The sequence below is a fragment of the Hydra vulgaris genome, chromosome 10 (assembly GCF_038396675.1).
Source record: "Hydra vulgaris chromosome 10, alternate assembly HydraT2T_AEP".
NCBI lineage: Eukaryota > Metazoa > Cnidaria > Hydrozoa > Anthoathecata > Hydridae > Hydra > Hydra vulgaris.
Genome location: NC_088929.1, coordinates 16,294,271 through 16,413,855, shown reverse-complemented (window position 1 = coordinate 16,413,855; position 119,585 = coordinate 16,294,271). Strand labels below are relative to the sequence as shown.

Sequence of the window (119,585 nt, the reverse complement as noted above, 5' to 3'; positions counted from 1 at the left end):
CTCTCTGAAAATAGCAAAAGTAATTCCTATTTTTAAGACAGGAGATCCGGCTAATATAACAAATTACAGACCTATTTCTGTTCTTCCAGTTTTTTCAAAAATATAAGAAAGAATAATGTATAACTGAGTGTACACATACATAATTACCAATAAACTCCTTTATGAAAATCAGTTCCGTTTTAAAAAAAACAACTCAACCAAACATGCTATTCTTCAATTAACACGTTGTATTAATGAACCTTTTAAAAATCCAAAATTTACACTTGGTATTTTCATTGACTTGTCAAAAGCTTTTGACACAGTCGATCATAATAAATTGCTTAAAAAACTTGAATGTTATGGCATAGAATGTAAAACTCTAAGTTGGTTCAAAAGATATCTCTCCAACCAAAAGCAATTCGTTTTTAACAAAGATTCCCAACATGAACATAACATGAACATAACATATGGTGTCTTACAAGGATTCATATTTGGACCACTTCTTTTCATTATACATATAAATGATCTTAACAAAGCATCAAATTTAAAGACTATAATTTTTGCAGACGACACAAACTTGTTTCAGTCACATGAAAATATAAACATACTTTTCAATAATATGAACAGAAAACTTGAAAAAGTTTCATTTTGGTTCAAAAAAATAAGGCTATCTTTAAATATTGAAAAAACAAAATGGATACTTTTCCATCCAAACTATAAAAAACAGATACTGCCTGTAAATATGCCTTATCTTTTTATAGACAATGTCATCCTAAAAAGAGAATAGTGACAAAGATTTTAGAAGTTTTTATTGAAGAAAATCTGTCTTGGAAATCACACACCAACAATATTTCTAATAAAGTTGCAAAAAACATTGGAATTCTATACAAATCTAAAGGTATTTTAAACAAAAAGCAATTAACACAATTGTATTACTCTTTTATTCACTGCCATATCAATTAATTCATATTAATTATTAAATATAATATGGGTAAGTACACATAAAACTAAACTTAAATCTTTTTATCAGCATCAGAAACACGCAGCTCGCATAAAAAAATTTTTAAATTGATTTTCGAACTCTGAACCGCTTTTTAAAGAAATGGGCGCCTTAAATGTTTATCAACTAAATGCATTTAATGTTTTGTGTTTTATGTACAAATGTAAAGAACTTATGTCCCCCGATGTTTTTGTAAACCTTTACAAAATTCAACCCCAAAACAAATATAACCTACATAATAATAGCATTTTAGAAAAACCTTTTTACAATAATAAACAAGCTCAATTTTGTATAACGTATCGTGGACCTTTTCTCTGGAATGAAATAGTACGGCCTAATTTTGTTTTTTCATCTAAATTGACCTAATTCTTTTTCAAACAATCTACTAAAAAATTCTTGATTTTTTAAAAAATATTTTCAGTTACTATACTGCATAATAATTTGTTATGTTTTATCTTGAGTTTCACTTCTGAAGTATGAAGAGTATTAAATTTATAATATATTTAGTGATTATATATTCTTGGTATATATTTATTTTATATAAAATATCAACATTTTATTGTAAAAGATAATAGAGTTTTGTTAAGGGCTTTGTGATAAGGTTATAAGGTGATAAGGTTTTTGTGATAGGTTTTTAAAAAAATAAGACACATATACCCGACCAAATTTTCAAAAAACAATTATATTCAATCCAAAATATATTATTCAATTACTAAATTCTTAATTGCAAACCGAGGACCTAAACTGTGGAATACTATATTAAATGACAAACTGAAAACAAATTATTCTCTAAACCAATTCAAAACAAAACTTAAGCAATTGCTGATGGCAATTGAAAATGAATCAAATTTCTTTTAAATATATTTTACTATACTTATATATATTTTTTACTATATTATTTACAAACAATACTAACAATTAATTAAATTTTTGGAAAATGTTATTTTATAATGATGCATTTTTCGGGGCTTAATGATAAGGCTAATTTTGTCTTTTTCTAGCCCCAGTCATGTAAATTTTTCTTTTATTAATTACGATTGTAAAATTTTTTTACTAACTGGCTAATACATAACATTATAACGATCTTCTAGAAGTCCTGCCCGTATAATATTATAAATCTTAGGGTAAATAATATTATACGGCAAATAAAATTAAAAAAAATTAAAAATATATATATATATATATATATATATATATATATATATATATATATATATATATATATATATATATATATATATATGTATATATATATATATGTATATATATATATATATATATATATATATATATATATATATGTATATATATATATATATATGTATATATATATATATATATATATATATATATATATATGTATATATATATATATATGTATATATATATATATATATATATATATATATATATATATATATATACATATATATATATATACATATATATATATATATATATATATATATATATATATGTATATATATATATATGTATATATATATATATATATATATATATATATGTATATATATATATATATATGTATATATATATATATATATATATATATATGTATATATATATATATATATGTATATATATATATATATATATATATATATATATATATATATATATATGTATATATATATATATATATATATATATATATATATATATATATATATATATATATATATATATATATATATATATTAATAATGCAATGAATAAGTTTCTGCGCTTCTAAAACCCTATAATTCTGGCTTAATGACACAATCATTCATTGATTTGACATTCTAACATCTTGTGCAGTATATGCCTGTTTTCTCTTAGCTATCTTTCTAACTCAACTTCTTCTAACTTTTATTCAACTATGCTTCGTTCTTCTTAAATTTACTAACTCTTGGTCTGTCAAAGCGGGTTTTGATACTCTTTAGTGAGCTGAACTCGTCTTTTTGGGATTTGGTATGTGGCCTCTATATGGCAATTAACTGTAGGAGGATAAAGTGCGCAATTATATTATTAAAATTTAATTCCAATAATTGCAACGTTAATACAACGTTGCATCAACGTAAAATATTACACTTTTCCAACTTAAAATATAAAGTTGTGCCAATATTGGATTTTTGTTGTTGGCGACGCATTTGTAACCAAAATGATATAAAAACAACGCTGGCAATTGATGTTGTTCCAAGGCAACTCGCAACATTGTTCTAACGTTTTACCAACGTATGTGTGCTAGCTAGGTCTTGTTACCATAACTTTTATTGCCTAAAGAGTATCATAAGTACAATTCTTCCATTAATAATAAATTGGAGAAATTTGCACAGTTTAAATTTTGTTTATTTTTCTATAAAAGATCCAAGAATTGATTTTTTAATTGTATCAACCGATACAAAAATATCGAATTGCATTCAAGCTTGAATTCAAAGCGAGAAGAATTATTTGAAATCATGTAAAAAAGGAATGATGGTAATTTTACTTTAAATTTGTAAATTATATAACAGCAGATAAACTTTCTCACAGATAAATATTTAAATTTAAGTTGCCCGTCTTTTTACAAATGTTTTTTCCTCCGTTTTTAAACAATCCTAAGTTAAAATATGCAAATTTATTCAGTATGTTTCTTTATGTTCCAGAACCATTTAAACGGAAATCTAAATGGAGGTTAAAAAATTGAGTTATGGTATTTTTAAAGATCAGCAAATTATTTAAGAATTTCAGAGAAAAAAACAGGCCAAGAAACGTCAAAACCGAAGAGGCCAAAGAAACGGTAGTAAAAGTAAAAAAATGAAAAAAGAACTAGTTGTCCGGGGCAAAAAAAACTTTAGCCGATAAAGTATTAAACATTAAAAAGAAGAAACATTTAGATGTGTCATTTGATAAAACAATGTGATTTCCCTCCAGAACAATTAAATTTGTTACTAAGTTCTATTTAGTTAATCTAGTTTAAAAAACATTTTCGCGACATCATTTAAAACTTTATTTTTATACTGATTCTTCATTCATTGTATTGGAATACATAGCTATAATTATTGATAAAAATGTATGAATACCCGTAAAAAGGTTGCCAAAATTTACGTCACGCATTTTTTGACCATTTAAGACCCCCCTCTTCTCTTCCCTTCCCCCTCCCCTTCTTCACAACGTAACACTTTAGAAACGAGTCCCGTAGAATCGTCACAAAACCACTAACCTCTCCACGCCGCCCCTGGCTAAGGGGGACGTAATTTATGGACGACCCCTTAATATTGAAATTTTTTGATCGAAAAAGTTTTTTTGGGATTAATATCGAAAATTGATTTTTAAAAATTAATTGCAAAAAAAAAAAATCGAAATTCATTTAGAAGAAATATGTCGAAATGCCTTTACGAAATAATATCGAAATTCGGATTTAGGAATAGTATCAAAAAACTAACTCAAAAAGGAATAGAACATGTATAGAAGAGGTATATCAGGCAAGGAGTGTTGCTACATCGACTGACAAATAGGTAGAACATGCAAGGAGTGTTGCTATTTTGACTGAGGGTTCGGTTTGGGCTTTGTTTACGTTTTATTTGAATTTTCCTCCTCTTTTGCCATTAGAGTTCGAACTCCTCTTTTTCGTTTGTTGTTGTTTTTTTTAATATTTTTTAAATGTCTTTTCAAAGCGATTTTGTATATTTCGTATTTTTTCATGCATAATAAACTGATTAACTATTTTTTCTCATGCCAATTAGAACTAGAAAACCTGTGTCACCCCTATGCATATTCAATCTCATTTACAGTTTTTAAACGTATATTTGAAAAATTATTGTGCTTAGAAGAAGTGCTAAGTTTTTTACTTTTTAAAAAGCAACGATTGCAATTTAAAAAACTAATTAAATTTGTGTACGACCAAAAAATAATTTTTTACGGCAAAAAACTACATTGTATATAATAAAGTGAAATACTTTGTCGAATTTTATCACTAAAAGTGGTAAAAAAAAAGATACTGTCAATATTTAACTTCAAACAAACGCGGCACTAACTACAAACGTACGCGGCACGCATCAAATGCTACATTAGTGCATCACGTGTATGCGGAATACTGCCAAACTGCCAGTTCTTTTGAATAAAAAAGTTCTTCCAAAAATAATTTACCATTACTTACTCAACGGTTTGATCACACAACAGAATAAAACATCTTTTTAGCAAGAGCATTGTTTTGTCAGTACTTTTTTCCTTTGCTATAAAAAAGCTGAAGTTGTATTGATACCAGTAAATGCATTGAAAACCAGTAAAGCTTTTGATTTTAATGGTCCAAAGCTGTTAGCTATTTCATTCAATGCAATTTAGCGAAAATGCTTGCCTGTTTCAAATGTAAACTACAGCTGATCGCATAAATTTTTTTCCAAACGGATATTGCTATTATACAGAGCGTATTGTAATAATCTTGTAATCAGCCGACGCTACGTGGTATATTTGTAAAATGAGGGAAGCATCAACCACTTCATAAGAACACAGTTAAAGATTTTTAAAGGAACGGGACCTTGAGAGCAAATTATTTTCTCTTTTGAATTAATGTTCACATAACACCATTACCTGTGAATGGCCTATTGCAGATCAGTACAGCTGGTTGTCCATTATTTATTTAACTAGGGGTCACAACTGGTAGCGATTCCGTAAGAGCTTTTATTCACTTACTATCATGAGAGATAAAAATCAACGGAACTTTACTTGGAACTCCAGAGCTGAAATTATCAGGCTAATGAATTAATGAAATAGCTTTGCCATGGACTGTTGTTGCTGTGGGGTTGTGGTCAATATTTTTAACCGCTGCAAATAAAAGCAGTTGTTTTTGCAGTTTCAGAGGACAAACAGCCTTATCAATGTTATATTAATCACAACATTCATTTCTCAGTTCAGCATCAGTGAAAGCATGTTAGGATATTGGGCTTGCAATTAAACCTGTGCTCCTTACATGTTCCATAATGAAAAATTGTACAAGGTAATTGCACACTAACGCACTTTTATATCCAAGTTTGTTGTACTGATGCTCTGTAAGGAGTCTTTTGACTAATTGTTATCACAAATAAAAAAACAACCGGTTTTGTGTAAATCAAAGATGAATTTCTCGTATCACTGGACATTGATTGCCTGAATGAACGGTGCTCAACATTAGGGGTTTGGGTTTCATTAACTGTGGATTCACCTTTAACAACTGGGGATGCACAACGTAGACGTGTAGCTGGTCAATTGACCTCAGTGAAATAATAAAATATCTTACAAAGTTTATGCTACTTTGACTTGTTTGCAATGAAAGTATACATTGATTGTAAACGAAACTTGTCTAGAAAGTATACTTCTAGACAACTGCCACCATCCAATCGCTCGAGATAAAAATCAGGCGGTAGGAAATTTACTTGCACATACTGTGGTGAGATTTCTGCAAACAATTTTTAACCTGTTAAAAAATCTAAACGCTTAGAATTAGCAATACAGCAACTTTTCTGCAGAGGTACTTTGGCAAAATTAACATTTTGCTAGTCAATCGAATTAGAGTCACTGAAAACCTCATTCGTTGTGGAAATAATATGTGTAACAGTATACTGCTTAGCCATAATGTAAATTTATAGATGTCTAGGAATAAAAATATAAAATATAACCTAGAGATAGCTTATATATAAACACATTGTGATGTATTTATGAACAAGTAAATCACAATGTATAATATGTATAAATTGTGTTGCATTGTGAACCTCGTCTGATATAAGACAACGCTATAAAAAATGTCACACCAAATTCATAAATGTTCTACAAAAATGTTTAAATTTCACGCCGAAATGTTTAAATTTCATATCCAATAATTTTCGGCAATACTGGTATCTGTCATTGTTGATAGGTAATAAATAGAGCAGATGGTTTGGTATTTTGTGCTGCATGAACAAATATTTTGTAAGTTATGATTTTGATTTAATTATTCCTTTATCAACGTTGTATAATAGCTTTAGGATTTTTGTAGAATTCACTAATAATATAGTTTATTATTTTTTAAAAGGAAATACATACAGTAAAAAATATTTTTTGTTATTTATAATCTTAATCATAATAGGGGATACTTGGTCACACTTGGTACACTTTTATTAGGGATTCTTGTAGACTTGTTACACTTGATTGAGGATCAAGTCTCCCATGAACATAGACATCTTGAAATTTACTTCTTGATCTTTCTGAATTCAGTATGCCCAGAATATAAGACAATCAAAAGTTCTTAGAAAATAATACTGGTAGATAAAGAAAGTATGAAATTAGCTGTGAATGACGTTTTAGAAGGTAAAAGTATTTTATGGAACTGATAAAGCTTGCAAAATTTAAAAAAAAATTTTGTCAAAAGAAATTTATAAAAAAAGAAAAATTCTACTTGTAAAATACAATATGTTCTAAATTCTAGACAGTCATAAGTTTTTTCTAATAAAGAAGACAAAGAGTTAACTAACTGATTGAAAATGACATGTACGCTTTATTAGTTCTAAAAACAGTAAGAAAACTTTCATATCAATATGCATATGCTATTGCCTTCAATCGGAAAGATGTAGGCTACTAAAAAAAAATATTAGCTTGCAAAGGTATCAAAAAATTTCAAAAGTGTCTTCAGGAGAGTGTAATCAGATTGTTGCTATCTGTGCGGGATTAAATGCTGTAGGAAACTACTTACCATCAATTTTGATATTTCTCCACAAAAACTGGAAGCAAGAAAAGCAGACGATGAGCTACCAGGAACAGAGGGAGATCAACACACTAATTCTTATTATAATAAATCACGTGAGATGATAATTCAGACAATGTAGTGGTATTTTGACATATTGAAACTATTAATCTCGTCGCGTAGACTAAATTACTAAATCAATTGTAAATTAAATGGGGCGCGTTAAATTGGGTTTGTGAGATGTTCCGTGACAAATGTTTAAACAAAATGTTTAAATTTCATACCATACTAAATTAAAAAAATAAAAAGAAACAATAAAACTTATTTTTTATTCAAATAAAAATAATAATTTTTATTTTTATTTGAATAAAAAATAAGTTTTATATTTAAAATAAGTTTTAAATAAAACTTAATTTTTATTTGTTTTAAACTTTTTGTAAAACAAATAAAATATAAGTCTTATTATTTCTTTTTATTTCTTCTATTTAGTATGGCGTGACATTTAAACATTTTATTTAAACATTTATCACGAGATATCTCACCATGCCATATTTAACTCGCCTCATTTAATTTCTTTAATTGTGGCGTGAAAAGTTGCGACACGGCAGTGTTTTAGATGTTCTGTGACAAACAAAAAATTTAAATGTCACGCCATGTTTAATTTAAAAAAGTCGCGTGACTAATTTAAACATAAATGTCACGCCATACCTACTAGCTAAAAGTCGCGTGACTGCTTTAATTATAAATATTCACTCTACGACTAATATCTAAAAGTCGCGTGACCATTTAAATTATAAGTATTGCGCGTTAAATCGGGCTTCGTGATATCGCAGTTTTATTAGAAAATTTGCAGTTTTATTAGAATATTTTATTTCAAGCGTCCAGATTGCAAGCGTAAAGAAAGAGGAAACGTGTAAAGCAATAGAAAACGTGAAAAGGAAAAAATAAGATTAATTAAGTAAAAAAGTAATTCCAACCTGACAATTAGAACTAAGTAAAACCAACCTGACAATCAGAACTAAATTGTGGAATATAAGGATTCGTTAGTAACAAAACTTATTATTACAAGATCAAATTTTAAACCACTTTTATTGAAACAAAACTACAATGTTTTATAGTAGTATTGTTTCAATAACAATAGTTCGTAATTTTTTCCATTTTGTTCACTCAAACATTTAATCGATAAAATTGCAAATTTTTTAGAGTTTAAATTACAGAAAGATATCTAGTATTGTTTAAATATTAAAAGTTTGTGCTATGTTTTGTTTTTATTTAAAATGCAATTAAAACTACTGCAATTTGAGGACTTTAGGTCATTTCAATAAAAAACACTGGGTAATTTGAGCATTCTCATAATACAAAAAAATGGTATCTTTAAATAAAATCAAAACTAAATCTTTCTATACATTATATTTCAAACAAAAATTTAATGGATTTCTAGTTAATATGTTTTTCTTTATGAAAAATCAAATTTCATTATTTTAGCATAAAAATTTCGCGCCTCAGATATATTCACACGTGGTGATAATATTTAAACAACGCAAAAAACTTAATAGTGTTTTAATTAGATGAGAGCCGCTAGTGACTGAATATAAATTTACGCTAATTACAATGATTTCTGTTATCATGTGAAAGTTTATTGCATTGACAATGCAATAAACATTCACATGTAGCAGCAACTTACTGTTAAAATTAGTACCGTAACAATAGCGGGTTCTATGAACCTGAGTTGACGGTAATCTTATCTAATGTAACATCGTAGACGCCTGCGTGTAATTACAAACAAACAAAATCCAAGCTAAATTATATTTTGTATTTGTTTTAAATCTCTAATCACATGGTTTCTCAGTTCTTTCCGCTTTGATTACTTTGTATTGGCTGATTTGAATTTGTACTATTAACCTAATAGGTACTCTTTCGGTGAGTTCAGAATTATCTACCGAATTATCTACAGAATTAGATAATTCGGTAGATAATTCCACTATGCGTCACGAATCGGAAATAGGATTTTTCTTACATTTCTTAAAAGTTTTCCCAATTTAAACTTTTTAAAATAATTTTTACGGAACAAGGTTTATAGTTCCTAATTAAAAGAAAGATTACTCAAATTTTTTCAGCTTTGTTTTTTTAAGAGGGGGAATTTCATGGTTAAAAAAAATGTGCTAAGCTAAATTTAAAAATCAAGATAAGTAAAAAAAAGTTTATGAATAATAGTTTTTTCTTGTTTAATTCAGTCCGCAAAGGTTAATGAATTAAATCATGTTACAACAGAGTAAGAGCCTTCAATTCATTTTTACGGGTGTAAAATGTGTAAAGAACCGATTCAGATTAATCATTTAAAACTAAAATTTACGTTTTAATAATTTAAAAACAAAAGTTGACGTTTTTAAGGTGGCTCAACCCCATTAAAAATATTAAACTTATATATATATTTTTTTCGCTTTATCACTTTAATCAATTATTGCAGATTCTGAAAATTTGTAGTTTGTGGAAAAGTATATGTTCCTTGAATAAGAAATTTATATTTTTATGGGCTACGGTTATCTTAACAACATCAATGCAACCGTGTCAGTCTAGCATCTTCTGTCTAAATTATACCTCAAAAATTTTAATTTGATCTGAAAGATCAATTTAAGATGTTTTATGGCATTCTGCTATGTACAATCTAGGGAGTTAGTACTATGCTGATATTTAAAGAAAAAGAAAAAGTGATGATGTTTATTTTGTGTTATGTTTTCATCATTTTATATCCATCTCAGTAATATAATATTTGTTTATGTATATTTATTTATATAAATATACATAAATTAAGATTGCATATTTATTTATATAAATAAAAATAAATTAAGATTGAATAGAAAAATAAAATTTTATTGTAACAGCTGTTTTACCTTTTATATAATAAAAGTAAGCGATGCATATCAAACAAATTGATCAAGTAAAATGATTAATAATATAAAAAAAAACATTCAACAAATACAACGTGTTATAAAAAAAAGTCTTTTTCATAAAAAAAAGAATTAGACGAGAAAACATATAGCTCTGCTGTATGTTTTGGCTTTCAAATTTTGACAATATTTTTTGTTTTAATTTTCTCAGAAATAGCATTTTCTTCCAGTCCCCTAAATTTAAACAACATCTTTTATATACTTTTATTTGACCAATTAACTTGATATTTTCACAGCATTATCTTTAATAAGGGAACTAGGTTATGTACTAAAAACAAGTACATAGAGCAAAAAAATCTTGTGTAAATGTGTTTTTATTTTTTTTTATTAATAAGATTTTTTAATGGTCGAATAGAAATGCCTGCCATTATAGATTGGCAATGATTTAAAGTAAGATTTTATTTCAGAACCTCCTTCACTACTTTATCTGCATGCAGTAAAAATTTGGTTCAAATACTAAAGACACTTAGAATTTAATGTTTGAAATTTTTGAATTTTTTTAGAAATTTTGCTAACGCAGCCATTTTTTTTTTTTGGCAGTTTTTAAAAATTTTTAATAAACAGTATAATTTTATTTAATCTACCAACGCTGAACCTAGTTTGGAGAAATTGTTTTAATTTTTAAAGGATTTAGTAGTTAAGGAGTTGAGCAACCTTAAATTTCAATTGTTCTCATCTTCCACTTAACTTTGATTATTACAAGTATATACTTGTATATACTATTTAAAAGTAGAATTTGTGCTCTTCTAATACGATTGATCTTTTTTAATTAATCATTTTTTAACTAAGTAACATACAAAGTAAAACTATTGCTAAAATACATAAAAACGCTATGGGGCAATAATTTTAAATCGAACGAAATAAATATTCTGTGTGTTTATAATCCATCGATGTTTGTTTTATAAAAAAACCATATCTCTTTTTGTGCCACAATTAAATATTAGATGAATGGCTACAAACTTCTAGAAGCCAATCATTTCGATAAATTAACACAAAAAAAAATCGTTTCAGCTCATATACACAACCGTTCGTAATTATTCGAATGACATTAACTTTTTAAAAAAATGCTTTTTTTTTATTTTTGCACTATTAGTTTAAAAAACATAAAAGTATTTTAATTAAAATGCTTATATAAAAGTCATAGGAATAATAAAAATGCTAAAATGGACAAAACAACATTAAAAAAAACCATCAATCAGTGTAAGCGTGGACCGAAGTGTCGAAGCTTTGAACCTTTGGTTTCAAGAAAAGTTTGTTTTTCTAAAAAAAAATCGTTGTTTGTATGTTAAAATAGTGTTTTTTATTGACTGTAAAACATGGTGGATGTAGTGTTAAGATGTGGGGCTATTTGGGTTGGAATGTCACAGGTAACATTATAAAAACAATGGGAATAATAACAAAAGTAGTTTACTTGGACACTTATTAAGTCATGCAATTCTTTTGGAAAGTTGGGTTAATAAAAAACCATTTAATTTTTAAGAAGAAAATAACTTAAAACTTAAATCAAAAACATATTCGGTAGAACGTTGCATAAATTATTTGACTGAGTTCGAGAATGATCAATTATTGAATAAAATGATTTAGCCTCCCCAATTACAAGATCAAAAAAGTGTCAAAAACTAATGTTTAATGATGCATAAGATGTGGAAAAAACTTATTAGTTAGTGGCATAAAATTGATTTCGACAAATTGAATAAGTTGTTAAGTAAAATGCATGAATATGTATGGCGGTTATTGTCGCTAAGGGTGATTAATAGGCAAGTAAATTATAAAATAATTCAATGGAACTTTATATCAACTTTTTTGTAAACCTCATAAATTAATTTTTATTTAGGTGCCCCAAGAAGTCCTTACGGTCTTATCACAGAGCACCGCGGATGAGCATTTAATTGGAAGTTCACGCCTCCTTCCTAACCGATGTCGCAAAACTTGCCTAGAGGTGGGTTTGAACCACAGATCCTTTGTTTCTGAGACATAAATAGGAGGATAATGTGTAGTTCAGATAGATTTTGCTTTCAGTGTTTCTTTCAATTGTATATAAAGTTTCTGACAAAATAAGGACATTTAAGTTGAAAAATTTGCTCCCAAGTTCCTTGTATAGCAGGCTATTAGCAGATGTGGTCTTAAAAGCTCTCTTTTCATAACAAATTAATCTTTCACACCAGAATTATATGGGACTGAATGCTTAAAAAAACAACTTCTTCCTCTAATTAAAAAGCACAATTAACCAATTTTATTTTGGCCAGATCTGGTATCGATTCGCTATTCCAAAAAAGTAATGCAGTGATATAAGAAAAATAGAGTCAATTTTGTTCCAAAAGATGCTAATCCACCAAACTGTCCTGATCAGTGAGTTATCGAATCTTACTGGGCGATTGTTTAGAGAATATTGAGGAAAAGAGGGAAATGTGTATATAGTGTTAAAAATTTCCGAGATTTATGGATTATTGCTTCAAAAAAAGTGACACAAAGTAAAATTGTGGAGATGATAGCGGTTACTTTACAAAAAATTAAATTACTTGCACTTCGTAAAGTTAAGGCATAATTTATTTTTGTTGAAATAAAAACTAATTATGTAAACATTATTATAAAAAAAAAGTCATGACAATTGGTATAGTGGTTTTTGAGAAAACTAAATTTAAAATTGTCCAATTTTCAACCGATCATGGTGATATGTGAATTTGTTTTTCCTTACACCATTAAAACAAATTATAGTTTATATGGCTATTAGGTTATCATAAAAAAATAAACACAACTCACTAAACTTGTTTTTTACTCAATTATTTATCTATTTTCTTCAAATAACTCTAGAACGACTATATTTTGTTTTTCATCCATTAAGGCAACAACTTCACAACATCTTGTATCAGACTGATTTAATTTTTAAATATGATTAAAGGTCAAAATCATCGGCAGAACTGTAGGTAACAGTAATATTTTCTTTCCTTCATGAAGAATCCACAGAGTATAGCAAAAATATTTTTGTGTCTTGGATTGAGTTCAAAGCTAGTTTCAAAGGAGTTCTTTTATCTTTTAAATGCTTCTTCAAAGAAGTCTCTATTTCTTTTTTTTTTTTGATGCACAATAAACTGATAAACTATTTTTCTCATATCAATTAGAGTTACTTTTAAAGTCTCAATTTAATATTTCTTATAAATTTTTATTAACCATATCAGTTTTAGTGTTTTCCATTTTTCCATTACAAGTAAAAATTTAAAATAAATAGAAATTTTGAATTACTTTTTTGGCAAACCAAAAAAACCGAAAAACAAAAAAAACCAATTAAACCAATTACTTGAGACGCTACTTCTTAATTTAGACATTTTGTTGTCAAAAGCGCGTAATAAGTGCTTATTTAACGTTTTCGCACGGTCAATAAATATGTATATATATATTTCGGCCAAACAATAAATCCAAAAGAAAGTTTGATTAATCTGCTAATTAGTTACTGGATAGTTAACCAAATCAATTAGCTTTGTTCATAAAATACGAAGGGAACAAGGAGCTTAGGATACAGAAGGATACTTTAAAATTAAAAATTTATAAAATATTAGTGATGACTGGTAAAATACTGAAAATGAACTCCGATTTTTTTAATAATGAAAAACTTTAGTTTATTTTAAAAATGCGTTCATGTCAAATGCCCTGGAAATGGTAAAAGGGAAGGTAAATTAACTTTCCATTTTAAATACCATCTGGAAAGGATCTATTTACTAAGAAAAAGTTTTATAAAATTTGTAAATTTTTTTTATAATATTTGTAAGTTCAATAGATACGGCTATTTTATAAATCGTTTTCTCTACTTTGCTTTCGTGGTTTGAAACAATAATAAAAGCTTCTCTGAATAGTGCGCCTAAGCTCTGATGAACTTTTTCCTAATAAGTAATTCCACTTCAAAACAACCAATTTTTTTTTTAATGCAACCCCATGTTCTTGGGTTTTCTTTATATTTTTACCATAGTTAGTACATTATAAAATAAGATAAATCCTAAAATTTCAAGGTCTAACTCTTAACGGTTCGTGAGTAATAGTTGTTTTAATTTTGGCTACTATTATTGTTTTGGTCATTTTCCGCCATTCTTAAATTTACATTTCTACTAATAAAACCAAGTCTTTAAACATGTGAATTCTAAAAATAAGTGACTTAGTTAATCTCAAGGTGAGGAATTTGAATATATAAATAAAAAACTCATTTTATAATTAAAAAATACCTAAATATCAATTATAAGTGTTAAAACAATGGAAACTTGCCCCAGTAAAATTTTTAAGTGTGCGGTAAATTTTTTAAGCTTAAAATTTTAAATTAGATCATTGTATGTTTGAAGAACATTGCGTGAAAAAATCATTTCTGCCAAATACATAGTTTAAAAATTAAATGAAAAATGCTACAAAAAAAGCTAATATAGTATATTTCGCTTATCGTAATATTCAAAATAAATAAAAATGATGCATATTTGATTTGATATACAATTTTTTATAATATATCCATTAAAAAATCATTGATTTACAAATATATACTTATTAATTTTGTTAAAATCTTTTTTTGGAAGTTCGTATTTGTCTGATATTATTGTTGGTGCACTTATTAATGTTATTACATTGGTGATTGGCATCCAACGATAATCATCACTTTTCAGCCAGTAAAACGTTCAGATGGACCGTGTGGATGCATAAACTTCATTTTTATATCATTATATTCTTCATCTTTTTCTTCGACGACTGCAATCCACCAAAACGAGTCATAAGTACATGCGTAATATTCGTACTTCTGCATTAGCTCAAAATTTATTAAACTTAAATTTTGGTAACTTGATTTTTTAGTTATATAAATAGATTTTTGATTTATATCGTTACTAGTTTTCTTAAATAACATAGATGTTTTCGAAACTGGTATGCAATGGTGAAATGCTTGAGTTCCTGGTATTGTTTTTCCCTTCTCAAATCGTTTATTTTGCGTAGCTCTAACATTAACCATAGTTTCTTTATCAATTTTAAAGAACTTTATTGTGAGCATTTTTTGAGTGCAAAATTCAAACATTGCATTGATTGTTAGTATTTGATTTTTCTTTGGACGTTGCAAACTTGCTCTTGCTATTGTTCGTTTTACTGTACCGCCTATTGCATTGCAAGAAGATTTGCCGTGACTGGTTGCAAAAAATATCCATTCAGCTTCCAATAAAAATCTTCTGAGTGATGGCATAGATTTAGAAAACTTTTATAATTTTTATACTGTCCTCCACATCCATCAGAAAAGTAATACAATTTGAAAATTAAAGGATGGGTTGCTTTGATAAAATTACATAAAATAGTCTGAATTTGATGGACAAAACAGGTATCGTATATCGTATCGTCAGACATAAAACAAAGTGATTCGTGTAAAATAATGCCATTTACTTTATAGTATAAAACAACTGGGTGAAGGGTGCATCCAGATTTACAACAATGATAACTTTGGATCTCATCTTGCACAACAAGTTCATAATTTTCTGAAAAGTCACAAATCACGATACGCTCTTTTTCATTCAATTTGAGTTTTAAATCTTTAAGAAACTTTGTTTGGCATTTAGAAATATACGAGTGAGCTGTTAGTTCATCAATACACTTCAATACTAACTCTATCTATATTGTTTCAACAGTTTCAGTTTGTGAGACGAGTTGGGTCCTGTCAGTACCTTGCCATTGATTAAAACTTAACTCGTCATCAAAATCAAGTTCTTCAAGCTCTTTAAGAAGAAGTAGTGTTCCTGGGCACCTCAAACATTTATAAACCATACACTCAATTTTTGAAATTTATCATAATTTACTATTAAATTTTCTATTATAATCATTAAATAATTATAATATTAACTAAAACTATGATAATAATAATTAAAAGTAAAAGTAATATCAAATTTAGTTTCCGTATAAACTGGTATCTTTTTTTAGATTTCCTAACTTATAACGTACATTAAACACACTTATAACTAAAAACAAACCTTTTTCATTAAATGTTTATAAGTTATATCCCATTTCATTGCATATAAAAGAAGAACTGCATTTTGATGATAAACACATGCACACACGAATGTGATCACCTGAGGCTCCAACACTTACACACCACTTAGGACGCAGACTGCAAAATTTAGAAATTCCAAGATTAATCCCTGGATTTATAACTTTATATTGGCTGTACAATTCTTTCAGATTACACAATAGCAATCGTTTTTGTACTTGAATTCTGTTGTTTTTTCCCTTTTCAACACTTACATAATCTTTTTTACCAGACATTGTTCGTGAGTATTCATCATCTTCATAAAAACTTTGAATAATGGAGACAACATTAAATGGAACACTTTTTCCAATTTTTTCCAATGGGAGAGAAAGTATGCCACTCTCCTGTTTCGTACGATGTGCTGTTCGAACAGCATTCACACTAATTTCAAAGTAGTTAGAAGCATAGTCTCTTGACCAAGATTCAGGAGTTAAAGTGAGAATTTTTAATTTATTTTTATAGTCAGAAGCATTTATCTTTTCTTTCATCAATAGTGTCAGTTTATCCAAATCAGATGCTTTATTTTGATCTGTTTTTGAATAAGACGTAGTAGAATTATCTATAAAATGCGAATTACTTATTCCATAATGGGCTGCTAAATCTTAACCAATCATTTTTATTGATTTTTTATATTTTTTCATTGCAGATGCAACACGTTGAGGTAAAGCAACAGAATGTAAATTAATAGGAGATTCTCCTAAAATTTCCAGGGATAAATTAATGTGAGTAAATGGTTCATCTTCTTCTGTCGATATTTCATCTACTTCATTTTCACTCGGGTGTTCTACTGATAAAACTGCCTTTTACTTACAGCTATTACATAACTTCCACCCAGGTAAAACTCTTAATCCTAATGACTCAAAGTGTCTAGCCAACATTAAAGATATTGTATATTTACCTAAAAAAAAAGGATGTTTAAGATACGTGTTGTATACTTTTACAGATAGTATTCATATATTTGAAATCAAATTACCTTTTATTTATTTTTTTATGCACTTTATAAACATCACAACAATTGCCATTTTTCTTTTCAAATCTTTTTTGAAAGTAGTGAAAATGGTGATTACAAATGCTGAATAGTTCTTCACAAGCACGCAACTCAGATCTCCATAAAATGTTTTGACGAGTATCAATGTCTAGGTCATGAATTAAAAATATCTCTTTATTTCTAGAATATGAGGTTCTATGGCATTCTGACTTCAAAACTTTACCAATATCACATGAAATCATTTTGATAATGAATTTAAAAATGTTATACTTGCAAATTTGAAAATGCATAATGTATTAATTACATTATTTATGTAGGATTAATTGCAACATTTAAATTAGATGAATATATCTGAATTCAGCAATTAAACTTTGATAATTGGGAAAGACAAGGAAACAAGGAAACAAAAAGGAAATAAAAAAATACATTAAAAAAACTTTCATAACTTAATAAACACTTCGATTTAGATAGGAATTATCATTTTTCCTATAGTACTATGGCAATATATATACATTTATAGTACAAAAGTAAAATATTTACAAAACTATATATTTGGCAGAAATGATTTTTTAGCACAATGTTCTTCAAACATACAGTGATCTAATTTGAAATTTTAAGCTTAAAAAACTTACCGCACACCTAAAAATTTTACTGCGACAGGTGTCCATTGTTTTAATATTTATAATTGATATTTAGGTACTTTTTAATTATAAAATGAGTTTTTTATTTATATATTCAAATTCATCACCTTGAGATTAACTAAGTCACCTATTTTTAGAATTCACATGTTTAATGACTTGGTTTTATATGGAGAAACGTAAATTTAAAAATGACGGGATTTATCTTATTTTATAATGTACTAACTATGGTAAAAATATAAAGAAAATCCAAGGACATAGGGTTGCATGGCCTGGTTGTTTTGACATGGAATTACTCTAATGTGTAAAATTATTCTACAAAAGCAGAAAATCCACAGAAATTAAATGCTTAAATTTAAAAGAAATATTTTAGAAATAATAACATAAGTTTATTCGCTTGTCAGCACTAAATTATTCGAAACTAACTACTTTATGTAAAGTTTTCAAATATGTTTTGTTGCATGTTTGCAATATAAAATATATTAGTGTTTGCACGCCATAATTTTTTCCTGATAATTCCCGTGAAATTATCAGTAATATATTCTGTATTGTTCAAGTTACACGTCACAAAAGTACACAAAGTTGTGCCTTGACGGCTATAAAAAGCAAACATACTTAATCCATTAAAACAATACAAAAATATTTTTGTCACTCTTAATGAAGTTTTGCTCAAAAATAAATGAGAAACAAGACAAGTAAACATCAGCAGTCATGTAAATATTATACGTTTAAAACAACTTAATAAAAAACAAAAAAAAATATTTTACATGTTTTTTTGCATGTGTGTGCTATGCACAAAAGCACGCTTTATATTTTCGTGATTTCGATTCTAGGTCACCCTTTCAATTAGGTTTATCGCATATCCTATTTATAGCAAGATAACTTCTTAATTTCTTGATTAGATAAGCTTGTGTGATAAAACTCCGATTAAAATTCTTAAATTTTATGGCAAATGTGGCAACCGTACTGTTAATTTAAATTTCATGACTTGGTTTCACTTTTACATACAATGAAAATCCGACAAGAAAGTGTTTCTTAGAGAATACAACTTTGAAAAAGAATGTAATTTTGAAATGCAACTGTTGAAACTTTTGGCGCAAAATAAACTATACTTTGCCGTTGCAAAGTAACTAACGTCTAGCGTTTTGGGATCTGTGTTTTAGGACCCTAAGTCTTTAGGAGCCTAACAAGTGAATTCACTTATAACGTAGATTATTCAAAATGATAGCTTAAATAACTTAAAATAACTTAAGTTAACTAAAAAAAAAACTCTTGTTCAAAAATTACTTAACTTAATTTTGTGAAATGAAAACTAGTTTTCTGGCTCTTTCAGTTGGTAAACGATTTCAAACTATGAATGTTAGAACAAGTTGTAAAACTTCTCTCATATGTTGCACTTGAAGCTTGAAGCTTGAATTGAAACAATTTAATCAGATTTAAATTACTTAAATTCTGTCACGATTTAGAACTCTTTATTAAGAAAACATTACTTTATTAAAACATATTAATTTATTTAAAAATTATATAAAGGACAAAATTTTTTGTTTCAAATACTGTTTTGCGTTCGTATATATACAAATACACATGCAATACATATAGATTAAGGTTATGACTTTTTAACTTTTTTAAAATAATTAATTTCCTGTGTCAATCGATGAACTTTTTCTCAAAAGTAATAAAAATGGGTTTTATACTTTTTAATTTTCAAAAAAGGTCACCCGCAACCACAAACATGCAATTTTTACAACGGGATATCAGTAGTATTAACGGGCAGAAGCATTATTACTTTCGAAAGCCTAAAATTTTCTTGAACCATATGGAACTTCCTAGAATTTTCTGGACTTTTCTGGATGTTTTTAGAAACCTCTGAAACTTTGTAGAATTTTCTGGAGTCTTCTACTAGGTTATAAACATTAGCAAGATTTAGACCATATAAGCTACTTAACGGGTGATGCGGAAGTTATCGGACAAAAAAGTTATCGGAAGTTATCGGATAAAAACGGTAGTAACTTATTTATAAATAAAAAAACAAACTACTATTATATTTTTTTTAAATAAAGCATTTATCTTTTTTCTAAACATTCGTTAATATAGATTGATGAATTGATCGCTACAGCCTTGGAAGTGCGAAACAATGGCTCGGACATACCACGGTCAGATATGGCTATCCACATTAATAATTTTTTTGGAAATTTCTCTTTTCCTATAAAACGAACACTTTCTGAGCATGTCAATTTGTTTGTTTGTGTAGTATCCAAAATTTCCAGGCATGTTGTCCCCTGCAAAACAAAAGTATTTTTCGTCATCGATGACAAGAAGCGATTTTGTGTTATAGAGTTGGTTAACTAGTTTCCTGCTTCTTTTCTTTGCCTTCATTTGTTGTTCTATAGTGTATTTTGGAGTCTTTTCACGTTTTCTATATTTAATATTCATTTTTTTTAACTGACGACCAATTGTCGATTGATTAACACCGAATTTAATACCTATTTTTCTCTGACTGACCCCTTTTCGATTGTTGACAAGTTTCGTTAATTCGGCTTTCTTTTCTCTAGTCCAGGATGTCGGACGACCAGGGTGCTTTCCATCAGCAAACGATTGAACATTTTCAAGTCTTTTTAGGTTATCATATATTGTACTTTGAGCAAATCCTTCCTTTTCAAAATGATTTACGATTTTTTTTTTTTTTTATATTAGGTTTATTTTCAAAAAACATTTTTAGTCGCTTTCGAAAAGATTCTCGTTCAGCTGCATTTAACCTCATTTTAAATAATTGTGTTTCAAATAATAAAGTTTATATTTTATAGAACGTTTATGCCTACGCATAAAACCACAAAAACTAATTATTATGCTCAAATAATGAAATTAGGATTTGTCCGATAACTTCCGCATCACCCGTTATTGAGCAACGCTAATAATTATAAATGAATATGTATTTGGCAGATGGCAGTCAAATAATATGGTATTACAACATCACTTATATTTATTGTTATTGCCCGCCAGAAATACATTTAAGTATTACTTCAATCATAATGTCCTGTAAGAAAAGTGCTTCCACTAATAAACGAAGCAAGACTAATTACTGATAAAAATAAGACTGATAGAAACAATTACTGATAAAAACAAGACAATCTGGATGAAGAATCTCATACGACTTTATGAGTCACAGGAAAAGAAGAACTGTTCCATTAGTAGAACAACCACTGAAAGATAACAGCAGAATACCACTCAAAACCCAAATTTTTGATTGCTATCTACTCCTGGGAGAATCCATAAAAAGGAACAAGAATGCATAAACCAAATTAAGAAAGAAGTGTCAAGTTTAGTTTATGAAAATAGAAATTAAATTTTCCACAACTACATTTCATATTGTTCAGGCAAAATTGGATCAAGTGCTGAAGATGTTCGATAAATGTGTAAAACAAAGAAAAAAAAAGGTATAACTGCTATTATCGACGAATATAATTTGTGGAAGAGTATAAAGATGATTGTAGTGGACACTACAAATGTAAATGGAATTAATAGTTTGGATTAGCTGTTTATATAAAACATTTAATGTCCTCTTTAGGAATATGTACAAATAGCAAGCTTATTGAAACCTCGCTCTCTTGGAGAAACCTATCAAGCAACGACGGCCTCGAGCAACTCTTCTACTAGTAGCTGTGATCTACGATAACTTCTTTGTGTTTATTGCATATTTGTATATACTTTTTAGTTGCAATAAATTGAACTCGTTTTACAATACGACTCTTACGTAAAACAGCATCTAGTAAAAGATAAAAAAAGTGAAGGAAGCAATATGTCGCCCGATATCAAATATCCGTTTATACCGGAACGTGTGTTTTCTGGAAGAATTTCAAGAATAGTAAATTTTTTCAAAAAATTAATAATTAAATAGCAGGATGGAGTGATGGTATGAAATTTCTATTTTATTTAACTCAGATATTCCGCTTTTTCGAAGAATCTGGATTAATTCCTGGAGTGAAGTTTTAGAAAATGACCAAATTAAATAATAAAAGAATTTCCGACCAATACTAGCTCTTTTAGCATTTATTCATCTATCAAAGAGAAGAGACTAACTACACGACATTTGTAGATTTATCTTTTACAGATAGACAGACTATTGGTTTACTGACAAATGTACAATGCAGATGATTATTGGAAGCTATGTAGCTAGCAGCTCGCGACCGTGCAGCTTGCACGGTCACGAAAAAGTGTTAAACTCAGTGAAAAAGTTTTGGAATCAGGAACCATCGAAACTGGAAACTCCCAGAACAGATCAGTGCGCAGAACAAATAATCAAGTGTCTTCAAGATCTTTTGGACACCTGTAAAAAAAAAGGAGAACACCCAACTTAGATTTATTTTGTCTAACAAAGCATAAGAACTGTATATTACGCTTTAGTTAAGCTGAATACTACACAACATTTTTTCGATTTATACAATAGAATTGTTACATAAGTTTGTAATTTTATATTTATATAATTTCGAGTGTTATGATGTTACAATAAAGTATCAAAATGCTTAAAAACTACTAAAAATTTTAAAAAAAGTTTGAAATTTTTTGTGGGCGACCTTTTTCAACAAGAAAATCGAATTACTACTTTTTTTATTACTTTTCTACAAATATTTATTGATTTATGACGCATGTGATATATTAAATGCATTAATATTTTTAAAATATTATTTTTGGAAAATTAAGTTATTGAGTTAATAATTATTGAGTTAATTATTACTGCTTAAATATTTTAAATACTGAAAATTAAAATAAATAGGAAATGCAAAAAGAAAAATCTGTAAATTCTTTTAATAAAGTTTTTTTAGTGTTTTTTAATGTTTTTATAAATACCGTGTAATATCGGTTTATATCAGTATTGAACTACTTTGAATACCGAAAACCGGTATTTTCTGAGATTTAGGAAACTCTTCTTCTGCCAAGAGGTTAAAAACTCGCGTTCTAAGAAGCTGTAGCGCTGTCTTCCGCGGTGCTCTGCGACAAGGTTGTTAGGGGTTTTTGGGGTACCTAAAACAAATATTAAAAAAGAGAGAGAGAAATAACTAAATAAAATTGAGATAAAGATATAAAACAACAAGAAAATCATATTGAAAAAATATAAGAAACATCATATAAAAAGTGCATATTAATAATATTTTTAACTCATGGACACTTCTGTTCAAGTATGACTCTTTTTCCGTTCAAGCAATTGCAACCGTAAATGGTGTGCTGTTCTGATATCATATTAATTTTTTTAAATATAGGATTAAAAAATAGGATTAAAAAAATAGGATTAAAAAAGGTCAAAAATAGATCAAAAACAGGATTAAAAGAGAATACTAAACTTTAATTCTATATAAAAAGTTTCAATAGCATTTTAGAATTTAAATTTTTTCAGCTACGTCAGCAATACATACTTTAAATTATTGAGGACCGTATTATTGCATTAAAGCCTTCATTCTGGTCGGTTTACTTGATTCTAGGACTCTAGTCCTTTGGTCTGCGTTCTTCAATCAAGTAAGCAGATATGTAAGCGTCTGAAGACAGTTCTGCATAAAAGGGTTTTAATTTAAGTACAATTTTTAATTCCTGGTTTATACTCGTTGGTTTCATTAGTTTTATACCAATTGTTATTTACAACAACCGTCTTTACCTTTAGGACAATGTCGCAATGGCAACTATTACAGCTAGGAGATATTACATGAAATAAAGTTGCTGAGGCTGAAGACCTAATACCTACAAGGTTGCCATAACTTTTTGGCAGATAATAGAATCAAAAACCTATTCCGACGTTTGAAGTTTTGTGTTAATTGATGACCCGATAAAAAATCATTGTTTTAAGTAATAGCGTAGCGTAAAAAAACAAGTATATATTTATAAATTTAAAATTTAATTTAAATTTTAAAATTAAAATTAGTTATATATTTATAATTTACTATATAATTAATATGTAAAGTGTGGTCTTGTGATTAATAATTTTGTCTTGTCGCCCAACGACGTGGGATCGATTCCTCGTGTTTTTGTGTGTGCTTTTATGCTATATTTTAAAGTATTTCGCTCTAATTTTATTCGTATTGCCTATGATTGTAGTAAATAAAAAGTTATAAAATTAAAGTTTATGAATTTTATCTATTGTAAAAATTAGGAAATGCGCACACTTAGACTGACTTAAACATGTAGAACAGGCAGGGAGTGTACATATATCAACTGACTAAATAGGTAAAACATGCAGGGAGTGTATATACATTGACTGACTAAATAGGTAGATCATACAGGGAGTGTTTTTTTTATATATGTATATATATGTTTCGCCGTTTGACAATAATTAAAATAACTAAGTAAATAAATAAAAATTTACATGATAGGAGCAAAAAGAAGACCATAGTTGTTTTATCACTAAGCTCCGTGTTCATATATCAACTGACTAAATAGGTAGAACATACAGGGTGTGTACATACATTGACTAAGGGTTTTCGTTTTGGCAGGCAATAAGTTAAAAAAATAGTTTATGTTAAAAAGTGTTTAAAAATTAAAGTAAACACTTATTTTGTTATATTCCGGTCATCAATTTACACAAAACTTCAAACGTTGAGATTGAGGTGAAAAATAGTCAAATATTGATCAGTCACCTCAAATCTGTTCGGAAGGAGTGGTAAACAATTTTAAAAAAGCCAAGTCAGATGTAGATACTGCAAAAATTAGTTCTGAATTTGTAATCTACCGAAAAACCGAAAAGTTTTGCTGGGGAGATAATGAACATATCACAGAAAACTGTCTGAAGCAGAGATCAAGATTGCCTTTTCCAATTTTTTGCAGAAATATTTATGTGACGTGATTGAAAATGAACTGATTAAAGAATTGCTTTACATGAAACAAATATATACTTTTAAACTTTTGAGAGAAACCTCTTTTCTGGACACTCGTGATTATCAAATAAGGAATCATAAATTTCCATATCTATAAATCTGTAGCCACTGACACATTCTGAGTTTCCCCTTGAAACCATTACTTGCTTCATTTTCCTGATGCGATTTCAAATATACTTTCACTCTCAATGTTTACAGAATCTATCATATTTATACTATTACTATTTATATTATTTACAACAATATTTACACTATTTTTTTTTTTGCATTTTTGAACCATAAAAAGTACATTTATGTTTGCTAAGACGTTTATTAGCAAATTTAGCTCACCACTATATTCTATTTTATAATTGTCTTCTTTTCTTTACTTGTTAGAAGCTTAAAATGATAACTTATAACAAAGAACACTTTATCAAAATGGGTTTTTATAACATATTTTTATAGATTTTTTTTCTTTTTTTTTTTGTAAATTTATTTGCCTTCAATAAAAAAAATTACAATTACAGAATAGCTTTATTACAAATATAATCGACAGGACTTCCAGAAGATCATATGATCATGAAACCCTTTACAATATCAAGTATAATAATAATAACAATAAAATCAAATTAACCAATAATGATAAATCAACATAAACTATATATAACTTTGCATTTAAAATATAAATATATTGGATAAAATATATGAAACAAGAGAATTAAAAACAAGAAAAAATATTTTTTGTTGAAAAAATAACTTCTTTTAATTTTCGTTTGAAAGAAGTTAAAGTCCATTTCAAAGGCTAATCAAAATTTAGCAAAGCTATTTTATTCCATAAATAAAGACCGCGATAAGAAATAAATGGTTGTTCAAATTTATTTTGACAGAAAGGTTCTTGTAGATTTTTTCCATTACGAAGATTGTATTTGTTTCTGGATTTTACATTATAAAGGTTTATAAATACATCAGGAGATAAATGGTTTTTACATTCAAACATGAAACATAAAATATTATAAACATTTAGTTCGTATACATTTAAGGCTTTCATTTGTCTCAGAAGTTGAAAAATGATTTACAAAATTATTTAAGCGAGCTGCACGTTTCTTATGCTGATAAAGAGATTTAAGTTTAGTTTGGTGCGCGCTTCCCCATACAATATTTGCATAATTTAAATGGTAGTGGATAAACGAATAATATAGTTGTTTTAATTGTTGTTTATTTAACATATGTCGAACTTTATATATAATTCCAATACTTTTAGCAACTTTCATGGAGATATTATCAATTTGTTGTTTCCAGGATTAGCTTTTGTCTACAAGTACTCCGAAAAGTTTTGTAACTTTTTCCCTTTTTAGTATTGTATTATCAATGAAGAGGTTGGGCATCGTATTTGGTAAACATTTTTTTCTGGATATTGGGTAAAAAAGAGTAAAAATAGATATATAATAAAGATAATAGATAGATAATAGATAATAATAGATAAATATATAGGTAAAATAGATAGTTGAACTTTGACGAAACTTTAAAAAACCAGTTCTATAACTATAACGCCCCTAGTTGTATAACCAGGGACGTTGCTAGATGAAAATTAGTTATACGTGGTCATACAAAAGTTGTCAATTATTGTATGATCATTTTTGTCTGACAAAAATATTTACTTTTTTAGTTATTACAAAGTAATTTTTGAATAAGGTTTGCACCATTTAATTTCTTCATAAATTTACTTTTGAATTAGCCACAAAAAAAAAAATTTGAGAGGTTTTCCCCCTTAATATAACTAAAATTGTTTTCAGTTTCACTTTTGCTTTTAAAAGGGGGTAATTACTTTTTATTGCAAGAATACTCTTACTTTATAATATTCCATAATTTATTTGTAGCAATTTAAAAAATGTATATATATCGAAACGTTACTAATATTTAAAGAAATTTAAACACATGTTCAATTTGAAATACTTTAAATAAAGATAGATAATCTTTTTATTATTATTTGTCTCCGTAAATTTGAAATATTTGTAATAAAGATCACATAGAAACCAAAACTTACAAAATAAACAAACAAACAGTCAATAGAACACATAAAAAGCAACTGCGCGTCAACATTACTGAGTTTTTTTTTCTGAATGTTGAAAGCCAGAAGAAAAATTAACTTATAAAATGCTGCTCGTTACGTTTACAGGATTGCTAGCCTTGATTTCAGGTAAAAAAAAAGCTATTTTATTTATAAACAATATTCTTGTTAATAACGTACTTACTTTATTATTAAAAGTTAACCCTGAAAAATTAACTGATATTGATAGATCACGAATCTTTTCAGAAATTAATTTTCTTTAAGATCTTTAAGATCTAAAATTTCAGACCGATTTCTTTTGCTTCCTTTATTCTTTTTACTATGTGTAAGTTTAATATCAAAACGTAGTTTTTGGTAAAATTTTTTAGTTTATAAGAATATAATATACTTTTTAAACTGCATGACAAACAGTTGTTTTTATAGTTGCGCAGTTTTTGGAAAAAATAAAAAAAACTAATAATCAGGCGAAATGGTTTTTGAACCTCAATAAGATGGTAATTGTAAACAAAGATGATGAACAATTTTTTTATTCATTTTAATTTAGTTAGATTTGTACCTTTTTCAATAAAGAATACAAATGTTGAAAAAACTGTTGAAAAATTTATAAAAAAAATTAATTCCTTTTTTTAAAAACGCAGTTTAATTGTGCTGACATATAAGTTGATTCAAAATGTTTATCTTAGCGTTTATTGCTTTATCATTGACACAATAATCTGAAAATGTATTTGTTCTTACAAATTCAAAATACACAAACGGAAAGCTCGAACCGCCCTTAAGTCTACTATAGAGCAGAAAAGATGCATTTTAAATTCCAGCTTTTTTTCATAATTTTAAAGTCAAAAAAAAAAGAAAAAATTTGCGCTATGATTATTGTGTAAGTATTGTAAAACATTTTGTGTTAGTCCTGTTAAGGGTGTGTGTGGGGAGGGGGAATAGTGTGAGATGGGGGGTAGGTGGGATGGGGGGAAAGGTTGTTGCTGAAATGAATCTTAGAGCGAGTATTTAAAATTTTAGTCTATTAAAAAGATACATCTCCATTTTTTTTAGCAACTCCTAAAACTGAATTCAAAAGAATACAAAAAAGGGTTAACACTGGAAGCCTGAATACTTCCCTGAATATCCAAAAATTAAAAGTTATCACTAAAGAAAAAAATGATAAAAAAAAGAAAAAAGAATAAAAATAGTCAAAAAGTTAGTTAAAAAAAAACATTTTTAAAAAAAGTAAAAAAATTTTTTTTGAAAAAAATACTGCAGTGAGGTAAATAGTACAAGTAACAATGAGATTTATTTTGTATATGATGCAGCAAGTTTGTAATGTGAAGAACTTTAATGACAATATTAGTCTAAAGAACCATGGTTTCCCTGTCTAAAAAATCATGGTTTAACTGTCTAAACTACCCTGGTTTCACTGTCTAAAGAATTATGGTTACACTGTCTAAAGTACCGTGGTTTCACTGTCTAAAGAACCGTGGTTTCACTGTCTAAAGAACCGAAGTTTGTCTAAATCTAAGTCTAAAGAACTGTGGTTTCACTGCTAAAAGTGCAACCTTTGGTGTGATTATTTGTGTAGACTTAAATTAAAAAAATTGCTTACATTTAAATTTCTTTTATACAAATGTGCATATTTTAATGATGTGCAATATTATTGTAAACAAACAAACAAAAGAAATTTTTTTTTGTCTAAATTATTGAAAGTATGCCATAGTAGGAGCAGTTGGTTGCCTTTGATAGCTTACTGTTACAATTTCTTTTAATTGGGAATAACTTAAAAAAAGCAAAACTGTGAAAAATTTTAGTGTTAATATGATTATACATGTTATAATAAATGCATCCTCCACCCTTCAAATGCACCCATATCAAATTTTTTATTTCAAAACTTCACGATAATAACTTGTGTAGGTTTTATCGTTTTTCATGTCTTATAATTGTAGTTATTAATTATAGTTATTAATACAAATTAATATCAATATTAATTATGGCTTGCAACTATTAATATTTATTTTAGTTGCAGCCTTAAATTTACATATAACATATCCATACAGCGAGAAGGTAAAACACCCCATTATAACCAATCAGTTTTATAAATATTTGTTTTTCTTTACAACCAGGAGTCTAGCCTACTTTTAAAAGAAAGTAAAGTGAAGTATAAAATTATTTGCTGAGATAGCTTGTTCCAGTATTTTGCTGATCTATTATGCAAATGATTGTGTCTAGAAAGACTGTTTTGAACATACTCACGCCTTATTTTAGAATGGTGACCACGAGTCAAGGAGTTAATAAATTTTGATAGATATATAACATTAACTATATCAAAACGATATATTAATTTAAAGATTTGGATTAAATCAAATCTCCAAAACTCAAGTGATGGTACATTTAATCTTTAGCAGCATTAAAGATGTCTCAAGCTGGAAGTCCATTTTGCTGCTTTGCGTTGAACAGATTCAATCAAGGCCATATCAGCTTTTAAATAAAAAGCCCACACAGACAATTCATATTCAAAGTTTGTTCTTATAAACACTTTATATAATTTGAAAGGAACTTTTCATTAATAAAATTAAATGTCTTTTTTATCATACCAAGATTTTGTAAGAATTTAGAGACACCTGTTTGACGTGTGCTCTACTTGAGGTTAGATGTAAAAAATGACTCTGAAAACGCGCTCTTTAGTAGAGCTTTCTTAGGAATTAATCATTAAAATATCAGGCATTTATTATATATATTTAAATAATATAAAAAGTATTTATTAGGTTAATTATGGATAATTTATGAGGAAGGACATCATGTTGATTTGCAGAGAGCATGTTGTTATCGTTTATGTGCTTTAAAATTTTGTTCTTTACAAGTTTTTCAAAGATTTTACAAGCAACAGAGGTTAGTGAATTAAGCCGATAGTTTTTGGCAAGTAATTTCTACAGAGTGGGTACTACTTCAGAATTAAAGGTTCCATTAATGATTTTTGTTAGTGGAATTGCAAAGCTTTTAGTGCACATCTTAAGTATTAGGGATGCACGCCGTCAGATCCGAAAGATTTATAAGGGTTTAAATTGATAAGTTTCTCAATAATGTCTAAAATAGAGAAACACAAGTTTTTATTATAAATGCATTCAGACTTGATATCACTTTTATTTGGCGGTGGAAAATATTCAGATCTTTCAAATGTAAATATAGATTTAAATTGAGAATTCAGTAGATCAACTCTATCAGGAAGAGCGTCAATAATTCTGCCTGAAGTATCTTTGAAAGAACGAACTCTATCTTTGATTTTTAGTTGTTTGTTGTTTGTACGAGAAGCAATTAACTTAAAAAATTCATTTTTGATAATAAAAATTTTTCATTTTTAAATTTTGATAGTAACAATTATTAAAAAGTTATTTTGTAGATTTTTTATATTTTCTTACCGTTGACATAAAAATGTGTTAGAGTTCTAGAAAAAAAAACTTTTTGTATTAAAAATGTCTAAATTTTGCTTGTTGTCGACAAGCTTCCTTTTATTGATCGGTGTATACTAATTAAATTATACGCCAATCAAAATAGTTACTGCAGCCGTGTCACAGTAGTTAGAGCCTTATATAAAAGAAATGCAAACATTTTCATTTTCAAAAAACATTTCAACATTTTCAATTACTTTATAACTTAAACTTTAAAAGTTTTTTAACTTTTTTAAATTTCATTTTGTATTAACTATTACTTTATTTATTTAAGTTAACAATATTAACATTATTAAAAATAAATTTTTTCGCCAGGAGAGGGTCGCCGAATATGACCACGACAATTTTGGTGACCTTTCTTCCAGTGAAAAAATGACAGAATGGAAAAAAATTAAAATACACATCGCCTTCAACGACAACAGGCAACAGCTTGACTGTAATGTTTTTCCTACGCGTTCTTCTTGTTTACCTGCAATTTTCTTCATACCATTTTTTTTATTTTTATAAATAATAATACTTTGTTAATATTGTCCATTTTTTCTATTATTGACAGCAAAATTTTGCATAGTAACAGCTGTTGAGTGTCATTTATTATTCCAAAAAGAATACTTTCTTTATTTCCCTAAATACCCATATTTGCATGATTACTTCATTTTGATATAGATTTATATATATTTGATATATATTTGCATGATTAATTCATTTTGATGAAGAACCATATTGGAGCATAAACCCTAAAAAAATGTATTTCAAATTTTTTAAGATTGTCTGGCGGTTATAATATTACAAATGTTTTAAGATTGTCTGGCGGTTAGGATAAAATTTTCTGTGGTTAACCACCTAGAGAATGACATAGCGGTTGGATTCAAGGGAGGTTTTAAGATAATTGTTATTTTTAATTCAAATAAATATTTTAACCAATATTTATTTAAAAGATATTTAAAAATAATAATAAAGATTTTAGTTCTTTTATTTGTTCCAAAAAAAACTTGAGCTTTTAAAGTAAATTTGTCTTTGTTGTACACATGTCTTGAGGCACGTTTTTGACGTAAATAAAACGGTTCTAGCTTTGATGTGTGAGTACTGTCCTATGCCATAATGACATACATAAGGTAGCTATGTAAAAAGAAAAGTAAATAAGCTTTGGATTATTTTGCTAAATGGTGTTGCTTCATAAAGTAGACCTTTATTCTTAGATATTTGTATGTTTATTTGACTAATGAAGATTTTCCAAGAGTTTATCTTCAATAACCAAATCCCTAAAAATTTGGTATTCTGAGTTATTATGATAGTTATGTCTTCTATCTTAATTGTTGAGGGGTATCTTATTTTTTTGTTGATTGGAGTGAAATAGAATGTATATAGTTTTTTGATATTTAGTGATTATTTGTCTTAAACTATATGTTTAGTTTTTTTAACTAAATTATTTTTTTAAATAGGTTCGTTGTTAAAAAGTAAAACAAGTTTCAAACATCTTAAAACATTATGGTTTTAAAGATGTTTGAGGCATTTGGAAGGTTGTTACTATAAATTAAAAACAAAAAGGGGAGATATTACTAGATCCTTGGGGCTTCAGTTCTGTTTTTTAGATATTTTACTGAAAGGTTTTGTTTTTGTTTTAAGGATTTTTTTATTTCTTTTTTGATCCATGGACAACTTGAATATTTCGTTTTTTTGAATTGGAAAACTCTCATTAGAATTTGAGCAGAAAATATCTATAAATTTGTAGTAAGCAGAGTTCGTGCTTTCTAGGTTAGAATCTTGGTACCTCCTAATTCTACGTCAATAAAAAGTACTTAAATTTTTTAGTAGAAGTCTCATTATTAATTCTTTTAAAGCATACAAATTTTGAATTATCAACTTTTGTAGCAACTTGAGACAAAGAAAAAAAATAAAGGAAAGTAGTCTGAAGTATCCGTTTAAACTAACTCTGATTTTAGAAAAGTTTCTTGTATTAAGTTTGTTAATACATTGTCAATAGCAATAATGGAATTAGAGGTTACCCTGATTGGTTTGTTAATGATAGGAATTATACCTGAAGTAAATCGTTAAATAAATTTTTAGTGATGACATGTTCGTTGTATGTATGTATGTATGTATGTATGTATGTATGTATGTATGTATGTATGTATGTATGTATGTATGTATGTATGTATGTATGTATGTATGTATGTATGTATGTATGTATGTATGTATGTATGTATGTATGTATGTATGTATGTATGTATGTATGTATGTATATATATATATATATATATATAAAGTAAGAGAGTAAATATGTAACATATTGTATTAAACATCATTTGCTATTTCAGAATTTGTACGACTTTTTATAACAAACAGTCTTTTAAAATTATTTTGTTTTCTATTTTTTATAATAAATATGTTTCATGTTTTTTGAAAATTTGATAATATCGCCGTCGGGTGGTCTATGTAGAAACAGTATGCCTGTAGAAACTAGATATTTCTTTGACGAGATTTTTCTTAGACATCATTTTCGCCGTCAGATTTTGATAGATCTTTTCTAAACTTAATGTTTTGATCATTACAAATATAGGTTATAACTCCTTCTCCGCTTTTGTTAATTTCTCTTTCATAGAAAAATATTCTAAAATTTAGATGTTTCGAAGTCACATATTGTCCTTGTTACTTCGTCAAGCACCAAATTTCATTAATAATCATTTCACCAAATTTCATTAATAATCATGTTTTGTACGATGTTCACTTGTTTCTTTCGCATAATCTTCATTCATTAATAATCCTATGCCTCTTAGTTTTTTTGGATTATTAGGAATTTATATTTTATCTAAAAAGCTTAGTAATCTAAAAGTTGTTGTTCTTGGTAGTTTGACTTTTTTTAGATTTCCAATGCGGTGTGCTCTTTCAATTTCAATGTCGCCTGGTATACCAAGTTTTTTTTTAATAATTTCTTTAACTGAGTTTCTGCAATCATCCCAGCTTTTATCTTTTATTTCGTTTAAACCATCAATCCTTAGGTGAGCGATTCTTTTTTGTTTATAGCTTCTCACGATTTGTTTTCTTTTGCTTCATGTTCAAGTTTATCGAGACGCTCTTCAAAGTTTTCCGCTTTACAATTAATATAAAGTTTTGTTTTTGTTTATTCAGAAACTTACTTCTTTTCAAAAGTATATAAGTTTTTTGTTCTTTAAGTTTTCTCTTTACCAATTTTTCAATGTTTTTTAGTGTTAAATCCATTTTTAAAGTTCCTTAAGCTAAAAAAGCTTCCATAAGCTAAAAAACAAATCTGTTTGCCTTTAAAAGTGCGTTGAAAAAAGGCTTTGGCCGAGTTTTTTGAAAATACGCCTAATGTAAATAAAAGATATTATTAGGGGGCCCAATTTACCCTAAAATATTTAACAGGTCCCTATCATTATCCGAAAAAAATTTCAACCCTGTACTCAAAAGAAGTATATATATATATATATATATATATATATATATATATATATATATATATTATATATATATATATATATATATATATATATGTAATTTATAAATCTTTTAAAAACTAAACGAGACTAATGAGGGTGGGGTGGGATTATGCACATTAGGCTAGAAAGTGGACAAAATTGTTTGTTTTTTTTCGATTGTGATAATCTAAGAAGAATAAATACACGTAGGGAATATACCATACATACACTGCAACTAGAAAAAAAAGGCTTATTGCTATTCAAAATTAGGTATCTATGGTAACCAAATAAAAAAATACCACCTTTACGAGAAACCCAAAAATTCAGGACTTTTATCTTACTTCCATAGAAAAATTATTTTTTTTGTTCTACCAAAATTTGAAAATACTTAATTACTTTTTAATAGGTTGTATTTAGAATATAATTTTTCATGATTTAAAAAGTGTTTCACCTATTATTTTTATTAAGTTTTCTTAGAACCAGCATTATGACCAGGCCTGCATAGAGACTTTGTGGTGCCCAGGGTCAATTTTTAGTTGGTGCTCCAAACTTTAGATTCCTGGATATGTTGAATTAAGCATGAATTTCACTGCTTATGGTCCTTATGTCTACTATCGCCTTACAATTTAATGAAAACAATAAATATTTTTGTATTGACTATCGGTGTACATAAACACTCTATATTTAAACTTGGTTATATATGACAAAACGAAAACACAGATAAAATTTAAAATGAATGGAATTATATATTTCATCAATAAAATGTTAAATATGAAGACTGAATCACACTAATTTCACTTTGCGGGCTTTTTTCATTACAAAACTAGAGATGACATTTTCGTACGATAAAGTCTTGGCAAGGACGTTTTCAATTGAAATCACAATAAAGTTAGTAAGGTGTTCTTCAGTCATTGTTGATCGTAATTTGGATTTGATGAGAGCAAGCTTACTGAAAGAGCGCTCTCCTTCAGCCACTGAAACCGGGATTGTATTAAAAATGCGAAGCAAAATGCAGATTGAAGGAAATATTGACTGAAGACCATTCTGATAGATTCTGTTGAGCAACTTGATAGAAGAAACAGATTCTATTTGTCTCAAAGGATTTGACTTTGCTAGGACTTTGCATTTTTCTTTCTGACTTTTCTTCATTTTTCTTCATCACTAGAAGGAGACGGAGAACACCATATGAATGAAAATATATCCGTCGTCTTTTGAGCTGTATCCATTCCGTATCTTATCTGATGGAGCAGCGTGTCAAGAGCAACATTAAATACCTCAAAACCCTTTGATTCGTCTTCGTGGAAGTGGGCTGTTTTCATCGACTCGCCGTGAAGTGTTTTTCCTTTTCCTTGTCCTTTTCTTAACAAAATCATTTTTAAACCCAAACGAAGCTAACCTAGATGCAACCAGTTTCGCTACTTGGAGGATTTGGGGCCAAAAAGAACGTAGTCGGTCAAGATCATCGATTAGAGTCTTTAAAAATTTTTTCTTGTTATTCAAAGAAATGCTTTCTGATTGAAGAAGAAGGCAGACATCGTTGACACATAGGAGAGCCTTAAACCAGAAAGAAGTCAAGACAATGAATTTAAATGATTGAATCCACTTTTTAAGTGTCTTAACTAAAGTCAGTTGATGGTCTTCTAAATCAAGTTCTTCAAGAAGTTTCAAGGACTTCAGTATTTCTTTTGGTCGTTTCAACAATGGCCGGACAGCCTCTATGCGCGCACTCCATCTTGTTTGGGACGTTTGGTGAAGGGACTGGCCAGTTGCCTCAGTCAATATTTTCCAGCGCATGGGGCTATAACTAAAATGGTTATATAACGATTGGATATTGCTAAAATAGTTCTTGGATACAGTAGAGGATTCTGCAGAATGAACGCCAGCTGGATTAAGGCTATGCGCACTGCAAAACATTAACAAAACTTAGGGATTTTTCTTGAGAATGACGGCCTGCACTCCTTTGTATACACCGGACATTTTAGCCCCGTTATCATAGCCCTGGCCCCTGCAGTTTTTTAAATCAATGCGACTTTGATCCAAAACGTCTATAATCAGCTTCGCAATGTCAGAACCTTTTTTTTCTCCAGATTTTCTACCTTCAGAAATTGCTCTTTTACAATCTATTGGTTGTCAGATCCTAGGCGGACAAATCTAAGAACGAAAGTGATTTGTTCCGTATGAGACACATCCGGAGTTCCGTCAACAATAATGGAAAAATAAATGGCTGTGTGGACCTCTTCAATAATAGCAGCAAAAACAGTTTCACCGCATGCCATAATGAACTCATTTTAAGCTCTCCAGCTCAAATAGTGCGCTTGCATTCTTGTACCTTGTTTTTGGTGTCGAGAAACTTCTTCTAGTTGGAACTGAAGTGTCTTATTCTGTTTCCCCCACAGCTCAATAGTGGCTAAAAAATTACCATTATCATACTCGTCTAGCATGTTTGATGAACCTACACAAATATGAACATAATATTGAATAAAGTTTACATCTAGATTAGTATTCCAAGCAACATTAAAATTATTTTATAAGTATAAACTTCACATAACTCACCTCGAAAACTTAGATTTCTCGAAGCTAAATGGAGAGTGACGTCGAAGACGCAGCGTAAAATTTCATACCACTTTGATGCCTCATTATTTATTGACTTTTTAAGTTCTGAATCGATCCCAGTTTGATTTTTCAAGGCTTCAAAGGCTGATTTCCAGACGATGTAGTGATTTCTGTGTTGAGCATTACACTGGTGACTTTTAATCTTTTCTCCCAGCTTTCGCCAATTATCTTTTATCCGCCATTCCACATCAAGAGCAAAGGTTGAAATCCAGGGCCATAATTATGGTTTTGTCCATAAATAGAGCATGGAAAACAAATGAAAGCTTTTGCAGTTCCACTCCAGATAAGCCAGTGTCTGTTAATCTTTTCTCCGTTGAGAGAAGTTTCATATAAAACGGAAGTTGGCACTTTTTTGTTTGTAGAATCCCAAGGAAAAAGTAGCGGATTTTGAGATGGTCTATTTAGCATGACTAGATCGCGTTCAACTTTGGATAAAACCCTCTTCCACAAAGCGGGGTCGTTTCTAACTGCTTGATCGCCTATTTGAATCGCCTCTTGGTTCTATATTTAAAAATGCATTTGAGAATTGTGGGATGTTTTTAATATCTGCATATATTAAACTATATGTTATTAATATCTGCAGATTTTTCATATAAAAAGAATGCGTACCAAACTCACCTCGTTATCATCTTCTTCTTCAGAGACCGTTGAAATCCTTGAAGGGGAAGATGGTTTTCTTGGACTCAAGGGCTCATCAACGCTGTTGGTAGCATGGTCCGTCTAAAAAAGAATTGTTTTTATAGTTTTACCTGGACTACTTGGTCGGACGTAGAGTTATTAGATGGCTTTTTTTTTTAACTTTATCGAAGCCATACTCTTCCAGTGTGCTTTTGTTCTTGTATTCTTTTACAACTTTTTCTACAGCTTTTTTTCTGCCTTGGGACCCTGAGAGTAACTTAACTGATTTATGTTATAATGTAACATAGCATTGATGGTGTTTTTAAACAATCCTATTGTTCGGATAAGTGTTACGTAATTGGAATTTTAACTACATTTAATACTACATTTAAATTAGAGCCATTGCAATCAGACACACAAAAAAAATAGAAATTGTGAAATTTCCATTAAACTTAAACTAAATTACAATTACATTTCATGTTTCAATTATAAAAATCTTTTCTTTACTTATTTGCTTGAAATTATGCCAATAATCTTCCTTTTTTTCACTCTCTTGACAATTATTACCATCTTTAAAACAATCACAAAATATTACAAGCCCGTATTGCAGGTGGGGTTGGTGGGTGCGATCAACGCCGCTTTTTGTACCAAACACCCTTTTTTCGCATAAATTTTGCAATAAAAATCGAGCATTATATTTATTTGCTACTTTAAACTACCTCGTTTTAAAATTATGATTATCCGATTATGAACTAAGTAATACAGCTATAAAATTATACCTGGTAAATTCTAGTAATTTACAGTAGTACTAGACTCATTAGCACAATCACAGGCAGGAATATTTAAAGTGATTCAGCTGAAACCAGTTATACATTATCGATTTCAAAAAAAAATGTATTCAGTCTGCAATAATAATATCTTTATTATTATTTTTTTTTTTCAAATTTGTCAAATTTACAAGTTTTACAAATTTACAATAAATGCATACTATATAAATAAATTTAGGCCGGAGTAAGAAGAAGACATAAACTGTCTTATCACCGAGCCCCGTTTGCATATTGTCTGTGTTAATATAAAAGCAAATAAATACATAATCCGTTTTAAAATAGATATAAATTTTGCAAAATGCTAAAAATATCTTTAAAAGAACGCAAAACTATAGTATCTTCTACTGATTTAAAATTAAAGTAATATAGACATACATATATATTAATGCATACACATTTTATATATTAATGTTAAATAAGATATATTAATTTAGTGATAATTACAACGTTTTTATTTTTTGTTTTTTTTAATTAAATTTAGAATAATAAATATTTGAAGTCTGTTGTAATAACTCTAGTTGTAATAAGAGTCTTTTAGATTCTGTTTTAAATTTCTCCAAGGTGTAGTGCTCTTTATGATTATTAAAATTTTCAATAAAATCTTGTATTGAGGGTCGCATGTGCTCCATTTGTCCGTGTGCCTAGGTAAAATATACCCAGTGGACTCCCCCCCCCCCTCTGGGCGGCCCTGATTATGACAAAGTTTTCATTAAAAAATAAAAAATAAAAATAGAAAGAGTTGACCCATATAAACTGTAGTATTATAAGGATATTTAAATAATTAAAAATTATATATATATATATATATATATATATATATATATATATATATATATATATATATATATATATATATATATATATATATATATATATATATATATATATATATATATATATATATATATATATATAGTTAAATGTAGACTTGATAAAATGTTAAAATGAACTAGATATCCGGCAGATGAAACTTAGAAGGTTAGAAATTTGTTTTGTAATAAACTTTAAAATTATATATTTATATATATTAAATATATATATATATATATATATATATATATATATATATATATATATATATATATATAATATATATATATATATATTTAATATATATATATATATATATATATATATATATATATATATATATATACATATATATATATATATTAAATAAATATAAATATATAACTTAAAGTTTAATACAAAACAAATTTGTAACCTTCTAAGTTCCATCTGCCGGATATCCAGTTCATTTTAACATTTTATCAAGTCTACATTTATCTTTAAAAGATCTAGTTCGTAATTTCCTATAAAATTCTATGTTTTAAGTTTTAATTTTTTAAATACACACTGCAAACGTTTTTAATCAAAATTAAATTTTGCAAAGCACAAACATGTAGTAAAAAACATTTGAAGAGTACACGGGAAAAAATGGCAGAGTCACACTTAAAAAGTTTTGAGAAAGTATATATTAATCAATTATAAAGGTCTTTGTATATTTAGTTTTTTTTTTTTTTTCTGTTCTTTTATCTCTTCATAATAACTATTACAATAAAATAAATGAAAGAAGAATGCATATAAATAAAAAATTACAAATTTTGTTACATATAAAATAAGAACGCGGAGGCTTGCAGAAGATCAGGTGATCTTGTCATCAAGAACCGCTTACAATCGTTACGTGTTTGAAACAATTTTGCAATGTGTATAAAATAAAAAAGGCAGTCAAATAAAGTTAATAAAAAGAAAGTAAGACGTAAAAATTAACGTTTTATATAAATACTTAAAATACAAGACTTGATAGGTATAAAATGTATAAATTAAATTAACATGATATACAAAAATAAAATTAACAAAACAAAATTTAAATATACAAGTATATAGTCAAAAAAATATTTTTTTATATAAGAATTCGTAAAAACATTATAAGTAAATCACAATAATTAAATTTAAAAGTATGAGTATGTTTTCAATGGAGAGAATGATATTTTTTAATTTCCTTTTTAATGCGTAAAAGTTCCAGTCTTGAGAAAAATCAAAATGTTTCAAAACTATATTGTTCCATAGAAACCCCCACTTGAAAAGGAATACAAAACTTGCCTAAATTGGTTCTGAAAACTGGTTGAAGAAGGAAATTATCATTTCGTAAATTATACTTATTTTTTTCTTTTAAGGAATATAAATTGTGAAAAGAAACCGGAGTTGTACGAGTTTTACATTTAAACATTAAAGACAGTAATATTAAAAATATTTAGTTGAAATATATTTAAAATATTCATTTCAATAAAAAAAGGCTTAGCATGTGAAAAACGGTCTTTAAAATGAATAAGACGTGCTGCTTTTTTCTGTTGGCGATGAAGAGGTTCTAATTTACTTTTATTGACACTACCCCAAGCCGCATTCGCATAGTTTATGTGGCAATGAATGAATGAGTGGTACAGTTGAGTTAAAATATGTTTATTTAACATGCTTCTTGCTTTATATAATATACCTATACTTTTTGAAATTTTGCAGGTAATGCTTTCGATATGTTTTTTCCATGTGAGATTTTCATTAATTGAAACCCCTAAAAAGTTTGTACATGTTGCTCTCTTAATTAGAACGCCATCAATAAAAAGAGGAGGAAGCTTGATTGAACGTAGAAGTTTTTTAGAGTCAGAATGAAAAAGAGACCATTTTGTTTTTTCAATATTCAGAGAAAGTTTGTTTGATTTAAACCATTGAGAAGCTTTCATTAATTCATTGTCCATACAAGAAAATAGCGTCGTTATGTCGCTATGAGATAAAAAAAATTGTGTCATCAGCAAACATAACTGTTATCAAATTGGATGCAGCATATAGGTCGTTTATGTATGAGAAAAAGAAGAGGTCCTTTTAATTGAGATCGCAATGATTGGTGGAAATGAACAAATTGTTTTCTATTGTGTAAATAACTTTTTATTAGCTTAAGAAAATTTCCTGTGATTCCATAATATTTTAGTTTTTTGAAAAGGATTTTATGGTCAATCATATCAAATGCTTTTGATTAGTCAACAAAAATGCCTAAAGTAAATTTGGACTTTTCAAATGAATCTGTAATATATTGAGTTAGTTTTAGTATAGCGTGCTCAATAGAGTTATTTATCTTAAACCTATTTTAATTTTTATATAATATATTATTTTGAGACAGATGTTGGAAAATTTTGTTATAAAGAATTCTCTCTAAAATTTTAGAAAAAACAGAGAGAACAGAGATGGTGATGGCAATTACTGACATTCAACAACTTTCCTCCTTTAATTATTGGTGTAACTTTCGCTATTTTCAACTGATCAGAAAATATTCCTTGATCAATTGAACATTTAAATACTTTATATTGAACATTTTTTATATAGAACATTATTTATATTTTGTATAAAGTTAGGAAAAAATTTTTTTTAATAAAAGTTACAATTATTTTATTAAAAATGTAAACTTCAGATATTTTAATCAAGAAATAATTTTTTCTAATTTACTTCTATGCTTTATATGAAAACTTTTATATATGATTAATATATACTTTCTCAAAACTTTTTAAATATGACTGCCGTTTTTTCCCATATACTCTTCATATGTCATTGATAGTAGCATGTAAGTGAAATAGACTTTTTTGCTATTACATACTGTACATTTAAAATTTATAAATGTGTATTTTCTTATTCTAGGTTTATTTGGGACACCAATTAACAATCTTAAAGGTAGATTTTTTTCTTTGTAGGGATTCAATTGTCTGGGTTTATTCGTGTATTTTGCACTGCACATTTTACATATAACCCGAAAAATCCTAACTCATTTATCAAAACTTTCAGAAAGTTTAGTTTAATTTTTTTATTTAAAGCAATTCGAAACATTTGAACAAATAATAAAATATAGTGAGTTATACAATTCTAAGATTTAAAATTAATTTTTGTTTCATCAATTGCAGCTATTAAAACAGATTTCTGTGATGGAAAAAATGATGGAAATTATTCTATACCAGATGTATTTGAATACATGCTTTGCAAAGGCGGTGTGTCAAGTATCATTTCATGTCAAGATAACTTTATATTTTCGCCAGTTGTAAGTCTTTGTGTTAATATATCGACTCAATCTCCAAATACTTTTTGTCAAAAACGACGAAATGATGATTATACTGATCCCTGGAATTGTCATAAATTCTTTAAATGCTATGAAGGATACTCTTATCTATTTGATTGTCAATTGAGCAACCTGGTTTTCAATCCATATACTGACCAATGTGTTTATGAAAATGAATACCCTTGTCATCAAGTATCGGGTATTGCTTTTATTTTTTATTTCAATGTTTTGAACGGATCTATAATGCCATTTTTTTAAATTTAAATAATATTTCTGAAGAGTTAAAGCAACTTTTACAACTGCATGAATTTTCTAGCTTAAACTATTTTGCATTGATGGACTGAGTATTTTTATTGTGATATTACCTCTAAGTGGGTTACCATCCAAGATTTACAAACACCTCCTTCCCTTACCTACATTTAATCAGAATTTTAATTCTCTTAGGTAAGTCGTCTATATAAATTTTTATGAACTATATGGTAAGTGTTAAAATGTTAAAACAACACTTAGTTGATAAAAATTTGTTGCAAAAAAAAATTATAATTAATCTTTCGTATCTTTAAAAAATAACGTAATTTGTTTTTTGCTTTGAACATTCATACTTCCCAGCGAGTACATAAACGTTGAAGCAATGTTAAAAATTATTGACAGTTAAAGTTGAAAAATGGTTAATTTTTGATTGAAATGGAAATTCAAATCAATATAGAAACTTGCCGTTACATTAACGTTAAATAAATATTAATTTACCGTCGATTCAACTAACTTATATGATGGTAAAAATAAAATAAACAATTTTTGCATAGTTGTTGTAGTTGTTTTTAATCATCTAGTTAATAGTATTAAAAATTTTTTACCCTTATTTATTTCCTGTCATTTTCCTATTGATGTTATCTATTTGTTACTTCTTTAATATACATATGTTTATTCGATATACAAATAGGCTACTACACCGTGTACGGAAAATTAAAACAATATATTACCCGTAATACATAAATTGTAATTTACAATTTGAGAGAAAGTAATTTAATGTACGAAAATCTCCGGGTTTATTTTCAAGCGCTTGATAGAGATGCTTTTCATACAAGTTCTTCTTGTTTAGCTTCAATTTTTTTATTCCTCTTTTTTTATTTAATTTAACTAATTCAATGCACGGTTTTCGAATTTCAATACAATTGTTTTAATGACATTTCTTCTAGTACTTGATAATTTATTTATTTAATATATAAAACATAAAATACAACTAAGCACTAATTTTTAATTAATTTATGTGATGTTTCAGTCTGATTAGCTCAGACCGTCGTCAGACGTCTGAGCTAATCAGACTGAAACGTCTGAGCTAATCAGACTGAAACATTACATAAATAAGTTAAAAATTAGTTAGATGTGATATGCAAAGTAAATACACGAGAATATACAGAACAATTAAATTCAATTCAATACATGCGTAATAATAACGATTTAGTTTTCTAAACTCAATCTACTACTTCTTTTGGAACGAATTTAAAATAATAAGGATAGAATTTTAGCAGGAAGTTAACAGCTCATTCCTACCTATCTATTGGTAAGGAATGAGGTTTTAACCACGTGGCCAAGTGTTGTTCCTCATTGCTATGTGTAAGACCGTTAGACTTGTGCACCTAAATAACTAAAAAAAAACAACTTAACAAATCATTACAAAGATGCGTCTTCTTTGATTATTGTTTTTTCTGCTGTTCTAAAAATTTCTTGAAACATAACTTCGCAGCTTTCTCTTTTTTGTTTAAAACAGTTTTTATTGCAAAATTTTACTTTATGTAAATCTAAATTTTTTATGAACCAACTGACTGCATTCATTTGATAGAGAGATCACATGTACAGCACAACTGAAAGATACATTAAAATCACTTTCCTTAATTATTATTTGGGTTGACTCGTATTTTATGTACCGTAAACCGTGTACCGGGTAACCGTTATGTACCGGGTAACTTTGTACCAATTATGATAAAGAAGATAACTTTTTGAAAAAAAGGAACTTTTTCCCAAAACTATTTTGATGCTCAAAGTTGTGCATTACTAATGTTATTTAATTAGTAAAATGGTGTATTCATTGCATTCACCAAATCCAAGAATTTATGGAAATAATGAGGTGGTCAACAATTTACAATGACAAAGTTACCCGGCAATGGGGTAACTTTGTCATTGTAAATTGTTTTTTTAGCACTGGATGTAAATTAAGTGTTATTAACCTCATTTAGTGTAATTTAAACTTACAGTTAGCATTTATTTCAAAAAGGGTACCTAAAATATATCAAGAAATTAAAAAAGGGACAATAAAAATAAATACAAACAGTATTAAAGAAACATATTAGCTAAAATAATTTGATTTTCTTAAATTATTTTTTAAATGTCAGAAAAAGCAAAAAATAAGAGAGTACTAAAAAATAAACAAATAATTTGTAAAATAAACTCTTTTTTAAAAAAAAGTTCAGGCATCTCTTCAGTAATCTGTCATAAATTCAATAAAGACTGATTCACCTTCAGATGCTGTTTCTATTTCACTATCATATTCTACAGAAATAGATTTTCCTGGTTCAATTTTAAGTTTTTTTTGGACTTATTTTTTTTATTCTTATTTTTACTTTGTGTAACATCTTTTTATCACTATCTTCACTTTTTTTTCTCATTTAATATCTAAAAGGCTCTGGTTTAAAGCTTTACGAGGATTCAAGACGTTTTCACTTGGTAATTTGATATACATAGCATTAGGATTAAATAGCACCAAACCACAAGCTCTGAATCCACTTATAAAATTTTTTCTCGAACATTCATTAATGAATGTCATTAAATTTTCAGCAACTTAGAGAAATCTTCTTTTAGTAACGTTGCAAATTTTTTACCACAAAAAGTAAGTTTCCAATCCAGAAGTATACTTCACCATGCTTTTTTTAATGGTGGAAAGAATGCAACATCAAGAGGTTGAAGCAAATGGATTGAATTGGGCAGAAGGCATATGATCTAATGTTATGTTTTTCACAAGAATGAATAACTTTATGACTTTAATGGAAGAGAGATTGTCACCTATTAATACTTTTTTCCCAAATTGTTTCTTAACGCATGGCAATAATGTTCGAAAAAACCAATCCTCCTCAAACCAGTTAGATTGGGTTCTATTAAAGTGAGAATTTTTCGGACCATGTCTTATCCATAAATCGTTTAAATGTGTGCTTTTAAAAACTGTGTATGGTGGACGAATTTCTCCAACACCATTTCCACAAAACACTTCAGAAAAACAAACTTTACTGCTATTCATTATTCTCTCAGGGTACTTATGCAAATTTGCTTCATCATTATTCCAAATGTTACAAGGTGGAATTCCTTCAAGCTCAAGCCTAATATTGTCAAAATAAATTTTTATTTGTTCTTTGTTTATAGCTGCACGTTTTCTTTTAATATTTGATGCAATTCCATGGCTTAATTGTGTACCTTTCATAAAACTTGAGACCCAATCATCACCAGGAATATTGTTTTTAAATATTTTTACAATACGATTTCGCGATTTTAAATAACCAGCTACTATTATTTTAACATCAAGTTTATTTAATGGAAATTCCCAATCACACATAACCTTGATTCTAGATGAAAATAACTGCTCCTCATCATAAGTAAATATGGTTGGTGCACCAATGCATTTTTTATGCTTTGACTTCATTTTATTATGTACAGTGCTTCTTTGTATACTAAACCTTTTTGAGGCTTGATGAATAGACATAACTTTATTAATTGCACCCATAGATTCTTTCAAAGGAATAGTATTAGAACAAGTGTTGTATGCATGTTTTCTAACACTACGTTTGTTATATTTACGAGGCATTATGCTTTAAACAAAAGTAAATATAAACAACACAAGCAAACTGCAATGTAGTAATTTATTAAACTATTATATAATTTTATTAAATTGCAATTAAATTTAAAACTAAGAGTCTATAAACATTAATTTTGTTATAAAGTTAATAAAATTATGATTTAGCAACAACGACAAATAGTTTAACAAGAAAATATACTTTTTTTAAAATCCTAAAATACATTCATGATAAAAACTGTTTTCCAAAATAAATTATTCGGATAACATGCTTCAAAAAAATATTCTAGTAATAATAAATAACGATTAGACTACTTTAAAATGAATATTATTTCAAAAGAGCCAAACCTACAAGTAACTTTGACCACCCTGTAAAAAACCAGAATATTGTTACTTGAGCCCAAAACTTTTCGCTTAATTTTATCTGAACATTTGTCATTAAAATAGAAGAAAACTGAGTTGTTTGTTATCATTTTTATCTTCGTCCAGACAACCTGTTTTACAGTTTTTGATTGTGTTTTACCAAGATGTAATTTTCATTCTTTTTCACTTTTTCAAAGAGCATTTGTAACAAACTTCATATCAAAATTTAAGCAAGAAAGATTGCATTTATAAATAAAACAAAAATAGTAAAACGTTACTTAACTGTTTAAAAGTTACAGATGTTTAATTGAAATTTTTAAAAATGGCCAAAATTACCCCGGTTTTCGCACGTAAGCGAAAACGCAACTAAGAATATTTAAAATTAAAAAGCAAATATTGTTGCAAAAAACAAAATATTGTTGCATAATTATGCTACATCATGATAATTATGCAACATCAAGCATAATTATGCACATCGTATGCAAAAGAAAAAAGTTTTGTTATGTTTAATAATAAAAATCCGTTTAAAAAAAATATATAAAATTTTTATCTTTTCTTTTTGATATATTCAAACCTGATAAGTAAAAATAACATTTTTTTTGTGACTGAATTTCTTCCAACAAACTCATGTAATGTTTGTAAATAGCTTGTAAATGAAGCTTGTAAATAAAGCCTTATAGCGCTTTGTTTTCTTTTATTGTAATTCTTTTCTCAATAGAACGAAATGTTCGTGGTAATGGCATTTTTTTAATTAAAAAAGCGCGATAAAAATGAAGTTTAAAAGAATAGATAATATCATTTTGATGGTGTGCCATGCTAGACAAGAATAAAATGAGGATAGAAAACTAGGAAAGAATAATTTCAGAATAGAATGTTTTATGATAGAAATAAAGAAATCTTACTAGAAAAGAATTTTTACAAAAGAATATTTTTTGACAGAAATTTTGAAAAGAAACTTGAAATACTTTCTAAGAAAGAATATTTTTTAATAAACGTAAACAACTTGCATGGAAAGAATTTTATTTAATAAATGCGAAAAACTTGCTAGGAAAGAATTTTATTTAATAAATATAAAAAAATTGCTACGACAGAATTTGCTAGCACGTTTCAATTAAAAATCATTTATTCAATTAAAAATCATAACTGTAATTACCAAATTGCGCGCAAATTCTTTCTTAAAATTTCTTTGCTAGCACGTTTTTAAAATTTCTTTTCTAAAATTTCTTTGCTAGTACGTTTTTCCAATTTTCTTTGCTAGAAAGAAAATGACTTTTACTTGTGCGATTTCTATCCTAAAAAAATTTTTGCTAGCAAGTTTTTCATTTTTCTTTGCCAGAAAGGATATATGTATTTCTTTCTTCGTTTCTATCCTTCAATTATTCTATCCTAAAAAGTAATCATGTTTTTTTCTATCATAGCAAGAATTTTCATGTTTCTTTCCTAGAAAGGCTTTCCTGAATTCTTGCCTAGAACCGGCCACCATTTTGAGGAACTCTTCTTAAATTTTATTTCTTCATGTTTTTAATGTAACATCTTGCAAAGTTTTATTAATTTCTTAATTTATGCAAACTCTCCTGTTCGATAATACTTTTAAAACAAAAGAACTTTTTATTTTTTCAAACGCAATATGCGAGTTGCGTTTTTCACTTGATTAGTTTACGTACATTAAAATACGAATCAACCATTAATTGCATCATTAATTTATGGATGCTCATAGCTAAACTTCAGCAAAACGTCATTTCTTAACCCATCATGTTTTACAGAGTGAAAGCAGTTGTGAATTTGTAAAGTTTTGCAGAAGCATTGAAAAAATCAAAAACCGCTAATAACACACAATTTCTGCTATGCAAACTATAATTAACTAAAAGTTTATACAAAAGCGGGTCCAGGCTGAAGCAAGTGTAGCAATTGCTACCGTCAGCTTAGTTTTTTTTCTCTTTTTATTTTTTACATACATTTTTTTTTTCATACTAAAGAGAACAATAATTTAATCAAGATAAGGAGGATACAAGTGTCAAAATGCGGCGCTTCAAAAATTTATTCAAAATCGTAGCTTAGCCAAGTTAACAATGTTACAAAAATATTCGTTGGAAAAAATAAAATGCTTCACTGAAAAACCCATGTTTTTAACGGGTTTTGTCTCACATGCCCATAAATTTTTGAAAGAAGGTCAAACATTCCTCAGCGTACCAACTTAAATTGATCTGGAAGTTGAACAAAATGGCAAATCGACTGTAGCAACTGCAATGATATATTATATATGTAGCAACTGAAATGATATAGTATATATAATATATCATTGAGCAACTGGAGCAAAAGTCAATTTGTCATGTTTTGAAACAACTCTATACATACCCCCTATAATTTATTATATATTCAGGCTATTTAGCTGCAATCTTTTTATTATGAAGGAGGGCTTACGTAGTAATTAAAGGTCATCAAGGGAGAACCTGTAGCAAAAAAAAAAAAAAAGTGTAGCAAAGACAGAAATTCCGTTAAATATCCACTCTCCGTTTTTAAACTTTTATAAATGAAGTGGATAGCGGTCATTAAATGAAAAGTTTTTTCAATTATAAAGACTAAATTAAATAGCATCGTCTGTTGGTTTCTTTATTTAGTTTATTATGAAAATGGTGGAATGTGTTTATTGCTGTTTTACGAGTTATTTATCATTATAGAAGTCAAACGATTTAAAAACGTTTTAAAATGTAGATTTCCCAGAGACAAAAAGAAGAAAACACGTTGGATAGAATGTTTACTTAATGCGAGTTTTAAAACGTCTTGCAATTTATTATATGATCTGATTTGCATCAAAACTTCACGAAAGGTTAAACTAAACATTTTGGACAATTTTCCTCTCAGATAGATTTTTAGTTTATTCTAAAATTGCAAAGAACTTTCTACTACTTTTTTTTTAATTTGAAAATTTCAACTAGGATCTATTATTCTCTGTGACAAGGTGTATGTTACAAAAATGTTATTGTATCAAGAAGTTGCTGTTTTTGGAAAACCAATGATATAAATTCTCTTTCGAAAAGTGCTTTAAATGTTATGATAACTTGTAATACAAGTTATATGTTTGATGGTCCTAAATTTCTTTTGAAAATGTTGTGAAAACCTGTAAACAAATAAATTTTTATGTGATCAAGTTCATTTAACTTTAGAATCAGTAAGGGGGTCAAATAGCAAAGCAAAGGCAATTATATATGATAGAAATTTAACTCTAACATTTAATGAAAAACCTTGGTAAACTACAGATGGAACTCTTTTGTTGTTTAGCTTTTGTCAATGTTATCAAAAACATACAAAATAATGGACTCAGAAAGCAAAACTTTTTTTTCTGATAATACTTACAACGTTCTTCTTAATTGCCCTGAAACTTCTACTATTTCAAACGTTAACAAGACTGGTGATTTTATTAAACTTGCTGCCACATACTTTTAATCTAAAAAGTGTGGGCAGATATTTTAGGTTCAATTGTGATCAAAATGCTTCCTCAGAGATCTAAATGATAAACATAGAAAGTTTGTTTTGGATTTTTGCAATACATGAAAAAAATCAGAAAATAGGCATAAAATATCAACACATGTCACAAGGCATTCCACAAATTATACACATGTAGAAATAGTCTAGCTGATTAAAATGCTTTTAAGAAAAACACTTTTGTTACAAATATGTTATGTTAAAAAAATTTTTTACAGAACTACTTGAAACAGAATTTAGAAATTTAAGAAAAGTATCTTTAGACATATTTTTTAAGTGTTCTTTTTAAATGTATTTTGAAATTATGATTTGCTCAACAAATATGAAATTTTGACCAGTATGCTTATTTTTTTAAACTTTGATCAATATCCTAAATCATTTGAAATAGGTGAATTAAAAAGTCCTTTTGACAATACTGTTCAATAGATTTTCTTCAATTTGAATAAAGATAAAGTTTGTTTGATTTGCACATTCAATACTTTTATGCTTTAATGCATTGCTTGATTAAAATTGAGTGCTATCATCACTGTATAGTTTCCTATAATAATTTATAAAAAACCACTGAAAACTTTCTCCAAAATCAAACTAAGAACTATGTCATTTTAAACAAAGAATGACCATATTAAGTTTGTCTTGTTACGTTGACATTTATTTATTGACACTTTTGTTTTTATTATTTGCTGAGATTTGTTAATATGCCTAATGTTTGTTGTTTTGGGATTTTATAAGCATTCCTTATTTATTTAAAGGAAAATATTTTTATTTAAAAGTTTAGTTACTTTAGTTCTATTTTTTATTGGATTTAAAACCTGCTTTTTTTTCATTATTTGACAAAAAGTTTGTTGTAATGTAGTAATGAAGTCTATTATTAAAAATATGAAAATATTTATAAATTATTATTATAAATTTATATAAATTGTTACATTGTCTATTTTAATTTTTAAATATTTTATAAAGCCATTAAATAAAGCATAATGTGTTTAAAAGAAATTTTAATTAAATAAAAAAATCGAATGTTAAACAAATTTAGATTTAAATTTGTCGCTTTCATTTTCAAATGTCAACCTCCAATTTTTGTGCAGACCAAAATATTTTAACAACCACAAGTATTTTGTGGATTTAAATATATAGATGAGTTTATATGATAATGTTTTGTGTATTATTTAGCATAAATACATTGACTGGCAATAGGAATACCAAGAACTAAATTTAAATACATTGACTGAGGATAAGGGTTTGGTCAGGGTTTTAGTCAAGTCATAAAAGACAAGTAAACTATCATTTTGTTAAAAAGTATTCAGTATAACTAGATGGTTTTAATGTCGCGTAAATCAAGTAATGTTTTTCTGCTCTAAATGGATGGAAGAAAAAAGCAGTGGTAGGGGACATCATGTATCACTATAAGCCACTGTACACCCAAGGCTGGCGCGAATGTGAAAAGCGAGGACTTTTGTTTTTTAGACAAAAAACAAGTATTTATGGCATTTTTGCTACAGTCAATAAAAATCCTGGATCCGTCCCTGTTATATGATTATGGGGTTGCAGAAAAAATATAAAAATTGCCTCCCCCTTACTTGATTGTATGAATCTGCCTGAATTGATCATTAAAAAATCCCCCATTTGCTTTCCTACAGATTTTATATATTTTATTCAGTTTTCAGAAGATTTTTTTGTAAGATTTAAATAATTCAGTCTTACAAAAAAGATAGATTACAGATTTTATTTGTTTTAGATCACAACATGGTACGTACTCTTTGGTGCCTAATAGACGCCCCCCTCTTCCGCTAATTAATTTTTCAAAAATTTTCCACCCAGGACATTCTTATTCCAACCCCCCCCCCCCCCGGCTATTAAATTTTAGAAAAAATTCCATCCAAGACAAGACAATTTTTTATAAAAATTTTCTTTTTCACTACTTATGTTACATAATATTATTCATTCAAAAAACTTTGTTTTAAAAAAAAGAACATTGTATTTTCTTCTTTCTATCGTTACGTCATTATACATTAAAAAAGAAATTTTCTTCTTTCTATCGTCACGTCATATCATTTACAATACTTATTTACTTGTAATATCAGAGTGTAAAAATGAAATGGCGACTACGAAAAGAATTTTTAAATGAAACTAGTATTATTTTCAAGCCACATCTAAAAAAAATGAAATCAGCTTTTTACGAGGCTCAAAAAAGCGTCAAAAAAACGAATAAAAGAGGCTCATGAAAATACCGATGTTGAGCAAGAGGACGAGGGTAACATATTTGACCTTTTACAAAATATGTAAAGAGAGAAACTTATTTGAACTGGACTTCTGCTGATATTTCTTCTTTGGACTTCTTTATTATATTACTTGTACTTCTTGTACTAGTACTTCTTTATTATATATTTACTTGTTTTCAGACACTAATATATATGTTAATAATTAACAAAAACATTACTTAGTTATTGCTTTAAGTATTTAAAATAAAATAAACAAAAAAAACTTTTTGAAAATAGCTTTCTATTCAATCGACTAAAAAGTAGAAAATAACTTTTTTCTGTTTCTGGTACTCGTGGAAATCATGTACTTAGTAATAATCACTTTTGTAAAGCCAATACTGGAAGACATTGAAGGCAATTTATGTGCGTATGTAAACAAACAAACTCATCGAAGTAAAGGAATAGAAAGTTTGGCGCCTTTTAAGTCAGATGCTTTCAAAATCAAATTCGTTTTAAATCGACATAAAGAAAAAAAAACTTTACTTCGATGAGTTTGTTTGTTTACATACGTTGTTTATTTTATTAAAAAGTTTTTTTTATTTATTTTATTTTCTACTTTTTAGTCTTGATAAAGTTGAATTATTACACTTATTGATTATGATTAATATTCAATAAAAATTTATTTTGAATTCTGTATATAATAATTAACAAAAATATTTGGAGCATATTTTTTTTTATTAATTTAAATGTTGGTTGGGTCTTCTTCTCGGTTGATGTATTTGTTCTTTTTTGGACGCATTTTTATTTGTCTGAAATTAAGAAGTGGAATATTTGTAAAATTTTTAATTAAATTTATATTGATACTTAACACTTTTTGACGCCCTCTCGGTTTCCGATATTTTTTTCGAAGTTCCAGATCTAACCAACGGGGAGGTGGGGCATCGTAAATCTAAAATACTTATTGAATCAAATGTAATAAATATAGCTATTGTTAGTCGGCAAAAGATTATTTGTAAAATTTCGGGGCTGTACGATCAAAAGAATTGCTTCAAAAAGCGCTGTGAAGTTTTGGCCTCCATAAAAAAAAATGCGGACTCGTCAGTGAGTGAATAGAAAGCTATAAATAATATTGTTAGTCGGCAAAAGATTATTTGTAAAATTTCAGGGCTGTACGATCAAAAGAATTGCTTCAAAAAGTGCTGTGAAGTTTTGGCCTCCACAAAAAAAAAATGCGGACTCGTCAGTGAGTGAATAGAAAGCTATAAAAAACTCGAAATTTTCCACCCCCCCCCGCTTATTCCAGCCCCCCTGCTTATTAAGTTTTAGTGATATTTCCAACCCTCCCCTGCTTATTCCACCCCCTTCCTTCCTTCTATTAGGCACCAAAGAGTAAGGCCCCTTTTTATGACATTGTAACTAAAAATCCTGTGTCCGCTCTTAAATGTAATTCTTGGTTAGTAATACTGTTTCTTACTACTTAACTAATTTATACCATATTTAAATATGGTATTATTTAAGTAGTAAGTAAGAAACAGTCAGGCCAAATAACTTTTTCCTGTTTTCAGTAAAGCAAAATATATAAACAACAGTCTCTTTTCTATAGATTTTCCATTTTATTGATTTTCTATTCTATAGCTTTTTAAATCTAAAACTTTAATTACTTAATTTGTTTTATAAATGCATGTTCTCAGATCTATTAAGTCTCCCCCATTTGGCGAGAGTCTCTCAAATTTTAAAAAAGGATTTATCTCCCTCCTGCATTCACAAAAAATTTAAAAATCTCTTTTTTTATCTATTAGCAAGTTTTAACCAACTAGATTTGTACTTTTTATCATTTTTAAATGGTTTTTTGGTCTGATTTGTGTTTTTGCTCATTTATTCATATCTGCCATGGAGAATGTGTCATTTAAAACAAAAATAGGAATAATATATATATCAGATGCCCTAGGTGCACTTCTTACTCCAAAAATGCATATTCATGATGATGGAACCATATGACAATATCTTAAATATATTTAGTCAAATTTTGAGTATTTTTTTATTTTTAGGAAAAGATATATAGTAGGCAAATACATCCTGGTGGGTCAATATCATTAAGTCTCCCTCATATCCTTCCTTAAAACTTGACAGCTCTGTATTCTATTGAAATCATTTGTTTTAGTAATGTTTTTTGTTGTTGTTGATTTTTTATATAATGTATATAGGTAAAGCTACAGTTAAGCAGCCTTAAATAGTTTATATTTTTTTGCTTGTGACACTCTCGTGTGGAGACTTTTTCTTTATTTATATTTTTCGTGTGGAGACTTGCTATTCATAAAAGGCTTTGATATTGACCCACCATTATATATTTCCTTAAAAAAAAAAAAAGAAAAAAAAAATTCTCAAAATTTGACTGACTAAATATATTTGAAATATTATCATGTTTCTATCATAAATATGCTTTTTTTTTTAAAATTTTTTTATCAACATTTTATCAATTCTACATATATCTCTAGAAGAAACTTTATAAAGTTCTCTGATTTATATCTTAATTTCTAAAACATTTTAAATCATATATAACAAGTTAGATTATTAATTGGAAACTGTTAAAAAATAAATCTCTAATTCTAAATTTGATGATATGTTGAGATGAATTAGATATTTGACTGAAGAAGATGATCAAAAATTTGTTTTGTAATCAACTTAAAATGAAGATAAATTAAAATGCACGAAACACAGATAAATTTAAATATTTGTCATTAATAGTAGCATATAAATTAAATGACTTAAAAGAAAGGCTCAGTCATGAGCAGGGGCGCCAAAAACATTTTTTGGTTTTTGAGATAGCTAACTTCCAGATATGGAGCAAACTCCTAACATTCATATGTTTATACTTATGTAAAATAAGGATGCTTTGCAAAAAATCGTGATGATTGGAGCTTAGGAACAAAAAAAACCCAAAATTTTGGCCCCCCTCCTTCCCCAAAAGTGAGAGTAACAAGTTGATGAAATATTTTTTGTACTATTTTCAACTAGATTTATATTCATCAATAAATTTTAAATTTCATAGTAAAATATTTTAGTGTTCAAAAATTATGACCATATAAAGTTTAAACCCCCCTCAATTTGAAAGGGTTGCAAGTTTTATATTGTCATAATTTTTGAATGCTGAGAGATAATACTATGAAACTTGAAATTTATCAATGAATATAAGTCTAGTTGAAAATAGTACAAAAAATATTTCATCAAATTGTTGCTCTCACGTTTGGGGCAGGGGAGGGGGGCCAAAATTTTGGGTCTTTTTTGTTCCCAAGCTCCAATCATCGCAATTTTTTGCAAAGCATCCTTATTTGACATAAGTATAAACATATAAATATTTGGAGTTTGCTCCATGTCTGGAAGTTAGCTATCTCAAAGACCGAAAAATGCTTTTGGCGCCCCTGGTCATGAATCTTCTGCTTGTGATATTATATACTGCACATTTGAAGTTTATAAATATGTATTTTATTTTTTTAGGTTTATTTGGGACACCAATTAACAATCCTAAAGGTAGAATTATATTTTTTGATAGGAAATCAATTGTCTGGGTTTATTCGCGAGAAGAGTGCAATGCAAAGCATAATTAGCAAAGCAAATTATATTTTGCACTGGATTTTTCTTATGAACAACCCAGAAAATCCTGATTCTATCAGGATTTTTAGAAGCTTTACGTAAATTGTTTAGTTTAAAACAATTAGAGACAATTAGAACTAATAATAAAATATAATAAGTAAATAATAAGTTATACAATTCAAAGATTTAAAATTAGCCTAATTTTTCTTTTTATATTGCCCGTACTATCATTTTTGATCATTTTTCTTATTATTTTATTATCTACTTTTTTTATTTTGTTGTTTTTGTATGGTGCAATAATTTTAGCCATGGTTGAAGGAAGCCATGTAGCCATGTGCTAGCCCATAAGCGCAAGGAGTGAGTGTGTTTAGCTTAAATACAATTCAAAGATTTAAAAATTTTTTTTTTATAAATTCTAGTTATTGAAAATGATTTTTGTGATGGAAAAAGGGACGGAAACTATCCTATTCCAGATGTATTCAAATACAAATTTTGCAAAGGCGGTGTGTCAAATATCATGTCATGTCAAGATAACTTTGTATTTTCTCCAGTTGTAAGTCTTTGTGTTAATATATCGACTCAATCTCCAACTACTTTTTGTCAAGAACGACAAAATGGTGATTATAATGATCCCTGGAATTGCCATAAATTCTTTAAATGCTTTCAACATTTGTCCTATCTTTTTGATTGTCCAATAACCAACCCAGTTTTTAATCCATATACTGACCAGTGTGTTTATGAAAACGAATACCCATGTCATCAATTATCAGGTATTGTTTTATTTATTTTTTTAACTTTTATTTTTTGAAGTTTATCACCAATGTTCCTACACATGTGTGGTTTAGATGGGTTTCTATCCCATTTTTAAATTAACATTATGGAAAGATTAAAGCAAATATTACAACTTGCTAACTTAAATTATTTTGCAGATCAGATTTTTTGGAGTATATTTATTGTGATAGTAATATCTTAAGGCTTATGATCCAATATTACATATATATATTAAAAATGTTTTTTTCAATCAATCTGTTAAATCTATAAAAATAATATAGTTAGTTTTTTGGTTTCTGATTTATTCTTTTTTTCCTATTATTTTAATTGAGGATGACTATATGTAGCAAATATTCAAATGATTAAAAAACAAATGAAAAAATTTTTAAAAAATAATTACACATTTTGGATGGATGTTTATGTGTAAAACAACACATTATTTATTTTTAACTATTACATCTTCTGACTATTGATGCTGAATCGAGTTAAAGAGTATTGTTTTTTAATTACCTTTTTTTATCTTTCTTTTTCATTTTAAGATACTTCTTTGTTGTGTTACTTTCATTTTTATCATGGTCATTCGAACACTAAAAAACCAACCAAATCATGAACATACAGTAGATATTACCAGATAAAAAAACAATTGACTTATTTTACATCTTAACATATAAACTTTTTATATTTTTAAATTTTTTTCAATTACCTATATTAAATACCCAATAAAATATTAAAAGTTCAAAGAATTATAAAGATTATAAAGAATTATAATATTAATAAATATAAAATTCAATTTAAACAAGAAAAACATATATAGTCATCATATAAATTTTTTAAAAATTTTTTGAAAAAACTTTATTAACATACATACAATTAAACATTGGGTGGTTATATTTTTTATTATTTATATTTTATTATTTTTGCATTTATAGAGATCTTAATGGAGAACCCATTATAATATTAATTATATTGTTGTTGTTATTATTGTTTATTATTTATAATATTAATAAATATAAAATCCAATTTAAACAAGAAAAACATACATAATCAGCATATAATTTTTTTTTTAATATTTTGAGAAAGCTTTATTAACATACATGCAATTAAACATTGAGTGGTAATATTTTTTAGTTATAATTTAGCCGAAATACATTACAATAGAAATAATAGCCAAAATAATGTGCAATACTCTCTCCACTAGAAACTAAAAATATAAATTTAATTTAAAAGTAGCTAAATTTTACAATTCACTATAGCCTGTCATTATTGACAAATAGTATAATTTGCCTTAAAAAAAATGAATTGGCAGTTAAAAGAAAAAATGTATATATATTTTAGTAAATTTAAAAATAATTTAGTATATTGCCACTAAAACATATATGTCTTTAATTTTTGTAGTATCTTTAGGGTTTTATATTATATTTTATTTTTACTTAACTATCTAGGTATATGTATATCAATATCTAGTATATAGTATATCAAGTCTTCTCAAGAGACGTGTGTGATTGCACGCTTTATATGACCACGCATATTTTGTTTTAAAACTTGGCCAAAGCTAAAATAAATGTTTTAAGTTAGCTTGTTTAAAAAATGCGCTGAATAAACAAATGTAAACTTATAAATTAAGAATAAACAAACTATAAACTAGAAAGTGAAGTAAAAACTTAAAAAAAAACTTAACAAATGATAAAATTATTAAAAAATAAACCAGAAAAAATTAAATCATTTAAAGCAAAAAATTAATATATGTTTTTATTTTAATTTTAATGTGATTCATCTCAAAGAATTAAAAAAAAATCAAAGTTTCAAAGTTATTTCATCCAAGATAAATTACTTCAAAATTTAATTATATTAAAATTCAAAACTTTGACATTTTCTAATGTACACAAAGCAAATAAAACATTAAAAAATAATTATCCGATAGTAGGATTTAAACCCTCATCTAATGCCGATATAACAAGTCACGCCTCATAAATGTCACATTTAATCAAACCTATGCGCTAATCAATGTAGCGATATAGAATTATTTGCATGGTTGTATAAGATGTGCAACCACATAGTATTCATAAAACATAGTAAAGAACTCTTACTAAGTTGATAATAAACTTTACATTTTTTTTTTCCTCCAATATTTGTTTTACTGCTTCAAATGATGTGTTTTAAAACTTACAAATAAGCATTATAACTATTTCAGATATTTAGTTTGGCATTGATATTTTGGTTTAACAAAACTTTCAAAATTTAACTTGAAAGTTGAAATAACTTGAAAGTTGAAAGTTGTATAGTTAATAGTTATTCTAGTTAAAAATAATAATAATAATTTCCATTGCAGTATTTTTTATATTGCAAACAACCTGGTATAAATATTAAAACTTATTATTAGCAAAATTAAAGTTGAACAAAAAAACAAAAGAACTGGCTTATATATAAATATTACAAAAAAAAAAAAAAATGATAAAAATAATATTTTTCAACTTTAAAAAAAACCTTAAGCTTCTATGATATCTCTCTTAAGCTGTTTTGTTTTTTTATGAGGGCCATTAATTACATATTTAGTATTGCTATATCCAAATGTTGTAGGCGATTTGAAGTATAATAGTGTTTATTTTAAAATACATCTAAAGAAATCTAAAATTAACTAAATTTATATAAGCTTCACTTAAAAAATAACCTAATTGCATGTATATAAGTATGGCAGCTATATACTATTTATTTTATAAATGTTTTCGAGCGTTTAGAGTTTATAAAGATCATAAGAATAGGTTATTTTAAAGACTGTAAAATATACAGTCTTTAAAATAGCCTATTTTTTTGAAGACTGTAAAATGTACAAGATTGTTTATTAGGAATATAATGTTAACAAGAAAAGAAACTGTTAACAAAATGTAGAGAGCCTTTTGAATTTCATTAACCTCTTTAAATAAATTTTGTTTCAGTGTTTTTATTTGTTTTTGTTTTTTTCGGCGACAAATAAAATGACCAAAGATTAAACCTTGAGTTACCCAGAAAGTTAATGGAATTGAAGAAGAGTGTTAGCCTTGGGGATGACTTTAATAAAGCAGTTAAAAAGAAATGATTTGATAATCTCAATAGCTTTCCCAGATATATCATAAGAAGAAAGCTTATGGTGAAGACTAGCATACCAAACTTTGTTGAAAGCTTTAGATTTATTATTCTTGACATAGCAATAGCCCTAGCCTTGTCACCTCCATCTAATGCACAATAAAATTTTTCAGTCACTGCAGTTAGCAAATTAGTGGTAGAGTGAGATGATCAAAAAACATTAATTGTCTGACAATAAGTCAAGGATCATTTGACTCAAGTTTGGATGTTAGAAAATTTTGATGAATTTTGGTAATAAGATCAGTCTCATGAATGAGAGATGGAATATTAGATCTAGCTTTGTTGATGGCAGTGTTGAAGATTTTCCAAAAGTCTGTATAGCCTAACTTCTGAGATAAAATACAAGATTTAGTAAACTGAGAATAATGGAGCTTAGCATCAGACAGCACCTTTTTATGTTGATTTCTTGCAATAATAAATAGGTGTTTGTTCTCAAAAGAGTTGTTCTTCTGAAAAAATAAAAAGATTATGATTAAATATAGCAGCTGCACAAGAAGGTGAAAGCTATGGAGTAGAATGTGGCTTGACTTGGAACTGATAAGAAGGAGTAAAAGTTTCCATTCCTAACTGGATCCAAGTGGTTACATAGGAGGTGCATTTATCAGTGGAGAGAGTAAAGACATCAGCCCAAGGACCGTCACGAAGAAAATCATGAAAAGAATCCCAGTCGGTTTTAGGGTAGTAGTAGCTAGTGCGATGATAGGGTGAGTCTGAAGAAGAAGTACAAGATGAAAGATTTTCAAAGATCATTGCACAGTTGGAACTACCTAAAGGAGAATAATGAGAAATTGAACACAAGCTAGGCTTTCTACAAGACAGTAGTTGAATGTGGCTAACATCTGCCCAAGATGAGTATTTTATCAAGATGCCATCTCTAGCCTTTACTCAACCAAGAGCCCCAAGACATGGGATTTTTAAGTTTGTTTCTCTTAGCCTTTACCTAAAAAAAGCAAACTCCACAAAGCAGCATGGCATGGGACATGCAATATAGGGCTACATAATTCAAGTAACAGGGTGATTGTGATGATCCTGAACCTGACCTGGCCGGGAGTAGTTAAAAGAAGTTACTTCCTGTAAACATTACTTTAAAACATTGATGAGAATATTTTAAGAGTACATTAGGAAAAACATTCCAACAGAATACTGGAGGTTAGGGGAAGGTTTTTTAGTTTCAATGAGTTGGTTACTGACCTCACACAGCATCAGAGATTTATATAGAACATAAAACATGCTTGTAGTAACTTACGGATGAGTGAACACTGCATCAGAGGTTCTGACAGAACACAAACATGAGTAAAATGCTTTGAAAGCATTTTTGTTTTTATCATGTTACTAGAAGCATCGGTAATCATGACTTTTTGTTTTGGTTTCAAGCCAACAAGTTACTCAATCATTTTTTTTTATTCCATCATCAATATGTTGAGCAGTAGGGTCTCAGCAGGAAACTCTTCACAGCTAATAGCAAACTTTTTCAAAGTGTAATCATCAGCAATATAATGCAGAGTTAAAGTAATAAATGAGTCTACTGTTCTAAAAGTCCAGCAATCAGTGGTGAATCCTAGACCATCTTCATTTTTAACTCACTTGTCAACTTTTTATCTGCCTTCGTATTCATATCATATATTCATATCTTGGGTAACTTGTAATTGAAATTACTTTGTATTTTGAAAGTAAAGAAAATGTATTAGTTTGTGACTTAGATACTGTTGTATTGTTTTGTTTGCCTATACTTTTTGAGCTGAATCTTTGAGCTAGCTGAAACTTCTTACTTAACTCTTATTTTTTTTGCTGATGGACCTTGTATTATTCTTTGACATCATCAGAAATTAATAAACAACTTCTCAATTGAGCTGTTTACTTAAAATAGTATGATTGTAAAAAACAAAAAAAATTTTTTTATTAACTTACCTTTTGTCTCTGTAGAATTATTTTCCTTTCCGTGATTTTGATTAACTGAATTTCATAATTCTTTTTTCAACTAATAGTTTATCTTATATTGGATGTTGAACCCTTAGTAAATTTGTACACTTTTCGATACTTATTTCAAATTAGATTGGCAGCTTCTTCTCCATCTTTATTAGTTGGTTCTTTTTCAAAATAATTCCAAATAAAAGAACTTTTTTTTGACATTTAATATACAAAAAAGAAATTAATATTAAAAAAATATGTCACAAACACTCTAACAATACAGTTAATAAGCTTTATTTTTTATAATAAAAAAAGAACATTTATAAAATTAAATAAATTTAAAAAAAGTAACTAGTCCAACTTATTGAAGTTTATCAGCAAGAACTTTTTTTGTATTAATAAAACTTATTTAAATATAAATTATATCTTTTAAATTCAAGTTACAAGTTTGTTAAATGTACAAAAATATTTTAAGTTTTTGTTTAAAGCTGTAAAATAATATTGGTCTTAATAAATGTATAAAATTTTGTTTTGTTTAAAGTTATAAAAAATTTTTTGCTTGTATGAAATTTTCAAAACCTACAGTTCGATAATCAAACTGTAGGTTTTAAGTTTTTTTTTGCTATTTGTCTTTCATTTAACTGAATTTCGATTAAATGAAAGAGCAAAAAACAAAAGCTTTTTTTTGTTTTATTTTATTTTAATTAAAGTTGACAAAAATAGTTTATTTATTTAAAAAAAGTTTCTTTAATTAAAATAAATAAAAAATTTATTCTAATTAATAAAAATATATTTTAAGTTTTTGTTTAAAGCTGTAAAATAATATTAGTCTTAATAAATGTATAAAATTTTGTTTTGTATAAAATTATATCAAATTTTTTGCTTGTATAAAATTTTCAAAACCTACAGTTCGATAAACAAACTGTAGGTTTTAAATTTATTTTGCTATTTATCTTTCATTTAACTGAGTTTTGATTAAATAAAAGAGCAAAAAACGAAGGCTTTTTTTTTGTTTTAATTTATTTTAATTAAAGTTGATAAAAATAGTTTCTATAATTAAAAAAAGTTTCTTTAATTAAAACAAAAAATTTATTTATTTTAATTAAAGAAACCATAAGATGAAACAGGCTTTAGACCAATTAATACATTTTAACTTTTTTTAAACAATTATAAAATTTTTTTAAATATAAAATAATGAAATAAACAAAAAAATTATCAGTCAATTAAAAATTTTTAACAGAAATTTTCTGTTATTTTATCTGTTAAAATTTTTTAATGTAACAGGTGTTAACAGTGGATTTACCTGACAGAATAACTAACACCCATGTTTACTACAGGATGCTGTCTCTTTGTAATGGTTGTCTTTAACTGTGATGTCTCCTTCCCCCTAAACTATTTCTCCTTTGGGCTTTCAAATGATCCTGTCAATGTATTGATTCGATTCAATTCAGTGACAAAATTTTCATCTGTATTAACCACAAAAATGTTGTGAGCTTGGAGGAAGTTCAACAAAATGTGGGCTCGTTTTTTCAGTTTTCTCTTATTCCTTCACTCAGGAGCTGTCAGTTACATGGATTATCTTAAAGTTCCAGATTCTCTTGGCCAGCTTTGAAATTGAGTGATTTAGATTCTTTGCAAGTTACAATCAATAGTATTTACAAGTTTATTGGTTCTTGCAGTTCGTTTACGGTCAACTTTTTTTGAAAAACCTTCTCCTCCTCTTTGAAGATCTGTTAGGACTTTTTAGACATTAGATCTATTTACATAATTTCATTTAATTATATAAATATTATTTAAAAAAACAAACAAAAAAACCCATGTTTTTGTTTAAAAAAAAAAGCATGGTTTATTTAAAAAAAAAAAAAACATTTAGTTGAGCTTTTCAATTAAAAAAAGCATTGGGCATTTCACTTGAGCAAAGTATATTTAAATACTATCAATATTACTGCTTTAATTCATCAATCAATACATTATTATTTAATGTTCTGTTTATTACTAAAAACAAGATTTGCTGCTTTTTCTACTCCCATCTTACTTTTTAACTTGGAATAAACAAGCCCAAAAGTTGAAAAATTCTTTCATTCTTGCACTAGAATTCGGTACATTTAACAAACCTCCAATTATAATGTTACACTCCAAAGACTTTAGATATTTCCACCATTATGGTTATAGATTTTTAAAAATAGATTAATATACTAATAACTTTTATCAAATTAAAGCTTTAATACTTGAATATTATTAGTAACAAATTTTTGAGTTCATTTGCATTTTCAGAAAAATTTGATTGAGAAATATCTAAGATCTAAAAAGGGTCAAGGATCTAGTGTGTTTGCAAGGAAATCACTGACAGTCTTAAGATATTTGAAGTTTTCAATTTTTTTTTTCATTTGTTAAAAACAACGTGTTTATAAAAGTTTTAAAAATTCCATCAGTGTCACTTATTTTTTGCAACTTGGTTTTAATTACAATTGTAATTGATTTTTAATTACAGGATTTTCAATAAATCTTCTGCATTTCGCTTTATTTGTATGCCACTTACATTTGTCTAATCATGGGATCCAATTCTCTATTTTTTTCAAACAATGAAATGATGCTCCATGTTAGTGACATAGTGTCATGAAAATGATGCTCCAGTTAGTGACATTTTTCAAGTAAAGTGTTTTTCAGTAGGAAGTGTTCCTCCATTTTCTCTATAAGTTGGTTTTATAATAATTGATATTAAATTATAAATAATACAACATTGGAATTGTTGCCGTAGTCTAAAATCAAATAGGCAATAACTAAATAACATATTGTAAGTTTAATGCACTGTGAAAATATATATGGTAAATTTGGCTCACCAGTAAAACATCTTTTAACTAATTGTTTGTATTTTTATAGACAGTCTATGTGCAGGGAAAGTTGATGGGAATACTTGATTCCTGATGTGTTTGCTTACTTGCAGTGTTCATCTTAACAAGGAGGCTATGTAAACTGTCCAGATAATAAATTTTTTAATCTAAAATATAGTGATTGCAAGGATGCTAAAGATTATAATTTGAACAATTTTTGTACTAATAAAACTGATGGTCAATATCGCAACCCCTGCAACTGCCATAAGACGTTATATTTGATATTTTATTAATAAAAATAATTATTATATTACACTGCTCCAACTATTTAAATAGTTGGAGCATTAGTAGTGTAATATAATTATTTTTATTAACAAAATATTAAATATAATGTCTTGTACTGCTGTTTTGATACAGCTTTGTATTCTTAAGTAACCAAATAAATTTAATAATTTGTATATTAGAGTTTTATTGGAGAATTATTTGTATTGCTGAGTTGTAGCAGTTATAAAAAAACGAAACAATGGATTGCATATATATATATATATATATATATATATATATATATATATATATATATATACATATATATATATATACATATATATATTGATCTATAGTTTGTTGTCTTTGGGAAGAGCGGAAGGAAAAAAGTGATTCTTACGCCAACACATACCTCACTTTTAATTACTTTTGACTTTCGTCCAACATTTGCGTGTTTAACGAAAGTAAAAACCATTAATTTAATTACAAATAAATAGTTTTTTAAAAAAACCACAAAAACGCAAATTTAATTGAATGTTTTTAACTGAATGTTTTTAACAATATAAACAATGTTTTTATTTTTAGTTTTTTAAATAAAATGTTTAATAAAAACGCAAATTTAATTGAATGTTTTTAACTGAATGTTTTTAACAATATAAACAATGTTTTTATTTTTATTTTTTTTAATAAAATGTTTTTATTTTTAATTTTTGTAATAAAATGTTTTTATTTTAGTTTTTTTTTTACTGTAAGTCATGCACGGAGTATTGCTCCATTGACTATCTTATAGCCTGACTCGCAAGGGAGTGCTGCTACATCGACTGACAAATAGCCTGACCCGCAAGGGAGTGCTGCTACATCTACTATCTTTTAGCCTGACCTGCAAGGGAGTATTGCTACATCGACTGAGGGTTTGGTTGGGGCAGGCAGTCTATCAATTAATAAAAAAAATAATTCCGGTCTTGCATTTTAATTTTTACTTTTTGTCAACAAAATACGGAAAAAACTTTCGGACAACATCTACGGGTTGTATATATATATATATATATATATATATATATATATATATATATATATATATATATATATATATATATATATATATATATATATATATACATATATATATATATATATGAATATATATATATATATTTTTTTATTTATATAAAATGAATAAAAACAACTTTTGATGGAACTCTAAGTTTCATGCCTTTTGGCAATCATCAGCCATTGTGTATTTCGTCACTTAAAAACCGTTTAAAAATTACAAATTAAAATTACGGTGGAAGAGTTCTGACGTTACAAAAACAAAACAAAACAAAAACATAAAGACGTAAAAGGTTTTAGTCCCCGGTGTCGAAAAAGGATAGTAAAAATTTTTTTTAATGCCGGCACTTTGATATTATTTCATATCTTTTATTAAGTAAGTTTTCTCCCTTATATGATAGTATATGAAATTTCTCACTGAGACATAGATTACAAACTTTTGATGTGTGGTTGTAGGCCTTACATTGTGCTATTATTTTCCATTTAACAACAGATTTTGAATTTTTCAATTTAAGCTTTCATATATCTTTGGAAAGTTCATTTTTATATTTAGGTGAATTGAAAGACTTAAGATGGTTGGAATATCTTAATTTAAATGTGGTTTCACTTATACCGAAATAAACTTTATCTTTGAATTGAGGATCTCCAGAACTTATAGTAGCTTGGTATACGATATTGCTAGAAAGGCATTGGTTATTTAACGGACAAATTTTTTTGTCTATGCAGTTGCATTTTTTTGATGTTTCATTTTTATCGCTTTGTAAAATTTTGTTGTTATATTTTTTATTAAAAACATTTATTAAAGACTTGACATTAGGCATACAACTATAGCTAACTTTAATATAGTTTCGATTAAAAATTTTATGAAGCCTATGTCCTACTGGAAAGTGTTGGTCAATTAAAGCTAAGAAGCAATATCTAATTTTAGTTTCAACATTTTTACTAAACGGGGGTTTGTACCATGTAATTTTACGTTTGCGATGTCTTTTTTGATTTTTGTTTATTTGCAGTTGATAGGTGAGTTTTGAATTGTATCCTGATTTACGTAAAGCCTCTTCATACAGAAGGATAAAATTATTGAACAGTTTCATTTACTGCCATAGTCGATAATCTTAACTCAATAGTGCAAGGGATCTCTTTTATTATATTAGGTGGATGGTTTGAATCAGAATGAACATACATAAGTTGGTTATTAGGTTTACGATATGGTTGATAAGAACTGTCAATCAGGTTCAATGTTACATCAAGATAATTTACAATTTTAATATTACATTGAATGGAGATAAGTAGGTTGTTATTTTTAAAAATACGTGTGAAATACTTTTTGATTTTTTCCATTTGCTGGCTGCTTCTGTTTTCAAAAATAGCAAGTCTGTTGTCACGATATAAGCCAAAATTATTTTTATTGTAATGTTGAGAGAGCTGAAACAGTATAAAAATACCAACTAGTTCACAAACTTCAGCTCCATCAAATGCTCCCATTGTGACATCAAATAATCCGCCTTTTTTCTTTATCCAAGCTTCATCGTTTTTAAAAATTAAAGATTTTCTTGCATGATATATTAATTTTTTATCGTCATCATTTATAATAACATGTTGTTCGGCGAAACTGAATGTATTGGTAAGGGTGTTTTCACTAAAAGATGGGTAAAAATCATTTATATCAAAAATTAGAAATTTGCAAAGGTGTTTGTTTTTCATTTTTTTAAACCAATCTATAACAAATTGAGTGCTTTGCCATTGACTCAACTGTAGTTTATTTTTTAACTTGTGAATAATTTTAGATAAAATGACTTTACTAATTCTTCCTACTTCGTTTTTCGAATGATTTATAAGGCGAACTGAAGGGTTGTTAATAAAATTATCCTTATTTTTATTAACAACCCTTATTTTTTAAAGTGAAAAAACCGCCAGACGATCTGTTTATTTCAATATTGTTATACACTTCATGGTGGATTAAAAGGTTTTTTCCTTCCTTATTTATTTGATCTTTTAATTCTGGCATTGATTTTTTGTAGGTAAAAGTAATTGCGTTTATCAACAGTTTATCGTATTCATCTTTAGATAATTTATACAAATTAGATGTTTTGTCTGCCTTAATTAATGTTTTATGCGATGTACGTATTAATTTTAAGTCTTTTTGCATATCATTTTGAAACTTGCAGTTTACGTTGCAAAATTTTATTGATTTATATAAGTTTGTAAGGTCTTTCTCGAAACAACGCATTTTATTTATTTGTGGTGGGCATTGTGATGATTTGATTCCGTAGTCAGTATAATTTGAATCATTTTTTGGGTAGTTATTTATGAAAAAGAACACCTTCCATCTCATTTACTTTACGAGCATTTCTGTTTTGTTTAGTAGTTTTAATTTATATTCTTTTTCAGGTAGAATCGGTATATTTTTGATTGAATATTTCAAGTTTTTTTTTTCCATTTTGATGATGACTTGAGTCTTTAAGTGACGGAATACACAATGGCTGATGATTGCTGAAAGGCATGAAACTCAGAGTTCCATCAAAAGTTGTTTTTATTCATTTTATATAAATAAATAAATATTGCTTTACTATTTAATAATATTGAGCACTCTTAAACACACATGAGTATTTGTATTATTATTAATATATCATAATAATACATTATCTATTTTGTGTGTGTGTGTGTGTATATATATATATATATATATATATATATATATATATATATATATATATATATATATATATATATATATCAGGCCTTGTTACGAGATTTCGCTGCATAGCGAAAATGCGTAACGCATTTCTAAGTAACTCAACTCAGCAAATATATTTTGCATCGTTAGAAGTTATATTGCGTCACTAGCGTCTTTTCAAGTACCGCATTGTAATTAAAGTTATTTTATTAACGCATTAAACATACAAACAGTTTGTTTTTTTCTCACTATAACAAAAGTTACAAATAAAATCTAAGTTCTTATTTAAAAAATCATTTTATTATTTTTTCCAAATATGAACTAAATTTTATTTTGAAAAAAATATTTTTTTCATGAAACGTAAAATAATGTTTGTTTATTTTCTTATGATTTTACAGTTGATTTTTGGTTATTTTATTAACTGTTAATAAATTTTTTCTTATTTAATTTGTGAACTCTTTTTAATAATGTTTTTAAATAATAAAGAGTTTTTTTTTGTTATTTATCAGTTACCGATAACATATTCGTGATCATAATTTATTTTCATAATTTAAACGAACATCATTAAAACTTTACGTTATTGAATTAACAATAAACAAAATATCATATTTATTTTTATGTAAATATAAAATATTTACATAAAAATAAATCGTGCATTTTTTAAACTACTATGACTAAAAATAATTTTTATATTTAAAAGGAGTTTATATATTTAATTCCTTAAGATAAAACTTTAAACACTTTATTTTTTTTAACAACAACAAAAAAAGTTATGAAACAAACTGTTAGCCTTACATATGTACTATTGTACATATGTAAATTCAAAGTTAGTGTGAACAGTGAATGTTTTTGTTTAAACAATAGTTGACTGCTTTAATATAATAGTATTACAGATGCAGAATGATATTTTTGCTTTTATAGAGAACTTAAAGGAGAACCCATGTGCAGGAAAAGCTGATGGAAACTATTTGATTCCAGATGTGTTTTACTATTTGAAGTGTTCATCACAACAAGGAGGCTATGTCAGCTGTCCAACCAATCAAATTTTTGATCCAACATACAGTAGCTGCAGAGATGCCGGGGAATATAATTTTACCAGTTTTTGTACTAATAAACCTGATGGTCAATATCGCAACCCCTGGAACTGCCATAGTTTTATTTCTTGTTCTAATGGTATATCACACAATATGTCTTGCCCAGTATCAGACTTAGTTTATGATCCTTATAATAATATTTGTGAATATTCTTATCAATTTCCATGCAAAATATTAAGTGAGTATAATAAAGTTGTTTTTTAATTAAATGATCTAAGTATTTCAAATATTATTTATAATATTAATAATATTGTTGTTGTTATTATTGTCTATTAATTTATAAAATAAAGTTTATAATTCAAATAAATATAAAATCTAATTGAAATAAAAAAAAAAAATGTAATGTTATTTTTTTATTAATGTAGGTTTTCATTAATTTCAAAAATATTATCCAATTCTGTCTTACCATGGTTATATTAGGAGTAAGATAAAAAAGTGGTAGGATAGTTTACATTTTATTATATGGTGTCAGGATGGCATTCCACTTTGCTTTGAGTCTACAAGATTGACAATTAAGAAAAAAATTTTTTTTCAGAAATTACCACTAAATTGGTAACTGCTCTTTATTTTAATACAAATTCAAAAAGAACTGATTAATTTTTTTATTTTCTATGTTTTTACTTTTTGTTAAAATTAAGCTCAGTTATTTATTTTTATGAACTAATAAATAATAATATATAAAATAATAATAAATAAAATATATAAATAAAGTGAATTTTTGCTGCACTTTTATGGCTTTTTATAACTAATTATATATTAAATTTACCGATCAGGATAGGAAAAGTAAAAAAATAAAAAATAAAAGAATGAAAAAGTTCTTTAAATAGTTTAAATAGAAGTGTCAGAAGACCATTTCATCTACTTAAATCATCTATTTCTGAATTGCTACTTTATCAGCTCCCTACCAAGGGAACAGTTTTAAGACATTACCAATATCTTATCAGTTCTAGATCAAATTGATATAAAAGTTAAAAGAAAATCCTACAAATGTCAGCAAGAAAATAAAAACATTTGTTTTCTTTGAAAAATAGTCTAGAGTTAAATTTGTTAGTTACATTAGAAATAAGGAATTAGAAACTAGAGTTAAAAGGAGAACCTAGAGATGTTTAAGATATGAAGAATGCAGGAGGAAAATAATGACAGATAGTGCTTGTGAACCCATTATTGATGATGATATTGCTGTATGCAAATAAAGATGATATTGCTGTATGCAAATGAAGATGATATTGCTGTATGCCTTTAAGTCAATAAGTGTTTTTAATCTGATTTGGAAGTGGAACCCAATTGCAAAAAAGCAAGTTTAGATTCAGAAAGTATTTATTTGATTTATTAAATTGTATATATCTTTATTCAACTTTTATAAAAAATCTTTTATATTGTTTATATTTTATGAAGATTCTAAAGATATGAGTTCCGAAACCTAAACTAAGTAAAGAAAAACAAATACATGCAACTGCCATATTTGTTAACGGTGTTTAAAAACAAGAAAACTATAGAGATGAAATAATAAGTAAAAAACTTGTTCTCCATTTTGATGGTATAGTTGATAGCCATATTGAAGAAAAATTGAAGCAGAAAAATACTGGTGATTGCTGTTGCTGTTACAAGCCCGGAATTAGGGTAAAAAGATGACCTTCTAGCAGTTGTATAAAGTAAAACTGGATTAGCACTTGATCATGTTTTATTTATAAAAAATCAGTTGAAGTATTTTGAAGTATCTGACCAAGTTTTTGCAGTTTGTACTGACACTACTACTGCAAATGCAAGCAAATTGGATGAAGCATATGATTTTACTAATACACTTTATTCCAACATAGTAGGCAAAAGCAAAAATTTTTGCCATTAATTTCTGCTTCTGGTGTTAAATATAGATTTAAAGGATATTCTGGAAACTCATTCACTTATGGCTCAGACATAAACAGTTTGTATTTTAAAGCAAAGAGTTTTAAAGAGTTTTTATTTGAATAACACAACTTTTTCAAGGAATGATTAGAAGCATCTTGTAGAATATCTTGCTTTATACTTTAACATTAACTTTGATAAGTTAAAAGATTTTAAAATTTATCTGCCTGATGCTTGTCATGCAGCTTGTCATGCAGCTCGTTTTGTGTCAGATTCTATAAATCACCTAGTTTATGAAATTCCGTCACCAGTAATTAATTATTTGCATAAACAATAAAAAAAAAAACATTTCTAAGATGTGTTTTATAATCAAAATTTTGTTTTAAATGAAATTAGTGCTTTCAATACTTCACAAATTGTACAAAAAAGAATGGTACTTGAAGCAGGTAACACATTGTTTAAATGTACGCAATTTTTGCCGGAATGGCAATTTTTGGACCAACGCGAGGTGTAATGTCAGCAAGTGAAGGACGAACAGTTTTTTATTTAAGTGACACCTTGTACATAAACAATAAATCTGCTACCGCCAGTTTGAATCTGACAAGTGGAATTGACGGATTAGGCTTCTGCCACAGAATCCAGGCATTGATTACGGACATATCAAGCAAGTGGAAAGAGATCCGATGATACCACTTTTTCGACCGAATTTTGTTCCTGTAATAGCCAAGTAGGGAATCAAGCAAGTCAACTCTGCCCATCTGCTTGTTGTAGATAGCGACAATTCCCGGACAAGAAATGTTGATATGGCACATATCTTTTCTTAAAAATCTTTTAACGTCGATTGAAGGTTCACTTCCAATAAAATTGGACAGCAAGGTTACAACTTAGTTATCAAACCAAGAAACTACCAATACATCAACTCCGTCAACCTTGGCAACATGTTCGGTAAATCTTCCGCGACCTCTTTGCTTCATTTCCTTATCTGACTAGACTGGGCAATTTCCAACACGGTTTCTACTTGCAGTTCCAACCATTTGAATTCCCATCTTGAACAAATAAACATTCAAACCAATACTGTTGAACCAATTATCAACATACAATTTATGATTGACATCATCTGGCAAGATTTGGGCAAACGCATGACAACATTATTACTTACCCCAAGGTCTGGTTGATTCTCAAGGCAAATGTTGTCACCTCTTCCACAGTAAACTTCAAAATTATAGCTGAGGCCAGAGACACCACTCAGAACAAAAACTTTAAATCCCCATTTGTGCGGTTTTTAAGGGTTGTATTGTTTGATTGAATGTCTCCCTGAACGGAACAATCTGCTCATCAACCGCTTTACTTTCCTCAATTGGAATACTGTTCAGCTGTTCATTTATTTTGTTTATAAGAGGGCGGATCTTGAAAAGTTTATCGTCTTTGTCAGCAGCGCTGTTGTCAGCAAAATGAAAAATGCTTTTCAATTTTTCAAAGCGGTTGATGGGCATTATATTAGCAACATGAGAAATTCCAATAGAAGACAACCAATAATCTCTTGTGCTAGAGAGTTTGACAATGGACTTGTGCAAAACGCATCCAACAAAACTAATTATGTCTTCCTCTTTTACAACAACTGGTTTTTCAGGATCGGTTTGCATGGAATACAACATTGTCTGATATGCAATCTCTTGAAAAAGTTCTTTTGGAAAAAGATAATAAAAGTATGGCAGTTCTGAACCAAGACATTCCAATAACTTGTCCATTTTTTGTTCGTAGTTAGCTTTAAATTTGTGGTCTTCTTGTTTATTTTGAAGGTTTTCAACTTTCCATAATGGCTGAGAATTATTTGCAGGTTTTTTTCCATTTGTATTAACCTTATTGGTAGATGACACCACTGTTGCACAGTGTTTTTGACCAGCGCCACAATTTGTTCTTCTCAAGATTGAAAGAGACTGAGTGTTATTACTGTCATCACTGCTATCAGCATCCTCACTGGAAGAAGAAATTGGCAAAAATAGTTCACAATCAGTTATATCTTTCTCATCAGTTATATCTTCCTCAATTAGTTATATCTTCCTAATCACTGGAATCTCCATCTGAGGAGTGGAGATCTTTTTCCAAAAAATAAATTTTTCAAGAGATTACATATCAGACAACGTTGTATTCCATGCAAACCAATCCTGAAAAACCAGTTGCTGTAAAAGAGAAAGACATAATTAGTTTTGTTGCATGCATTTTGTACATGCCTATTGTCAAACTCCCTAGTAAGGGAATGCGGTAGTGATAAAAGTTGGGAGTGATGAGAGCATCGGTGTTAAGCATGTCTACTATTAATTATCGGTATTACTAACGGTAGTATATGTTTTAACTCTTGTTAAGATTTGGTAGTAAACAATAGTTGTTATTTGTTTTTTTGTTAAAGTTTTACAGCTTTGTTCTATTATTTATTTTATTTCAAATTGAATACATCAATGAAAACAATATAAAAATATTTTTAACTTAATTAAAATTAATAGATTTCAAGGTCTGGATTCCAGACCTTGAAATCAATTTCAAACTCTGGAATATCTTCTTCAATTTTTCACTCTTTAATTGTTGCTTTTGAGATAATTTCTTTAATGTAAACAAGCTTTTCCACTGTTTCTGACTTAAGAAGAGTTCTTTTGCAACTGACAATACTTCCAGCTTGTGAAAATACACGCTCAGATAAAGTAGATGAAGCAGGAATGCATAAAACCTTTATTGCTACATTGGAGAGTAATGGTAACTGGTGAATGAACCTTTTACCACTCCAGAATGTCATAGCTCTTTTGTGGGAACCCCAATCTTTTGTAAGCATCTAATTCTGCATCAAAAAGTTTTGATATTGATATGTCTAATAACCTAGACTGTGGACTGTCATGATTCATCATCTCAAAAAGGAGCTTTTTTGCTGGGGTAAATTCTCATCGCCGCGACATTTTTTTTTGAATAAAGTAATGTGGAAACATAGATAATATATATACAAACATATAATATATATATATATATATATATATATATATATATATATATATGTATATATATATATATATATATATATATATATATATATATATATATATATATATATATATATAAACAGTAGTAAACATTATTTATTTGCAAAACAGCCCAACTAACTTTCCAGATTGATAATAAAAAAAACACTGTAGTTAATTAATTTGTTTTTTTATTACTCATGCATAATGTTTTAAAATATTTGATTTAAAATAAAATGAATGAGTTTATTTTAAGAAAAATATTTTGCATGCTAATCAGTAAAATATCTAAGTAATCGAAGATAGTTTTAAATTTTAAATTGCATTAAACTTTAAGCAAAATTTTGGACGCTTTTAAGTAAAGTAAATAAGCGCACTGCAAAAAAAGTATTTTAAAAAAGATTTTACCTAAAAACATGTTGGCTCTACTGTCGGTTAAAGGCTGTCATTTCACAGTCATTATTAAAAGGTATTTCTGATAAAATAGCATCAGTTTTGGAAGCTATATTGTCCCCAGTATGCCTCTCTGGAAATGCATTGCAGCCAAGCAGAAAGAATTTTAATTCAAAGTTTGAATTAATGTAGTGCAAAGTTAAGACTGCATATGAATAATTGCTTCAACTTGACCATAGATCTGAGGTTAAGCCTACTGAAGCAACATTTGATAAATTGTTTTTTAATATGCTCATCACTGATTCTTTAATATTAAAATAAAAAATTGGAAGTTTGTTTCGAGAAAAAGTTGTGGGAGACTTTAAGTTTATTTCAGGTCGCAGAAATGACTTGAGTCCTTTGAAAGTATCTGTTGCAACATGTGCAAATGGTAGATTACCTATACAAACATATTTCATCATTTCTAAATCAGCCAAAAGTTGTCTCTTGTCATTGGCATTATACTTCGTTACCACTTTGCAATATGTTGATATATCCATCTTCATTTTCTTAACACCTTGAATGGAAACAACCTATGAGTCATGCTCTGATGGCACTTGTAAAGACTCCTTTGCCAAATGTTCACTGATATTTTCTGCAACACTTTTTCTGTTTAAATTTTCAATTTACTAAAAGTTGATTTGTGACAGCCTTCAAGATGACATTTTAGCCCTGTTGTGCAACTTTGTTTTGTGCTTATTTGAGCTGGGCACAAATTACATTGAGCTATGTCTTTGCCATGACCATCTTTTATGAAATATTCCCAAAAAGGACTTGGTCAAGGCATTTTTTTCACTCTTTATAAATCTTGTTTTACTGATTATTACTTCACTTAATAAACTTAAAAATAATACTGAGACTGTAAAAGTATTTGTATCTTGTTATAACAATCATCAAATTAATTAGTATTAATTATTAAAAACTTCCTTTTAATACAGTACAATCTCCCTAATTCGAATCTCCTTAATTCGAAAACCTCCATAATTCAATTAAATGCAAAGTCACCATAAAATGTGTTTAAGAAAAATCAACTTTCTATAATCTGAAAATCTGTCTAATTCGAACTTTAATTTTTCCCCATAAAATTCAAATTAGAGAGATTCTATTGCATAATGTTTACAAAAATTTTTAATAATTATCTTTAATAAAATGGGAAATTAATGCTTATTAAACTTTTTAATATGACGGTAGTAGAATGAAATACTGAAATATAACTCGGTAGCGACTGTAGTTAAATTTTTTTTCTTGAAAGTTTGGTATTGTAAACAAAAAAATATTGCTTGAACTTACAGTAGTGTCTGTGGTCAAAACACGGTATTTAATGAGGGTTCGAGAGTTCGGTAGCACTACCGCTATACCTTACTCCCTAGCACAAGAGATTATTGGTCGTCTTCTATTGGAATTTCTCATGTTGCTAATATAATGCCCATCAACCGCTTTGAAAAATTGAAAAGCATTTTTCATTTTGCTGACAACAGCGCTGCTGACAAAGACGATAAACTTTTCAAGATCCGCCCTCTTATAAACAAAATAAATGAACAGCTGAACAGTATTCCAATTGAGGAAAGTAAAGCGGTTGATGAGCAGATTGTTCCGTTCAAAGGGAGACATTCAATCAAACAATACAACCCTTAAAAACCGCACAAATGGGGATTTAAAGTTTTTGTTCTGAGTGGTGTCTCTGGCCTCAGCTATAATTTTGAAGTTTACTGTGGAAGAGGTGACAACATTTGCCTTGAGAATCAACCAGACCTTGGGGTAAGTAATAATGTTGTCATGCGTTTGCCCAAATCTTGCCAGATGATGTCAATCATAAATTGTATGTTAATAATTGGTTCAACAGTATTGGTTTGAATGTTTATTTGTTCAAGATGGGAATTCAAATGGTTGGAACTGCAAGTAGAAACCGTGTTGGAAATTGCCCAGTCTAGTCAGATAAGGAAATGAAGCAAAGAGGTCGCGAAAGATTTACCAAACATGTTGTCAAGGTTGACGGAGTTGATGTATTGGTAGTTTCTTGGTTTGATAACTAAGTTGTAACCTTGCTGTCCAATTTTATTGGAAGTGAACCTTCAATCGACGTTAAAAGATTTTTAAGAAAAGATATGTGCCATATCAACATTTCTTGTCCGGGAATTGTCGCTATCTACAACAAGCAGATGGGCAGAGTTGACTTGCTTGATTCCCTACTTGGCTATTACAGGAACAAAATTCGGTCAAAAAAGTGGTATCATCGGATCTCTTTCCACTTGCTTGATATGTCCGTAATCAATGCCTGGATTCTGTGGCAGAAGCCTAATCCGTCAACTCCACTTGTCAGATTCAAACTGGCGGTAGCAGATTTATTGTTTATGTACAAGGTGTCACTTAAATAAAAAACTGTTCGTCCTTCACTTGCTGACATTACACCTCGTGTTGGTCCAAAAATTGCCATTCCCCATGAAGCAATTTGTTTTGATCAAGTTAGACATTGGCCCATATTGAATGAAAAACGGGCTCGTTGTAAATATGACAAGTGCTCTGCCTTGACATGTTCATTTTGTAAAAAGTGTGAAACTGCGCTGTTAATTAAATAGTATTATTAACAACAAGTATAATACAACAAGTATTAATAAAGACTGCAATTCTTTTAAAGCTTTCCACCATTTTATTTATTTTTATTTTATTTATAAGGATATCTTTATTGAGTGTATATAACTATCAAGCTCATATTCCAAGATAAACACTCTGTTTAACAACAAACATAGTCTATAATTTCTTCATAAAGTTCCACTACTGCATGATGTATCATATATGATACAAATAAATATTTTGCAATTTATTTACCTTTTTTTTTTTTGATGTTAGCCCATAGAATGCTTTTAGAATCATTAGTTTAGTTCAGTATAAAAAAGATATGCAAAAAGGGGTTAAATTCTAAATAAAATATATTAAATTAAAAAAAGGCCAAAAAAAAAGAAAGTTTAATGTTTTCATAAATAATTAGAATAGCAAAATAAATGTTTTGATTCTTAATAAAATAATCTAAAAGAAAAAAGACAAATAAAAATACAACTAAAATTTAAATTCTAACTAAAAAATTAAAATAAAAAAATGGCAAAACAAACAATTTATTTAAATTCTTAATAAATTAATTTGTATATATAAAGTGTTAAAAAAACTTTTCATCAAAGTAATTGATGCAACAAAAAATATTTAATGCAATTAAATAAAAAACTTTTTTATTTTTTGGGCAAACCTCAAGTGCTTGCCAAGTTATTTGCATGCTTGCGTGTGAGCTCAAAAAGGCTTGAGCACAAAAGCATAGGCTAAATGGAAAAGACTGTTGATCACTAATTTATCATTTAAGCTGGAATTTTAACTTTGTTTTTGTAATAGCTGTTTCTTTAAATCTATATTTTCTGTTTTGATTTAAATTTAATTTTTTTTTTGTATTTTTAAGTATTTATTTGTTTCTTCTTCTGTAGGTTCAAAATTTAAAATTATTACTCTTTTAGATAAAAAAAGTTTAATAAACAAAATATCTGAATTAATTTCTAAATGCAGACATAAAAAAATTTTAATAAAATTAAAATTAAACCAGGTTACCTCAACTACATTAAAATTAAAATTTTTTTAATTTTAATGTAGTTGAGGTAACCTGGTTGCAAACTAGCTACAGTTATTACATAATTAATTATAATAATTCCTAACTTTCTGAGAAATATTTTATAATATGAATTTTTTGATGCTTAGACATTCTTTCTGATTAACCTACAGGAAAAGAAACAGTCTGTCAAAGTAAAAACTGAATAAGTGTTTTTGCTAAATTACATATAAAATAATAAAGTCTTTACATGTTTTTTAATTTTTACATTATTTACAATAAAAAAATTTAAGGTTAAAATAAAATAATAACATATATATATATATATATATATATATATATATATATATATATATATATATATATATATATATATATATATATATATATATATATATATATATATATATATATACTTATATGTATATATACTTATATATTTTTATAGACAGTTCATGTGCAGGGAAAGCTGATGGAAAATACTTGATTCCTGATGTGTTTGCTTACTTGCAGTGTTCATCACAACAAGGAGGCTATGTAAACTGTCCAGATAATAAAATTTTTGATCCAAAATATAGTGATTGCAAGGATGCTAAAGACTATAATTTGAGCAACTTTTGTACTAATAAACCTGATGGTCAATATCGCAACCCCTGGAACTGCCATACTTTTATTTCTTGTTCTAATGGTATATCACACAATATGTCTTGCGCAACACCAGAGTTAGTTTACGATCCTTATGACAATCTCTGTGAATATCCTTCAATTTTTCCATGTCGCACTGTTAATATGAGTGAGCACCCTTTAGGTAATTTAATTTAGTAATTCATGTTTTTTTTTATAAATATCTATACCAATATTAGCATTATTTATTTGAAAACTTTGAAAAATTTATTTGAAAAAAAATTATTCATTGAATTGTGAGATTGCTAGATGTTAAATTAATAGTTGAAGCGTTAGTGATGAAATATAATTATTATTTTTGTTAATAAAATATTGAATATATTTTCTGACACTGCAGTTTCAATACAGTTATGTATTGTTAAGTAACCAAATAAGTTAAATAATTTGTATATTAGAGTTTTTTGAGTTGAAACAAAATTTTTTTTTTCTGTATTTTGGGGCTTAAATTTGTTTGGGATTGTTTTTCTGATGTTAAATCCGCTCATTAGACATTTTATCTTACACATGAGATAGCACAATGCCCTTTCATATCTCTGTATATTTCTTGATCAATACTTCCAGTATATCAATGGAGCAGATCAACCCAAATCATACCAAAACCATTGCATTTCCTTGTTTTATGAAAAGAAGTTGAAATTTTGGGTCATATTTTCTATCTACTGTATAACAAATATACTTGATTCCATTTGATCCAAACTGCTTAAACTTGTTTTCGTCCCTAAAAAGATTCTTTGACTAATGTTGACTACTCCAGTTTAGATGCTAATTCTTCTCAGGCGATTTATTTTCCGGCATTCAGACTTTCCGGCTCCATAAAATTGTACAGTCTTACAAAAAGAGTTTCCATTTGATACTTCATTTGAACTTGCTATCAACTTTTTCGCCGGAGATATTACACTTTTCTTATACCTTGTGAGCTCAATCACTTATAAAACTTTTTAATTATTTCCACAAAGTATTTGTTTACAACTTCAAAAAACTAGCTATTTTGTGGAACATCTTTAAAATGTTTGTGAGGGAAGCGTTACAACTATATCATTCAATAAATATATTTATATGCTTCTTTTAAATAGACTAAAAAGATTTATTACATAGCATATTTATTGCACAGCAAGGTCATTAATTAATTCAAAAGTTAATAACTTTTTTCTGTTGTTCTTCTCCTACTTTTTAAATCAAGTTTTTAGGCGTGAATAGTATCGCATTGTAAATTATAGCTATAAAAACATTTAGCAGAGGAGAAGTGCATATTTTAAAACAAGTTAATGTTTTTGAGCTCATTTAAAATTATAAATTTTTAAATCAATTAAATTACATAGATTAAATTATCAATATTTTTTCAAAACATAACAAAAAGTATGAAAATCTTTTATTTAGTAAATAATATATTCGATTTATATTATAACATTAATTATAATGTTGTTTCAATTTGACCCTGCAAAATGTGCTAACTGGGTTATATATTAGGCAGAAAAGAGATTTAATTTAACTATTCGGAGTTTAGTCTAATTATTCTTTAACTGTCTTTAACTTTAGCCTTACATATGTACTAGTGTACATATGTAAGTTCAAAGTTAGTGTGAACAGTGAATGTTTTTGTTTAAACAATAGTTGACTGCTTTAATATAATAGTATTACAGATGCAGAATGATATTTTTGCTTTTATAGAGAACTTAAAGGAGAACCCATGTGCAGGAAAAGCTGATGGAAACTATTTGATTCCAGATGTGTTTTATTACTTGAAGTGTTCATCACAACAAGGAGGCTATGTAAGCTGTCCAACCAATCAAATTTTTGATCCAACATACAGTAGCTGCAGAGATGCCGGGGAATATAATTTTACCAGTTTTTGTACTAATAAACCTGATGGTCAATATCGCAACCCCTGGAACTGCCATAGTTTTATTTCTTGTTCTAATGGTATATCACACAATATGTCTTGCCCAGTATCAGACTTAGTTTATGATCCTTATAATAATATTTGTGAATATTCTTATCAATTTCCATGCAAAATATTAAGTGAGTATAATAAAGTTGTTTTTTAATTAAATGATCTAAGTATTTCTAATATTATTTATAATATTAATAATATTGTTGTTGTTATTATTGTCTATTAATTTATAAAATAAAGTTTATAATTCAAATAAATATAAAATCTAATTGAAATAAAAAAAAAAAATGTAATGTTATTTTTTTATTAATGTAGGTTTTCAATAATTTCAAAAATATTATCCAATTCTGTCTTACCATGGTTATATTAGGAGTAAGATAAAAAAGTGGTAGGATAGTTTACATTTTATTATATGGTGTCAGGATGGCATTCCGCTTTGCTTTTCTGTCTACAAGGTTGACAATTAAGAAAAAAAAATTTTTCAAAAATTACCACTACATTCATAAGTGTTCTCCATTTTAATACAAATTCAAAAAAGACTTAAAAATTTTTTTTGACCACGATAAATTTTTTATTTAAAAGTTGATTTTTTTTATGTAAAAGATGATATTTGTCATTTTTTCTATGTTTTTACTTTTCGTTGAAATTAAGCTCAATTATTCTTTTTTATCAAATAATAAAATGAATTTGAAACTTAATGAATATTGAATTTACTGATCAGGATGAGAAAAAAATATATATAAGACCATTTTATCAACTAAAATCATCTATTTCTGAATTGCCACCTTATCAGCTCCCTACCAAGGGAACAGTTTTAAGACATTACCAATATCTTTTCAGCTCTTGATTAAATTGATGTAAAAGCCTATATACAAACTTTGCATTTGTAACTGGCAAAAAGTTTAATACTGCATGCAAATCAAATCATGTCAGTGAGAAAATAAAAGCATTTGTCTAATATAGGTAGACTTGTATAATGATATAACATACTAAGATTTAATGTGTAGAGCATTTAATTATATAACTATATGTAATTTTTTTTTTTGCGGTATAATTGAAGGTCTTTTGAAGGTCTGTAACTAATGAACTGAGTTCTCTCATTTTTTGGATCTTCAATGAATGAAAGATCTTTCATCAGAGGATCAAAGATCAGAGGAATGAAAGAGTTTAGTTCATTAGTTATATTAAAAATAAGGAAATATAAGCGAGAGTTAAAAGGTGAATGGAGAGATGGGTATGGTATGAAAAATACAAGAAGAAAATGGTGCTCAATAGCGCTTGTGAAACCATAATTGAAAATGAAAATGATATGGCTGTGTATGCATTGAAGTCGATAAGTATTTTAATCTGATTATGGTTTGGAAGTGGAACCCAATTGCAAAAAAACGAGTTTAAATTCAGAAAGTATTTATTCGATATATTAAGTTGTATATACCTTTTTTCAACTTTTATAAAAAATCTTTATTTTAGTTTATATTTTATAAATATTCTAAAGATATGAGTTCCAATACCTAAACTGAATAAAGAAAAACAAACACATGGAACTGCCGTTATTGTTAAAAGTATTGAAAAACGAAAAAACTCTATTGATGTTTTAAAAGGTGAAAAACTTGTTCTCCATTTTGATGGTATAGTTGTTAGCCATATTGTAGAAAAATTGAAGCAGAAAATTATTGGCGACCAAATTGCTGTTTCTGATAAAAGCCCTGAATTAGGGCATAAAGATGATGTTCTTTTCGTAGTTGCACAAGGTAACACTGGATAAGCACTTGATCAGGTTTTACTTATAAAAGTTTTACTTTTGAAGTTCCTGACTAAGTTTTTGCAATTTGTACTGACACTACTGCTATAAATACAAGCAAATTGGAAGAACATACGATGTTAAAAAGAATTAAAAAGAAAACACTTTGATTAATGAGTAGACATCATATTTACAAACTACACATTAAACATGTGTACAAAGTTTTAACTGGGATTAAAAGGTCTTACTAATACACTTCATTTCAACTCAGGGAAAAATATTTGTCATTAATTTCTGCTGATATTAAATATAGATTTAAAAGGTATTCTGCAAACTCATTCACTTTTGGCTCAGGCACTATACGGTTTATATTTAGAAGCAAGGAGTTTTACTGTTAAAATACTCTTTAACAGTAAAAAAGTTTACTTAACAAAAAATCTGAATTAATTTCTAAATGCAGACCTGAAAATAGGTACATTTAAAAAAATTATAATGGCAAATGACATAATGATAAATGTATTTTATATCTATATATATATTAGGGTTTTGACTGTTTTTCCCCATACTTCTGTACTTCGTTTTTAAGAACTTTTACCTAAAAAGCATGAAATAAACTATTATTTGCATATCTTTTGAAAAAAGTTCACCCCACCATTGAAAAATCGATTTTGACATAAATACTACTATGTATTCAAATGTATTTAGAATGTCATAGTCATGTAATACAATGAATTTTTAATCCAACAATGACTCAGACCTTTGACCTTGCTCCTGCTCTTGCTTGTTGCATAGAAGGAACAGAAGGTGCAATTTGTCTTTACTTTTGCATGATGAATACATTTCCTTCATTACTTTGATTACGCGCTCTGCACATTGATTGCTTCTGGGAATCTGTCGTATGGATGGCTCTCGCATCCAGTGATTTTTCAAAGAGCTTAAAGCCTTTTTGTATGGATTCATTTCGCATTGCTCTCAAAGACTTGATGCTGAGTGCACATAATTGCGCTCGTTGCTAATGTATTTCAGTATTACGAGGGCAAAATATCACGCTGGGCAATTTTATTTGTCAATCAAAGTTTTTAGAAAAAGAAAAAAAATTGAAGAATAGTGAAAAAAAAAATTGTTGCCCAATGCCAAACCCTCAGTTGATGTAGCGGCACTCCTTTGCAGCAGCAGGCTATAAAATAGTCGATGTGTGTACTGAAGCCCCCCGGCAGTAGGCTATTTCATCATGATAAACATACATTTAAACATACATCTGTAGTTATTTGAAGTAATCAAAGTCTTTAATGAAAACTTTTGTCTTCAAACATATGAGCATATATAATATACCTTGTTGTATTATTGTATATATAATATACCTTGTATATTTTGTGCATGTGTGTTACCCTGTAAGTATTTTCATTGTCAGTTAATACACTTAATTTTTTTTTTTCTTTATAAATGTTACTATGACATGTAAAATTAAAAACTAAAGATACGTTTTTGAGGGCAGTATGATTACAGTGATAAGGAAATATATGTCTGCAATGTCCTTTTATTTTACTGGAATTTTGAGAATGTTTCTGATATAGTTTGGATAGCTAACAAGAAAATAATAATTTCTGATACATTCACTATAATTAAATTTTTTTCTTCTATTTTATTAGCTCTGATTGTTTGTATTTTTATAGACAGTTCATGTGCAGGGAAAGCTGATGGAAAATACTTGATTCCTGATGTGTTTGCTTACTTGCAGTGTTCATCACAACAAGGAGGCTATGTAAACTGTCCAGATAATAAAATTTTTGATCCAAAATATAGTGATTGCAAGGATGCTAAAGACTATAATTTGAGCAACTTTTGTACTAATAAACCTGATGGTCAATATCGCAACCCCTGGAACTGCCATACTTTTATTTCTTGTTCTAATGGTATATCACACAATATGTCTTGCGCAACACCAGAGTTAGTTTACGATCCTTATGACAATCTCTGTGAATATCCTTCAATTTTTCCATGTCGCACTGTTAATATGAGTGAGCACCATTTAGGTAATTTAATTTAGTAATTCATGATTTTTTTTATAAATATCTATACCAATATTAGCATTATTTATTTGAAAACTTTGAAAAATTTATTTGAAAAAAAATTGTATTCATTGAATTGTGAGATTGCTAGATGTTAAATTAATAGTTAAAGCGTTAGTAGTGAAATATAGTTATTTGTGCCAACAATGCATACAAACAAGGTTGTTTTCTTAATAGCGAATCCAAAACCAACTTTTCAGCAAGTATTTTACTGAAACTAACACCAAAGTTTTTGCTTAACAAAACTAATTTTATTTTAAAATGTTATCTAAAAATGCAATTTTACCTTTGTTGTTGTTGTGTTATTTTTGGCAACTTATTTTCATCTTATATAATAATATATCAATAGTCTTAAACAAATAATAACAAAAAAAATTACTCATAGAAAATCTATAAAAATAACTAAAAGCTGCATGCAAAAAATATTATCCATGGTCACACTTTCCTTGTTCACTTTCATTAGTCACTGTTTATTTAAACTATTTAAAACAAATTTGTTTAAACAAATTGTTATCAGTGCAAGATTGAAAATATTTTGTACACTGCAATAGTTTGATTATTTGTGGTTTTGATTTTTATTTAAGAAGATGTGCTATTTCATAACTAAAAACTACAATAATATATATAATAATTAATGAAAAAATTTGTCTCCAATGTACTACTATCTAATTTCTGTAAGTCTTTTCAAACTCCAAATGTGCTTTACATCTTATAACTCAACAATATTATAAACTGTACTAAATGCTCAGTTTCAATAATTCTTTTGGTTTTATTTTATGCTTTTGAAATTTTACACTTTACATAAATCACTTTGTGTTGTTGCAGCATTATAATCAGTTTTAAAATGTTACAATTTTTATACTATTTTATATTCATCATCAGATCAGACATATGATCACCATGATCAACCTGCTGCTGGTAACATGTAATCCAGTGAACTTGTAACATGTCCTGCAGCTTTGTAGGATTCACTTTCTAAGCAAAGGCTAGAAAAAGTGAACTTCCTGTGCAATACTATGTAATCTAATATGTATCATGTATACAAACATACATGTGAGCTTTTATATAGCTCACATGTATGTTTGTATTCTGTTTGAACCTCTGGCTCGATGTTTGCTCAACCATAAATTAATATATATATATGTGTTTGTATTCTGTTTAAATCTCTGGTGTAGTGTTTCCTCAGTTATTAACTAGTGGCTACAATTTCATAATATTTGTTCTTAATTCTTAATCTTAGTTTCCTAGGTTCCTTTAAATGTAATGTTTTTCCTACTAAATTTCCAAAATCTCCCATTCAATATTTTAAAATACTGCTCAAAGAAGTTCTTTTACCTACTCCAGGTCAGGTCAGGTTCATGATCATCTCAATCACCCTGTCACGGTTGCACACTACAGGCTCCATGTCTTGCTGCCTTATAGGATTTGCTTTTCTAGACAAAGGCTTGGAGAAATAATCTCTGACTTAAAATTTCCCTGCAATAGGGCTCTTGGTTATTAAGGCTAGAGATGGTCTCTCAATAAAAAAATCATCTTGGGCTGATGTCAACTGCATTTAACTACTGATTCCAAGGCAAAAACTTTAGGGTTAAGCAAAATAATTCTGTTGACCTGCCTTGAACCCCTTTTTCATTTATAAGGCTAACATAAATGTAAACCTGTGTTACATTGTTTTTTGCCTAGGATGATGAATGCTGGATCTCCTTGACTCTACTCAAACATTTTTGCTTGTGCCTCCTTCATAGTGGCTATACTACTCTTCCTGTTATCTTGTAATGAGGATACAGCTCTAAAATCAGTCAAATGGTTTTAAAGCCAGCTGCTAAAAAGGTTTCTCAAACTCTGTGGTAGCTCTCAGAAAGGCTGATTCCATTAACAGCTGTAAAAAGTCAGTGTATTAATGGTGCCATGTTGTGCAAAGATGGTGTTTCTGTTAGTTTTCTGTTTCAAATTCTCTTTAACTTAAATGATGACTAAAGTACCCAAAAATGTTAAACATAAAAAACCACCTTCACTGCCCAACCATTTCAATATATCTTTACAAATATCCGTGGTCTTTGAAGCAATTTTCCATGAGTTAAATTTTATCTCTTACTAAATTCTTCAGATTTACTAATTTATATTTGGCTGCTTTTTCTTCAGAACTCAGTATTGATGGCTACTATCCATTGATTCACAAAGACTCCAATAGTCACATGCTTTGCTCTAGCATTATTTACCTTATTTGTCTTTTTATACTATTAATTTACCTATTTGCGCGAAATCAAGTTTGAATTCTCTGATCATTTTTTTATACGCTTAGCGCCTTTTTACTCAATCACCTTTCGCTTTGTTCTTTATTGTTTTCCTTCTTCTTAAGGTTGCACTCTTTTAGATGTAATTTCTGATCAAATTGACAAATTTTCTCTTTATCCCTCTGCAAATATTGTTGTTGGCAAATTGACCTCCTGGCACTAAAGCTCATAACTCCTCAATCTCTTATTTAGATGTTTAACTTAGTTAAAACGGTTTTTGAATGTACTCTACGAAACTCTCATTTAAGTCAGTATACTATTGAATACCAAAATTCTCAATTAAATCAACTATATTTTTTAGATGTTTGTATTTCCACTAATCAATTTCTTCATAAATACAAATTTTCAATATATCGTAATCAAGCAATTACTAATATATTAATTAAATCACATCCTTATATTTGACCAAATTGAGCAATAAGTATTTTTAAAGGTTTTCTTTCAAGAGCATATAAAATATGTTCAGAACAGAATATTCAGAATGAAATTGAGCTTCTTGTTAATGTGATTTCCCAAAATAGATACTCATATAAATAATTTTCAGATACCATCAAAAATTATATATTATTACATAAAAAAACAAAAAAAAGCACATAAACGCTGGAAAAAATATCATACTGTTGTGGATACCAAGCATTATACTGAAAAACAGTTTGGTAGAGTAGGTGTAAAAACGGTTTTTCACTATAGTAATTTTTTACTTAACATTTTATGTCACAATAAATTGATATTGCATCATGAGAGAAACACAACTAAAGGCAACTGGGACACATCGGGTATAGTTGAACACTCGCAACATTGTAGTGATACAATTAACCAGGCTAAACCAAAAATAATTTCTGTTACACCTAATAACTATATGTGTAAAATTTGTGAAGCAATTAAGATACAGCATTTGCAATGTTCGAGGTTGCAGAAGAAAGTCTTAAATTGTGACAATCAAAATTTAGTGATGACACGCCATTAGAGACCACTTTTTGTTAAACTAAACAAGTCTAAATCTGTTAAGTTGCAATAACATTATTTTTGTTTTAATTTTATGAATTTGTATAATGGTGTTTTAGTTTGATAATGGCTTACACTATATAAGCCAAAATATCACTATAAAATAGTATATAACCCAACATGATATAATTGTGTATCATTTATATATAAAATATATTAATAACAATGCTACTTAAACAATAAATATATTTAGTTATGGTCTTAAAGTTTGGTTGATTCGAACCATAGAGAAAATTATACTACTAAGCAAATTTTTTTTTCCCACTTCACATCTTTTTTGTATCACGCCTTATATCATTGTGATATCTCCAAAAAAAAAATTTGTTATACCACCCATTTGGCTAAAATTTATTTTTCTGCTGAATTATATCAGCATTAATATATTAATATATTTTCCATTATATTTATTTATCCGCTGATTTTCATATTGTTACTATTATCAAGGAATTTTTAACCTGACACAGCATACATTTTTTTCCAGATTTTTTAGATTTTCCATTTATCAGATTGCAGATCTTATGAACAAGAAACCGTTTATGTGCTTTAAATTAGTTTTATTAGTATATTTTCTTAGAAAAACTAAACATATGCGCATTTATTTAAATTTACACTATAAAATTAAGTCAAATTCTGTTTGTTTCTTTAAATATACATTATGCGGCGTTGGGTTAAGTTATATTATCTCGTATTCTATACTCAGCTTTGTTTTAATTTTCATGTGCACAATTTTCGTCTTTCATTATTATTCAGAAAATTTCTTATATCCTTCACTACATGTTTAAATTTTTTCATTTTTGCAGGTAACATTAAATGGTTTTTGTGTGATGTTTTTTTCCACTATCATATATTAATTAATTATTGTGAAGACTTCAGGTTGCGTGGATATTTCATTGTTGTTACACTTTTGATTGGTTAACATTATTTGAATGAGGTATCTATGACAGCATCTGAGTTTAGTGGAGACTATTGTGTTTTTTGTTAATTAGAAAAAAAAGTTATTTTTAGTTTATTTTTATTTTATATTGTACAGTAAATCTACACTTTTAACATATCATCAAAAAAATATTTGTGTTTTACAAATTTGGGGATGGTTCAGTTTCGGCTATTTGTATTGAGTCCTTTTTTACTGCAGTATGGAATAGGCCTAAGTCGCGGGGTAAAGCATAAGTGGCAATGATGTTTATCTGATGGGATAAACTAGTTGTTAGTGCTGATCATCATTGAAGTGCCAGTAATATTAGACATGACTCTGAGGAGGTGTTTATTACTTTGCCACTACACAAATTACACATAAGCACTGATTTTTTTTCATTCTTAGGCCTTAAGTTGTTGTATGAATTCTTTTTATTTTGTAGTCAATATTTTGTTTTGTAAGTTTTTGTTTGGTGATATATTTGTTGTATATCTTTGTTCATTTTAAATGTTTATAAAAAATTTTACTTTTTATTTTTGTAGGTATTGTTTGGGTGTCTGTCTTATATTTGTTGTATATTTTTAAATATTCTTCCATTAATCTTTATTTTTGTTATGTACTTTCAAAATACGCTTTGTTCGAAAAATAATTCTCCTTTATTTTAATCCACTTCATTTTCCCCTCAGGCGTTAACTGTTCATGTGTGGCCATTCAGCAAAATTATATGCAGGTCTTGTGATGAAGCGGGAGCGATCACTTCGGGCATGTGAAACATACTTGTAAGTGACCTTCTAGGCAAGACAAATAGCGCTCGCTAGTTTCGTTGCAAGAGTAAAAAATCGCGCTCGTTTAAAAAACTTGCGAGGGAGAAAATTATAAGTTGATTTAATAGAAAATAGTTATAGTAAAATTTTTTTGCATAATGTTAAAAAAGTTTCATTCGTAATAAAGAACGTCACGCATAGTTTATGCGTGATTTATTTCGATTTTAATTTATGTAGTATAAGTTCAAATTAGAAATGATTTATTTCTTCTATTTGAAAGCTAAATCAAGCATGTTTTCTTTTTAAATTCCAGTTGAACTTTATCATATTATTCGCTTAATCGTACCCTGGTTAAGTCAAACCATTCGCCAACACGTATATTTTTTTAGGTCCCGATTGACAAAAAAGTTCGCTTAACTAGAGCTTTTACTTTGAATTGCATAAAAGTCCATGTAACAAAATATCAAAACTTGCAACACTTTAATAAAAATTCTAAACTTAAATGTTAAAAAATTAAATATCTAGTGTAATATTTGTAAATATTTAGCATAATATTTATAAATATCTTATAAATTAATATCTAGCGTAAAAAGTTTATCAAACTAAAACATCATTTAAAGCTTCGACTGCGTACAGGTTTGATCACATTCTATTAATTAATGACTATTATATTTTAAATTCAAAAACATCAAAACGTTGGAATATCAAATAATTTGCCATAATAAATCAAATTTATTAAGGCCCTGATTTATTAAAAAAGTTAATGCTAAATGCAACTTAAAATTTAAAATAAAAAGTTTCAATAAACATAACCTTTAGCAAATATATTTGTTATATAACTTTAAATTGAAACTTTTGGAAGCGTGTTCAAAAACAACAAAAGAAAAAATGTTATGTCACTAGTTTCACAAATGCATTTCTCAAAATATAGGTCAGTATATAAGTTATTTATATATTATATTTGTATAAATATATTAGGGTGTCCCAAGAGACAACATTTTTGAAAAATATATGCAGAGACCCCATTAATGTGTTCTATCTAATACAAAAACACTAGATTTAAAATTTTTTTGAATAAAAAATATTTTAAGGGGTCCCTCAAGACCCTTGAATATTTAATGGGTCCCTAATATTTTCAAAAAAAAGTTTTTTAAAATTATGTCAACCTGGTACTCAAATGAAGCAAAATTATATAAAAATTTCAAAAATAATATTTAATTTTTGAAAAATTTTAACTTATTTATCAAAATTGTCATAAAAATACATAAAAAAAGCATTTTTTTTTTGTTAAAAAACGTAATTTTTCTTGTAGTAAAACCAAAAATAACAATTCTATATTTGAAAACTATATTATTTTTGAAATTTTTATATAATTTTGCTTCATTTGAGTACCAGGTTGACATATTTTTGAAAAATTTTCTTTGAAAATATTAGGGACCCATTAAATATTCGAGGGTCTTGAGGGACCCCTTAAAATATTTTTTATTCAAAAAAATTTTAAATCTAGTGTTTTTGTATTAGATAGAACACATTAAGCGGGTCTTTGCATATATTTTTCAAAAATGTTGTTTTTTGGGACACCCTAAAGTATATATATACTTACACTAATATATATTATATTAGTATAAGTCTATTATACAATTATTAAGTATATAATCTAGTATATAAAATATTATTCACTTGAAATATTTAAAAAGTGCATTCAGTTTAAATTAGAAAGCAGTTTTCTATTTTGTACAAATAATGGATGAAAAGTTATGAAGTCATTACTGCCAACCGATAGAATGGAATGTTTACCATTTTCAAAATGTTACGTCAATCAGAATAAAAAATTTAAATTAAAAAATTAAAACTTGATTGAATATTCCGGTAGATAAACTGTAGAAATGAATTAATTAAAAAATCAAAGCTTTTTCGTCCGATTTCCCAGACTTCACATGAAAACATTTAATCAAAAAATTGTCTACCCTTTTCCTTGTATACACTGGTATAATTTTGAGTGACCCCCTCCCCATACTTGCATACGTAATTTATGGATGGCTCATTGCAACCAATTTTTAACCCTGAATATCGCTCTCAAAGACTTGATGCCAAGCGCACATAATCATGCTTGTTGATAGCGTATTTTAGTATTACGAGCGCGAAATATTGCGCTGGGCAATTTTGTTCATCACATTATTATTAACTTATTTATTAAAATTCTTGTAACATTAATGTTACAAGAATATATACATAAGAAGCATTATTTATTGTGCCATGAAAAAATTCGTTAGACAGGTATTGTTTTCGGGTTTTCACACTAGCTATCCATTTGTTTATTAATTAACTTATTAAAATTATTTAACAAAAAATTTGACAAAGAGCTATAAAAGTTTTTACTGCGTATAATTTATATTATAAGTTTATTATATTTTTAATTTTTGTAATAATTCTTAAAATGCCTGCATTCTATTACAATAAGAAAATATAAAACAATTTTTATATTTATTATTATAAATTTTTTTATTATTATAAATTTTCTTATAGTAATAGAATGCAGGCATTTTTTAATTATTACAGCAGCTAAATATAATATAAATATAAATTTATAAATTTATAATTTATAAAGCAGTAAAAACTTTAATAGCTCTTTGTCAAAGTTTTTGTCAATTAGGCTTAAAAAAGCCTCATAAGAGTGGTTAGCAACTCTTTTGAGAGACATGTGATAGTGTTGAGGAAACTCTTTGTGAGTTGTGATAGTAATGTTGCTTGTGAGTCATCGCTTGTAGGCTATATTAAGTCATGAATGCAATAAAAAACAGGTACTATAGTAAAACTAAAAATGCCAAGTATTTCCTCTTCTCCTGAAGCCTCTTCTGAATTTGTGAAGAATTAAATTTGCAAAAACGCAAATTTAATTGACCAGAATGTTTTTAAAAACATTCTGAATGTTTTTAATAATATAAACAATGTTTTTATTTTTATTTTTTTTAATAAAATATTTTTATTTTTATTTTTTTTATTGTAAATCATGCACAGAGTGTTGCTACATTGACTATCTTATAGCCTGACTCACTACAAAGTGCTGCTACATCGACTGACAAATAGCCTGACTCGCAGTGGAGTGCTGCTACATCGACTGACAAATAGCCTGACTTGCAACAAAGTGTTGCTAGATTGACTATCTTATAGTCTGATTCACGAGGGAGTGCTCTGCATCGGCTGAGGGTTTGGTTGGGGCAGGCAGTCTATCAAGTAACAAAAAAAAATTCTCGTCTTGCATTTTAATTTTTACTTTTTGTCAATAAAACTTTCTGACAACCAGTTAGGAAAAAAAGTTTTCTAAACTTTTTTCGGTCTTTAAAAGTATTTTAAAAAAAAACAAAAAACTTAACATTTTATTGGCACCTAGCAAGAGTATATATATATATATATATATATATATATATATATATATATATATATATATATATATATATATATATATATATATATATATATATATATATATGTATGTATGTATGTATGTATATGTATATATATATATATATATATATATATATATATATATATATATATATATATATATATATATATATATATATATATATATAAACAAAGTACAACTTTTTATGGTCTAGTGTTTCATGCCTAAAGGCAATCATCGGCCATGATCATTAAGAGATTAGCCATTATAAATCAAGAAACAAAAAAAACCATTAAAATATAAAGTTATAGTGGAGTGTGCTCCATCATCATAACAACAAACAACTAAAGGAAAGAAAAATCTAGAAACAGCTGCCTAATCACCCATATCAAGTTTTAAAAGAAGAAATTTGCTTTTATGTCTACATTTAGATACTAATTCATTCCTCTTGTTTAATAAGTTTCATTGGTGTAAGATATTATGACATACTTTTCATATAGACATAAGTTTCATTGTTTACTTTGGGATTGTAAGATCCACAATGTTTCACAATTTTCCATTCAATTGTTGGGTTTACTTCACTTTTTTTAAACCTCCATACTTCCTTAGATAATTTAGTATCATTTTTATTTTTTCGATATTAAAAGATTTTGTATGGTTAACGTTTCTAAGTTTGAATGCAGTTTCACTAACTTTAAAATACACTTTTTCATTCCCATCCAGAGTGCCTGGGTATAAAGTGGCTTGATACACTGTTATTTACAAGGCACCTTTGATTAAATGGCACTTGCTTTTATCAATACAATTGCATTCTTTATTGGAATCTGAGGTGTTGTTTTTCATGATATGAGAGTTAACAATTGATTTAATGTTTGGCATACAACTGTTATTCACCTTTAGAGAATTTCTATTAAAAATCTTGATGTATTTATGGCCAACTGGGAAGTGTTTGTCTATTAAATCCAAAAAGAGTTAACCAATTTTGGTAGAAATATTTTTACAATGACCAATATTTTAGACCAATTCATAAACCAAATAGCATTTTAAAGCAACTTCCTCATTCTATAGAGTTAAGGCTGTCAGCTAATTCATCTAATAAAACTATTTTTTGAAACTCTGCCAATTTGTATCAAGATGCATTAAAATAGTCTGGTTACAAATTTAAACTTAATTAACTTGACCAATTGCATTTATCTTGAGAGCCTTTCATTAAAAAGTACCAGAAATTACAAGGAATTTTTCTAATTGAACATTTCATCTTTCACTGTAGTATTTTTAGGGTTTACACTTGCCCATAGAAGATATTGGGGTTTTGGGTTTTTTTGAACAAAAACATAATTTTTGTAACTTCGCTTCCATTTAACTTTACAAAGAAAAGTAGGTTGTATAAAAAAAAATAATAATGATGTGACGATTTCATCTACAATTGGTTTACTATTTCCATTCAGTTGGCTCATAGTATTTATTACATAGAAAAAAAATTTTTATGAAATTATTTTTTTCTTTCATTATTTGTAACAATTTTTTTTTTAAACATTAAAAAAAAAACCTTTAGGGTATTTTTTTACATGCAAAAAAAAAGGCTACTGTTTTGGCTTATTATACAAACTCATTTGCTAACATTTTAAAGTAATATCAAATTTTGGATTTAAAGTTGTTGCCAAAATAATTATCAAAAAAAGTTATAAATTTTGCACTTAATAATGCATTAATAATCATTTTTTTAATTTTCATCAACTTACTCCAGAGTGAGGTAAGTGGGCAAACTTTTCTTTTTTTTTTTTTTTTTTTGAGTCCCGAGAAGGGCCCTAAGAATTTTTTTAATAATGAATGCAACTTGAAAATGTTACCTAAGTTCGTAATTTTTAAGACTGCATTTTATATTTACAAATAAATATGCTGTTAACTTTTTTAAAAAACAATTTAATAAATAAAAATCTAATGCTAATCATCTTTTAATTTTAAAATTATGGGAAGCAACTTGTTTATTCATTATACTCCCCTCCCCCATCATCCTACTTCCTTTTCACTTTAAGCATTATAATACTGCAGCTAGAAAGAAATGATTTAATATTCTCAAAAGTTGTCCCACCATGTCAAACTTTATCAAGAACAATTATCTCCTCACCTCTATCTAATGCACAATAGAATCTTTTAGTTGCATCATAAGAAGATCAAAATCTGTATTGATAGTCAGAGAGTAAGTTATTAAAATCGAGATAAGATGTTAAAAATTTTGTTGATTAAATACTTTAAGACCTTGCTAATAATAAAGGAAGACTGATTGGATGATAGTTAGAAAGAGAAGACTGATTGGATGATAGTTGGAGAGAGAAGACTGTTTGGATGATAGTTGGAGAGAGAAGACTGATTGGATGATAGTTGGCGAGAGAAGACTGATTGGATGATAGTTGGCGAGAGAAGACTGATTGGATGATAGTTAAAGAGAAAAGACTGATTGGATGATAGTTGGAGGGAGAAGACTGATTGGATGATATTTAGAGGGGTCAGAGTGTTCTCCAGAGTTTTTTCAAAATTGAAATCACAAATGCCGTTTTCCAGCAGTCTGGAAAGCAGGATTTGGTCAAACATTTTAAAAATAATTTAGAGAGAATTAAAGATAGTTCTGTGAGCACAAGTTAAAATTTTAAATATGTGTGTATCTATTAATAATAATGTGTGTATCTATTATTTTCGCTTTAAATAATTTAAAAGTGCAACAATAAAAGTATTGCGTGATCAAAAAGTTATAAAAGTATTGCGTAATTAAAAGGCTTGTAGTCAGGTTTCCCAAACTCTGTGTTAGCTCTCATAGAGGCTGATTCGATCAACAGCTGTAAAATATCAGAATACTTACAATGCCATTTTGTGCATGGGTGGTGTCCCTGTTCGTACTTTTGGTGTGCATTGTCGAGTCCACATTTAGAGCCTTTCGTTATGGCTAAGGGTTTATTAATAGTAAAATTTACTAAATTAAAAATTTAGTCAATTTTATTAAAATGACTAAAGTAACAACTATAAAACACAAAAAACCATTGTCATCACCAAGTTCTCTAAATCTATCATTCACTAATATTCGTGGTCTTCAAAGTAACTTTTCTTCTGTTTTTATCTCTTGCAAAGTTCACCAGACCTACTTGCTCTTTGTAAGACTAGTTTGAGTGCAGCTGTCTCGTCTAATAGTCACATGCTTGGCCTGGGCATCTACCTTCATAAGAATTTACCCATTTATGTATTTCATCTCAAAAGTTTTGCTCCATAGTCTTCTAGAGAATCTTTAACAGTGTCTATAATAAGGGCAAATCTGTTATTCCTCCTCTCTTGAATGGCTCAGATTTTGTTATTTTACCTAAAGACGAAGCTTAATTGTTTGCTAAGAACTTTTCAACAATCTCATCTCTTGATTCCAATAATCACATCCTACCTGATATAGCTGACAAACTGGTTGATCCATTGTTTGACATTCGTATCACTCCAGCTTCTGTATCTAAATTGATTTCCTGCTTAGAATCTTCTACAGCTTGTGGCCCAGAAAACATACTTGTTATAGTCTTGAAGAAGTGTTATTCAGAGTTTGCTTGCAGCCTTGTTGAAAGTGTAGGAAAAAAAAAACTATCGTTCGATCTTTTCTTTATTGAAGGTATAGTAATTAAAAGGAATGATTAGATTTTAATTATATATTTTGATGAAATTTTAGTTATTTCCTGCATATTTTGAAATATAACTATATTTCTGTGTTATGCTATTTATTACGGTTGATAAGTTAGTATGTGTAACGGCGATGCTTGTAGCTTTTGGTAAATGATTACATAAGTTAAATGACGAGGGAGGAATAACTTTGGTATTTATAAAGGATAAGGATGATTCTTTTAGTGCTGCGATGTGATCAATATAAGATGAGTTAGAGAGAGTTTTATGCTGATATGTGTATGTTGGACCAGTGCCACTGATTATATTGATAAATAAAAGTTTATTTGTGTGTAATGTATTTTGCACCGGCTTTATTTTGCCCATTTAAACTGACTTACATGGGCTTGGAGGCAGGCAATTGCCCGTCATTTGTCCCGAGGCCTGTATATGTATGTATATATGTATGAATGAATGTATGTATGTATGCATCTGCGTATTAAAAAAAATTTAAATGTGACGAATTGGCTGAGAATCTCCATATAAAACGTTGATGTATTTCAAGCTTAAATTTTATTTTGAATGTCTCCTTTTGTAGTAATTGCACAGAAAGTGCTTTTAAGCTGGGTCATCACTATTATTTGTTTTGTATTTTTTATCCTAAAGTAATTTTTCACGCCAAAGTACCAAGACAAAACTCTGTTGTTTTCGATGTTTTGAAACATTGTTTTCGATGTTTTGAAACATTGTTTTCAATTATGACTACTATTTTACTTTTAAACTCAGTTTAATCCCCTGATCTGTTACTAGAAATTAATTGAGAAACTGTTTTGGGATGATTTAACCTTAAATGAACATGATCAACTAAAGTTTAATCAGTATTATGTCTAATATTTTTAAACTTTGTTATAAGTTTTAAAATTTGCTTTTATACTCACTCTATATTTAATTTTTTTCTAGAAACACGTCTCTATGAAGATATTTTAATTGAAAATGTGGTAGTGTAGAACTGAAGAATAACCGTTAATAATAATCATTTTAATTTAACTGTTAATAATAATCATGTTAATTATAGTAATCATAATAATTTTATATTTGTGTAATAAATAAAATTATCCAATGAAAACGTTTGTATAACAATTACATGTGTATCATAAATTATTATTTTTAATCAGGAATATGTGTTTGTTGGAATAAAAATTGTATTGGCGTCTTTTTTGAAATGTCCAAGTTTATATTTAAATATTAACATAAACTTAAATTTATTTATTTTTAAATTTAATTATGAACAAAAGTACTAAAAATGTTGAAAGGTTTTACCATTGTTACCATTGGTAACCAAAGTGACCATTGTTAGATGTTAAGGGTTTTTTAAAAATTGTTATCCAAAACAAGTTTGTTGGTAAAACGGTTTTTTCAGAATTGGTAATTGGTAAACGATTTTTTTAGATTTATTGCCCACTTAAATATTCTAAAGAATGGAAAGCAGAATAGTATCGAAAAAAAATTGCTTGAAAAACGGATTAATATCGAAATTTTTTCGATTGAAACGTTTTTTTGGGGATTAATATCGAAAAATAATTTTAAGGAATTAATTCAAAAAAAAAATTGAAATTCATTTAGGAGGAATGTCGAAAAGCCCTAAACGTAATAATATCGAAATTTGGATTTAAGAATAGTATCGAAAAACTAGCAAAGAGGTAGAATATGCTAGGAGTGTTGCTACATAGACTGACAAATAGGTATAACATGCAAGAAAGGTTCTATACCGACTGAAAAATAAGTAGAGCATGCAAGTAGTGCTGCTACATCGACTAAGGGTTTGGTTTCGGTAGGCAGTCTATCAATTAAGAAAAATTGAATCATAATCACGTTTTTATTTTTGATAATCATTTCGATGTTAATCATTTTCTTCTAATTTCAACCTTATACTGCTTTTATGATTATCAATACCGTTTTCATAATCTCGATTTTATTAATTATTTTGATATCAATATGGTATGTCTCTTTTCGAATTAGTTCAGTTAGGCTGTTTTCGATACTGTTACTACTACCCTCTAAAAAACTTATATATTTATATAAACATAAAACATTCTAAACATTTTTTACCATTGTTTCTACTGCTACACGTTTGAAATACATTAATAATTTATTGCTACCAGTTAGAGGCTCTCAAATTAAAGGGTGAAAAACCTCTAAAATTAAGTGGTGAAACTAAACTTTATATGGTTATAATTTTCAAACACTAAGTTTAATTTATTAAGCCGTAAAAGTATATACCATGTACAAAATATATTAGAAAATAAATTGCTGGAGCAGGAGGCATAAAGCAGCCGTATCATTTGAAGAAACGCATTTTACAAACCCGTAGCATAAAAGTTTCAATTTTCTCAAAAGTTGAAGGATATAATATGCTTATATAAGTTTAATATTATGCACAGTGGGCCAGAATTTTTTTTCGCAGCCAAAAGTCCCAAAAAAGTCAATTCTTTAAAATCATTTTTTTCTTTTCTTTTTAAAACATAGATCCTTTGCTCTAGTCAAAAATGTGCCCGTTTAACAACTAGAAATATGGCTAGAACCATTCACGATTGCTTTAAAAATATATATAAATCTTTTTTAAACATATAAACAGCATAAATTTTAGACTTAAATTGGTTAAAATAAACGAATATAAAGCAAAATCAATGTCTTTATTATGTTAAGAAAAATCTCTTGTAGAAAACTGTTTATTTCAAGAATGCTTTCATAATATGGATGGTTAGGCGCTAAACCAGCCTATACAATGAATACAATAAATATGTTAAAATGACGCAATTAAATTTGACGCAAAGTTTAAAAATCTTTAACAAAAGCCACTAAACCGAAAAAACTAAAAGTAATTGCAGTTCAGTGCACTTAAAAGTTTTAATTATAGTTTTTTTATTGTTTGCAAAGAAACACTTAATAAATCATATTTTAACATAAACTAATTTTTTTTGAACTTCGTTGTATGGCTGGTTTGGCGTTTAACCATCCATATTTCTGTGTATTTACTTATTTTCATGCGATTCTGCGCATAAGAAACCATGACGTACTATTAAATATGTGCGTGCCACTGATCTCAAAATCTAACTGGATAGCGAATGCGGCGAATTTTTTGAAGCCAGTTTTGGCCTCCCAAGATGGCGACGGTTTCGGTTAATTACAAATGAAGAAGTTTTTGTTACGAACTTATATGTCATTTACACATACAAATATTATGAAATGTACATGCCTCAAATATAATTTTTGGTTTTACATAACAATAATTAAAAAAAAAGGCAATATTACATATTTACGTAAATTTCTCTATTGTTTAACAAAATATATTCTAAACAATAAGTTTGTATAATATCTTGCTTTTTTAAAAATAAATAAATGTTATTAAATAAGATAAAAATTTTTAGTTTTTTTAATTAAGAATTAGTTTATTTAACATTAGTAAAGAACAAATAAGGAACTAGTAGTTATACAAGTTAATTTCCAAACAACTTTCGAATAATTATTTTAAGTTTGAAAAACTTAAATAAGTTTATTCATATTTTGTTTATTTTTCATTTAACTACTTTCTTTTAATTTTAGTTTTACTATAAATTATTTGTTAAATATTGTTTATAATACAATTTATGCACCTTTTAAATCTTAACTACCCAATCCTGTGTGTTAAAAGGTTAATAACATAACTGCATGGTAGGCAGCTGAATATCTTTTTAAAATAAACTATTATAAAATTAGTTTTTCAAATAGATATCACAAATTTACAAATGCTGCATGAACTATTAGCTGAGCTCTGTGAGTACACACAACTCAGGGGTTCCTTCTAGAGTTTTTTTATATAGTTATTTGTGTCTTATTATAAGTGTCTTATTATATATATATATATATATATATATATATATATATATATATATATATATATATATATATATATATATATATATATATATGTAATAAAATAATATAAGACTTATATTATTTTATTACATATATATATATATATATATATATATATATATATATATATATATATATATATATATATATGTATATATATATATATATATATATATATATATATATATATATATTTATTTATTTTTCTAGTTAATTTGGCAGCCAAACTGCCAAATGAGCTAAAACAAGGAAAATATATTGTTATCACTTATAGTTGAGTCAAACATGATGAGCTAGATCAATTATTATTTTCAAGAAATCGACTGATCTCAAAGCAGCACTTGCTAATGCATTTTGAATTCCAATTTCATTTGGAAAGAGGCAATCTATTAAAACAACCAAAAATTTGGAAACACCTTTCTTTTTCTTTGTTTATAACACTTATGGTTGGTTTAATCAAACCTCCTATGTCTTTGAATTTCAAAAAGCTATTTTGTTTTAAATGAAAAGGGAGTACTAGTGCATTCTGACATTTAATGAGGATATTTTTTTTTGAAGTCATTTTATCTACGTATCCAACAATATATGGGATCAAAGTTTTTTTGTATTCAAATAGATTGTTGCAGTTTGGAATATCTGCATTATCGTGATCACTAACTGTTGGTTTTCTCTCCAACAAATCATATTTTCTTATTAATTCAATTTCAGTCAGATATTTTAGTACTAAAATCACCAAAAGAATCGTCTAAAACATATATATGAGTTTTTTATCTGATGCTGCAGTTTTCATTTGAAAATTGAACGGTACTTTGCATAAAAAGTTATTTATATGTGAATTGTTGGCAATTGATATTGCTGTTAAACATTTCTGCATATCTCACAGACCAAAAAAGAGCTCTAGATGGTTTTGACTGAGCTTATATGGTAATAAATAATTTAATGGTGAACCTTCTTTTTTAACCCAGTCAAGAAATACCTTGAGCAGATTTATATGCTGCCAAATATCCAATGAAATCAGTTTTTCGATTATACAAGATCATTTGTGTAGCAGTAATCTCTTTAAGACTAATGATATTCTTTAGCAAATCATTTTCTTGAATTTAATGTCATATAATCAATCTATTATGCAAATAAACTCAACAACATATTTATAAAATTATTTAACAGCTATTTACAGTTCATTAATATAAAAAAGTCAGCAAGCTGTATAACCATATATAACCATAATACTTAACAGCAGGTAAGCAGGATATTTAATTAAAGTTAAGGAGATATTTCAAAGAGGAGGTAATGTTTTGAACATTTCTATATAAAGATATAAATAAATTTTTTTCAAACAAATGTATTTTTATATACATTTGTTTCTTCAATTGTATTGAGTAATTATCCTTCAAACTATAAGAAACTATTATTTACTTTTTATTTGTTTTAAAAGATGTTATAAATAACTATAATTCAGACCTGGTTTTTTTTTACCAGTATAAGTGACACTTAATAAAATTTTATTCAAATAGTTTATGCAATAATAGAATTCGAGTATAATATAATTCTAGAAGGAACCCCTAAGTTTTTGTATACTCACAGCAATTTAAAATTTTCTGGCAGAACTTGGTCTAAGAAAAAGATCAAAGTTGTGATGTCATGAGGATTCTATAATATTAAAACTTAATTTATAAATTTTACATCATACGCTAGTTTTATCAAAACCAGCTCTAGTATTGTTTTTAACACTAGCCATCCATGGTTCATCCATGACTTTCAAGGATAGTTGAACTTGACGGAACTTTTCAGATTAGTTAGGGCTAATATTTGACGTAAGCTTGAACATATATACCCAGAGTTATTCATCGCAAATAAATGTCAATGCCTACAATAAATGACATCTTTGATCAACTGTAGCAAACCTTGTGAAATGGAATGTAAAAAAAACAAGTTATTATAAATTGTTTTAAAAACCTATAGCAACAGTAAAAAAAAGCGTTTGGCGGTTCTTCAGATAAATTTGACACATTTGAAAAACGATTTATAAATTACGAAAACCGGTTTTCTATTTTTTAACATTTTTTATAATATATTGTTGTTATACAATAACATTTTGTTAAGTTAGTTACTCACTATTTAAAAAAAAATATTGATAGGATTGCTTTTTTAGCTCATACTTAATCATTTTAGTAGCATTGGAATCAAAACAGATTAAAAAAAATTAAATTTTTTTATTTTTTCAACACACGTCATTAATTATGTGCATAATTAACTTAAAACCAGCATATTTTTCAACAAGGATAACTAACTGCCAAATTTTTCAAATTAAAACAAACCTTTTAAAAATATTGTTTATTGGATGAGCTATGAGCTGAGTCAAAAATAAAAATTATATATTTTTATATATATATAGAAATTGCAAACTCTATATATATAATAAAAATTATATATAGAAAGTTTGCAATTTAATGTAATGCCTAAAAGTACCGAAGTAGCTTAAGTTACCAATATTTTTATTTGAATAGGATACCATAGTGTAAATATTTTTAACTCAGTACATTCACATAACTATATTTTATCTCTGTAAAAAATTTCAAAAAAAAAAATTTAACCAAACTAAAGATATCTTTGTTAGAAGATAGAAATTTTTCAAATAGAGAAAAAAAAAAAAAAAATTACCTCAAAAAAGTAATATACATTTTAAGTAAAAGAACCAGAGGCATAAAATTCATATTCATTTTTATTTTTTTTTATCACTGTAACCTTTTTTAATTGATCTCAGCTTTTTTCTTCGTTTTATTGCTGGCTCTTCTGACTTTTTGTTCACCTCTCTAACTCGTTTAACATCAATATTTTGCAGTCCCTTCAAAGTATACTTTCCAGGTACAATACCGATCTTTAAATATATAGGGAGTAGTCCAAGAGAACCTTCATTGAAGCAAATAACAGCAGATGCTGCAGTTATCTCTAATAAATCTTTTTCTGTAAGAACTCTTTCTGAACATTTGGTCCATATCATACCGTTCCGAGATTCATTTACATTTTGAGTTTTACCATGCTTACATTTTTCCAGCAGCTTTTCGTTTGCAAGATCCTGATATGAAAAGATTTGTTTAAGAATATTTGCAACTGCTTGCGGAATAGTTATCTTAGACTTAAAAGTGTTTTTGCCTAAAGCAAATATTTGCACCAAGATTTTAGTCGTCATTTTCACAGCAAAGAAAAATGATAGCACCAATTGCTTTTTTCATTTTGTAAAGATTATCTGTCTTTTGACATGTTGCTAAGCCATAATAATTCTGTAATCTATTAATTACTTTGTCTGTAAGGCGCTATTTACCTGCCAAAGGTTTACCATCTGTTAACAGTTTATCACAATAGTATATTCGCAAAGTTCTTCGCCGTGCACCACATCGCTTTTGCACATGCCCTACACATTCTACTTTTTTAATTTCAAAGCCAAGATAAGAATCTGATGCAACAACACTTTGGTATGACTTGGTATCTCCATCACCAATGTAGGTAGTGTATTGAAGTTTTTGATTATTTACTGAACGACCAAAGATCTTTATTGCACTTTCTACTTCCATTGACTACATGGTTGATTTTACAGTTGTATCCGAATTTCTACAAATTGTAGTCAGCTAAACCTCGTTTCTTTTCCCACAAACTGCAAGACTAGATTTTTGAAAGAACTTCAATTTCAACACGCTTTTTGTTAGATATTTGAATGACTACACCATTTAGAGATGTATATCCATTACGTTGCCATGATCGATCTGTGCTTGCGAAGATCCATTGACAACTGTATCTTCTTGGTAGTTATCATTGAGTACATTTTGTCTGATTTCAAATGCAGCATTTTTCACTGATTTATCTGCTACCTCAACATATAAATCATGCAAGTTTTTGTTTGCAGTCTCAAATGGTTTTGAATTCATATTCATAATAGAACAAAATCTTTTCATTGCAGTAAAACTACAACCTATCTCACGAAAAGCCATTATTAATCTGTACTTTACTTCATAAGATTTTGGACCATTTTTTCCATGATCCTCTATAATTGGTTTAGAAGTTAAAAAATTTATACTCCAACTGCATTCATTGCAAGAGAGAAAGATGCTATGGGCAAGTCCTTTTTTATTTTCCATGTCGTGAAAAACTTTGATTGCAGCTGCGCAGTTTGGGCACCGACCAATCAAACTAAGTAAATTAATTAGCAAGTTTGAATTTATTGACTATATGGCAACGACTAGCCGTCGCTAATTGGTAATAATTAAAATAATAACTCCTAACACGCATTGAAATTTGAATTAAAAACATGCTTTTGGTCGTTAAATTGAAATATAAATAATGGGGCCGATATATCATGCCAATATTATAAATGCACATCAGAAGTTTTTATTGAAGCATTCATTTAAAATGCCTAACCATGCAAAAGAACACGTTAATTTTTTTAAAATGTTTTGCATTTGCTGCTTCAGGAAACGCAAGGATTTAAGACCTTTAAATAATGACAAAAAAACATATAAATCTAAATAAAAAGAAAATGACTATTCAAACCCTATCAAAGCAATATTCTGGAAAGATTATTCAGCTAATAACTTAGACCTTCCAACCAAGCTTTGCTCAAAATGTAGAAAAAAGCTTGCTGGAACTGACCCTTAATTTATTATGCGACCGAGTAATGAAGATAAAATATACATATTTATATATGTACTTTAATTAAAATTTAGTTACATTATTATGGGAACAATAAATACTACACATACGCTATGAAATTTAGACCCGATTACCAGAGTTATAAGAGGCAGAAAATGTGAATGTTTTATATGTGAAAATGGGTGCAAATCAAAAATGGAAAAAATATTGGCCCCCATGTTTGAATGTGTATCGGGAAAACCTGTTTATAAAGGTGCCGAAGACGTTTCAAATAAACCTGCAAAAAGACTTATTTGTCTAGATTGCTATGTTCAAGTGTCACAAGGAATTCCACATCCCTGTATGAAGTTAGAAAGACAAAAGAATTTGACGGCCATTGTAAGATCAACATTCCCCATAACGCAAGGAAAGTTTTGTCCAATTCTATTAAAGGCTTAACCACAAATGAATCAGGAAACACTTTAGCTTTGAAAAATTTTGGTTCAAAGCAACTTGTTGTCTCTGTCGAAACGACTGAGGTTAAGAAACCTTTCTTTTCTTTGGATAAATTGAAAAAACTTTAACTAAAATTACATATCAGGTAAGGTTTTGATGCTTAAAAATTTTTCTTAATAATTTACTTATGCATTTAAATCCGATTTTATAAATAATTTTGTTATGACTTCTAAGTAATCACAATATGATTGAAATTGCACACTTTTTGAGAAGTGAAGAAGAACGGAAAAGTGTGGAATCTGGTTTCCATATTAAACTGGCTGAGAGCATCTAGGTGATAGGAAAACTATTCAATGGTGATAAATTCCCATTATTATTAGGAGTTAATGAAAACAAAGAGGTAAGTAACCTATTATCTACAATTTTTAAAAATAACAAGAATGCAATCTGTATCATTCATTTTGAATTTTTATTCAGAAATAGTAGGTTGAAAAAGGTACTCCTATGGTGTATTGCAATGACGTTGAAGAGCTTGTAGCAATGGCGCTTCATCACAGACATCAAGAAAGAAATGATGTTGATATCAAATTAGGTGTAGATGGAGGGTAGGTTAAAGTTGGTTTATCAATCACCCCAAAACCAGAGAAAATAATAAAATCCCAAATAAATTGAGAAAGTGTGACGGATATGCGTTCAAAGATTTCAAAAATTCAAGTGTACATAAAATTATTATACTGGCCATTTTGCCTTTATTGAACAAAAAATACCATATTCTGCGGATAATTTTGGATAAATTGAATATTTCTTCCTTAGATTACACAATATCTAAAAATCTAAAGATTTTGCTTCAAATGGCTGGAAAACAAACAACAATATCAAAGCACCTTTGTCCGTTTTGCATGCCCTCGTCTCCTAACCTTCAAAAAGCTGATCATACTTCTTTAGAACCTTTACGCAGATTATACGACCAATGGATATCTGATGGGGCAAAATTAAAAAATACAAAAATGTTCAAATATGTTGCTCAAACCCTTTTTTTAACAGGGGACAAAAATAAAAAAATAATAGAGCTTGTAAATATTCCCAGTCTACATATACTTTTAGGTATTATAGACAAAGTTTTACAAAAAAAAGCTACCAAAAAAAATTAATAAATAAAACTTATAAAAGAGACTGAAAAAAATTTGTTTGAAAACATTAAAGGTGGGTAACAAGGTGTCAACCCATATCTGTCTAAGATAAACATCAGCAGAGTATCCTACCAAGGGTAGCATTGTTTAGTAGGCAATGCTTGCAATAAGTTGCTTAAAAAGATAGACAACTATGAGCTGTTTTTTTAGGAGTCCAGTCTTAGAGATGCCGTATCCAAATACATTAAGGTACTTAGAGATTTTGAAAAAGTAGTCCATGGCTGTTTTGGAAAATCATTAGGCTCTACTTATGTCAAAGATATAGAGCAGTTCTATACGAGCTATAGAAATCTAGGGCTACAATTCCTTTGAAGGTACACATAGTTAAGCAACATGTTATCGAATTCATCGACATGAATGGTCGAGTCTTCGGTATGATAAATAAACTTTAAGTTTAACAAAAGATTAAAATAATATTATCTAATTATAATAATAGTAATTAAGTACTTATTATTACAATAAAACAACAGTTTTGGTAAGTTTAAACTAGCATAAACTATGACGATTGTTCATTAAATAGACTAAAACTTATTTTGTTTATTTTATATTCTGTAGGCTTAGGTTACTGGACCGAACAAGCTCTTGAATCCATTCACCAGTGTTTCAATCAGTTTTAGCAAATGAGAAAAGTTGGAGAACACAGCCCAAACTATATTGAATCGCTAAAAAACGCAGCTGTTGCTTACAAATACAAACACTTTTCAAGTAGCTTTCAATTTGCAGGTAGCTTGTAAAAAGTATAATATTAACCTCTTATGAACAATTGTTTAACATAATTTCTTGATAATTGATATGATGATATATGACATGCAAAATATAAATATTAATTTAATCACATAGACAAGAAATTTTTTTACGGCAATAAAGTAATTGTAGCTAACCCTATTGGACCCCTAATACCCCACCCCTAGTGTATGGCTCCTTAAAAAATTTTTTTTTTTGTTATATTAAACCAGATCAAAATTCATTGACAGATTTTAAATTACATCAAAAAAAAATTTAAAGCCTAGTTTAAAAGTTACGTTACCCATTCAAAGTTATTTCAGGGGGTAAATTTGTGGAATTTTAAACTTCTTATGGTCATAAATCTTAAACCAAAAGATGTTTTGGATGTGTTGCAAAGTCTCAGAACATAATCCTATGCACCGTGATAAGATGCAGTAAAATTTGTAAGAAAAACTGCCCAATAATTATAGAGAAAAAAAGTTTTAACTGTCGCTAAGGCCGTTGCTACGGAACTTTTTAAAATTTAGGAAGTTTACTTTTTATTCCATTTTATTCTATTTACTTTTAAAAAAAAAAATTAGAGTAAATTAAAAAACTTTTATACCATTGTTGTACGTTCTTTTATAGTTTATAAAGGTTAAACCTTCCACAAATAACAAAAAAAAAATTTTTACTTTTTTTTTATTTTTTCATATTTTAACAGCGGGTTGCTTAATAAGCTTTTTCCTTTGTTTTTTAACACAAAGCTTTTTCCCTGCGGTAGATGAGGATTTCGATTTCATTTTTGCAAAATGTTTCGTAAAAATTACCCAATAGAATAAGTTGCTTGTCTAAAAATACCCGGATGTGAACACAATGTTTTAGGAAAAGTTTTGCCAAAATGGCTTCCCAAAAAAGACGTGAAATCGCGAAGCGCCATTGAATTATCCGCAACCGCCAATGGATTTATTGGATCTGATGGTGCGCTAGTGAAACTTTAACCTCGGGCGCCAAAAAAGGTTGCTGTGGGCTTATTATTATTGTTGTGAATATCATTAATTACAACTCAGCAATTCAGTCTTTTCGTCCATTTTTTCGAAGTAAATTCGTCGAAAATACGATGAATGGGCGTTGAAGAGGCGTTAGGCCTTTTTAATTTAAATATTTTTATTTATTATGAACACTTTATACTTTTTATAACTAAATATGTGCGCGCGTATGTATGCGTGTGCGTGCGCGCGCGCGTGTGTGTGTGTTTGTGTGTCTGAGACGTTTTTATTTGTGAGTCTTATTTAAAATTTTTTTTGTCTTGTTTAAAACCAATTTTTGAATATTATGAATATTTAAAAAAATGGTGGCAAAACTTTATTAACAGACAGCTAATGGAGCGAGACGGAATAATATATTGTTCAAAACTTAAACATCTGTGCAAAATGGAGATATGGAGTTTAATGATTTACTAATTATTGTAAAATACAATTTGGATAAAAAGAGTGTTGATTAAATTTATCAAGATAAACTGGCTGTTAATAATGATATATACTTTTTTCATCTTGATACAGCCTATGTTTATGTTTACACTCTATGGTGATTGTTTAATATTTCAATAACTAATTACAAAAAAAATTCATTTTTTATTTAAAACAGCAGAGGTTTTCAAGAAAAAGTTCATTGTTAGAATGTAAAAATGGTGGTACAATTCGCTTTCTACTCCGAGGTTATATATACATTATATCGGGGTAAAAGGCAAATTATTCCTACCAATTTATTCTTATTATTATTTTTATTTTTATAAAGATAAATAAATCAGCATAAAATATATATTTTACAAGTTTAAAGTGTATATATATATATATAGGGGTAGAAGGCGAATTCTACCACCACTATATATATATATATATATATATATATATATATATATATATATATATATATATATATATATATATATATATATATATATATATATATATATATTCATACGTTATAAAAAGTACAAGTTTAGCGTTGGAACGGCATCTGACGTCGAGCATACGTGATCCGACAATCGCCTAAATCAAAGTTAGAAAGTAAAAATTTTTTCCTATGCTTACAAGCAGAAACCAATTCACTTTTTTTGTTAAGTAGTAATCGACTATCAAAAATCATAATAAAATATTTTTCATTGATGCAAAGGTTACACTTTTTTGTTGATGGGTTAAAAGATTGGCATCTTTTAATTATGTTCCAATTAATTATAGGCATATTACCTGTGTCTTTATGTTTCCAGATTTCCTTGGAAGGTTCTGTATCATTCCTATACCTGGTTACATTAAATGATTTAAGGTGGTTTACAAACCTGAGCTTGAATGCGTTTTCAGTAATTTTCTTTTATTTGAATTTACACTAATTTTATACTAACTTTAATTCCGGCGATTAGCAAATATCGGATCACCTATGCTTGACGTCAGATGTCAGTGTGCTAAGAGCATCCTTGGCGCAGTGGTTAGAGTTCTGGCTCAGAACCCAGAGGTCCGAGGTTCGACGAAGGCTCTAGCAGATAAGCGACATTGGTAAGGAAGGAGGCGTAAACTTCTAGTTAAATGCTCTTCCGCGGTGCTCCGTGTTAAGCCGTAAGGACTTCTGGGAGCACCTAAATAACCTAAAAAAAAATTTAAAAAAAAGATGCTGTTGCGACGCTAAACTTGTATTTTTTATAACATTATTTATTTTATATTTGAATAATATGGCTGATAATTGTCGAATGACATGAAACTTTGAGTTCCATTATAAATATGTGTTTTTTTATTTAGATTATTTTAATATAATTTGATCTATCTTTTTTAAAAAAGATCCTGATCATATATATATATATATATATATATATATATATATATATATATATATATATATATATATATATATACAGCGGTGGCCAAAAATTAAAGACCACACATTTTTTAGTTGGTTTCTTAATCTTTAAATTAAAATTAAGAAGATTCTAATTGACATATTAAATTTTTTTTTTTTAATATCTTGTTAATTAAAACATACGGATTAAAGTGGTATAATTTTTTTAATCTAATTCTAATTAAATAGCGTTTAACTTATTAAAAAACTGATGAGTACTTATAAATCTTTTTTAAATAAAATGGACAAAATTTAACGACCACTTTCAAATCTTTAATTTGCACTTATTAAAAATAATAATCCATTAGTTTTTTTAACTGTCTTAATTGCTTATTACGTTGGCTATAAAATAAAATGTCGAAACCTGAGTTTCGATATCAAATAAATATTTATTTTTTGAATTGCAATAAGGATATAAAAATATTGCAAAAATGCGTGCAAAGATCGAAGAAAAAGACAGATACGCGGCTCTTGTATTAAAAGAAGAAGGCTATAGCATCAGACAAATAGCAGAAAATCTCGGAAGGTCTCACTCTTGCATTATTAACATAATTCAACGATACAAAGAGACCCGGTCAATTAATGATCGTCATAGGACTGGACGCAATAAAATTTCAAATGACCGTGATGTTCGCTCGTTAGTGAGATTAATGAAAGAAAACAGACAAGCATCATCTACAGACTTGTCTACGAAATGGACACTGTCAAATGGTCTGAAAGCAAGCTCTAGAACTGTGCGAAGGGTCCTCCACAATTTAAATTATTTATGGCGTGCTGCTGCAAAAAAACCACGCTTAAATAAAAAACAAAAATTTGCCAGGAAAGAGTGGTGCAAACTACATAAAAATTGGTCAACAGATCAGTGGAGCCGTGTGGTCTTTAGTGATGAAATGAACGTTGAGGTAGACAACAGAAAAGGTCGCGTAATGTTGCGTAGACTTCCAAACGAACGGTTCAATGAATCATGCATTTTGAAACAGACAAAACAAGGCAGTGGTTCAATAGGCATTTGGGCCTGTATGAGTGCCTGTGGAGTTGACGTTTTTCATTTATTCGATGGTAGACTCAACAAAGAAAGGTACATCGAAATTTTGGAAAACTCGCTTATTCCTAGCATTGATTTATGTCAGTTGCAAGATGGATTTATTTTCCAGCAAGATAATGCGCCGTGTTATAAAGCGGATTTTGTTAGCGATTGGTTCAATTCCAATAAAATTCAAGTGCTTCCATGGCCTGCCATTAGTCCAGACTTGAATCCAATAGAGAATTTATGGTCGTGGCTTGATCACAAGCTTGGTAAAGAACAACTTTACAATTTGGAAGATTTGAAATCTTTTATCTCTCATCATTTGAAAAATGTGCCTGTTGAAGTAATCAAAACTTTAATGAACTCAATGCCAGATTGAGTACAAATGGAGGAACAACAACAGGAGGAACAACACGTTTCTAAATTATTTTTTTATTGCTTTTTGAAATATTTTTGAAACTGGTCTTGAAATTTTGTCCAATTTTTTTTCCCATTTATATTTTTTACTAGTCAGTTTTTTAATTTTTTAACATTATTTTGTAAAAAAATTAAAAATTCTTTTATAATAAATATAAAATACAATAAAAATTCTTTCTAAAAATGTTTTTCTTTTTTTGATACCATTTTCCAAAATAAAACTAAAATAAATTTTGAAAAAAAAAAAAGGTCTTTAATTTTTGGCCACCGCTATATATATATATATATATATATATATATATATATATATATATATATATATATATATATATATATATATATATATATATATATATATATTAGGGGGTTGACTTTTTCACAACTATACTTGGGTATAGTGCCAATGACATTCTACAATAGATTACCGATTTTGAAAGTTCTATTGACTCAAGTTACAAAAATGTCCCCCGTTATTAGAAAAATATGTTTTTGTTTGAGAAATACATAAAAATCGACAAATTAGCAGATAAATAACAATTTATTTTGACAAAATAACTTTCAGTTAAACAAGATCGAATTTAAAAGTTGTTTTGCAGAATAAATCTGTAGTTCATTTTGTCTATATCTCTGGCATGAATTTCTTGCATAACTTTTATGGCTCTTTCAGCACAATTATTGGATCTCTGAATTCCTTGTATTCTGCTGGGCTCCTGTGATCAAAATCTTTTTAAGGTCTTCGTAGCTGAAGTTGAAGTTATCGCTTGTTCTAAATTTTTAAAATCATGTTCTGAGTATTGCCTGTCAGAAAACTATATATCAGACCAGTTGATGCAATGAAGTCGCAAGTCAAGCGCAATTGATTATTATTCGATTCAGTTAAAATAAAAGCAAGAAGGGCATAAATTGCTCTTGAATTCAATCTGGTATTGTACAACAATGGCAGAGTTTTGAAGTTTATAGCTGGAAAGCTGCCATTCACCTTCATGTATCGGTAACTTTGTACTAACTCGAACAAATCTCCATGTCGTCTCTCCATTTATTAGTCTTCACTTTATAAATTTGTTCACCTTGCTTGAAGCTTGACTTCAAATTTTCAAAATTTTTTTGCAGGTTTTCAATAAATGTGTAATGTAATTCTGGCAATTTTGACACTCCTTCGTTAAGAATTTCATTCATAGTAGGTTTCAAAATTGTGTTCAAAACATGATGCTGACAACTAATAAATTAAAATGGTTCAAGATTTTTTCTTTCAAATTCTCTTGCAGTTGAATTACAACTCCATTTCTACTCCCAGTACTCACACTTGTAGTATCAGATATTATAACCTTAATACTACTCCATAGTTGAAATTTATCCAGCATTTCAACTATTCCAGTGTAAATGCTAATAGCTTTCCCATCGTCTAGTTTTAAAATCTCTATAAACCCCAGATTTAGATGGGGCTTGTACATTGACACCACATTCAGATAAATTTATGCAAACTTCTGCTGATTTCTTAATACTTAGTTTTGACTTCTTAATTAAGTTAACACCCACAGTGGTGTTCTCATATTTTCTCTTAACTTTTTTGTCTGGAGGAATATAATTAGAATCTTGTTCATCATTTTGTTCATTGCCTCCTTCATTGTTGTCACTGACCTCTATTGTATCTGTTTCAGGTATGGTAGGTCGTTTCCTGCCAGCCTTAGATGGATGTACTTTAACAGTTTTTGATGTACAATAACCAACTTGACCATTAGTATCCACTTGTAAGAAATAAAATGCTTTGTCTTCGTTGCTAAGCCAGTTACCATTTCCTTGAATTATATCAAATAAATAATCCCTTTTTTCTTCAAGACACTGTTTAGATTTTTGAACTGAATGATATTTGTTAATGAGAATTTCCACTTTTTTTGTTATAGACCTTTTATTTATTTTTGGTAAATTAAGCTTGAGCCATAAATCAGATAATCCTGCACCAACTCTTTTACATCTCAAATAAACTGACTTCCTAAATTTGATAAGCAAATAAACCGACCAATAACAGAATAAGCTTTTGGCATTATATTCAAATAATCAAGTAGTTCGAAAACTTTGGGTATACGAGATCTTGTTGATTTTTCAAAGTGGACTTAATTTTGAGACCAGACCAGATATTTTTAGGTTTTTGAGCTATCTGCGAGCTTATTCTTGACATTTCTAAAATATAAAGTATACGTTAATTCTAATTGTAAGTTACATATGAGCTTAAAATTAAATCTGTTTTACATTTTAAGCACACGTAAATAACTTATTTTAATTATATTAACTGTAGATTTTAGTAAACACAAAATAATCACCTTAATTTGAACACGCTTATTTTGACAGCAAACGACTATTAAAGAGGACACTTGCAGAAGCAATTAATATTTGATGAGTTTAAACAATTTAATAATAAAGTTATATATATATTACCATTATTCGTATCATGCAAAACAATAAAAAATGTATAAAAAACGTATAAAAGATTACCAAGTTAAACACCACAAAAATGTTCTCCAGCTTTAAGATACACTTCTAATATTTGTTTGTGGTCTTGAATGAAACTATTTTTATTTAAATATGAAAAAGTTATCAACGTTATAAAAAAACACTATTTTTCAAAAGAAATTTGATTTTTTTTACGGTAAAGGTGGTGGTTTGACGCCTTCTGGATATACCCTGTGGTTAGAAGGTAATATAATATGTATCCCACTGTTGCATCTATCTTTTGATACTACGTTATTACAGTCATGTAAATAAAAACTTATATTTATAAATTAATATTTATAACATTTTAAATAAATTCAAACTATGATTTGATCACCGTTTCTTCATCAAACCAAAAATTTAAATCCATTATAACAAACCAAAATTGTTACTTAAAGCCTCATAACATCTTGTAGAGTTGTTTAATTTTGTCAGTTTTTTTACAAATGAAATACTTTTGTAAAGATCTTTCCAAAGACATATAATCTAGCAGGTGATCAATTTAAAAATTTCAATCCACATACCTTAAATTTTTTTTAGAAGAGAACAGTTAAAACTTTTCAAAATCAGTAAAAGTAGAAGGTGTAGAAAGTAAACCTCCTTTTGACATAATTATATTTATATTTGAATTTAAAATTATACAAAATATATTTAAAAGTAATGAAATTGTTTAAAGTTTAGGCAAGAGTGTTTTATTTAGTTTTATATTTTTTTGCTTTATTTGTTTATTTATTTGAAAATAACAGGACCCGAAGGCCACTAATACTGGTGTATACATTAAAATTTTAACTGAAATGTTAAATTGTATTAAGTGATGGAACAAGTTTGAAAAAAGTTGTATCAAGTTGAACAAAGCAGTACAGCGAGATGGTTCTTAAACATCGAGACAGACGATGCAGACATTACATTCTCCGATAAACTATTCCATACATTAACAATTCGATTAGAAAAGAAACATTTGGTGCGGCTTAAATTACAATAGCGTTTGTACAATATAAAGTTATAACACAATTACCCAAGTAAGAATTGAGAATAAGAACATTTGATAGGTCAGTGTCCGGGTTACCATTAAGAATTTTGTGGCACAAAACTAAATCTTTAAACATTCGTCGATATTCTAACGCATTGAGCTTTAGTATGGCTAGACGCTTATCATAGGAAACTGACCGCAGACTAGCAATTCTTTTAGTAAAGAAACGCTGCACTTTCTCAATTTTATTAATCAGACATATAGTGCAAAGTGACCATACTGAAGAGCAGTATTCTAGCATAGGTTGTACATAAGTACAGTAGGCTATTACCATTAGCGATCTATCTCGTGAATAAAAAGATTTTAGAATAAGATAGGCTCTTAACATAGCTTTATGTACGATAAGATTGATATGTTGATTAAATTTAAGATTCCTATCAATGGTAACTCCAAGATCTCTTACACAGTTAACATGAGCAAGTTCATGGTTATTTATGGTATAAACACGATGGGTTATGTTTTGATTCTGGTTAGCAATTGTACAGACAAATGATTTTTCAGTTACTCTTTGGAGTTGCCAAGTACAACTCCATTCGTACAAACGATTAACAGCTGTGTGAAGATCTGACTGAGGGTCACGTACATTATTAGAAATCTGTTTTATAAATTACAAAGTTATTTTTAAATTTCAAAGTTTGTTTTTAAAAGTTTCAAAAGATTTTAAAATTATTTTTATAAGTTAATTTAAAATTTGACATAATATCTGTTGTAGTTTTAGATATTTATTACGGAGACATTACATGATGTGTTTTAAAACAAATTTTATTTCTTGTTGATTTTCAAACATCGACACTAACATTTTTCATTATATTTTGCGTATCACACGACACGACACGGCTTGTTTTTACTTAAAGTACGACATGATTAGCTAAGCTTCCTTAAGCCGTTTGGTTTTGAAAGGATAAGTTGATTGAAATCAAAACAAAACTAATTAAAAGTCTACAAAAAGTTTTAACATAATAAAAACATTTTTGAAAACGGAAAGATTTAAATAGCATCTAATTAATTTCTATCTTAGAAAAACAATTTTTACGACATTTATTAAGCCGATTTATTAAACTTTAATCTCAACTGTCTCTTGTGACTCACACTAAAAACAATTATTATAAAATTAGAGATATAAATATAAAGTTCAAATTAATAAAAATAAACAATTTAAAATATCTGCAACAACCTGCATACTTTTTATAACAAGCAATACAACATGTTATGTATTCTTTTTGTTGAGGTTCTAAATAGACATAACTTGTCGAATTGCCATATATAAAACAAAATTTAAAAAATTAAATGGAAAAAAAATTTTGATGATTAACTTTTGTTTGGCTCGTAGGATACATTTCCAATATAAGTCAGTTTAAAATAATGAGAGTTTTGTAGGCTAACCATATAGATTTCCATAGTTCTTAACTATGCAAAGCTAATGTTAACCTATTTCCAACTTAAATTTGTACTTCATTTTATCACTGTGTTGTAAATTTCTTCCAACAAAAATTTAAAATACAAACATGTATGATGCAATTATGATGCTTTTCAATTTTAATGTGAAATACGCAACCTTGTTGAATGAGTAGTATGTATTTGATTCAAAATTAGACTTTATTTTTCATTATTTAAGACACATTATTTTGAGTAAGTATAGTCATAAAACTTAAATTAATTAAGTCTAATTGTTATTAATATTTAATATGATATTAATAAAAGGTGCGTTAGTAAACCTAGACAATGTTTATTGTATCCCAAATCTTTTTCTAATTGTCCTAATTTTTTCTTATTTCAATTAAAAATTATTTCTTATATGCCATTTTTTTTATGTTGTGTCTCAAAACTGAAGAACGCATTTAGCTTGTGAAATTCTATTATGAGCTGTCTGTGACAAATGTAGTGTGTGGATGGTGGAAATTAAAATATAGACACTCTGCCCAGAAAAAAAAACACAATATTGACTGTTGTTCAAAAATTGAATCTACTGGTTTAGTGCTCAATTTTTATATATATATATATATATATAATCTTTTTTCGTCAATATAAAATTATTTTTTTTTACAAAACTGTTAACGTAACAAATTGTCTGGTGCAAGCAGAAGACGATGGCCTTATCATCTTGCTCCGTTCATTTCAATTATGTTTTACAATCAATATCAATTAAATATAAGATAAACACAAATTATAAGATATTTAAATATATATAAATATAAGAACTCGTATAAGTAAAATAGCCAAGTAAATGTATCTTTATAAATATAAATACAATTAAATGCATTTTTATAAATATAACCATAATCATTTCCAGCTATTGTGTAAATAAAAAAAATAAAAAAAAAATTTCAAGACGTGTAAAAGTTTTTTTAAAAAATAAGAGATTGTTTCAGTAATGTTGAGGTCAAGTAACTGGTGTTAAACAACGCATTTAAAATGTTGAAAAGAGTTTATCGTTTTAATCTCATTTGTGAGAAATGAGTTCCACAATTGTGGTCCTCTTCTAGATATTGAGAATTGGAATTGACTCAAAGACATTTTTGGAATATAGTAGTTCTGCTTAGAATGTTTTGTTTCGTATTTATGATCAATAAGTTGTAAGTAATTATGGGATATTTTTGGGACCAAATTATTTTTTACTTTGAACATAAACTGAAGGATGCTATAGATGTTTTGTTCATAAATATTATGAACAAAACATCTTTCATTATTTGTTTAGCACTAACATTCGTAAATATGCGGCATGCTTGCTTTTGTTTTTTATAGACTAAGGCTAGTTTTGATTGGTAAGTACTTGCCCAGGCAACATTGCAGTAGCTAATGTAGCTATGAACAAATGCAAAGTTTAAACTTTTAAGACATACTTTATTTAAAATATACTTAGTTTTATGCATAATCCCAATGCTTTTAGATATTTTATTTTCTAACAACTTGATATGCTCTTTCCAGCTAATATGTTCATCTAGAATGACTTCTAGAAACTTCACAGAAAATGCTCTTTTTAATATTGTTTTTTCAACTAAAATATCCAGAAGTTTTTATGGTAATGTGTCTGACTTTAATGGTTTTGTGAAAAGAATGTATTTGCTTTTTTCAATGTTCAAGGAAAGTTTGTTAGCTTTCAACCAATCACTTAGCTCTTCAAGCTCCTGATTTACTATGTTAAAAATAGTTTTAATATTTGAGTGGGTGTAGAAAGCTTGGGTGTCATCTGCAAAAAGAATAAAATTCAGTATACGAGAAGACAAAAATATGTCGTTAATATAGACAAGAAAAAGCAAAGGACCTAGAATAGATCCCTGGGGAACGCCACAAGTAATGGTTTGAAGGGAAGTGTAAGTTTTATTGTAATATAAAGCTTGTTTACGATTATTTAGATAGCATCTAAACCATTTTAGATTTTTATTTTTTATACCATAATTACTAAGTTTTTTATAGAAGGATCTTGTGATCCACTGTATCGAACGCCTTTGACAGATCGATAAATACTCCAAGTGTATATTGATTTTTGTCAAACCCATTCAAAATTTCGTTGACTAACTTTATTACTGCATGTTCAGTTGAATGGTCTTTTGTAAATTCGTATTGGTTATTAAAAAGGATATTGTGATTTTGGAGGTATGAAAAAAGTCTGTTGTACATAATGCGTTCTAGTACTTTCGAGAAGCATGAAAGTATGGAGATAGGCCTATAGTTTGATAAAGTAGAGTTATCTCCGCTTTTATATATCGGAACTACGCGTGCTAATTTTATGTGTTCAGGAAAAACTCCACTTTTTAATGAGAGATTAAAGTTATACATTAGGGGATATTCAATAACATCATAAACTTCTTTAACCACATGAGAGCTGATATCATCAAGGCCCGGACTCTTTTTTGATTGTATTGTTTTAAATGCGTTTCGAAGCTCATCAGAAGATAAGTCAAACTCGTCCATTACAAAGTCCACTTCTTTTAAATACGATTTAAATATTTTTTTACTTTGAGTTATTTTATTAGCTGTGTTTCCGATGTTTGTAAAATAATTGTTAAAACTTTCAGCAATCTTTTTTTGATCATTAATAACAATGTTTTTGTTATCGATATTTAAATGGTTTGACAGGATATTACCTGGATCAATCTTTTCCTTTCCTATTACTTCTTTTATAACATCCCATGTTTTTTTATTATTACCAATATTATTTTGTAAAAGACTTGAATAATAATTTTTTTAGCTTGTTTCTTAAGTTTTTCAAAAAGGTTTTTATAAG

At 27.8% G+C, this 119,585-nt stretch overlaps 1 protein-coding gene across 7 annotated transcripts; it reads left to right on the top strand.

The window, feature by feature from the left end:
* Positions 1–27,137: 27,137 nt before the first annotated feature.
* LOC100197130 (chondroitin proteoglycan-2) lies at positions 27,138–97,821 on the top strand. 7 transcript variants are annotated; one of them, XM_065807368.1, is made up of 10 exons: positions 27,138–27,290; positions 41,769–41,801; positions 42,029–42,379; positions 55,555–55,587; positions 56,070–56,420; positions 69,190–69,540; positions 78,676–79,035; positions 80,580–80,930; positions 84,217–84,576; positions 97,582–97,821. In XM_065807368.1, the coding sequence occupies exons 1-10, from the start codon at positions 27,248–27,250 to the stop codon at positions 97,626–97,628; spliced, it is 2,280 nt and encodes a 759-aa protein (XP_065663440.1). In that variant the 5' UTR covers positions 27,138–27,247; the 3' UTR covers positions 97,629–97,821. The 7 variants fall into 7 exon arrangements, 5 of the variants coding, with proteins under 5 accessions (XP_065663440.1, XP_065663441.1, XP_065663442.1 ...); XM_065807369.1 differs by having other exon boundaries at positions 27,139–27,290; positions 78,676–79,020; XR_010641193.1 differs by lacking the exon at positions 97,582–97,821 and adding an exon at positions 86,822–88,231 and having other exon boundaries at positions 27,147–27,290; positions 78,676–79,020; positions 84,217–85,618.
* Positions 97,822–119,585: the final 21,764 nt, after the last annotated feature.

Bases quoted from the DNA above. Each gene is read 5' to 3' on its own strand.
- LOC100197130 (XM_065807368.1), top strand. From the start codon at position 27,248: ATGCTGCTCGTTACGTTTACAGGATTGCTAGCCTTGATTTCAG. The intron at 27,291-41,768 runs GTAAAAAAAAAG...TTCTTATTCTAG, and splicing joins ATTGCTAGCCTTGATTTCAG to GTTTATTTGGGACACCAATT. The intron at 69,541-78,675 runs GTGAGTATAATA...ATATTTTTATAG, and splicing joins ATTTCCATGCAAAATATTAA to ACAGTTCATGTGCAGGGAAA.